The following is a 121,896-nucleotide window of genomic DNA, read 5'->3' on the forward strand; positions in this document are numbered from 1 at the left end:
CTTTAGAGAGGGCTCTGCATGCTTCTCTCCCATCAAAGCCCTCTTCATTGCTAAGCTTAACAGTGTTAGCCTAGACTTGCTTCCTCGGAAGTTAGTCCCACGGTAGCTTGTCCCCAGTTAAGCGTGCACAAAATTGCAGCCCTTCCATTAGAGCAGGGTTGGGGAACTTGGGGGCTGCCAGATGCTGTTGAAATACAATTCCCACCAGACCCAGCCAGCAAGGGCAATGGTCAGGGATTATGGGAATTGTAGTCCAAGAGCATCTCAAAGACCACTGTGAACTACAGTGAGTCTCTTTCTACAATAAATAGCTATATTTTTATTTTATTTTAAAAGACGTTTGGGGCATTGAAAGGGTGGCTTGTGTGTTGCAATAAGCTCTGTATCTACCATTTTCCTATATTCACTCATTAAAAACTACTGCAGGGTGGAGTAGGGCAGTTAAGGTAGATATTGGGCCATTTGCAATTCCAGAGTATTTGTATTTCCAGAGTTTTCCAGACTCGTTTTCAGAAAAAGTATGTGGATCTGTTTTATCAGTAAGCCACTTCCCTGGTCCCTATTATTTCTCCCTTGTTCTTTGTGAGTTTGTTAGTGAATTTTTGAAGTGAATAGTTTGGGCTCTTTGCCTTTCTGGATACGATTTCATGTCCATCCCCAAACCTGGAAAACATTCTCCCCAAACTCAGACATTATAGAGTTGACAACTACAATCACTCTGGTATGGTGAACTTTGCACATGAACAGAGATTGTTGCTTCACATTTTCAAGACTGAGTCATGCATGGCAAATATTTTCTGGTGTGTTTTGTTGTATCCTGACTCAAATGAAACAATCACATTTTCCCATATTTGTTGGAATACTCTTGTTCTTTAAATTTAGAGGAAAACAATGTTTTGGATAATGAATACTTAGATTTTGGGGAGGAGGAAAACTACATGCAACTGAAAGAAAGCCTTTGTTGTGTTTTAAAAGTTTGTTATGTTTAGGGGTTTTTTGAGGGCAATGGATGCATAGATGTAAATTTTGAAAACTTATGCTGTGCGTCATGGCTTAATTTCTAAATATGAGATATGGAGTCAATCTTGTCTGGAAATCATACTTGGGCCTCTTACATTGGAGCTGTTTCTCTTTCAATAGATGTGGAGAGAACAATTGGGGAGTGGGATTTAGAGTGGAGGAGACAATGACGCTCTGCACATGCGCAATGACTAAATAAGTGCTGTGCAATTTCTGTTGAGATGAAAACTGCAACCCTATGAAATCAAAATGTTACCAGCTGCCACTGCCCAGCCCTGAGCTAAGATGTCGGTGCTCTGGAGCAGTAGGGAACAGATATATGTATTCCATCCTTAGAAGAAAGGCTTGCAAGGTAACAAATCACATTCTTATTTCTAATGGATCTGTGCAGTCTATATAAATAGATATGGAAACAATTCCAGTTTATGAAACCAGTATGTGTAGATAACATACGTTTTATACACTCTGGGCTCCATAGAATCTGAGATGCCAAAAGAAATGATCACAAATCCAGAGTACAAAGGAGAAAAACATGGGTTAAGAAACTATATTTTATTGAACTAGAATCATCCTGAAACCCAAAGCAGATGTGCAGCATGATTAACGATCTGCCTGACATGATGGAGAGATTAGGAATAAGATAGATGTTGGAAAAGGAGACGATAATCAGAAGAGAAAACCCAGAGAGGTTTAAGAATTTTTGCGACTGAAGAATTCCAGAAGAGAGAGTTCTCTCTTTTTTGCATTGGTTAAGTGTTTTGCATATATCACAAAATAGAAAATTGTGTCAGTAAAATAACAGAAGTAGAGCATAAACTATCAGATATGTTCTGCAAACAGTGTATTCTGTAATTATGGGGAGGAAGCATTGCTGCTTTAAAAATGGGGGCACTGATGGTTAAAGGCAAGAAGAGCAGTGCTCAGATCTGATCCTAAAGATAATCTGTGCACAAAGAGAAAAGAAAATGCAATAGAATATTTTCTTATTTATGCATTTTGTTTGCTATCCTTTTTCCCAAGTATGACACAATTCAGATATGAAGGAATTATTATTATTATTATTATTATTATTATTATTATTATTATTACTATTAAATATATTTATGTCCCACCTCTTAATCATGCACATTCCCAAGGGTACTGCAGAATGTCAATATATGAAACCAAAACACATCAGCAAAGAAATAATCAATCAATCAAAATGCAGAGTGGCAGCAGAATCAGATCATGTTAAAAGCTGAACGGGGCGGGCAGGAAAGGGAAGCATCTTCAACTGCTCTTTCCCAAAGATCTGCAAAGAGTATACGTGCTTTCATTTAATTTTGAACTTTCAGTCTTTGGACTTTTTTTCACACCTTCCCCCCATGCAGTAAATACATAGGCTGGATCGAAGGCACTTCAAAGAAGCGCTTCAGTGAAACATGTTGTAAATTTAAACAGGGAAAACAGGTAGAGAAAAACACAGATCCACAGCGCCATCTGGTGGCAAAATGTTATATCGCATATAAAACGCATACAAATCGTTTTTTCTTTACCAATGTAGCTGAGTCCATCATTGCTCGCCACACCTTTATTGCAGGAGAAATCAAGGCATTATCTCCCAACGTAGCTCTTCTGCTGCATGTTCACATGCTTGTTTCAGCCAAGGGCACCTGCTATTGTTTGCAGGCGCGATTTGGGTTTTTGTCATCTGGGCCCAGGCATTGAACCAGTGAGCTCGTTTCAAAAAAAAGCAAAGCCACTCCTTTCCCCTTGAAATGCCCTGCTGCTTCAGGAAATGCTCCCTAAAGGTATGTTAATAGCACTGTTAGGAACCATATGCTGCCCTGCTTAATGGCTTGGCCGCTGCAACGAGTGCTGGTTAATGGGCAATAATTAACCAATCAAGGCTTGTGGCTTGCAGCAAGAGAACAGAAATGGCTGCCTGGCCTGTTTGCAGGCGCACTCAAGGATAGGCAGCTGAACAAATCAGCCACACCATATTGGATGTTACTCATCCCTGGTCATTGGCCAGGCTTGCAAGGGCTGATGGGAATTGCAGTTCAGCGACAGCAGGAGGCCCAAGGTTCCCCACGCCTCCCATGGCTCTTTCCCATGGAATCATCAACCAGAGGCAGATTAATGTGAGAAACACACCCACTACCGACGGCATGTCATTCACACACGTTCCCTGAAACACAGGACTGTTCCATGCCGAAGAGCGTCCTAGGCTGCAGGGTGTCTTGCATTCCACACTAAAAATATAAATCATTCAGGAAGTCACTGATGCTTGGATTTCAAAGGGAGGACACGGTCTAGGTATGGCGCCTAGCTATGGCGCATCAGTTTCAGGCAGGACAATGGGATTTGTAGTCCAGCAAAGGGCACCACATTGTCTATCCCAGTTCACTCAGTCAAATTAATATCCTGAGCTGAAAATAGTGGGAAGGAAACCTATCCGGGATATTTTCGCCCCTCGTGTTTAACTTCCATTTATTCTAAATTTACTCCTGAATCATTAGGTAGCGCCATTGATGAGGGTACACTAAGTACATAAAATTTAAACTGTGGGATCATTCTGGATTTAGAGATTGCCACAGCACTGGGATTTTGCTCCTTTGTCTCTTGTGGAAGAAATTCGTCCTGCATTTATCCAGCAAGTTCTGAGCTGTAGTAGTGGTGTCGTGGGCTTTGAAGACACTCGAACTCAGGATGAAAGGGAGAAACACGCTAAGAGGAAGGCACGCTTGGCAAACCCTCACCATGATCAACTCCCTCTCATAAACCGATGTCCCCACTGTGGAAGGATGTGTGGATCCAGAATTGGCCTCCACAGTCATTTATGGACTCACTGTTAAAACCGTGTTTAATGGAAGGCAATGATAATAATCTTTCTTTCTTTCTTTCTTTCTTTCTTTCTTTCTTTCTTTCTTTCTTTCTTTCTTTCTCCCCCCCCCCCCCATCTAGCTGGGTTTCCCAAGCCACTCTGGGCGACTCCCAACTGAATACTTGTAGCCAAATCTTACTCGGCTACAAATGATCACCAAAGAAGGAGAAGAAGTATTCAGAGGAGTTTTGTTGGACCATAGTAGTCCAAGCACATCTGAACGCACGACACTGGCTTGTGTGAATAGTGCCACAGAGTGTATAATTAATAGGCCAAGTTGAGCTGAGCTCACAGCATGCATTGTGGGTAATGTTGACTTATGAGAAGTCCCATTTTTATTGTCTTCACCCCAGACCAATTTTTGTGATGATGACAAGGCAACACCATCTAGGTTTTCTAACCCGGTGAAGTTGTACACCTCACTCCATCCTGGAAGATCCTTGTGATGTGGGGCAAACAAGCATGTGATATATACAGCTGAGGATTCCACCCTTCCATGTGTCACCCATACCAAAATGGTATTGGAAAAATAAACTCATCACCTGAAAAAACCATCATGCAAGCTATTCAAGGAGGAGAACTGGGCATAGCTGACACCCTGAGATTCTTCATCTTGCACATTCAATATGAAGATACGGCAATCCCGAGACTCTAACTTGAAAAATAGCTTTCATGTATCATTCTTTGAAAAGGTCAGGCTTTGGGGGACCAAGGTGTCCTAAAAGAGACAGAAAAGTAGAGCTGGAAGGAGGAGAGGCAATTAACCAGGCATAGGCAAACTCGGCCCTCCAGATGTTTTGGGACTACAACTCCCATCAACCCACCACTGGTCCTGTTAGCTAGGGATGATGGGAGTTGCAGTCCCAAAACATCTGGAGAGCCAAGTTTGCCTATGCCTGCAATTAACATTGTTGTAAAATGGGAGTCAAATATATCTGGCATGAGGCAGAAGTTTTAATGCACAGCAGTGCTGGAGGGATTTGCAAGGGGACAACGAGTCTCTTGTCTCTGCTGACTGAAACCAGACTTGTGGCTTACCATGGGCTGCTGCGCATGCTGTGGCTCCATTATTTGCGCTTGCGCTGCATGTGGCTTTGGGTCACCCTCTGTGGGCTGCTCCCTTTAAAAGAGCTAATAAGCTGCACATGAGCTAATAAGGTTTCTCTCTTCAATTAACACACGATCATCTTCATTTCCTACTGGCACGCAGGAGCAAAGCCTCCTAGCAAAAGTTGCCCGCATTAACACGTCTCTCAGCAGTAATTGCTTATATTTGCAGCAACTTAGGGCCAAACTAGGCTGGATGGGAAATGTGCGCATGCTAAACATGCGTGTGCGCTATTCACATGAGGCAGTGGAGTGTATTTTTACCTAAAATGGAGCGTGCCGGAGAGGGGAGTAAATCCAGCCTCTCCCTCGCCTTTTCCCATTGTACTTTGTAGATTTAGGCACTTTTCTCCTCTTCTGGTATTGGATACAGATAGGTAGCCGTGTTGGTCTGCCATAGTCAAAACAAAAAAAATTCCTTCCAGTAGCACCTTAAAGACCAACTAAGTCAGTTCTTGGTATGAGCTTTCGTGTGCATGCACACATCTTCAGATACACTGAAGAAGTGTGCATGCACACGAAAGCTCATACCAAGAACTGACTTAGTTGGTCTTTAAGGTGCTACTGGAAGGAATTTTTTTTGTTCTGGTATTGGAGTTAGGGCCAGACATAGGCAAACTCGGCCCTTCAGATGTTTTTGAGACTGCAATTCCCATCATCCCTGACCACTGGTCCTGTCAGCTAGGGATGATGGGAGTTGTAGTCCCAAAGCATCTGGAGGGCTGAGTTTGCCTATGCCTGAGTTGGTGAGTTGGGCTGTGGCCTGGGGGGGGGGGTGCAACTGCTTAACAGGTAGGAAGTGCAACAAGGTAAAGTGTGGGAGGGGGTGCTCCATTTGGTGTAAACAGCCAAAAGTTGTTTGAAAAAGGGAGCATGAGTTGCTGGGAGTACACTAGGGTAGGGAAGAGATTCCATCCAGTTTGTATTTAAAGGCAAGCCTACCCAATTGCATTTTCCGAAATGATGTAAGAATCGGAACTCAGACGTCCTTTGAAAATTGCACTTCTCTGATTATAGCAATATATGCAGCTCTCCAGACAAGTAATGCATACAAAAATGCATATAGCGAGGGGACGTCTGGGTAAAAATGTGTATATTAGTGAAAATAACATACAAAACTGCATTTCATTAGGGTACGTGGTTTTGCAAGAATGTGCCTATTAGGCAAAATTGCATCCTGACATGTATTAATTAGGATAAATTTTGCACGGGAATGCTTATGAAGTTTCATGACAACTTTTTTTTAAAAAAAAGAACATCAAGCTGGTGTGGCTATGTGGAGAACTGAACCTAAGATTGGAGGGGGGGGGGGGAGAAACAGAGAGAACCCGAAATGGGCAACTTCTCCTAATAATCATTTAAAAGATGCGATAGGTCTTAATCACCTTTACTTGCAAGAAACTCCCACAGAGCTCAAGAAGGAGAAGATGAAGAAGGAGAAGAAGAAGAAGAAGAAGAAGAGGGGGGGAGGAGGAGGAGGAAGAGGAGGAGTTTGGATTTTATATCCCGCTTTATCACTACCCAAAGGAGTCCCAAAGCGGCTAACATTCTCCTTTTTCCCTTCCTCTCCCACAACAAACACTCTGTGAGATGAGTGGGGCTGAGAGACTTCAGAGAAGTGTAACTAGCCCAAGGTCACCCAGCATCTGCATGTGGAGGAGCGGAGATGCGAACCCAGTTCACCAGATTACGAGTCCACCTCTCTTAACCACTACACCACACTTCCTGGCAAGTATTCTTAAGAGAGTACTTCACTCCCTCCTCCTCCTCCACCCCCAATTTGCAGTCCCCGGGCTGGTTTTGCAGCTTTTTCATTTGTTTGTTTTTGATGCCTTTGATGGGAAGGGTGCAAAGTAAAGGAAGAACACAAATATTCACATGCCACTTCAAACAACAATTGTGAGCATTTCCCCCTTCCCCTGGTGAATTCACAAGGGGAATGGCAAGAGTAATAGCTGTTCCAGCATTCATTCCCCTTGGTGGAATGCATATCTACAACACTAGCATACCTGGCCATCTGGTGGACCACTGTGTGAACAGGATGTTGGACTAGATGGACCATTGACCTGGATCCAGTAGGGCTCTCCTTATGTTCTTCAGCTGCCTCGTTCGGCCCCGCCTATAATTGAAGAACCTGCTGTGGATTGCAACCTCTATTCCAGAGCTCACTTTCCCTCTTTTTTCTGTCAAGGCCAATGCTTCTCCTCTCCCAGAGAGATGTTGATTAGGGCCAGATGTTGGGTGAAAGGTTATAGGATCAAATATCAAAGCACCCCGTTTCCCTAACCTGGCAGAGTGAAAACAGCAGGCGCACGTCAAATTTATGACTGGCCTCCTCCTTTTGCCCAAAGAGACAGACCCACTTGAATTCCAGCACTTGGGTGCGGACACATGCTGGCTTTTGTTTCAGTTGGCCGTGGCCTCATTGACCTCCGATTCTGAACAATGGCTGCCAAATGATTAATCACAGTTGCATTCCCAAAACATTTTGGAGGCCTGAGCTCTTCACTCAGGGATGGAGCTGTGCTCCATCTTTCCTTCTGCATTCCACAAATCAAAGCCAGATTTGCTTCTCTTCCCCCGCTCTCTCTTGGTATCATTTGTTGCCTACATAACATATTTTCCCTGCTACAGAATGTTGAGAAACACTGGTTTAAACAAAATCTGGAGATGAGGAATAGGTAGTTAAAGACAAAATGGTATTCTAGAACCATATGGGAAAAAGCTGTACCTCAGGCACATGGCTCACATGCAGAAGGGCCTGACGGTGGACGATGGTCCATTAGGATGAATGGGGTGCTGCCCCACCAATCTCAGTCTGCCCTCAACCAGTCCCCACCTGCCTGCCCTTCTGAGGTACATTCAGAGGTGGGGAATATTGCATTGCTTTTCCTGATTATAATGTTAGCACCTGCCTTCCCCTTCCCACTTTCTTAGCAGCTTGGAGCCACCATTTAAATTTCCCAGAATGCCTCCCATCTGAGCACAATTCCATGTTATTGTAGGGAATTCAAATGGCAGCTCTCCCCAAGCCACCTGGTGTTGATCAGAGCTCTGCTGCTCAGTGTGCCTAGCAGGGCCCATTGACATAAGGGAGTGTCATTTTCCTGGGTGTCTTTTCAGAGCTTGGGCTGGCCCTGATACGTATGTTTGCAAACACATTATCTGTCACATTCACACTTTAATTTCAAGGGTACCCTTAAAACAGTGCCATGTAAGAAACACGGTTGCTCCATCCCTTTTCTCTCTCTTTTTATACACAAGAGTTTCTAGCTTGTAGAACTCATTTTGTTACTTAAAAAAAGATATTTTCAGTAGGGCTGCCATACATATTGATTCTCCCGGACATTACTGGGATATCAAAGGAGGAATTGATGTCGGGGGGGGGGGGGATTTCTGAAAGATGACGCTTTGGGGGCATTTTTGTAAAAAAAAAAAAAAAACTCAACAACTTGGGGAGCATGTCTCCTGGTTTTTATTTTTCGAAATATGGCAACCCTATTTTCAACCCAGCTTTCCAGTATAAAAGCCCTCGAGGCAACCTACAAAATCAGTGAAAACCTGTTAAATAGCAAAAGCAGTTCTGCAATGCTGTCATGAGAGCCAAATTGCTGGACCAACATGGGAACAGTCTGTGGTGCCTTCCTAACTGAAAACGTCTTTCAGGTTTTTATAACCCGCAATTATGAACATAGTGATGTTTTAGGCATATCATCCTTAATGGTGAGGTCTTTCCCCCTGCTCAGATCTGCTTGTCAGATCTGTCCTTTGTGTTCTAATCATCAGTGAAACATGATTGATGTGCTACTTCTAGGCTTTCTTAAAGTGACCTTGTTACTTTCCTCTTCCAACTTATGTCTGAGGAAGCTTCCCCTTACCAGCTCTGCTCTTTTGCATCTTAATTGACAGACCCAGCAGGAGAAAGTTTGATCGTTTTAATCAGGACATTTGGGGGGCAGCAAGCCTCTGAGTTAAATCTGATTAGACTATGCAGATAATTTCTTGTTCACTGCAACATGTTGTTTTCTGTAGTGAAATATGCCCATTTACAGTAAACAGAAGAATGTCTGCAGTAAATTAGGTTGTGCAATTGGAAATACAGATGGAATTGTTTGTGTTTCCCTTTCCTAAAAGGGCTGGGTTTTCCGTAGGGAAAGTAGAGACTTTTAACTGCTGGGTTTTATTTTGAGAAATTCATTCATCACCCACCATTGCTAATTTGAAGAAAAGAAGTGATTGGTTTTTACAGTAGTTCATTTGCAATCAAGCCAGGAGAGTAAGCACTCCATTTAGCAATATGTTTTGACAGTCTCCTGCATTTAATTTTACAATTTTGGAATTTGCGATTGAATCTGTAGAAAATGTGTTAGTGGAAGAAGAAGAGAAGAGGAGCACTAAGACTCTTCTTTTCTGAAGTGTAAAGAATCCCCTTTTATCCAGTTGTCTTTGTTACAAAGAGTCTCTCATGCTGTCCCAAGCCTGTGTGGTGGTGTGTGGCACTTTGTTTATTTTAAATGGTACAGTCATGTTCAGAGAGAGTATACTTCAGAGTTCTACAGGCTCAGGGCAACAGCAGCAAAAGCAGTCCATCACCTTGATGCCTTGCTTGCATAAAGGTGCCATCAAGCAGGATTTTAGGGCAGATGTCTGGGCAACTGAAGTACATAGCTGTCAACTTTTTCCTTTTTTTTAAGGCAAATTCCCTTATTCTGCATAGGATTCCTCGCAAGAAAAGGAAAAAGTTGACAGCTATGCTGAAGTAATACACAGGACAATCTAAAGAAGGCAGCCCCTTTCCACCCCATAACACCCTTTTAGGGTCGCCATGTTTTGAAGAGCAAAAAAAGGACGATATGACGACTCATTTTAAATGCCCCTGTAGGCTATAGAAGCTGTGATATGTTGTTGAGGAGGGCAGGAGAAGAGAAGAGGAAAGCAAGTCTTCAGCCACTAGTTATTGCTATGTCTCATCCAAAAAGTATAGCCGGAGACATTTTCGAAAATTAAAAAAAATCTACCCGTACAGAGATTTTACCCCTGAAAAAGAGGACGTGTCCTGGAAAAAGAGGACACAGGTTAACCCTACAAGTGCACAGTCTCAGATTACCAGCTGCACCACTGCCTCCTTGGGAGCTGCTGAAGGCATTCTGCTGGCCACAGTTAGAGGGCTATAGCCAACTAAATTCTACTCAGAACAGACCCATTGATATGAATCAACCCAAGTTAGCCATGTCCATTAATTGCAGTGGGTCTACCCTGAGTAGAACTTAGCTGGATACAACCTCGAATAATAATGGACCCTTAGTCTGATCCTGAAAAGCTGTTCCTCTGAGCCTAAGCTCCACCTTATGCAATGCTCAGGACAGCATTGTTCATCGCCTGTGCCACAAACACTGTGAGTTCTGTGTTCAGAAAGCATAAATTCAGTAGCTCCAGGGGCTGCATTTTGCTCTGCTAGCAATGAATCCAGAGAAGGGATATTCCCCATCTGAGCAGTAAAAAATTCAAGGACTGCTTTTAATTTGTAGCAATATTGTGCAGTAAAACAGCAGGTGGCACTGTAATATCTAATATGTGCCTGAGTCGACAACTAAAGACAAATAGGTTGCAGGACACTTTTTTCTGTTTGCCTGCTTTGAAGGAACCTATTGCCACTTTCTGCCTTTGACTTATGCAGCTTATTATTTGAAAACAGCCCATAGGAACTCTTTCTTAGTATAGCCATGGTAACAGTTACCACTTCCGGAATTTCAGCAGGCAAAGTTCTAAAATGCTAAAATATTTTTGTAAGGATGTAGGCCTCTTTAAAATGTTTAACCACCAAGCTAATCCTCCGCCTGCCCTGGCTTGGGAATGTGTACCCAACACCAGCATGAACACCATGCAAGGATAGTCAACGTGGCGCCCTCCAGATGCTGTTGAACTACACCTACCATTACCCCTGACTATTGGCTATGATGCCTGGGGATGATGGGACTTGGAATCCAACTGCATCTGGAGGGCAGCTCAATGACTAGTCCTGGTATAATGAAACTTATGACATGGTCCCATATACAGTCATACCTCATGTTACGTCCGCTTCATGTTACATTCTTTCAGGTTACATCCCGCGGCGACCTGGAAGTACCAGAAAGGGTTACGTCCAGGTTTCGCCGCTCACGCATGTGCAGACATGGCAAATTACAACCCGCACATGCGCAGATGCGCTGCTGCGGGTTGCGCTCTTTTCATGTTGCGAACGGGCCTCCGGAACAGATCCCGTTCGCAACCAGAGGTACCACTGTACATGGATAACAACAACAATAATAATAATATCCCAACAGGATGTTAAAAACATGACAAAACATCAAACATTAAAAACTTCCCTAAACAGGGCTGCCTTCAGATGTCTTCTAAAAGTCAGATAATTGTTTATTTCTTTGACATCTGATGGGAGGGTGTGCCACAGGGCGGGCGCCACTACCAAGAAGGCCCTCTGCCTGGTTCCCTGTAACCTCACTTCTCGTAGTGAGGGAACCACCAGAAGACCCTCAGAGAACAAAGGTGGGGAACATTTTGCAGCCTGAGAACTGCATTGGATAACCTTTCTAGAGGACTGTGTGCCTGTGGTAGACAAGACCAGAGGCAAAAGGTGGGTGGGATAATGGATGTGACTCTTCCCTTTGTAGAGAAGTCAGAGAATGATGCAGGCAGGCAAGCAAGCAAGTGGCCTTGTCATAGTTCAGGGCATATGAGGATGACATGATCGTGATGAAGGACCAGTGAAAAGGAGAGTCTCAAGGGCTGGATAGAGAGTGTCCTGAGCCCTATATTGCTGTCAGGATCAGTCAGGCTCTGGTGCAAGAGAAGGAAGAAGAAGAAACAAAGGTGGGTACTTGAGCTGGAGGGGTTGGGGATCTCCCCTTTCCACCCCATCTTCTGTCAGCTGGGAAGAAGGAACAGAGATGTCAGTTCTCCCCTCTGACTTTCCTTCAGAGTGGAGAGTCTCAGCAGAGACTCAGAAGGGCTTGGAGAAGCCATGGGGACAGCTGAACCAGAGGCAGCAACAGGTGACCAGGAACTTGAAGAGGATGGAGCAGTCTTGTCACTTAGAACCAGGCACCGCCTCTGCAGGTGGGAGCAGGCCCACCTACCCTGCAGGAGTGCACATCTGCATTCTTGCAAAGCGAGCAAGCCTTGCAAGTGAGTATGCCAAACCTTGCCTTTAAAAGCTTGGCGGTGAAGGTGTGGAAACTCGTTGGGACAATTTTATTGCTTTCATCCAGTTCTCAGCTTCTTGCCCTGCTCTTGAATTCTTGAACCATGAACCTTGTGCCTGCCACAGAGCTTGGAGTGTTATTTGCCTGAATGAATACCTCATTCTTACTTACAAGTAAGAGCCGCTGCTTGAGGGGGTTTTCTGGGTTGGCATCGGGAAGAGAATGAGGCCTAGAACCCTAGGCCTGAGGGTCCTCACCAGAGTCACTTTTGGGGAAAGTGGAGGATCAGCGCAGGCTTAAGCCTGTATCAAATATGCCATGAATATCTCCCAATGCTTTTGGAGTTCAACTCCCATCACCCCTGACCATTGGCCATGCTAGCGGGGCCTTGTGGGAGTTGAAGTCCAACATCTGGAGGACAGCAGGCTGGTTCCCCCTGTACTCACACATTAACCCAACTGGTTGCCTTGGTATCCCTCCTGGGATGGGAGTAGATACTATTTTACTGTTAAAGAAAATGTATTTTAAAAGCAGGAAACATGCCTATACCATGGGATGGGAGTAGATACTATTTTACTGTTAAAGAAAATGTATTTTAAAAGCAGGAAACATGCCTATACCATGCATGTTTGATGTCTCCTGGTAGCACCCCACTCTCTGAAAACCAGCGGAGATGTATCTGGTGCTTCCCATTGCCTTGTATCAGTGTGTCATATAACAGTAGCAGTCTAGTACTGGATTCTTAATAATATAACAACATTAACCACAGTAATTAAGCCTCATCTGTGTGCAAATCCCCATAATTAAACACAATCCTGTCATTGTTCTATATAAGCCTTTAACATGTTTTTAGAAGCTAATAGAATTACTAGTTCCTTTATATTATCTTGGGACGTGGGTGGCGCTGTGGGTTAAACCACTGAGCCTCTTGAGCTTGCTGATCAGAAGGTCGGCGGTTCGAATCCCCGCGACGGGGTGAGCTCCTGTTGCTCGGTCCCTGCTCCTGCCAACCTAGCAGTTCAAAAGAACATCAAAGTGCAAGTAGATAAATAGGTACCGCTCCAGAAGGTAAACGGCGTTTCCGTGCACTGTTCTGGTTTGCCAGAAGTGGCTTAGTCATGCTGGTCTCATGACCTGGAAGCTGTACGCTGGCTCCCTCAGCTAGTAAAGCGAGATGAGTGTGCAACCCCAGAGTGGTCTGTGACTGGACCTAATGGTCAGGGGTCCCTTGACCCTTTACCTTATATTATCTGTTTTGGAGATACCCATATGGAAATTTATATTCCATTCGATATTGATCAAACCTTCAAGTGGTGTAGAAAAAACCCCAAAAACAAATTATCAGTTAAAAGCAATGATTTTAAACACGGAAAGAATGAAATCAATAATCAAATTAAAACATTGTTCAACAGTGGAATGGTCTCCCTTGGGAGGTTCTGGACTCCTTGGAGGTTTTTAAGCAGAGGGAGAAGCAGTAGAATATGGACAGGTAAGCAAAGAAACTTCACCACATAATGCACAGATAATCTGTAGAATTCAGTTCCACAGACTGGGGAGATGATGCCCACAGGTTCAGTGGGTAAAGGCAGCGCTGCAGATTGGTAAATCACCTAAGACTTTGATCTATTATGCTCACCACTGGTTTCTATTAGTCAAGCTTAGTGCTGTTTTGAGGAGGCAAGACACAGAGGAAACCAGGCCTGGGGATCATGTCCCCCAAACCGAAAAGCCAACAGAAAACATTTAATAATAAAAAAAATCATAAAGAGAGTTTTAAAGCATTCAAAAAACCATTAAAAAACATTCTCTCAGTCAATGAATTCAGGGTGGCAGGAAGAATATTTCAGACCTAGGTAAACAGGGATGCTTTTACATTCCTCCTGGAAGTTGGTAATGACAGACACAGATGCACCTCACCAGGGACAGCATTCCACAAACATGGAGCCACCACTCAAAAGGCCCTTTCATGGGTCAGGTAGCCCCCAGTAGTGGCACCAGCCCCAAGGTGTCGCCAACTGATTGTAGGCTCTGAGATGGTTGACAGGAGGTAATTGGCTCCCTGTCCCTTTCTCAAGAGCAACTACTGGCCCTCCATATTTTGTTTGACTACAACATCCACCATCCCTGATCATTGGCCGTGCTGGAGACCAGCAGTTCCAGAGGCTGCTTCGATTCCCCCCCCCCCCCACTAAATAATACTGCCTTTGAAGACGGCTGTGGCATTTATTAAAAGCTGTACATAGCTAAGGAAAATGAAATCAGAGCTAAGGTCCCATTGACTTCAATGAACTCTGTGTTAGCTACAGTCTAGCACGCACAGAGAGGCAATTGAAATGAAGACTAATTTCCCACTGAGCAGCAGATTCTCATGTGTTGGAAAAAGTAGTTACATAAGTTTGGGAATAATGAATTGCAAATGGGAAATGGCATATTGTGCGCTGGAAAGAGCAATTTGCATAGCATGAATAAGCGACTGCAAAATTACCATCTTAAATGTTGTGATATGTCCCTGCAGCAAATTCTTAAAATTGCCAGGAATTTGTTTGTTTGTTAGTTTGCTTTTAAAGATATTTTTATTAGACAATGTCAACAAAACAAATTAGTAATCCAAATAATCAATTATTTTCCCCCTTTTTATCCCCCCTCCCCCCCCCACCACCAAAGACTTCCCTCAACTCCCCTCTCTGATTTGTTTGCATGTATTATTCTCTGCATGTTAAAAGTTGTACATACCTGCCGGGAATGTATTTGTGAAACCTGACAAAGAAGCTTACAACTTGCTTCGGCTAAGAATGTCCTAAGTAAGCCAATTTGTATCATATCATGGCAGGTATAGGGAAATTCAGCCCTCCATATGTTTTTGGGACTACAACTCCCATCATCCCTAGCTAACAGGACCAGTGGTCAGGGATGATGGGAACTGTAGTCTCAAAACATCTGGAGGGCCGAGTTTGCCTATGCCTGTATCAGGGTGATTTGTATCAAGTCAGGGTGACCGGATGCAAATGAGTCTAGAGCATCTGTTTCTTTTAACAGTTGTGTTGTCTTCTGGACCTTGATGGTGGGATTCATGCTCCGCACAAGTGCCAGTAGCTTATCAAAGTGTTTCCTGGCTGCATGTGAGACTTGCAGCAGACTTTTCCCGGTTCCCCCTGGTTCGCGGATGACCAATGGTCTGTGAGCTTCATTCAGATGGCCTGTAGCATGTTTGTGAATAACATCCCTCACATTAAATACCCTCATGGATTTTTATTGTATTTTTCATATCTATATATGGACTTTTAATTGCATTTTTATTTCTCGTGAAAGTTCAATGCATTAAACTTCGAATTTCATATATAACTTGCAGCACAGTGTGTTACAATTGGTCTGGGGTGGAATGGGGAGCTTGGAAGCCACTGTTTTAGGCCAAGGAGCAGAAGGAACCTGAAGGATGGGACATTGCACAATATAGTCACAGAACCTGTATGCAACAGAACTGTGCAGGCAGCTTTTCAGACTTCTGCGTGACCTGCAGAGCTTCTGCCAGCGTGGTGTAGTGGTTAAGAGCAGTGGACTCATAATCTGGTGAACCGGGTTCGCTTCCCCGCTCCTCCACATGCAGCTGCTGGGTGACTTCTCTGAAGTCTCTCAGCCCCACTCACCTCACAGAGTGTTTGTTGTGGGGGAGGAAGGGAAAGGAGATTGTTAGCTGCTTTGAGACTCCTTAGGGTAGTAATAAAGCAGGATATCAAATCCAAACTCTTCTTCTTCTACCCTGTATATCAAAGGTTGGGAGCCCACTTCAACCTGAGGGCAACATTCCCTCATGGGCAGTGTCATGTTCTGATACCAGAACCCAAAGGGAAAGCATTAAGGACCACAAACAGCTCCGAGTGAGCAACTTGCTTCAACCAAGGTTGGGAGCAGGCCGAGCCATGTTATGCCTTTATACCCTCTCCTCCATTCCCCTAAGAGGGCTTCAGAGCCTTAAAGGTCCAACCCTCTGGCAGTCCTCCTTTGTTCCACGGGCTCCCTTTGAGGTGCGCTTCCCACACTGCCAGTGGGTGTTGGAGGCATCTGTTTTGCCAGGGGAAGGAAGGTGCCCATGAGACTCCAGCAGGCTGCCCTCTGTTAAGAAAGACACCTGGTTGTCACACTAACATACCTCTGAGCTTTGAGTTGGTGGAGCACCTAAGCAAAACACCTTAGAACAGGTGTGGGAGATCTTTGGCCTTCCAGATGTCCATTGGCCATGGTTGATGGGGCTGGTGGGAGAATTGCTTGCTGTCTCAGGACATTGGCCAGCATCCTGTTCTCACAAGGTGAGATGCCTGTGAGAAACCAGGGAGCAGAAGAGCACAATTTCCTCCCATACTTTTTCCAGCAAAAGGTCCCCCACACCTGCTCTAGAAGATGGGGGATCACTCCTAATGAAGGTCAATGGTATTCAGTTGCATGGTCATATGTGGAGTTCAGCCAGCCTCCTGCATTCCCCCGCTTTGTAAGCTTTGAGCTTTGTGCTCTGTGCGGTACGTGCTATTGTGGAAGGGAGCATACAAAGGACTTTTTCATCCCTTTGCTCACTACAACTTCATAAAGCTGCCAGCTCTTTTGAGTCATTATTTAAAGCTCTTGCCCCTCTGGGACATTTCTGCGCAGCACTGAAAGACTTCACAATCCTCTCTTTGAACTTGAGTTGCATCTCGGCTTTGTTTTGTTTTATTTTACCACAGTAGCAGACAATGGAGACAGAATCCAAGCTCAGTACATTTTCATACATGGCCACAAAAGGCATAATGATGATGATGATGATGATGATGATGATGATGATACTCATTTATGAATCGCTTCCCATGAGGCAATCCCCAAGAAATTCACAATATAGTAAAAGCATTTTATGGGAATAAATAAATAAATAAATCCCACCAGCCTTCATCCAAGTAGCTTGTTCAGTAATTGCACAAGACCCTACGGGAGTGAAAATCCTCCCATTTGGAATGCTCTGCATAAACAAGGCCAGAATGATATTTGCTCCGCTGAAAAATGGGAAATAAATATTAGCTTATCGGTATAACATACAAGAGGATCTGGCCTGCTGTCAGGAAGCTCATTAACCTCATGGAAAGCAAATAAATCCACAGAGAAAAGGATGGGTGGGTTTCCTCCTTTTTTTCCTGGCAATTCAAGTGGAGCCACGTCAGGTTTAAATACGAAAACAGGTTTCACGAGTTAGGCGGGCTTGCTCCTGTTCAGGAAACTCCATTCCATCCTCCCTCCCAGCTGGTCTTCTGCATTTATCCCAACAGTCAGAATTCTGTGGCAATATCTAGGTCTCATTCACACTATACATTTCAAGCAGTACCCCACCAAGGATCCTGGGAAACGTAGTTTGTTCACAGTGCTGGAATTCTGACTCTCTGAGGGGTCTCCTAACAACTTCCTTAACAAAGGACAGCCCCTAGAATTGTTTGAGGCCAGATGACTCATTTGCAAATTGTTGGTTCCTGGTCTGGGGTGGCCCTCGAACATGAGAGACCCTCTCCAGAACATGGAAGTCTGGGAGAATTGAGTAGAAGTGTAGATTTTTGTCCCCAATAGCAAGATTTGGAGATCCAGCACTGAACAGGTTGGAGCGGGGGAGAGAGAGACAGAGAGATTGGAATCAGGACTGCAGTGATGGGATAGGAGCGGTTTAACCTTTCCCCTCTGACATCATTTTCCTGATGTCAATTGCTGTTCGCTGCTGTGATTTGCTCCAGGTTGCAACATTTGAGGCTTTTTGCAAACACACTTTCTCTCACATAATCCTATAACTTGGGGCATCCAGGGAAGCAGAATGCAGGAGGATTCCGGAGAAAAATGCACACAAAGTACTTGTACACACAACTACAGAATTTACTCCCAAAGGAGGCAGCTGTGGCAACAACCAACTTGAATGGCTTTAAAAGAGGATTGGACAAATTCACGAAGGAGAAGGCTGCTAGTGGCTGCTAGCAAGGGTGGCCAAGCTCTGGCTCCCTGGTTGAATAGGAGTTCCTGGGAATTACAGGAGTGAGACCTGTTGCATTCAGGTCCTTCTTGGTAGGTTTCCCAAAAGTATCTTCTTAGCCATGTGAGAACCAGATGCTGGACTACGTGGGCAACTGGCCTGATCTAGCAAGCTCTTATTCTGTTCTTAGGAGAAAGCAAACCACAGTCCTGATTCAGTATGGGTTCCTTTCTCCATGACAGCTTTTTAATAGATGTGAGATACAATCACCTATCTTCCACATTAAGTCTATTTAACTTTATTCCCGTGCTGCTATGTGTTTTAGCAGCCTGTTTTATTTTTAACAACAACAACAACAACAACATAATGTGGGACCATGAGCTGGCATGCAACCCCCATGTAGTACTGAAAGGTGGAATAAGCATTATTTTATAAATACATAAATAAAAAAGTGGGTGTATCCAATGCCTTAGCAAGCTTGGCCAAAAAGATGTTCAGTGGTACCTCGGGTTACAGACGCTTCAGGTTACAGACTCCGCTAACCCAGAAGTAGTACCTCGGGTTAAGAACTTTGCTTCAGGATGAGAACAGAAATTGCACAGCAGCGGCACGGCAGCAGCAGGAGGCCCCATTAGCTAAAGTGGTGCTTCAGGTTAACAACAGTTTCAGGTTAAGAATGGACCTCCAGAACGAATTAAGTTCTTAACCCGAGGTACCACTGTACACCAAGTGAAGATGGGAATGCGGACAGAAGTCTGCAGCTGAGTGATTCCTTGCATCATCACACGATGACTTTTGCAGCTGCTGCTAAGGTTGCAAAACAATGAAGCACAGGACAGAGCAATGGAGAACTTCTGAAACAACAATGGGATATTAGCTCTGCCCAAGGCATGATGGAGAGCAGCAACAACTGGGAAAAGATAGACATAATGTTTTACAAAGAAACACCACGGACAGAATACGGTAATTGCCAAACACAGGGGAAAACAAGGATATAGTTTGAATGCTTCACCTGTAGTTTTATAAATCATTTAATGTGTCAGTACAAATGGAAGTTGTTAAAACTGCAGTTGTTGTACAAGGGATTGTTATTTTGACTGGAGTTTACTGAAATTAATAAGATTTTGGAACGCAGAAATAAAGCAGATCATCAAACCATCAATTCTAGCACACGGGGGGCCACCTAAATTATATAATTTGGCATGATTGGTATTAGTAATTGTACTACAATTTGGTATTGTTATAATGGATTATTGTAATTGAAAACTAATAAAAAATATTGTTTAAAAAAACCTTTGGAAAGCCTATTCCTCCCTCCCCGAGTCCTGCACTGTTGTGTTTCCCAGCTTGTTAAAGAATGCCAGACTTTGCACCTTTCCTTAGAAGTAGGTGTGCTGGTTGCTGGTCCTGCAGATAGGACTTGGGTGAGAGTTCAGTTGTTGATGGTGCAGAGACACTGATGTCTCCATCATATAGAAAAAATAGGTTTGCTTGCCCTCTGTGTCACTCCTAAGGAAAGGGTGCTTGTGACAGATCCTGGTCCTGTTTACCGAGCTTTCATCCTGATTTCTTTGCAATGAGATTAGACAACATAGTGATTTGTTTGTGGGGAGGTCAGGATTGAGCAAGAATTGTCCCACACTTTCCAGTGCATTTCCTCATCATTCTTCTTACCACAAAAACAACCCCCCAAAGTAGGGGCTTTAATTTTTCAGCCTGAATTTGATGGCCTGTGATTGAATCCCAGCAGAAAATAGTCTGCAAGCCACCTCTCTCTGAAGTAGAGATGTAAGAAGGAAGGGGTTCCCATTCTGTATTTGTTCACTCGTCGTGGTTTCCATTCTGCTGCAATCCGTCTTCTGCCAAGAACTGTTATTCATCTCACTGTCTACTAGGGTTGAATTTAATGTAATTAATGACACAATTCACTATGTAATCACACACCATTCATTTCAACACAAAGGAAGTATCAGAAAAATGGGGTTGTGGAAAAACAAACTTAATTGTGTATCATTTGTGGACTAAACATGTGCCTGAGACATACTTGCCTGATTTCCATTCCTGACCACAAACGATCATGCAAACTGCAGAAAATTGTGCTCTCTGAGAGCCAGTGTGGTGTAGTGGTTAAGAGCGGTAGTCTCGTAATTTGGGGAACTGGGTTCACGTCCCCGCTCCTCCACATGCAGCTGCTGGGTGACCTTGGGCCAGTCACACTTCTTTGAAGTCTCTCAGCCCCACTCACCTCACAGAGTGTTTGTTGTGGGGGAGGAAGGGAAAGGAGAATGTTAGCCGCTTTAAGACTCCTGAAGGGGAGTGAAAGGCGGGATATCAAATCCAAACTCTTCTTCTTCTTCTTCTCTTGTCCACTTCAAGTAAAATTATCCACCATCCCTTCTCCTAAGTGCCATATTTTTCGCTCCATAAGACGCACAGACCATAAGACGCACCTAGTTTTTGGAGGAGGAAAACAATAAAAAATATATTCTGAATTTCAGAAGCCAGAACAACAAGAGGGATCACTGCGCAGTGAAAGCAGCGATCCCTCTTGCTGTTCTGGCTTCTGGGATTCACTCCATAAGACGCACACACATTTCTCCTTACTTTTTAGGAGGGAAAAAGTGAGTCTTATAGAGCAAAAAATGGTGGCAGACCTTGTTTGCCCTTTCAGACATTACTTCTGTCTCCCAACAAAATCATTCAGAAGAAAGAGATGGACAGACAGATTTGCAGTGGAACATTACTCCATGAGATTATAAAGACACAAAAGAATATTTACTGAGCACATATGATGCAAATCTAATGCTTCAGGCTCAGAGTTAGAATGTCAACACTTGTTCATGTCCAGCGGACACAGATTTATGCCAGTTTATGCTCAGCAGGGTCTATGTAATAGGAAGGAAGATGAAGGTGGGGCAGGACAGAGATGCTGACAGCCCGAGGAAGTGGAAGAACATCTGTGGCCATGTTAAAATAGCAGCAGTTATGGCATTGCACAGGATATTCTCACAGAGGCTACAGCAGGTGCTTGCCTCAAAACATAGCCATAAAGCAAGTTTTGGAACATTTTGGGAGGCTGTGAGAATCAAACTTCGGAGGCTGCTAGATCAAGGATTTCATTGTGGCTGCGGATTATATTTCCATGTTTTAACTGGTGTCATGTTGAAATGTGTCCTCCAATTTCTCAAAAGTTTACTTCCCCTGCTAAATAAGCTTTCATTTTTCTCCATCTTTCTCAAGGTGACCAGGGCTGACTGGGCATTTGAACTCTGGCCTCCCAAGTCCTAGTCCAACACGCTAACTGCCGTACCACACTGTCTTGGTGTTAGATAAGCAAGGGGAAACTCCCCAATTCTTCCTTGGATGGACACTTTATCTTAGGTTCCCAGGGACAGTCCCTGGATTTGCATATCTGTCCCCGGACAAATTCCGTGCCTGGAATGTCCCCTGATTTGCAAATCTGTCCCTGGGAAATATGGCAGTGGCAGCCTCAGCAGCTTTGCACCTTTATACAATATGCATGTGTGCTTGGGCCCAGGGTCTTTTGCCTCACCATCCCCACTACTGACTCCCTGTTGCTACTCAGCTTAAAAAAAAAAGTGTCTCCAGATTCATTGAAAAAAATCTGGTAACCATTACTTTATCTCCCAGAAAGAGAGGCTGGACAACATGGCAATAATGGGGCCACATTAACTCCTTTTGAAATGTTTTTTGTTTATTTAAAGGTACATATCCCATTGGATAAACCTAGGCCTTTGGGTATTCAAAGTAGGTCTTTTGATCTCTGCCAAAATGTGCAGATAGAATTTGAGTATACTGGCTTGCATTCAGAACAACATGGGATTCTACATTGCCATCTGTCTAGGAATAGCAGTATTTACTTAATTTATTTAAAATATTTATGTCCTGCCTTCCTGACTTGAAGGGAACATACAGATAGCAACACATAAAATACAAGAACAAATCTTAAAATGCAACAAAAAAACTAACTCAAGAAATCCCCCAGATTAACTAAAAGAACATAAATAGCAAGAAAGATAAAATCACCCACACAGCTGTTTATATCCAGTGCTGAACATAGGATAAATTTAGTGTAGCTGGAGTTGAAGTTCAATAAACCAGTATTGATGAATGAAACCAATTTGGTGTCAATCCTAAATACATTTGCTAAGGAACAAACACCATTTAATTCAGTGGGACCTATTTCTATGGGGATATATGAGAAAGTTGCTTTATGGTGAGCCAGACCATGGGTCCATTTAGATAAGTATTGTCTCCACTGAGTGGCAGCGACTTTCCAATGTTTCAAGCAGGAATCCCTACTTGGAAATGCTGGGAATGGAACCTGGGACGTAGATGCCCAACTATTGAGCTTCAGCCCTTCTGGGAAAATATGCTCAGGATCAGATCACTGGAGGAGACAGCAATTTAAACCAAGCCAGAGATTATCGTTTTACAGCAGTTAGAGAGTCACAAAGCTGTGTTTAAAGAGAAGTATTCCTATGTGCCTACATTCTATGTTTGCATGTTCCCAGTTGCCACCAGTTTCTCCAGTTTATATCTCAGTCAACAGATGTGGGGAAAGATGCTGCCTGAGACTTTAAGAAGCTGCTTCCCGTCTGAGAAGAGAAGCCAATCCTGACCTTAGGAAGGTCAAGGCACAACAGATTTTCGACTCCAGTGCCAACAACGGCACTTTCTGTAAAATAATATTTCATATTCTCAGATGCTCCTTCAGGAATATCCTTCAGGGTTGTTAATGAGATCACAGGCAAGGTTTCCAGTTGGCCGGCAGGCAGGCCTAACCCTTCCTGTTGCCAGCAAGTCAAGAGTGACTTTGTAAGCTTGCCAGACCCTGCATTGATCAGCTCGCTCTCATTTTCCTTTGCCTGCCCTTGGCTTCTAGCAGTTGAATCCTTCCTTACCAGTACAGTGGTACCTTGGGTTACAGATGCTTCAGGTTACAGATGCTTCAGGTTACAAACCCCACTAACCCAGAAATAGTACCTTGGGTCAAGAACTTTGCTTCAGGATGAGAACAGAAATTGCGCGGCAGCGCAGCAGCAGCAGCAGCAGGAGGAGGCCCCATTAGCTAAAGTGGTGCTTCAGGTTAAGAACAGTTTCAGGTTAAGAACAGACCTCCAGAACGAATTAAGTTCTTAACCCAAGGTACCACTGTACCAATTTATGCCTACATAACATTGGTCCTGTTGACCTCATCCCAGAAACTGACACCAGGTCTTCATCACCCCTGATCCAGTTCAGGTGTCAGCGTCAGTTCCCACGGGGGGATGGTGTAGGAACAGGCAATAAAGAGTGTCAAATGCTCTCACCAATCCTATCATTTACCTGATTGAAATCCCCCCTTGTTTGCCTTATGTAAAAGGTACAGTATCCATCTCCCAATTTTGTCTGTGTGTCAGCACTGCCTTCTTTGTTTGGGTTATGCTGCACCGCCTGATAGCTTTGTCTGGCCCTGAATGGAATCACAGAATAATAGCATCAGAACAAATAACCTGCAGGGCCCATCTAGCCTAGCTAGCCTAATATCTCACACAAAGACAAGGCCAGCAGCCCCCTCTTTCCCCCAGCATATCAGAGCTGAAGACAGCAGCATTAGCACATTGTGGCACAAGGCTGCTTCGCTAGATGAATGAAGCCATCAGAATCAGTGGCGGGAATGAGCCCGCCTAGATAAAGAAGTGCAGTGAAGTTTAAAATAAGTTAATGTGGAAGCTGAAGGTGATGTGTGAGAGAGTGAGAAGGGGGGGGGGATGGGGGACAGGAGGCAAAGCCCACATGGCTGCAGTCACTGTTGAACGTGAATGCATTATATAATGGAAACACAGCCTGCGTTTTCTGGAGCATCATGAATGTGAAGCTCAGAAAGCCAGTGCAGGAAAGCCAGGTGTACTTTGCAAAGGCCCCAAGGGGTAGATAAAGGCAGAGGCAGGTGCAGATAAAAGGTATTGCTGTGATCTGTGAAAACTGAGCAGGCAAGTTGGTGATATATGGGGAAATGCTCCAAACTGTATTGCGGAAACCTTACTCCTACAAGATCTATCATTTGCAAGGGTTACTGCACTTGCAGTAAATCAATGTTGTTGTTGTTTGTCTAGCACCCCCACCCATTTACTCTCTTTGCTTTATCATGCTTTCTGAAAGACCTCCGTCCCCACTTTTCTTTGGTCAAATTACAAGTCTGCAGGAAATATCTTGCGAATTTTTCAAGACTGGTACAGCACCTAATACATTTCAGGTGCTTTTCGGAATACTCAATGATGATCACATGAACCTTTCTTGCTTTACAGAGCCTCGAAGAATCAACTTTACTGCTTGTTTCTGAGACTCTGTCCTGACCTGCAGCAGAACCAGCCCTGACAGCATGCTAATCACAGCCGGAAACAGGATACCATTCTAAATGAATCCACGAGAGCCCTTTTGGGGCTATCAGTCCGCTTAATTTCCACAGAACTTACTTTTAAGCAATTATGTTTAGAACCTGTTCTCTAGCATTACGTATCACGAAGATAGCCTACCGTAAGAACATAAGGAGAGCTCCCTGGATCAAGTCAATGGTCCATCTAGACCACTGGATTGATCTAGACCAGCATCCTGTTCTCCCAGTGGCCAACCACTATGGGAAGACAAAAGGCAGGACTTGAGGGCAACTTGTCATTCTTAGCAGCTGGTATTCAGAGAAGCTTAAAGGTAAAGGTAAAGGGCATCTCGCTTTACTGGCCGAGGGAGCCGATGTACAGCTTCCGGGTCATGTGGCCAGCATGACTAAGCCAATTCTGACAAACCAGAGCAGCGCACAGAAATGCCAGAGCGGTACCTATTTATCTACTTACACTTTGATGTGCTTTCGAACTGCTAGGTTGGCAGGAGCAGGGACCAAGCAACGGGAGCTCACCCCGTTGCGGGGATTCGAACCGCCGACCTTCTGATCGGCAAGTCCTAGGCTCAGTGCTTTAACCCACAGCGCCACCCACGTCCCTCAGAGAAGCTTACTGCCTCTGATAGTGCAGGTAGAACACAAAGCTTAATGAAAACAGAAATATCTTTGGAGATGCAGATGGTATAGAAACATCATGAGATAATTTTATTGATTTATTATCCAACAAGGCAGGATAAAGGGGGGGGGGGAGAGAATCTAGATTTTTCTCTCATTTCAGCACTTTTGTGGCAGCTACTGAGGTGTTTTCCTTGTTTACCAGACACTGCCAAGGGGAAATCACAAGAACACAAGATAAAAGCCACCTGGCTTCAGGCTTATCTTGCTATGCTTGTTTGAAGAACCAACTACTAAGCACGATTCCCAAAACCAAAAACTGATGATGAAATACTTTTGCTCTCTGTATTTCAATTTTAATTCACGCAGGATCCAATTAATTCCCATCTGCTTACTTCCAAGGTTCTTCTAAGAGGAAACTTTTCTATATTTATAAGCCAGAAATACTATAGAGGAATAATTGTAATTCGTTAAGTTCAATGCGTTTTCAAAAAATTGTGGGGTTTTTTTTTGGCAAGCTGAATATCCTTGAATATTTAAAGAAGGGTTTATATCTAGGGAAGCTGATAATGAGCAAGACTGCTCATAGTGTTGCTGTGTTAAAAATGGCTCTGCTCACTGGATACTAATTAGGGAAGTTCCAATAGAATGCATAGATTTCTAGCACTTTCATTCCAAACATATATAAAGTTGTAGGGTTTCTTTCCTCTTCTGATGAGTAGAATTCCTTTCCTTCCAAGCGCTAATGAGCAGACCCAAGAGAAATTCCATGATGTTGGCTCCTCTCTTTTAAGCAGGCTACAAACACCAGTTTCTAGGGACAGTAGTGAATATTTGCAGGGAAGGAGAACCTGTGGCCTTACAGTCCAAATGTTTTTAGACTACAGCTCCCATCGTCCCTGACAATTGGCCATGCTGGCTGGGCCTGATGGGAGTTGGAGTCCAGCAACATCTGGTGGGCGCCATTTTTGTTACTCCAGTTACTTGTCCATTAGCCCATCTGGTTGCCTTAGTATCCCTCCTGAGGTGGGAATAGATATTATTTACTCTTAAAGTAAACGTGTTTTGAAAGCGTAGAATATGCTTTGATTGCACAAGCATCCCAGTAGCACCAGATCAGAGGTGGAAAACCTGTCTCCTCCAGATATTTATTGTACCACAACTCCCATCATCCCTGCCCATCGGCAGTGCTGGTTGGGGCTGATGGAAGTTGTAATCCAACATCTGGAGGGCCACATACTGTCCATCCTTGGAATATTGCCAATGCAATACAGCGCTTGCAGAAAGAAAGGCAATTTTCAGCTTCTCGAGCATGAAATTTCAGCTTACTTCTACTTCCTTAATGTGTTCTGCTAATCAAATCATGCAGCTAATTTGACAGCAGTACCATTGGTTATAGACCTTGGTATGGGGGCTGACTGGCCATTTAATCAAATGGCACAATTTTGCTGACTAGATGATGAGAGGACCCGAAACTTTGCTACACTGAAATTGCATTCATGCCTCTGAGATGGAATTATAGGAGAGGTCTTCACATTTTGATGTCGTTAAATGTCTGGGGCCTGGTTTCTTAAAGGGCTCCTTCACTCACACAAACCTGCCTGAGCTCTTCCACCAACTTCAGAGGCGCTGCTCTTGGGCCTGTTTCCAGTGGCAAGGTACCAGAGGGAGGACCTTTCTTGTGGTGGCACCACAATTCTGAACCCCTGTTCTTGAGGATGTCCGGCAGGTCTTTTTTGAACCTCCCTCCAGGGCAATTTTATTTAACTAAATATTTGCAGTTTGGATGCTGTCTTGCCTTATTTGTTGTTTATAATAATTAGTTTTATTAACTGATGTTGTTTTACATTGACAATTTAATGACAATGAGACCCCCAATTCTGTTTTCCACAGATTAGCCTTGGCTTCTCAAACACTAAATCCTGGGGTGGGAAGCATTTTAATCAGAAGCAAAATGTTCTCACATGAAGAAAGATTTCATTCAGCCACATCAATAGGAGGTATTATTCTTTATAACGAAAGGAGACATAACATTTGCATGAAGTTCAGACATCATAATGTAAGTTGGCTGTTTCTAGGATTTTTCTTCTCCTTTTGTTTGAACTTCCTAAACTAATGTCTACTCCATCAGTCGAGGTAACACACTCAAAAAAAAAAAAAACAATTGTTAATGAACCATATGCCATGAAAAGATATTTATCCTATAATGTGTCATTTCCTTTGAAGATATACAGGAGGGAAGTTAATCTCTGGACCATTTCCTTTGCAAATACTTTACCTTTCTTTCATTCTCATACGAAGTTCACTGCCACCCCCACTTGCAACAAATCACGTGACTGATCCTCATTTCGTTCACTAAACATATAGCTTTTGAACTGCTGAAAAAGCAGTTTGGAGCAACTGGCAGTAGCAGAGAGTGTCTCCATGCCACCCAGGGTGGTGTGTGTGTGTGCGTGTGTATGCCCACGCCAGGGGGCAGGAAAGGAATGGAGGACAAACGGAGCCCACCATGTCTGCCCAAGCCCATGCCACCTCTGGAGCAACAGCAGCTCCCAGAGGCATGGCTATTGTACCCTTCTCTCTCTCTCTCTCTCTCTCTCTCTCTGTGTGTGTGTGTGTGTGTGTGTGTGTGTCTCACACACACACCCCAGGATCCATGCCTTGCAAGGCTGCTCAGGGAAGGCAGTGTGGGGACGTGGCCAGTGGCGTAGCGTGGGTTGTCAGCACCCGGGGCAAGGCAAGTAATTTGCGCCCCCTAACCCGTGGATTTGCGCCCCCTAACCCTAACCCCCCAGATGTTGCGCCCGGTGCGGCCGGGCCCCCCTACACCCCCCACGCTACGCCACTGGACGTGGCAGCAATGCACCATTCGATCCCAGGCTCTCTGTTCTCAATGGACTGGGTAGGCCTAAAGGTGTTATGTCTCTGCCTGAATCTACAACACATGCCTTTGCCACTGTCCATCAAAGTGACTAAAATGTGTGAGGCATTTGAAACAAATGAACAAGGACTGTCAAGTTATTCTGCGGGTGTTTGCAACACAAGCACGAGGGGCAGTGTTTGGGGCTGGCTGGATGGCGAGGAGTGGCATGAGGCACCAGTTGGGGAACCCCCAGGGTGAAGCTCCGAGCCCGGGGTTTGGCGGTGGGACACCGAGGAGAGGTCAGAGGGAGAAGAGTGGTTGGAGGCTGAAGGGGCACATGGCTTTAGTGAGCAAGGAGAGCCTGTGACAGGGAGCAGTCCAGACTCAGCGGCTGAAGCAGAGGAGGGTGGGCCAGAGGCTGCAGTAAAATCTGAGGAGCCTGCCTCTCCTACTGCAACAAGTTTCCCTTCCCACTTGTCTCCAAAGATGCACAGAGTGATGTGTAGGGCAGAACAGAGATTACAGGTGCGCCGGTGCAGTTGGAGACTGCTTGGGAAACATCTGGCAGAGGAGGAGCTGTAAAGGTGGGGACCATCAGTCCTGGCAACTGCTCCATAGGGCAAGGTCTATAGGGAAGTGTTACGTACAGTGGTACCTTGGTTCTCATATGCCTTGGTACTCAAACAACTTGGAATCCAAACACTGCAAACCTGGAAGTAAGTGTTCCAGTTTGCGAACTGTTTTTTGGAAGCTGAACATGCTCCGTTTTGAGTGCCACACTTCCGTTTTGAGTGTTACGCTGAGGTCTGTCTGCTTTTGTTATTTATTTTGTGTTTTTGTTTTTGCAGCTTTTTTGTTTTGGTTTTGTGACTCTGTAGAACTCAGTTCAGCTACTGATTGATTGATTGATTGATTGTGTGACTGCAGTACATTGTTTATTGCTTTCATTTTATGGATCAATGGTCTCGTTAAACCATGTTAAATTGCTGTTTTTGGGGTTGTTCTTCAAAGTCTGAAACAGATTAATCCATTTTGCATTACTTTCTATGGGAAAGCACGCCTTGGTTTTGGAACGCTTTGGTTTTGGAACGGACTTCCAGAATGGATTAAGTTCAAGAACCAAGGTACCACTGTATGGTGTTGCATGTATAAAAGTTAACTTCACTGACAACTGTCTCTGCTTTTTTGTGCTGAACAGCATCTGAACCCAGCCCTGACACCTTGCCTCATGGTCTTGTTCCCCTGTACTCAAGCCCCACCTGCTGAGAGGGGAAAGCAAGGGCGCTGCTTTCAGTAGGCAGGCAGAGAAGGTGGGTGACAGGACAGGGGAAAAGAGCAAAGCAGTAAAGCATCTTCTTTCCCAGCTGTGGTCACATCTGCATCATGCATTTGAAGCACATGACTTCCCTCAGAGAATCCTGGGAATGTAGCTTGTTATGAGTGCTGGGAATTATAGCTATGTGAAAGGTAAACTACATTTCCCATAATTCTTTGGGGGGGAACCATGTGCTTTCAGCATCTGTTAAATGCATGGTGACCTGCACGGGTTGTTAAAGGAACAGAAGGGCACGCCAGGTGGAGGCCTGGGACCCCTATACCTATCGCCTTTAAAAAATGCAAAATTAGAACGTCTGTGAAAGTTGTCAGGATAACCAGTGACAGGGCAGGATCTAAACAGAAGCGAACAACAGGAGATCCAAATCATCACCTGTCCCCAAGTTCTATAATGAGCAGACTGTTTGTCTGGGGCAATTAACGTTGTCTGAATTATGCCTCTTCCCCATAGAGTGGCTGTCAGCAGCTTTGCTGGGTAGTTTTTCAAGCTCATAAGGTGGCCTCATTATTGCACACCTTGTGAACCTTTCACCCCCTGAACCAGCACGGCATTCTCTTTATTTCCCTTCATTAATTACCGATCCTTACATAAGCGTGCCTTGACATGAAAAATTGTTCTCTTGCATTTATTGCGCAACCAAAAATCTTTTGTGTGAGAATGACTGTTGCATGTGAGAAGAAACTTTGGCGTCTCTTGAGAGAACAAACCAACATGGATATCTACGAATTGACCCATAAATCAAAGTACTGTATACTTGAGGGAAACAATAAGTTTATTCATTTACATATATGCTACATAGTTCTGTAACCTTTTAAAAAATATTTTATTGTCATATTGCTATTGTTGTTTTCCTCTGCCTTTTAAAATGATTTTTATGTATTCTTTTTCTCCCCCCCCCTTTTTTTCTTATTTACTTTAACTCACAATAATAATAAAAATTAACACAGCCTGAGTCCATCTGCAGCAGCTCTCCAGGGTTTTGGAAGTGGAACCTTTCCCAAAGACCCACCCAGGGATTGAAACAGGGCCTTCTGAATGCAAAACATGTTCCCTTTCATGGCATTAGAGCCGTTTACTGTGACATGGACAGATTGACTCCGCAGCATCTCAGGTGGCAATCTGAAGACGCTGTTTTTTGACCTGCTGCTGAAGACTTTAACGAACCAAGTAGAAGGAAGCAAAGGCCAGGGTGAATGGTACCAGCATCCGAAGCTGGCCAGCTCGCTGTTTCACAAAATGATGGTTTCCCATTCAAATTCCAGTTCTTATCTGCACGTTTCCCTCCTCCAGCCATGTGCTTCAAATGCAAAACAAAATTCCTGTCCAGTAGACACACTGCTAGTTTCAGATCCCTCAATGGGGATTCTTTGTTTCCATCAATGCTCCTTTTGTGTCCTTGGAGTAGAGGAATGAGATAAGTCTGCTGGATCATGCCTAATTAATTGATAATGATACTGTGCAGTATTTTACCAGGAAACAACATAATGAGGGAGCAGTGACATTTTAACTGCTTTGCAAAGCAAAATAGCTCTCGCTGTTTATGATTGCAGTGCCGCAGTCCCAGAATGCTGACTTACGAATGGCTGCACACTCCAAATGTCAAGTATTCAAATGCATCTCTCTTCCTCACAGATTACCTCTCCTGCACTGACATTATTTCATTTAAAGTGAAAGGGTTGCAGATCACCATCGGCAAGCAAACCCACTTTTCCTTTCTGGAGACCAAAACGACTGGGATGTGGTATGGAGAGAGTGAGGAGTATTTTTCCCCCTCCCTCCCGGGAACTCAAGGTCAAGCCATTAAACTGATTGGCCATACAAACATGCAGGACAGACAAAACACATTATTTATTTGCAGAGCGATGACTAGAGGATGGAATTCACCAGCCAGATTGTGGTAATGGCTGCGAGGTTAGATAGTTTTAAAAGGGGGATTGGAAAACCAGTTTGTGGAGAGTAAGTCTATCAAAGGCTGGAAGTCAATATGTCTATATGCAGCCTCCAGCTTCAGAGACAGCTTGACAATGGATACCAGTTGGTTGGGAGCAAAGGACAAGGGAAGGCTCTTGCCTTTGAGTCCTGCTGGTTGGCTTTCTGGAGGCATCTGGTTGGCCACTGAGGAAAGGCTAGATGGACCTTTGATATGATCAAGGAGGAGGTTGTGTTTGTGTTCTTTATCCAAGTCAGGCAAATTTCCACTCTGCTCAGTCTTTGCTGCAGGGTCAGTGAATATTTCCTTGATTCATGGAGGCCACTGAGGGTTGAAGGCCATTGTCTGGTCCATTGGTTGGCCTTAGAACAAGAGCAGCCAACGCTGTAGCTTCAAAATCCTGTTGGACTTCAACTCCTATCAGCCCTAGCCAGCATGGCCAGTGGCCAGGGATTGTGGGGGTTGTAGTATTATGAAAAATACAGAGGGCACCATGCTGGATGCATTTGCCTTGGAGACTTAAATTCAGAACTTGTTCAGTCATGAACCTACAACCCAAGGCAAAAACAAAATAAAACCCCAAATTGCACCCCTCCCCACCCCACACTAATTAAGATGTGAAATTTTATGCAAGCTTCATCGAAACAAGCTGCACAACCTTCTCTTGCAGTTTATTCATTAATTTTGGTGGAGCCTCTATGGGGGATTAGGCTGCTTGAGTCAAATCTTGGGATCAGGATATTCATGCCAGTAAAGTATTAAAGTCTGCTCCTTTACAGATGACCGTTTTAAAAGATGGTTCTTCACACTTATTTTTAAAAAATAAATTGCTCGGATGGGTTGCTGTTAAAGAATCTTATAAAATCTTCCAGTTAATATTCATGGAAATGCATAACCCTCTGCGATAAGGTAGGCTCTACAGAGAGCTCAGGAGCTCTATTGCTAAGCTTAGTAAATCCATACGTGACACAAAACATTCTGAAAAGATGTGGTAGCATGATTACTTACATTTTCAGGATAAAGTCTTGTCCATAATCTGTTAACTATTGGCAAACATCTGCTTGGATTATGAGACTTAGCAATGGCCAACCACTCAACACCTAGAGAAAGTGGTCTGGGTGGGGTCCCAGGCATGCCGACACTCTAGAAATACATCTATTGCTGCAGTTGTATGGCAAATAATTTGAAAACCAAGTGTCCATTTACATCTCTCCACAAAATCCACGTTTCCTGTGATGCCCTTTGCTAAACCTTTAGTATTTATCCACAACAGAATACCCACGTATTCATCACATTCACTCCCCATGGTCAAACTCTATAGTGTAAGTCCTCTCTTTTCTTATTTTGCAAGGTACCGTATTTTTCGCCCCATAAGACGCACTTTTTCCCCTCCAAAAATGAAGGGGAAATCTGGGTGCGTCCTATGGGGCGAATGCAGGCTTTCGCTGAAGCTTGGAGAGCGAGAGGGGTGGGTGCGCACCGACCCCTCTCGCTCTCCAGGCTTCAGGAAGACATCCGCAGCCCGGGCAGCCCTGCAGGAGGTCCGGCAGGGATGTCTAGGCTGCGGATAGCAGCCTGCCGCCCGGCGGGCGGAGCACCCTGAAGCAGAGCGCCCCGCGCGCCGGACAGACATCCGCAGCGTGGGGAGCCCTGCAGGGGTTCCCCGCAGGGCTCCCCACGCTGCGGATAGCAGCCTGCCGCCCGGAGGGTGGTGCGCCCTGAAGCAGAGCGCCCTGCGCGCCGGGCAGACATCCGCAGGTGGGGAGCCCTGCAGGAGTTCCCCGCAGGGCTCCCCATGCTGCGGATAGCAGCCTGCCACCCGGAAGCAGAGCGCCCCGCTCACTGGGCAGACATCCGCAGCGTGGGGAGCCCTGCAGGGGTTCCCCGTAGGGCTCCCCACGCTGCGGATAGCAGCCTGCCGCCTGAGGCAGACATCGGCCAGCCCCACAAGCTCAGGGAGGTGCAGCGCCCTTCCTCGACCTGGTTTGGTTTCCCCGACCTGCTTTTGGGGGGGAAATAAAGGAAAACAATTTTTCCTTTATTTCCCCCCCAAAAAACTAGGTGCGTCCTATGGGACGGAGCGTCCTATGGGACGAAAAATACGGTAAACGTTATACACATAACCAACAGTGCTGCATAAAATACATAATGTTGAATATATCTTTATGCATGCATGAAAACAGTAACATCTATGCAATCCTATGCATATTTATCCAGAGGTCCTACTGAGTTCGGTATCGTAAAGTAAGTGCGCATAAGGCTGAAACCATAGAAGCAAGCTATACAGGGCATGAAATGTGTCTGTTTTGAAACTGTTAATAGGTACCGCCCCATGGGAAGAAACTCAGATTTACAGTGGTACCTCAAGTTACATACACTTCAGGTTACATACGCTTCAGGTTACAGACTCCGCTAACCCAGAAATAGTGCTTCAGGTTAAGAACTTTGCTTCCAGATGAGAACAGAAATCGTGCTCTGGTGGCGCAGCAACAGCATTAGGCCCCATTAGCTAAAGTGGTGCTTCAGGTTAAGAACAGTTTCAGGTTAAGTACGGACCTCCGGAACGAATTAAGTACTTAACCTGAGGTACCACTGTATAATGATTTTGATTGATTTAGGGGGGTAACTACTCCCCTGCTCCCGCTTGGCTACTCCCATGTACCACCCCCTCCAATTTACAATGGGACCATGGTGCATGGCCATGGGTAGGAGGTTAAGAAGAGAAGAAGAAGAGTTTGGATTTGATATCGCGCTTTATCACTACCCAAAGGAGTCTCAAAGCGGCTAACACTCTCCTTTCCCTTCCTCCCCCACAACAAACACTCTGTGAGGTGAGTGGGGCTGAGAGACTTCAGAGAAGTGTGACTGGCCCAAGGTCACCCAGCAGCTGCATGTGGAGGAGCAGAGACGCGAACCCGGTTCCCCAGATTACAAGACTACCGCTCTTAACCACTACACCACACCGGCTCTCCTGCCCTGCTAATGCAATCCTGAAGAAAATTCATCCGCCTCCAAAGGAGCTTGCTAGGACCAAACAGCCACCATTGAGAAGAGGGATTCTCATAGAGACCATGGGGAGAGGAAATAGTTAACCCCAATGCTTTCTTTTGGGGGGGGCGCAGGGGTATGTGTACCCCTAAACATTTTGTGAATCTTTGTACTTTTGTCCATTTACTGTATTTATTTTTCCCGATTTGAACTATAAAATGGTGGTTTTCTTGTGTTAAAATGAGAGTACTCCTAAAGATTATTTTATGCAACAGTCCTTATGAAAACTGCCCTCTCCTGCAACACCTTTTATTTATTTATTTTGTTAAAGAGCATAGCCCTTTAAGTTATGCATTTTACTATCAGATCTTTTGAAACAAAGCTTCTGCTTATTGCCTCTCTCACTCCTCTCACAGGCCCTTATTCCTCTGGTATATGCATAGCTGTTTTCTAAGCATCCCTCCCCCCCCCCCCGCTCAACCACTGACTTCACATCTGGAGTCTGAACTGCAACAGTAAGGAGTCTTTGGTTAAGCACTTTCTTTTCCAAGAGGTTGTCCCCCCCCCCCCCTTGTGACCTCGGAAAACCCTCTTCTCAGCAGCCATGCAGATGTAAACCGATCCAGGCTGCAAGTCGAAAGCCTGAAGAATACACTTGAACAGTGTGAGTGTCACCTGAGAGCCCACTGTTTAATTATGCAAGAATCTCAGTTATGCTCTGCCAGAGCATCAGAGTCAGGAGGTTAAGAGGACTAGAACTTTATCTCTGCAGAAAAATAATAAAACATTTCAGAGCTCAGCAGAACCTTACAACAGATTAGAAACAGGCCGCATTCTGGAAACAGGAAATTCTTCATATGACAGAATCCCCCCCCCCCACCTTATTTACAGCGCTTGCTGCAATACTATCCAGAGCTATGCATGCTTAAGTCCCACTGACTTCAGAATTTAAGCATGCTGAGACCGTAAAATAATCCTTGTGATACCAGGGTAAACATTTGCCTGCTGACAGCTTGATCTCCCTCTGTGAGAGTCACAGAAAGATCTTTGGGGATTTGCATGAGGGTCCATTAAGTTCCCTGCAATGAGCCTCGCCTGTGATGGCAGTGTGGTGGCAGAACCAGGTGAGGTGAGCATAGCTGTATCTCTTGCTAAAGCAGCAAACTTCTTTATAATCTATCCCCAGATAGAGTTGTTCCAACTGCTGGGCAATGCATTATAAAGGCAACTCTTCTTTCTTAACAATTCTTCAGCGGCTACATTCATAACTTGAGGAAAATAAACCTGTTTCATGGCTCATGTTTGCCACAGCTATTTACTTAAGCAGGGCCTCCGAAACTAATTGACATTAAAGCTTCTAGACCGAGGGGGGAACGGGAAGAGAAATCTAAGCATACTTCTTCTCTTCACTCCCTGATAGTCCTGGCGGACCTGGGAGTCATCTTGTTCAGGAAGTGACTGGAACCAGCTGTTGATGACGACTACCGTCTAGTCAGAGAGCTACAAAACCAGCAACGCTGAGAATAGTGATGGGGGTGACCTCCATTTTCATTTTTATTAAGAGTGCCTCTTCTGTGGGTTGACCTGACTGAGGGCACTTCTTGGTGAGCGGACGAAGGACCAGGGAGGGGTGTGTGCAGTTCCAACCTGGGCGAGAAGCAGAGTGCTCTCTGGAGCAGTACATCTGTGTGACTGATGGCTTTATTTATACTACGCTGGCAGTGAACGGCTTCGTTTTCTCCTTGGTGTTCCTGCAATACAATTTGTGGCATGGAAGTGGACTGAATGGTCATCGTGGTGGCTGGTGACTGGGTGGGAGATATTGAAGTAAATGATGCGCTTGGTGTGCGACTTCAGTGGGATGGCTGATATTGAATGAGTAGGCATTATATAATTTGTATAGATGTAATGGCAGAATTTGGGTGTGGGGTGCTTGTGCTAGAGGGGTGTGTGCATTTTGTGAGTCAGGATATGCCTTGGCAAGAAGGAAGGAATCCCTGGCTCTAAATACATTTCAAAATGAACTGCTATGGTTTTTGGGGGGCATTGTATTGCTTTACTGCTTTTCATTGTAGTTCTGTTTAATATTGCATGGCATTGTTTGCAGTTTTTTGGTTCCATTGTTGGTTATCTATTTATTTTGTACTGTACTGCATTTATTGTTCTGCAAACTACTTAAATACTGTCTGAAGTCTGTTAAACATAGGTTGAGGTCTGTTGTCTGTTAAATATAGGTTGGGTCCCAAACACTGAATCTTTATAATGCCTTAGCATCTGAGCTTTCAAGTCAAGGATTAGAGGCAGAGGTTCCAGGTTGTAAGGTGTGGTAGGGATGGGGATCTCATGCTGTTGAGCTCCAACTCTCATAAGCCCTAGGCAGCATGGTCATCTTAGGGATACAGTGGTACCTTGGGTAAAGAACTTAATTCGTTCTGGAGGTCCGTTCTTAACCTGAAACTGTTCTTAACCTGAGGTACCACTTTAGCTACAGGGGTCTCTCGCTGCCGCCGCGCCACCGGAGCATGATTTCTGTTCTCATCCTGAAGCAAAGCTCTTAACCCGAGGTACTATTTCTGGGTTAGCGGAGTCTGTAACCTGAAGCATCTGTAACTTGAAGCGTCTGTAACCCGAGATATCACTGTAATAGGAACTGTAGTTCATCATCCTCTGGGGAAGTCATAGGTTTCCCATTGCTAAATGGCTTTCAGGGACACCCAGGGCTTTTTTTTTCAACTGGAACACGCTGGAACTCAGTTCCGGCACCTCTCATCAGGTGGGCACCTTTGCTATTATATGAGAACAAGGGAGGTGTTCATGTTGAGGTCCGACACCTCTTTTTCAAGAAAAAATATCACTGGCATGCTTCAGCCATCCATCACCGACCATATTACAAAATAAGCAATCCGTTACATTACAGATCTATGCCCATGCCCGCTGTCAAAACAGAGCTTTTTCAGCTGGTCTGCCTAGGCATCAGCTGCAAGTGAAAGAACAGTGGGACAGTCAACGTTGCAAAGAAATGCAAGGTTTTAAGGTACGTCTCTCAGGATGTGAAAAAGAGACTCCCAAGGCTAAAAGAGACTCCCAAGGCTTAGGTCTGAATGCAGGTGGCATTTGTGGTTTAAACTACAGAGCCTAGGACTTGCCGATCAGAAGGTGGGCAGTTTGAATCCCCGCGACGGGGTGAGCTCCCATTGCTTTGTCCCTGCTCCTGCCAACCTAGCAGTTTGAAAGCACATCAAAGTGCAAGTGGATAAATAGGTACCGCTCCGGCGGGAAGGTAAACGGCATTTCCGTGCGCTGCTCTGGTTCGCCAGAAGCGGTTTAGTCATGCTGGCCACATGACCCGGAAGCTGTACGCCGGCTCCCTCGGCCAATAAAGCGAGATGAGTGCCGCAACCCCAGAGTCGTCCACGACTGGACCTAATGGTCAGAGGTCCCTTTACCTTTACCTATATTAAGATATGAATTCAGGGCTGCACATGTCACATATTTGGTCTTCCTACAACCTAGGTAAGTAACTAAGTAATTAATTAATTAATTAGAGAACACACATTTTAAAGCACATTTCCACCCCAAATGAATCCTGGGAACTGTAGTTTACCACTCACAGAGATACAATTACTAGCACTCTTAACAAACGAGTTCTTTGGAGGGGGCTCAGAATGTTCTTTAAATGCATGTCGTGTACCCAGTCTACGGACTATGGACAAGACAAATCTTTCTGCCAGAGCTGCAATTCTATGCCTAGCAAGGCACGCTTCAGGCCATGCACTGGGTATCAAGAGTCCTATTTAAAATGTGTATCAGCCTTTTGATCGCAATCCTCCATTTCCATGCTTAGAAATATAGCACTCTTTTAGTGCAGTCCAGCATGCTAGCTTTTGAAAAGAAACTCAAATTGGTGGAATTTTATTGCCTCTAGTGAATGAAAGAATTTCAGCCTGCAGTAAATCAGCTAATTGTTCTGACAGCTACTTGATCGTCTTAAATTAATAATGAATAAAACATATGAATATTTTAAAAGCATGGTGCTGAAAATGTGCAACACATAAACATATATTCATAATAAGGGTATGTACAAAACTCTTGGTTCTAAAAAATAATGGTGCTGCTATTGAAGAAAAACTGATTATTAGATATTTCACATACACTGAAGAGGCTCAGGTCTTTTCCGCACCTTTCTTCTGCTCCTTCCAGGTCTGTGCCCAAGCACCCCCAATTCTTATTTTTATTTTTTGCTCTGGAGTTTTCCCTGCAAAAACCCGCTCTTGAAAGCTCAGTCAGAGCAAACGTCAAGTTGTGGAAAACCCGGATTGACGTTTGCTCTGATTCAGCTTTGAATAACAGATTTCAGTAGGGAAAGGGGAGGGGGGGAGGAAAGGGTTCCAACAAGGAGCATTAAAGCACAAACCTCTGCATGGAGAGGGTGGGGGGAAAGTTAAATGTGGATAAGGCCTCCTTCTCAAATCACCTGTTGGGTAGATTTGTTCCCTGCTAGTGACCTACATTGAACAATTGTTTTGCAGTGGAACTTAGTAGTATAAAGCTCAGTATTCAAGATACAAGGAAGACTTATGAAATAAAATAATACCTACAGTCCTATCACATTTCAGGCGACACTGCCCTTCTCAAGGGGAACTGTTACTTAACCTATGTAGTTCCAAGAGAAATACAAAGCTTGTCACCACTTCTTAACAACAACCCCCTTTGAATTACTCCCTCAAATAAGGGGTATATAGCCCCAAATATGTTGGGAATACCTTTTTTTTTGTTTTTTTACATTTATATACACATTGAGTAACCTACTATGCTTCGCTGAGATCTACCCTTCTGGGATAGCTCCATCAGCAGATCATAAGACTCTTCATCTCAGGTTTGTGGGTTTGAGCCCCACGTTGAGCAAAAGATTCTTGCACAGCAGACTAGGTGACTCCTGAGGCCCCTTTCAGCCCTACAATTCTGTGATTCCACAATGCTACTACTTTCTTAAAAAATGAATGAATGAATGAATGAAACTGCACAACTAGTGGGCTTAAGGAAAAAGTCAGAAAAATTCCCCTCCCCAAACATTGTGAGGTTGACACTAAAATGGCATGCCTCTGGCCCTATGTGTTCAACTGCAGCTTAATCTGCATTATTAGCCTCTGGGCAATACTCAGTGTTGTGCTATGGAAGTTTGATCTGGTGGCTTTTGAAAGTTAAGTTGCCGTTAACACAAAAGAAGTCCTGCTAGTCTTCTTCCCAGAGGGGTGTTCAACGAAGGTATAGTCACTGAAATTACTGGGCTAAAGTTGGTCACATTCATTAATTCCAGTGGGTCTACTCTGAGTAAAACTTAGTTGACTACCGCTCTTGATCAGTTGGGAATGTACTTCTAAAAATATTATAATAAAAGAGTTTGCTCCCACCTCATATGAGACACATTTTCATCTCTGTTTTAAGAAAAAAAACCTTTTCAATGGGTTTGACACATTATTATATTTTAAGCTGTCTTATCCCTAAAGGACCAGGGCCGATTTAAAGCATCAAACATATTTCCCTTGGTGTATTGCAATTAGACTGCCGGAAGACAGCACACAGAATCTTTGGAATATTTTAGAATGTTCATAGTTGGACAGGAAAAGGAAACAGGGAACAGTTCTCCGTGGTACATCTGTTTCATTCCACAGGCATGGGAACAAACCCAGGCTGCAGACTGTGGTTAAGGAGAGAGCTGAAATAAGATGCTAGGTTCAAATGACACTTGGCTTAGGTGTCGCACCATGCTGAGCTAAAAGGACCAGCAAGAAGCAAAGCAGCTACAATTTTCTCTTTGGAAGTCTGTGCATTTGCCATGGTATGTCTTAGTGTTATATGCAAATGTGGTCATTGTGACAAGGACCCAGGTTGTGTGTAGGGTGGGGAGCATGGTTTATTTAATAAGCATTAATTTAATAAGGATTTCACCCTGAATTGGGAACTGGCATGTTTGTTCTAGAGCCCACAAATCCCCTCATTAGCACTGGGCTTCCTCTACACACAGGAATGTTGCAGAAACTCTTGCCCAACATTTTTTTTTTAGCTATCCTATTTTTGGCAACCAGCAGAGCAGGCAGATTTCAGGCTTGTAGGATCTACTGTGGTTTTTACTAAACCCTGGAAGTCCACCAACTGCAACCAGGTGCAAAATAGTGGGTGGGGTGGGATGACACACACTTAAAGGTACAGGATGCTTCTGACTGCAGGCTTAACCCATGAATTTGTTTTCAGAACCTGAACTCCACACAAAAGTCCATGCCTGGTTTTGTCTCCAAAGCTTGCTTTATTTCAGCAGTCAAGGGAATTGGTTTTTGCTGCATTGTTAAACAACTGAGAGTAAGAAACTCTTGCCACAAATTGTCCCCTGATCTGCTTGTAGACCTTGATCCATTTATTGCTCACCAACATTAAATAGCATGATAGCAAATCAAGTTGATTTTACATTTAGAAAAAAGTAGGAAACAGAACAGGATATCCAGGGCCCAAGACCTGAGGTGCCAAAGACCTGAGGCTCAGTCTCCTGGGCCATCTCATAACAATGCCTATGAAGGCGAGCACGGCTAGAATGCTGAAAGCACCTATTTTTTAATTAGACCAGGAGGAGCAGGGCAGTCATACCTACAGGCATGGGCATAGCCAGGGGGGCAGCTGCTGCCCCTAAATCAAGTAAATCAATAAAAATGCAGTGGAAACTCAGGTTGTGAACGTGATCTGTGCAGGAGGCATGTTCACAACCTGCAGCGTTCACAACCTGCAACGCCGTGTCTGCGCACACGCAGGTTCTGATTCGGCGCTTCTGCGCATGCGCGATTTAGTGCATCTGCTCATGGGTGACCGCTGAAACCCAGAACCCATTCTGGTACTTCTGGGTTTTGGCACGTCTGTAACCTGAAAAACGCAACCTGAAGCACCTGTAAGCTGAGGTATGACTGTACTCAGCTGAGGTTCTGTCCGCCCCAACATAAAACCTGCCCCCCCAACATAAATCCTGACTACAGTCATGCTTACAGGGTCTATTTTATCATTAAAACCTCTTTTTTATTTATTGATTGACTGATCCACCAACCAGAGGCAGGTGCAAAGGTGGCCAGGGGTGGAGGCACAAGTTGTGATTTAGGGCTATGTACATATGCATGGCTGAAAATGCAGCCAAGCTATTTCCTCCCTGCTGTGTTTGATGTTGCATTCATAAGTTGCTGCACACACCAAAGAGGGGGCAGAGATGTCCTCACCAGATGTGCATTACTCCATTTGCCACCTTTCACCTACAACACTCCTCTGCCCCAAACTCCAATGAAGCAGCCATCTGTGCATGTGCAACAGTCGTCTCAGATGCACGTGGCTTAGCTTTTCAAATCAGAGGCAAGACGGCTTGAGAAAAAGCTCGTCCAAAAAAGGAGGCTTTTGCAATATTATAGATTTAATCCAGGCCGGCCCAAAACATTTGGGTGCCTGAGGTGAACCACAAAATGGCACCCCACGCCTTGCTGCCATAGGAGGGATAAGTGAAGATGTACACCAGGAAGCGCGTGGGGGGCGGGTCTGCTTCCCCTGTGGATCCTGCCACCTGAAGCGGTTGCCTCAACTTCCTTCCTGGAAGGGACTGGAGCTGGGTATGATACAAACGGAATTGGGACCGGGAGAGAAGCAAGCATAGGAACAGATGCTCCACTGGCTGATGGGCGGGGCCAGGTTCCTAGTCTTGTGTTTTTCCTGGGAGGTGGTATGTGCAGCCTCCCAGCCGCAGCTGCATCAGGGCATCCAAGCGTGCGCCTCCTTCCAGATTCAACAGGGTTCTTGACTGATGCGCTCATCTCAAGAGGCGGCTCAGGGAGAAGCAAGTAAGGAAAGATGCGTCAAGAAACATAATTCGCAGCTGCCCCGTCCCCCACCTCCCGCTTAGAGACCACCTGGGAACAAGAGGCCAAACACGCCCGCGGATCTGCCTAGCGGAACCTTGCTAACAGCGACTCCCCACCTAGCCTCACGTGACAGCCTCCAGGCGTCGCGCAGCAGTCAATCAGGGGCCAGCTTTGCGCTTCTTTCCCCAGCCAATGAGGCGGCCGCGCTACGCAAGGCGGGGAGAACACCTACCACGTCCAATCAGAGCGGCGCTGGCCTGAACCGCGGGGCGGGGCAGGGAAGGCGCCACGCCCCTCCTCTCTCTCTCTCTCGTCCCGGAGCTCCTCCTCTTTTCTCAGGGGGAGGGGTTGCTTTTGGCGGTTTGGCTCCGCCTGGGCAGCCCAACCCGACGGGCACCGAGCGGCGCGGCGCGGCGAATGAATAAGGGGCTGCGGAGCTGTCGCGGCGGCCCCCGGAGCGGAAGGGCGCCGTTGAGCGCTGAGGTAACGAGGAGGTCTGTAGCCGGAGATTCGGGTGGGATTCTTCTCCCTCCCTCCGCGCTTTCGCTTTTGCCCTGAGGGGAGAGAGGCTGGTGCTGGGCGCGCGGCGGGCAGATGGGGTTGCGCTGCTCGGCGGACGGACTTGGCGGCGGGGCGGGGCTCGGGTGAGAGAGAGAGAGAGAGAGAGAGAGAAGCAAGCTGCTCCCTTGACTGACGGACGGAGCGTCCCCCTGGCGCGTGAGCGGGCGGCGGTTGGGACGGTTGGGAGCAGGTGAACAGAGCTCAACCGCCGCCTCCCTCCCCCCTCCCTCCCACAGGCGTGTTTGTACTCGGAAGTCGGAAAGCAACAACAACAGCGCGCCGTGTTCCGCGGGTGCTTACCAACCCCTAGTAAAAGTCCGCGCGCGGTTGTCGCTTTCCCCCGAAGGTGAGGGACCTGCTGGTCGTGGGAATGCCGTGCAGGGAGAGAGAGACGCGTGTTGTTTCCTGTCTCACGCCTCTGCTTCCTCGTGGCAGAAGAAGCTGTCTCTCGAGTCCGCGGGGGGGGGGGGCGTTAAGGGCTCTGGGTGTGGAAGCGCCACCCCCTCCGCCCCACTTCTTGCAGCCTCCTGGCGAAGGTGTGCGGAGCTGCCAGGTGGGGAGGCGGTTATGTAAAGGGAGCCTCTGAGTCTGCCTCAGAAACAGGGATCTTTTGCGGGAGCAGTAGGAGAGCGAGCGCCTGCTTTGCATGCATAAGGTCCCTGCTTCAGTCCTTGGCATCTCCAGGTCTGGTCCCCTGTTTGGAAGGCCAATGCTGGGACTTGGTTCCTGGGTTGCAATGCCCTGTTCATCATTGCTTTGGGACAGTTTTATGGGAAGTGATTCACAAGTGAAATAAGTACCCTCAGCGTCCCCCCCTCTTGCTTGCTCCAGCTTGGGGTTTTGTGAAGAGTTGGAGTAAGATTTATGGATTTAACTGGAGTGGAGTTACATTCCTGTTTGTACTATGGACCCAACAGATACTCTTTATGAAATGAAAGGTATTGGCAGGTCAAATTTGCTTTACAATCCTTGTTATCTAATTCTAGGGGTGTAGGGTGAGGCAGTGACTGCTCACTGGAAAAGCGGGTGTTGCTTTCCACATGTGAGGGGAAAGCATGCTTTACATTCCTTGTTACACTTGCCAAGCAAGATAGGCCAGTATTACAAATAATTTTATTTGCATGCTGCCTTTCCACAGTTCAAACCATGTTCAAGACGGCTTACAACATGAAAAAAAGTAACATAAAGAAAGTAGTCACAAACAATAAATAAAGCATTTTAAAAATACCATTATCTTCATATCACAGATGGGAAGGGGATTTTGGCAGCTGAAAGATATAATTTGAACTGAACGGTCTACTAGCTGGGGCGCTTTCTGGAGTTTCATTTCTGCTCCTAACCACTGCAGTATACACTGAACCTGGGTCATGGCTCAGTGGTAGAGGACATGCCTTGCACCCAGAAGCTCGCAGGTATGATCCCTGGCCTCTCCAGGCTGGATTGGGAGAGGCCCTATCTGAAACCCTGGATAGCTGCTGCCAGTCTGTAGACTGAACTCAGGTTCATATCATGGTGTGTTGGGCAGCCCTTGAAAGTTAGCAATGGAATATTAGCAGATTGAGATGTACAACATGGTCATCTTCAAAAGGAGTTCAGTATATGGTTAAGAAGTGATTGATTCTGACAGATCAGAGTGAGCCATGATTTCTAAGAGCATGGGACTTCTTCCACTGTTAAGTTGAGATTGCATCTTTGAATTCCCGAATAACTTATTGAGTTGCAGTATTTAGTTGATCAAACAGCTTTTTAAATTGTTTGAAAGACTTTGATCAACAAGGAGCAGGTTTAAAAATAATAATTCATGTCTTACTCACATAAGTACAACTCCATGTGTATTAGAGACTTCTATCACCCTGAGGGATAGCTTTTTTATATTTGGTGCCTGGTTTGATAGTTACCTGCATGGTGTAAAAAATGATAGTATGCCTTTTTTTCAGAACTAGTGTCGTTGTCTAATCTACATAAATTTGTATGAATCAATTAATAAACAAGTATGATTTTTAAGGTTTCTTTAATTGAATTTTTCAAGCATCATCAGGAATATTATTTAAAAAAACAAACAAAAAATTTCCACAGCGAAGGTTTTAATTTAATTTTAAACTGCCCTGCCCCATTTTGTTCACAACTGAAGAATTTTTACATGTTAAAATCAATTGAAAATAGCATGTGGTGTGGTAGTGCAAAAACATAACTAAATAGTAGTACAGTAGCTATATATTTCTTTGTTAAACCTAGGCCAAAATTTCTGGAAAGTCTGACAACTTAATAAGTCTTAAGACTTGTGAGAGGCATACTTTTGTGACTAAATTACTGTGTGGTGTTATGCTATGTATCTAATCCCATGAGTCTAATATAGGCCATCACATCTGAGAGGTGTACTCAGAAGTTTATTTAAAGAACTTTCCAGTGAATTAACCTATGAAGAATATTCAGGTTTTAGTAAGATCTGCTGAATGGGTTGTGGCAAAATTATAATTTACTATTTATAAATGACTAGGTTTCTCTTGAATAAAATACATTAACTTGATTCAGGTTGCAGGTGACAGAATCAAACTTTTTGATATATTGTAATATAGCAGTTTCAATCTAGAGTCTCAGTTTGACCTTAAAATGAGCATTCTTGAACCAAGGAACTTCAGAGCAAGACTCCAGTGTGAAATGGTTGAATCACAATTTACTGAGAAATTTAATTCCAGCACATGTGGGCACTTTGGTGCTGCTAACTGAGCGATTTGACGTTACCCCCCGGAAGCACACTCCATTGTCTTTCAAGACAGAAAGATGCAAACAACATCAACTGTTCCTTGTAAATGGTCTCTAATTAATTAGGTTTAAGATTCTAAATGATCACAGTTTGCATCTTCTATATTTCAGTCCTTTGTTTTCACTACTTACTTACTTACTTACACACACACACACCACACCTAACTGAGAATAAAACTTCATGCATATGATAAAGTGAACTCTTGTCCATGAATGCAATTTGTGGCTTGGTATCATGTTCAAATGTGCTTAATGTAATGCCATCTTCAATGTCTGATAATTTAGACTGGATTCAATCAAGGAAGAAAGATAGTTACATTACTTTTGAATGTAATACATTGTATTTTTCTTTAAGCGTGCAAGTTTTATTTCCATAGCAATACATTATATGCATTGTGTTATTGTACCCACTTAATTACTCAATATTAGGGTGCATTAGTGAAACAATGGTTTAAAAAACGAAGGGAGAGAAGACCAATTGAGAATACTTCATATTTTTAGTATTTTTGAAAAGAACAAGATTGCTAATGTTAGATAACTGGATGCTCAAAATTATTTCAAGTAGTGTTAGGATTATAGTGCAATAATTGCTTTTTTATGGTTACCCAGATGGCTCAGTGGATGACATCTGTGTTGATTTGCCAGCCCCTTGTCCACAATATCAAGATGTAATATATAAGTACAGTATTTAGACTGTTGTGTTGATGTTTCTTACACAGATACTTATAAAAAAAAGGCAGCCTTTCTTAAAGAGGGCTGTAGGTTTAATTCTAAGGTACTATCCTTGCATTAAGAGCAGATGTCATTTACAGCTGGTTATTTATTTTAAAGAAGAAATATTCTATTAAGCCTTGAAATATCAGGTTTTTTAAATTGCTTTTTTATTCACTCTGTTCCATATTAATTAAAGGATTTGGTTGCTTATGATTAAGTTACAAAGCAGGATAACTGGCCTCTGCTTGAGCTAATATGGTAGTTAATATATCAGGCGTCAGGTTGTAGACTCTTGCTCTTCTTACAAAGTGTGTGTACTTCATGTACAGATGTTGCCTTTATTAAATTTGACTAGGTACTTTATATTGATTGTGTAATAGCTATTAATCAGCTCTTTGTCATATTCATTTTTATCTCTTCAAGTGATTTTCTGTTAGCCTGTTAACACCACCACCTCATATTGCATTTTGGCATTCACCCATGAGCACTTCTTAACCTCATGCCCCAGCATTTTTTTTTCTGGCCAAGTGTGAGAAAGGGCCCTGTTAGCATAGCATACTGTTGGTAAGTATTATCACTCACCCTTCTTGCTCCATCCAAACTAAATAGTACACTTGTACTAAGCAACCCCAATATAGTCAATGTAACATTGACTATGGATCTTGCCAGTTATCTGCAGGCTGCAATATATTTGATTCCCTTTTCTGTTTATACAGTGGTACCTCGGGTTACATACGCTTCAGGTTACAGACTCCGCTAACCCAGAAATAGTACCTCGGGTTATGCTTCAGGGTGAGAACAGAAATCATGCTCCGGCTGCATGGCAGCAGTAGAAGGCCCCATTAGCTAAAGTGGTGCTTCAGGTTAAGAACGGACCTCCGGAATGAATTAAGTTCTTAACCCGAGGTACCACTGTATATGACTTGCACTATGGGGTAGGATTTTTATAGTTCTAATCTTTGTGTTGAGGATCTTTTGATTACAGTTACTAGCTCAACATCTCCATTTGATTCAGAACATTTTATATTAAGATGGGCATGCATAGCTAAAACTTTATCGATTTGGCATGAATGGGGATGTTCAAGACACATCATCCACACAGCTATTCAATTTTGAATTGTATGTATCTATGCAGCATTGAAGAGCTAGATTCTGATAATTCAGGAAGAGTATTTCAGATGGAGAGAGAAAGTTAATGGGAAATTGCATTTGCTGGTTGGTATTCCCTTGAGTGCGGGACGCAGGTGGCGCTGTGGGTTAAAGCCTCAGCGCCTAGGACCTGCCGATCGAAAGGTCGGCGGTTCGAATCCCTGCGGCGGGGTGCGCTCCCGCTGCTCGGTCCCAGCGCCTGCCAACCTAGCAGTTCGAAAACACCTCCGGGTGCAAGTAGATAAATAGGGACCGCTTACCAGCGGGAAGGTAAACGGCGTTTCCGTGTGCGGCTCTGGCTCGCCAGAGCAGCGATGTCACGCTGGCCACGTGACCCGGAAGTGTCTCCGGACAGTGCTGGCCCCTGGCCTCTTAAGTGAGATGGGCGCACAACCCCAGAGTCTGTCAAGACTGGCCCATACGGGCAGGGGTACCTTTACCTTTACCTTTACTATTCCCTTGAGTAAAGTAAGTGGTCTGTGCTGTGAAATAATACCTGGGTCCTTTAAAGAAACAAGCTGCCCAACATCACCATCTGCACTGCTGCTTTCCTATGCATGAACTGTGACCTCCTTCATATAATCTGCTTCCCAGCTGTCTTTCTGTTGAAAGTGGACTTTTACAGGTTGGTGGCGGGGTCTGAACACAAAGAGAGGATTTGAGGTCACCTGTCTCCATTGCAATCCAGGGTGGGGGAGTAACAGACATGGTAAGGGGGACAGAAACCATGTAGTTCTGGTAAAACGTCTCCTCTAGTGGCTTGTATAAGCATTGGGCGATGGCTGCATTCTGCTCCAGCAATGTGCATTTCTCATGACATAGTTATTTTCTATCTACTTAATATCACATATATGCTAATAATGCATTTATTCTCCAAGTGTAGGTTTCTGGAAACTCATGTAGCTTTGTAGAAGTCCAAAAACCATTGCCACTTCTTAAGGTCCAGGAAATTTTGCTGAATGAAACACTCTAACTTACTTTCCATTTATTTCTAAGCTACTGAACATTTACAGCAATTTACAGCATTCCAGCAAGCATTTATATCCAGTTATTTCATCCAGCAATATAGAAATGCTGAAACACTGCAACATTCATTGAAACACTGAAGATTAGAACAAAATTTCTTTCAGTCCTTTTAACTGGTCTGATGTACAAATTCCATTATCAACCCACTTCTACAAAAAGAGTTGCATCTATTTTCAAATCTGGATTACCCACTGTTTAGTAGCCCTGACTACTTTAATTATTCCTAGGAATCTCTTCACCTATTTACTACTACTTCCCCATTCTGCCTATCCTGAAGCAGCCCTACTGTTAGCCCAAGGTACAGAATTTGCTTTGTATCCACTTTTGGCTATGCCTCCTTTCCAGGATGCCTTATCAGGAGATGTGAGCCACAAAAATTGTTGCATTCGCCTCAGTCAACATCACTTAAAATTAAGGGGTACGACTGATGGTAATAGGGACAACAATGACAGGACACCTTACGTAGCTTTACAATTAGCTTCATGCCAGATGGGCTGAAAGTATTTAGTTTTGAATGGGAGGGACAACTGAAATAAGAGACAAACACATATTTTTTCACTTAAAGTGATGGAATGGTGAGAGCACTTTGTTGCTGGCCAGTTGGCAGCTTTCCAGAAGCTGTATTCCGATCCCTGCCTTCCAGTTGTTGGTCTCTGTTCTAAGTACTTGGTTCTTCTGGCTTCTGGGAAACTCACACTTTTCCACACCTCTGCTCTTCTTTGCAGATACTAGTAGATTGCAGTTACAAAGTACAGCTATAATGAACAGATTAATACAGGACATGTAAATTTATGTTACATATGTATTTTCACCTGCTAATAGATGTTACATGGGTTAAGGAACTTTTACCACTAAAATTCACAAGTGAGGTTAAACATATTCGAGATACTTTTCTCTTATGTGGTAACAGGAATTTGCTGTGTCTATTTGCTACTTGGAACATTTTTTGATGGAGGGTTAAAGTTTAGTAGTGTGCATACTGGGTGGGTGACCAGTATAAAAGTACAGCAGTCCTATTTCTTTATATACATAGTTTGTTTCCTTGATCATAGTGTTTTTACATACAAACTCCCTTGACACTATCATTCATTTCATTGAAGGAAGCAGATTCTTTTGCACATCTAGAACTGCTTCATTTGTTAGCCTGGTTAGGGCAACAGGTGGGTTCTTCATGTGCCCATGATAACATCTATTGCTAAGGGGGCAGGGGGAGACTTCTCAACATTTGAAGGAACTTTGCCAGTATCCTAATTTATTCCTAGAGTGAAGTGGGAGTTTTCTGTCTATCATAAATATGCATATAGTGTGTACTTAGACACAAACTTTTTAATGTGAGTTTATACAAGTTTTCTTGTTAGCAGATTTCAGTGATGTATTTATACAATGCACAGTTTTCTGTTGCAATGTCCTTCAAAAGTAATGTTTCAGGGCAATTTCATCAACAGGCATATATGTTTTCTTCTCCTCTCTCATCCACACTAGTCCTCCACTCACCCCTACTGCTCATCCTGCACATGTGCACATACTTCTGCAGTTGAATTAAGAGCACTTGTAGTGCAATCCTAACTATGTTTACTCAGAAGTGAGCTCTGATGAATTCAGTGATAGTTACTCCCAGGCAAATGAGGTTAAGATTGCAACCTTCAGCTATAGCCTTTCCCATCTGCTTGGAAACATCTCTCCATACCACCCAAACCACAAGTTTTTTTAGAAATGTGGGGATGACAACACAATGCTAGTTCTTTCCCTCACTGCAGGATAAGTTGCTTGCATGCCCTATGATGCAGACATGGTCACAACTGTCCTGCCAGTCATGGAGTAACCCTCCTCTTTCTTTCCAGCCATGAAATGAAAGTTGAAGGGAGGCAGGGATGCTTGCCATTTAGAACTCACCCAGTCACCTCCTTCCCACTTCTGGATGACAATTTATATGAATAGAGGGTGTGGTGTGGTGGGGAAGATAATCTAAGAATCAGAATGGAGACTGAGAAATCTGGATAATCTAGAAGTCCAGAATACTGACAGACTACACCCACCACAACATTACAGGACTGGTGGTAAACAAGTGATGGAACTAAGCACCGAGTTTTATGAAAAATAAAAATGGATTTCCCCCAAAATGAAAATATAATAATAATATAGGAAGCATTGCAACATTGTCTGAAAGCACTGTGAAAAAACAAGGAAAGGGGAAGAAAGATGGATCAAACTAGACAGTATGGATGCAATCAGATGGTGATGGGTTTTTTTTTTGTAAATGACCATCACATATACCTTCCTTATGCATATTAGAATAATGATTTGCTGGTTCTGTTGGTGCATTAGTTGTTTTTGCATAAAGAACTACAGTTATTCTTTTTAAAAAGATAACAATAATCATGTGACTTACTCTATTCCAGCAAGAGGGAATGCGCAACATTTCAAAGTCCTGGTTCTCAATACTGGCAAAGTATTTAGAAGCTGGTTTTTCCAGTTGTCTTGAATGGGAGTGCCCCTCATGTTACAAGGAAAAGTAATGACTTGCCATTATAATGTGTTGCAATAACAAAAGATAGAGTCCATATTTATGTAACTGTGTTCCAAACATTGTCCTAAAATATCAACAAGGATTCAATATATACGGTAATCTTGAAAGTACAGCTTAAGGTCATGCCAGAGTAATAAGATGTTTGAATTCAAGCAGTCTGCATGGTGTTGACTACTTAATAATAACTAAAATAATTAGTATTTACATAGTACTGCTGAGTGTTCAGAGTGATTCACATGCATTGCCTTGTAACTCTTACAACTGTATAATTATGCCTGTGGCATAATTCTGATGTCATGTCAATTCTTAATTCTTTTTTTCTTTGCAAAGCTTAACAATGGCTTGGTGTGGCATCGGAACTGGCAAACCATGATTTTTGTCACCCTTGACAGAGTTGAGAATGCCAAGTAAGATAGAAAACAAACACATCTAAGTATCTTTTGCTAGTTTTCCTCAAAGTATGCTTTTCAACTTGCTCTCGCTGTTGGTTCCTTGAATCTGACTGCTTCCAATGCAAGATCAAGAGACCAACAATCCACCCTGTTGAAAGGCATATATTAGGACACAAAAGTAACCATGACAACAACTGAAATACAAATCTCTACCTGTAGACCTTTCATCTGCTGTGTTTATCCTGTAGCCCAACTTACCTAGTTTCCAAATACATAATGTTTCATATTGAGGACAGCACATATTATGTCTCATGTATTTTGTGTGATCTAGGTATTTTCCTTGGTGGTCTTGATGCTTATTTGATAAATGCCCATCCCATTTTGGATTGCAATGCAGTGGCGTAGCGTGGGGGGTGCAGGGGGGCTGGCCACACCGGGCGCAACATCTGGGGGTTAGGGTTAGGGGGCGCAAATCCACGGGTTAGGGGGTGCAAATTACTTGCCTTGCCCCGGGTGCTGACAGCCCACACTACGCCACTGTTGCAATGTAAAATGAGTTCAGCAACTTCACATAGTTATCCTTGGGTGTGCAGCAGATTTGGGATAGCCAAGGTATCCTGGATGTCTTGGAACTTTTGCTGCTTCCCTCCAGAATTCTTGGGCCTTGAAGGACAAGAATGCTGAACCATGGGCAGATAATAGAAACACATGTCTTTTGCCTGAGGAAAACTATACTTAGGATATTCCAGAATTTTCTGAAGGGAGCAGTTTTTAACCAGTTGCACTGCTAGGTTGCCTTTTACCAACTGTGACTGGTTCTACAGCTGCGACCACCCCTGGACTGGGAAAGTCTTGCCACAGTAGTTCATGTGTTGGTTACCTACTTCAAGTGGATTTCTGAAAGGTGCTCCATGTGGAGCTTCCCTCACACTTGATCCGGAAGCTGCAGTTAGTGCAGAATGCTAGCTAGGATAAGATGTGTGAATTGGGGATTGCCCCGGTACTTGATATGGTTAATGCAAACTATGATTACGTTTACAGATAGGTAGCCGTGTTGGTCTGCCATAGTCAAAACAAAAAAAATTCCTTCCAGTAGCACCTTAAAGACCAACTAAGTCAGTTCTTGGTATGAGCTTTCGTGTGCATGCACACTTCTTCAGATATCTGAAGAAGTGTGCATGCACACGAAAGCTCATACCAAGAACTGACTTAGTTGGTCTTTAAGGTGCTACTGGAAGGAATTTTTTTTGTTTTGACTATGATTACGTTTGACATCTGAATTGAGTTTCTGATCTAGCTCCATTCAATTTATTGACTTCTGAAACAGCATGGCTACCTTCTATTTTGGAAATTTAATTCTGTTACTGTTATATATGGGTGCTAGATAAACATACATTGACATTCACAGTATGCATAATAAAATACAATAATTATGAAAATGTAACATGCTAATGAAAAACAGGTAGAGCTAATAGGTAGAGCTAACAAAAAATCAAGTGATTTTTGTCTTTGCATCGGTATTGTTTTAGCAGTCAAGGCCACATTGCTTGAAACATTTTAATTTGTGGGAGATTTCTTCTGTTATATAGGCTGCAGAGTGAATTAACAGTACCACCTGTATTTGACATGTGAAACCTTGTACTATGGAGTGTTGGATTGGCCCAGTCAAATGTGATGTGTGTCTTCTGTGTTGTAGCATAGTTCAACTTATGCTAATTTTCTCTTGAATTTGATAGTAGTTATGATCATGTTCTGTCCTCTCAGTTGCTGTAGTCAAAGAAGTGTAAGTTGAACTGGTGCACAATGAAATAACAGGCAGCTCTGGTTATTCTTAGATGTAAAATGCCCCTTACTAGAGAGAAAAGGGTTTATGCAAGAAACAGCTACATAGTATTCTTTTGCCTTGAATTGTAAAGTTTTGATACTTTGTAAACTCTAGAAGGCTAATCATGAAGTGGAAAATTAATGAAAGCTTCAAGCTTTCTTTCTGCTCAACAGAATTTGGGCAATAAATATGTAGAGCCCTCATCTTACCAATGCTTGTCATACTAAAATTCCTAAAATGTGAATGAATGTTTAGCTACCAATTTAAAAGTCAATATGATAGTATTGCAGAAGCAGAATTAAACTTTAGCTTGCTACTGGGAGATGTATGTTTTACTAAATGCTTGTTGTTCCTTGTCTGATTGATATTTAGAACAGCATGTAGAGAATATTGTATCTCACTGATATTCTGCTTCACGTTGGGAGCTGTAGGATGGCAATGAGCATAACCATGATTGGTCTGCTTTATACAGTATGGATATGGGTTAAATGTCTTTTGCAACTTGTATAAGATTTATTTTAATCCTCTCTTAAGTCTCGAACTATTTCTTCCAATTTTTGTTGGAATGAAAATCTATGTTCTGATGCTCTCATTTTAAATAGGTTATTTGTGTTCTTTCATTTGTGTGGATTTTAACAGGCTGGATAACCTGCATGGTGCCTGCATGGATAATTTGTGGGCTACCTGCATGATATTAAGCAGTCGGGAAGATACAACAATTGTTGCTTCAGTTGCTTCTTCAAGCTACTGAAGAAATCTCTAATCTAAAATGAATATTTGGAGTTACAATAGTACTGTAGCCCTGTTGTAAGGAGAATGTGTAATTTGCTTGATACTGGTTGTTACTGAGCTTCTGCTAATGACTGTATGAATCTTGAGATGGGGAAGTTATAGGAACCATTGGTTTGGCTATTAGGGACCGTAATTGAAAGGACCTTGTCAGTATGCTGCACTTGGTAGTCTCTCTCCTCCCCGCTTCCCTGGTAAGGACTTCATACTGTTTCTCTAGTCAGAATACTTAGTTTTAGCTTGCTCTATGAAATGTTTTCACTTTCTGCTTGGACTCTTAAAGATAAATTATTTTACTTACTTGAAATCAGGATGCAAAGTTTCCTTTTCTGACGTTATTTCTGATTGCACTGGGAGCAGTGCAATGATAGTAGAAGTAGTCTATTTAAATTGATTAAGAGCTGTATGGGATTATAATAGTTCCATCCCAATCTGACCTCCATCCTACTCAAGTTGTTTAGTAATTCAACTGTTGACTGAAAAATGCTGGAATGGCTTTTTCCCCCTCCAGAGAATGGAGTGGGTGGTTTGTTTTCTCCACTGTTTTTTCAGCAAGTGTCAACTGATGATAGATCCTTGGCAGCATAGTTTGTCTCTACTCTCAAATAGCTATCTGCACATACAGCAAAGGTTTCTGTTGTATGCAAAGAAAAATGGTTGTTCTTCCTGTATTAGTATGAGATCCTGCCTATAAAATCTTTCATCTTTCCCACTACTGCATTTGTTGCCCACCCAATCCTGATCATGGCTAGATGCACCCTGCCAGGTTACTAGGCTGCCTCCATAGTTGCCACCTCTTGTCTCCTATCCCTTGAAGCAAATTTTCCCCTTCCCAAAATCAATAGTTTACAGGAGAGGGGGGAAGAGAGTTGGCAACTGACTACTAGATAATTGAAATGCGTTGACAAGGACATGAAAGTTTTGAGAACATGGACATATACTCCTTTTACCCAGCTTTCAACATAAGGTATTTGTTTCTTGCCTCTGTCATTCTAACAAAAGGTCAAAATGGTTGCAGTGGAACAACAAACTGAATTCTTACAGCATGATTGTAGATGGCATGTTGTACAATGAAATTTTACAACTTGTTCAGTTGACATTGCAATATATTTATAAGGCATACAAAATTATTTGAGGTTTGTTGGTAGGATTTTAAGATTATCAGCTTTGGTGTTAATGACATTTGAAGGCAAGACCTCCAGATAGCAAAAAGGAATTTAATAATGAAGATCAGCCAAGTTGTGGTAAACTCTCAGTAATTGGACTCCTGCCAAATAAAAAGCAGAGATTAGAAAGTGAATATGTTAACAGTGCATAGCCTCTTCACTATAACCTTTAAGATGGTACACCCACAGAGACTTACGGAATCCAAGGGACTTTGGAATGCTCTGCATGATTTCTCAAGAGCCAGAGCTGGCAATCCTCTTAAGGCCTTGCTTTCACTATTGAATGGCAATATGTGTCAGGGAGCTCCAAACTGTGAAACAGGTCTGCTGCCCCTTCTTGTGGTAGGATGTTTATGAGGGTAGTGGCTATCCAGACACTCTGGGGGGAAATAGATTGTCTTGTCGTATTCTGGTCTGGGCTCAGACCTGGTTTTGAAACAGAATCAGCCTTTATTGCTCTGATGAATGAACACTTTCAGTAGAGGGACAGGGGAGTGTAACCCTCTGCTCTTGATCTCTCTGTAACTTTCATTGCTGTTGATCATAGTCTCCTCCTGGAGAGTATTTGTGAGTTGGTTGCACTGTGTGTTTTTTGAGGGGGGGCAGGTTGTGTAGCAGGATGCCACAATGCTATTTAATACCTATATAGAGCTGCTTGGAGCAGTCATTAGAAGACTGGGGCATGGTGTCATCAGTATGCTAATGGCACCCATTTCTATTCTCTGTTACAGCAGAATCAGGAAGCCTTACTGAATATGTCCTGCTCTCCTTGTGTCCTTAGTGCTATTTCCTTGCTCTCCTATCTTTTAAAACTCATTTTTAATCAGATCTGTGAGTGCTTTGTGATACTGACACATTGCATATAAACAGTCCAAGTTTTATGTGAAGCAAAGCTGAATCCTGTGACCTGGATAAATTATGCAAACGGAAAAAAATGCATAATTTACTTTGTAAAAATTACATAATGATGCAATATTGCTCAATTTTGGGTTTGTTTATCAAGGTTAGAGGAAAAGTAGGATTGTGGGTACTAAAGCCCCATGCCTAGTCCCTAGAAATCATGTTCAGCTGCCCTTTCTGACTTCAGGGAACTCATTATGTATTACACACTCTTAAGCTCTAGAGTTGTATGTGTATGCAGAACAGATTCTCAAGAACTGAATTATGTGCCCCAAACCATATTCTGTGTTCCCACATGCAGAAGCTCTTGTCTTGAGTAATTGGGTCAGTTCCCATTGAAATTTATTTCTAGTAGCAATTATTTACATTTCTGGGAAATTCTGAGCATTGACTCTAAGCCTGCTAACAATAAGTCTGCTATAATGCTTCATGTTCCCTCTATATTACCCTGTCCTGAAATAGTTCTGTCGCTAATACTGCAAAACACTCACTGAACACTAGTAAATGCCTGCATATACTTGTATAATACCTTGTACTCCCTGATGCTCTTTGTTCCTCAGCAATCATGGCTGAAAGGTAACCATAAAAATATTATTTGTGTTAGTCTGCACACTTAAAAAATACTATTTGGCATAAGGGTGACTCAGTAAATATTTTGACACTGTTTCATGTTTTGATTTCAAATATAGGAAGTGCATTACTGTTATGATGGGAGGACTGCATAATTGCTTTACTTCTGGTGTACCACAGTGATTAAGAAGTGAGAGACAGGTAGTTCTTGATTGAGAGAGCATTTTCTCCACAAACTCTGGCCTTTGACAAGCTGCTATGATCTTAGACTCAGTTCCCCATCTGTAATTTGAAGATAATACGGGGCTTTTAAAAGGTTTACTGATGGTGTAATAGTAGCTCCTCCACCATGTTTAAGTGTTTGGGGAATAGACTACTGGATTATGCATCCCAGTTCTATTTTAATCCTTATTCGTGATTCATTGTCATGTGTCCTGATATATTATTACCCAGTGTATCTGAAGCAGTGTGGATGCTAAAAGTCTAGCTGTTTTACACCATATTGAAGAGAATGTTGCTCTGGTTGCTCTTGTCTTCACTTGTTTCCAAGTGAGAAAAGGGTTATGGTGTAGTGCTATCTAATGTTGTTCATTGAGGCTAGTTTATACCTGATTCATGCTCTGAGAATTTAAATAGGCCCTGTTCTATTGGCTGCCTGTGTGTTTCAGAACCCACCCTATTTCTGTGACTAATGTGTTTCCAATACTGATTTTAAATTGACAAAGCCCATCCTGGGAGCTGCTAGTGAAGGACAGGTAATAAATTTATTATCATTATTACCATCAACAGCATGAACACCACCATTAGCAGCAGCATATGGCACAAAGGTTCAATTGTTTTTTGTGAATTGCACAATTAATTTTATTCCCCTCTATAGAGGACCAGTAGTTCATGATTTGCCCCCTCACTCAAGTCATTTGGTATGCAGAGAGAACATGCAGTCAGCCTGACTTTCACCAGACTGAGAAGTGAGGGAGGCGTCAGTCTAATGAAGTGGCTGTCTGAAGAGGCTCATCTAGTGCACACATTAATGCCCTTTTGATGTCAGGAAAAACCTCCTTAAAAACTCTTTCTGGCCTTTAATCTTCTAATTTTTTAAGAGTCTTTTAATATCTTTTATTATTGTAGTATTGTCTCTGCTGCTGCCAGTAGTTGGTTGGTTCATTCATTCATCTAGGTGATTTAAGCATATTATAAAATTTGAGTTGTGATTACCATTGTTTGGCTTTTGGTGTCAGTCTGTCAGATTTATGTATTAGACAGTTTTTTGTGTGAATTTATGTTAATTGCAATAATATTATTGTATGTTGAAGTTATTGCTTAACTTGCATTGCTAGAGAACTTAGAAGCTAATAAACGGGCAAATCCTTATCTTGTGCTAGACATCCTGTTTTTAAGTGTCTGACAGTCTTGTGCAGGGTGGGAAAGTATGCCATTGCTGGAATTTGATTCCTTCATATTTTTCCTATACAACAACCTTTTAAATCGACCTCCCTGGGTGCTCTTTATTGGGGTCCTTGTCTCCACAAAGGTATTATCCTTCTTACATATGGACTGGGCACCATGCTGTGGCTTGGACACCAAATTTCTTTGTCCATAAACCATTTAGAAAGTTAGTGGCTCTGAGATTGCCACCTTGGAATCTGGAGATTTGTCTGTATAAGAGTTTTAGATGATCATGCCATTATTGAACAGTTTTCCCCAGTATGGGTTTCATCATTCCCCCACAAATTTGCTTAGTACCTTACCTTGAAATCTTGGACACTTCTTTGATACTGGCTTTCATTTGTGTAATCTTCATGACAAGCTGCCTTAAAGTCTATTGCACTATTTGGGGACCAGCTGTTCCGATGTTTTTCATCTTCCCACTTAAATATTTGGCTGAGGTAACTAGTCAACTTGCTACAGGCACAGTGGATCATGGTGCCAGTCAGATGTCACCTGTAATTGTGAGGACTTGCTATCCGAGACAGGCTTTAGAGAAATACAGCTTTATGTGCGAATGTGTTTAGGGAATTATGCTTCTCACAGAGTGTGGGCCCCCTCTTCTGGCCAAAAGAAACTACTGCTAAAATAGACCACTAGGGCATGACATTTACATTTCTCTCTACAGTACTTCAGTTCTTTGATATTTTTAACAGTATGTATTATCCTATTTTCCATATTCAGTCTAGAGCATCGGGGTGAGCTGATGGCCTAATGAAAACAATTCAAATAAATGTTCCTCTAAATTCAATTAGCCTTTGCAGTGTTGTTATCAAGTATCCAGGCTCTGGAGTTTAGGAACACTACTGAGCTCATTTTAATGCAGGTTGTCAACATGTGTGTAGGGGTATGTGTGTTGTGAGATCCTAGTGACTAAACCCTATAAAGTGGTATATCTACACAGATTATATATTGAATCTCCATTGAGAAACAAGGAATTACACTGCTTATAGCTTATAGTGGATAAAAAATTTTCTGTGTATAATTATTTGTTTTCTTTATTCAAAAGCAAGATATAATGTATATATAGGGCTGGGAATGTCTGTTGCCAGAAATCCCAGAGATCTGATCCCAATCAATGTAAGCAATACCAAGATAGAGGGACCCTTGAACTCTTTCAGTAAAAGGTGTTTAGTGCTTTTGTGGTTCAGGAATTTGGAGCTCTCCCCCATTCCTATTGTCTTCTTAGAATATCATGGTGGCAAGAGAAATAGTCCCATTCATACAAATCAGTCTAGAAGAAAATGTAAAACTACTGGAATTTCTGCTTCAAGTGACCCGAGTCAAATTTTAAATATTTATTAATAACAGTAGGAGTTACAAGTGTAAGCCAAATTTAAGCAACATTTTTTTAAAAAGAGAGCTTATATGCTTTATTTTAAGAAAGTCTACTAAATGGGGAGCGGGAGGTTGCATACTTGGATTGCTCCCCTCACCCTCATAGTACTATTTTCTCTTATGAAATGTATACTGTGACTATACAGGATATGCAGGAGCTCCAAGTTAATGTTTGCATTTCCTGGCTTTTTGTTATTTCAGCAAAATGAACAATGCTGCATTGAAACCATTATGGACTTAGAAAAATTATTGTGCTGAATTAGATTTTGCTATTTTAGTAGGAAACTATATTATAAAAAATTTATGCTCTCAAATAGAAAAGGAGCAGAACTAAACACAAATGGAGTTCTTTGCCTTTCCATGAGTGTTTAAGCTCCCAGAACGGAATTGGGTCAGTAGCTCTGTGACCATGCTTAATACTTTTGGCTCTGAACCTGTAGACGTAAGGAAATATTCTGTTTCTGCATGAACAGGATGCTATTCACCACTTCTCTTGTTGAATTAATTCATGAAAAAGGCTTCGGCTTCAAATGAGCACTCTTGCTAAATTGTTAGACCTAATATAATTTTGCTTTCATATCAATTTAAAAGCATTCAAAGCACTCTCTGTGAAATATATAGATAAAACATTTGAAATGACTAAATTTAAATCAATTTTCTGTTTCATTCTCTCAAAATAAAACCCCCCTCAGAAAATGTATAAATTTAACAACATAATTTAACAACGTAGATTTTAAATGTCCTGTGGTGGAATTTAAATACTTAGGTCTCTGGGATTGTGTTAACAGACTCTGTTAATCTCTCTGGTAGTACATAGAGTAAATTGTAAAATATGCATTGTGCCAAACTGTCCTCGCTTAAAACATATTGGAATTTGGAGGGTTCAAGTGAAATAGGGGGCAGTGTGAGTTTTCCAGAGGTTTTTCCTATCGAGGGTGATCTTATTTAGCATGTTTAGCTTACTTGTTTTTAGTAAAACAAAACTAAATACCTTGGTAAGCCTGCCTAATATTTATTTGTAATTGGCACATATTCATTCTTAATGAACTTACATAACAGAAAAATTTCCACCCCATGTCATTTACTGAAGGGGAAGAAATGTGTGAAAACAAACATTTTAGAACTTGATTTCTGTTTTCACCACTTAGTAAAACATTGTGTTGCAGTTTTAAGTAGATGTTTGCTTTTATCTTGGGATTTTATCTTGGGATTTTAGACTTTCTCAAATACAAGTAAGAATCATGTTTTGTAGCCTTGTTAAGGTGAGGTAAATATTGTGTGTCTGTCTTGGAAGTTGGATCTGCAAAGGTCAAACTTTATCAATTTTCTGATATGGAAATATAAAAGAATAAATTCCATCCTAATAAATAATTGTGACAATGGGAAATTCTAATAAATGGCTTTTCAAGCTTTGTTTCCCAGGTGCAGTTCAAGTACAGATTTATACATTTTAGAAGTGTGGAATAGTTTGAATACCGTAAGCGGGACTTGTTGATTTTTGCTGCATCAAAATCTAGGCGCCCCAGATGACACATATAATAAGAATCTTTTGGCTCAGTTGAAAGACCCATCTAGTTCAGCATACTATTCTCATAGTAGCCAACCAGATGCCTGTTGGAAGCCCTTAAGCAGGACGTGAGTGCACTAGCATTCTCCTGTTTGTGATCCAAAGCAATTGGTGTTTCAGGGGCATAGTGTCTGTGGTACTGGAGGTAGTTCACAACAGTTGACAGGAAGAACTGAGAACAATGTATCTTTTTCCTGCTTGTTTGTAACATATAAATCAGCTGTTGTCTTCAAGCATAGATGTGTTCTGGAGCAGATTTTATATTTAATACCAATTTAAAGTTAGAGGAAAAGCTGACAAAAACTGTTCATATTTACTGATGTGTGTAAAATGTCCACATTTCCCAAAGTTGTTCTGTACTTAGAGCAAACTACCGTACTTTTCTGTGGTTAAGACTATTTTTTTTACTCCAAAATCATGTTCAAAATTAGGGGTCGTCTTATTAGGGGTGTAGCTCATTGTGGGGACATGGGATTGGTTGCTGCTGTGAGTTGGAGATTGTTATTGGTGGCTACGGCAAGGGGTGGTGTTGATTGGCTGTTGCTGCAGCAATTGGACGGGCGATGTGCACTTTTTTTCAGCGATGGGACAGAGGATAGGTTGATTTAGCGATGAATGCGAGCAGCATTGTCAGTCTGACAGGTGAGCGATTTATTGCATTCCCCCCTAAGAAAAGCTCAACAACTCTGCCCCCCCAATAGCTCAACAATTCTGGGCAGTCCTCCCCCCAAAAAAAACCTCAACAACTTTGGGGAATCTCCCCCCTTTCTTAATTTTGAGTCCCCCAAAATAGGGGGCACATTATACACAGAAAAGTGTGGTAATTCTGAAATGTCCTATAACGTAATAGAGTTACAAAATACAGCAGGGGAAAACAAGACAAGTCGCTTTCAAACATGCCCTAAAAAGTCTTTTGTGATTGACAAGAAAAGACTTGCTGTTGTGTAGGAAAGCAGTATAAACTTCTCAAAGAGATGTAATTTTGCCCCAGTAATTCAGTGCTGTGATTACTTTTGTGGTCTTGTATGTGTGTTATATGCTGTGTGAAACTGCTTGCATGACTGAAGTAAATAAATATCCTGTTCATATTCTAAAATTTCACTAATGTTCCCAAAACGATAGTAGCATAGTTGATAGAAGGCCTGAGCATTAGGTTCTGAAGTCAAATTTCAGCTTAGCTGTGATTAGTCTCTCATTGGTGATATGGGGATAATGTTGACATATGTATTGCTAGAGCTGTTGCAAGGATTTCTGAGAAGACATATGAAATACCTGTGTGAAAAATATGTAGGAAGTGTGCTATATACATTGTAATATAGAAGCTCATGTGTTGTAGCAAGAGCAGCTGTTGTTTATTGTAGAGGAATAATTGTACTTGGCATATTATAGATTGGCTTCTTTAAGGTACATTGTCACTTTCAGATGTTGCCTTTTCTTAAGCTACCAAACGTGTTTTATTTTTTGAAGAAGGGAATGAAGGGTCCTTATTGTGTCATTAGATATTGTGAATCAAAGCCACTGCACCATTCCACATAACCACTAGATGTCACAAGTATTACAGGAGCCTGAGAGGTTACTAAGGGCCTGGTGGAAATTCAACATGTCACTGAACTTCACATATTTCACTGTTTCCACATGGTAGTTGCCAGAAGAATCTGATACAGTGTGATATAGAAGCAAGGTACAACTGGAATAATGAAATTTCAAAAAATGAGCCTTTTTAAAGGGCTGGTTCTAACAGTCCTATTGGGCATTGTAAATGCCTCAGGTGCACTTGATACTCCTTTTACGTTCCTGGCTTTTGCTTGTGTTTTTATGGAAAGATGGATTGAACTTCAATTTAAGAATATTCGGTAATCCCTCTCAGGACATACTATAACAGCTGGTATTTCTGTGTTGCAGCAAATCGATTCCATGCAGCAGACAGCAGTACTTATAGCTGGATTCTGACACAAAATTACAAAGCATTTTGAAACAAATTTAGCCAAAGCAAACATCACTGAAAAAATGTAACTTAATTTACAAGTTTTGGAGAAAAGAATCTTGTTTCATTCCAACAAAATATTAAGCTTTTAACTGGTAAAGATTTCACCAGGTCATTTATTTTCACTAATATATACATAGAGATTCTGAGGGGAATAACTTCATACCACACAACCCTTTAGAATAAGGGTTTTTGAAAGTTAATATCAAGGAATTTAACCACAATAAAGAAAAAATGAGGAATGGCATCCTCACTGGTTAATATTAAGTGTTTTCTATATTTATTAAGGCTTTGGTCTTTAAACTTAAGTATCTGCAATCACAATTAGTATTTTACAACCTAGGTGTTTATTAATATAGATAATGCACTTTTGCTGTGGAATAAAAGGTTCAAGGAATATACCTAAAAAAACTAGTGGATGAACAAATAAAGAATATTTTTTAAAGACCTGGTTGGCTTCAATAACTAGTTTGATTCTGCGATAGCTTTGTGACTCTCTAGGTTCAGATCTTAAAATTTTATTTTCCAGCTTTGACTTGTGCATGTTACACTTGCACCAAGACAAACTGAATTGATGCTTTGCAAAACTTGTACAGTGTGTCCTTGGCCTGGCATCAAGTGCCTTAAAAAAAATAAAAATCTGTGTGTAGATATTCTGCCTTCTTCTGTTTTAAGACTGAGTAAATAGAGTTGTGCCAGAACACAATAACTGCAATGCAGTGCAGAGTTATATAGGCCCATAGATTTATCCCCAAACAGCCCATTTATCTATTGAATATTAATAATCAAACTCTCTACAAAAATATCCTATGAAACATTTGAACTTCTATCTTGGATATAACCCAGTTTTCTGTCAAACAATTTTGTAGGCTGTCAAACAAGCCTGTTAAAAAGCTGAAGTTAATTATGTGAAAACAAACAAATAAATGGTGCTCTAGAATCAGCTTCAAATGAAGTTATTTCTTGCCAGCAGTAAATGATGGGTTTTAATTATAGTTCTTTGATTACTTTTCAGTAATCTTTTAGCATGTGATCATTTGTATATTGAAACATGTTTGCCTCTAGTTCCATTAATAGGAATGACAAAAATGACCTGATTAAAAACTTAAAATAAATGTTGTAGTTATCGTAAGCTATTATAGTGGACACAAAAATACATTTGAATATATCCATGGAAAAAGCTAAAGTCACTCTATGTTTATTACATTTTTTACAAGTTAAAATTAACTCTCTTTCCTTCATCCTCTCCACTTGAGGACACTACTTGTTATGCCAGTCTTAATGCAGGGTGTGTTAATAATTGTGGCTTAATATTCAACATGATAATCCTACAGAGAAGTGGTCATTCAGCATGTGGTAGAAGCACACAATAATCCTAATAACAAAAATTTCATTAAGTTAAAATTTCTGGAGTGAGTATTGTCACCAAATACATTGGAATGGTTGAGAGATCCATACCATAGGGATGACTGTTAGGATGGTTATAGATATTTGTATTAGTGGAAAGTACTCAAACTGTAAAAGAAACAAAACAAAAACAACCCCACCAAAACATTTCTAATTGGCAAATGCTCAGTCTCCAGGTTTCTTTCGGAAATGGGTTTTTAGACATATTTTTCTTTAATAGACTATATTGGAAGTTGTTTTTGAAATGATGTGGAATTCGAAAAGCAGTTTTGTATGCAGGGGGTGAGGATGTCAGTTGTTCATAGTAAAATAAATAAATAAATAAATAATCTGCCAGGTTAGCACAAGTCCCTTACATCAACCCAAGCAACTGTTTGGTTTGTGGCTGTAACTTACACATAGATTAGATTAAAGGAAACCCCATCTGGATAGTACATATTATTTTTAAGATCCTAAAATAACATAGTATGAAGAAATAGTTTTCAAGTTGCTAAACTAGGTTAGATCTACGTTGGCAAATTACAGCAACTTATAATTCTAATGATTATTTGTTATGTTTCTGTTCTTTCCAGGATTGCTTTGAAATTGCCTCAGTCTCGTAGAAAACTCAGCTGCATGTAATTGAACTGAAACTTTCTACCTCCTTCTGGCTCCAGCGCTGTTCTAGTGTGTGTCCTTGTTGCAGCTCACAGACTAAACCATGCCAGCTTTATCAACTGGATCTGGAGGTGACACAGGTAGATAAGCTCTGGGGTTGCTAATTTTCTGCAGTTTGTTAGATTTTACATTATGTGTAGATAGGGATATATTGTCCTGCTCCATCTACAGCGGCACATAAAAAATCGTGTGTGACTTGTACAGGCATCCCACCACTTGCATGTTTGTGCATGACTGCACATGCACAGTGCTTTCCCACACGTCCTGCTTCCTGCTGGCCCCAGAGATTCAGTTCTACTTGTGGATATTTTTGGATACAGTATTTTTGGTATGGATTAAAGAGAGAGCAGCAGAGAGGGTGTTTAAGGGATGTTTAGAGGGTGCTCCCCACTTTATGCAATTTTTCTTATGCATGCAGGGGCCCGTAATGTAACTCCCACATAAGTGGGGAGTTGCCTCTACTATAATATAGTAGGAATGTACATTCAAATAAACATGTTGAAGACAAATGCATGCTAGTGGACAACATCCATACTTGGATGCTATTTTAGATGCATATCCAAGCCACACCTGTAATTCCCAATCCAAGAAGTGATATGCACAGGCAGAAGCAAACTCCAACCTGTGGATCTCTTTTTCGGGGTTTGTATATGCTTTTAGGGGACTAACATAAGCTTTGTTGCAAATTAAAGAACTATGAATTGTATAACTATAGTAAAGGGAAATTGATGTGTAATAGTTTCAGATATCAATAATTGCAGCAGGTTTTATAATCGGGTTTTATTGTAGTTTCTTTAACAACTGCATTCTACCTCCTTCACAAGGATATCAAGAATGTGTTTCAGTTATGACATATGCTGAAATTTCTCTATAAGGTAGCTAACAAATGTACATATCCTTAGTTTTGATTCTGCCAGCACAGAATTTCTCTGTTGTTTAATTTTAGAAAAGCAAACTTTTAGACAAAACCTGAAGAATTTGCTTGATTCCTTGCTGTATTACCACTCTGTGGCAATTGAAACTGGAATCTTTGTTTTACCTTCCTGCAAATGCTGTTAGTAATTCAAAGTGTAGAGACTCCTAAAATGATAAGGACCTTCCTAAGGTCTTCTGAAATGAGTGTTATAAATTGGATTTGTGCCTAACATTCTTAGACTGATTCTTGAGAGCAGCTCATGGCCAAAAAGAAAGAAAATAAAAAAGAAAGAAATACTTCTCTTGCACAGCTGACCAATAGAACAGAACTCCAGTTGCTATTCTTTTGAGGTAACATGATACTAGGCAAGAAGAGCCTTGTTAATTTGAATGAAGAAGGGTTGGCTATTCTTGAACTCCCTCACAATGTTACTGTAATACTGCCAAGCTGCTGTTGGCATACAAATCTTGACCGTATGCAAAAAAACCATGATTTAAAAAACAATGAACAGTAATGTACTCATTTTTTAAATATCATTATTGTTCATTTCTAAAGTAATGACAGTTTTCATGTTTGTATTGTTGTAATAACTTCTGTGGGTAGTATTGTTAAAACTTGATTATACAATCTTTACCATTGCACATAGTAACCAGCTTTCTTAATTTACTTGGTGAGTGAACCTTTTTCAGGTACTTGATTCTGATCTTTAATTGCATTGTACAGTAGCAAATGTACAGTGTGGAGCCAGTGTGGTGTAGTGGTTAAGAACGGTAGTCTTGTAATCTGGTGAACTGGGTTTGCGTCTCCGCTCCTCCACATGCAGCTGCTGGGTGACCTTGGGCCAGTCACACTTCTCTGAAGTCTCTCAGCCCCGCTCACCTCACAGAGTGTTTGTTGTGGGGGAAGAGAAAGGAGAATGTTAGCAGCTTTGAGACCTTAGGGTAGTGATAAAGCGGGATATCAAATCCAAACTCTTGGTGAGTGAACCTTTTTCAGGTACTTGATTCTGATCTTTAATTGCATTGTACAGTAGCAAATGTACAGTGTGGAGCCAGTGTGGTGTAGTGGTTAAGAACGGTAGTCTTGTAATCTGGTGAACTGGGTTTGCGTCTCCGCTCCTCCACATGCAGCTGCTGGGTGACTTCTCTGAAGTCTCTCAGCCCCACTCACCTCACAGAGTGTTTGTTGTGGGGGAAGAGAAAGGAGAATGTTAGCAGCTTTGAGACCTTAGGGTAGTGATAAAGCGGGATATCAAATCCAAACTCTTCTTCTTCTTCAAATCTCAGGATGCAGGTATCTTTCTTACTGAATATTTAGTTCCGTATAACAAAATGTTATCCGATCCTTTTACAGAACTGTGAAATAATTTTTTGCTGTGAAAAATGTAAGCCTGTTAGAAATATCAATGAACAGTAATGATTATTCTACTTTTGTCAAAGTGGAAAAATTAAAGACTGGTGTGTTCTATTTTATTAATACAGTAAAATTTTACAGTGTTGTTCTGGGCTTAGGTGTATGTTCTTTAGTGTTTATTACCCCTTAGTTACAATAAAATATTGAAGTTGTAGCTTAGCATTATGGTTCAGAATTCTGATGTAGTAAATTACTTAACAAATGAAGGTAAATGGACATCCATTTGTCCTAATATTGATTTTAAAAATATCTCTGACAAGATTAGTTCTTTCTTGTAATATGTAAGAGTGATGGAACGCAGTGACCATATTTTTTTATCATTTAGTCCTACTTTATAGCTTCCACAGACTTGTTCTAATAATGAAGCTATGAAGGATATGACAAGAATGGTGATATTAAATTTCTCTAGACTAACAGTAAATTTTTCCACTCTGATGTCAAGAATGTTGAGCATCTGGACTCTAAGAGTGAGTAGTTTACCACGTGAGCACTTTCCCCAATTTCTTAGCCATTTATTCTTCTCCTAGGAACTAGCTGTCTTATGTAGAAAATAATAGTAACGGAAACTGCTCTCTAGAATTGGAAAAAGTTGTGTGCTGTTCATTTTCCATTATTTGTAAGAATTATTTTATTACATTTTTCAGGTCTTTTAAAAATAAAATCACTGCTATGACAATGTATCCATGTATTCAATAAAATTAATAAAGTTTAGGAAAGCAGTACCACGGATGTACTGTAGACACTGTTTACAAGTCCATGCTACAATAATTGTTACTAGATTTTTATCCTCAGGGGCCTCCTTTAAGGCAGTTTACCTTGTGAAACTACTTCCATGAACAACCTATAGTTTTGGAATCGTTCATTCCATCCACTTCTCAGAAGTCTTCCAAAGACTTTTGGATCAGGCATTGTTAGGAATGTTGGATTGATCTAAATATCAGTCCCAGATAAAGTAGGCTTTCATTCATGGAAAAACTATGTAATAGGTTTTGAACTTGTAATTCTGTTAAGTGAGCTTCATGAACAAAGTGCTGTATAAATCGAAACCTGGATTAAAAATGCATACCACTACCCTGCTCTTCAATCAGATGGCCAGGTGTTTCAAATAAGCAGTCACTATATATAAACATATATACATAATAAACTTTGAACAAGTAAGATGAAACTTCGCCTGTGTATAATTCAACTACAAGTGTAATAGCTGGGAAATGCTCTTCCATACCCCATTTCCATCTAGCGTTTCCAAAGATTTTCATCAGGCCTGGAGACAAGGGAGATGCAGCTCAACTTAAGTGGAAGTGAAGTTGGGTGTAATATTATTATTATTATTATTTCTTAATCTTCACTATTTTTAAAGCTCAGGTGTTAAAGACCAGGGTAAATAGCTGCATCTTCAGCATGTGATGGAAATTACATAATGAAGGTGCTAGATGCACCTCTGTGGGAGGGAATTCCACAATTTATAGGCTGCCACAGAGATTGCCCTCTCCTGGACAACCCCCTTGAACTTTGGAGGGCAGTCAAACCACCAAGAAGGCCTCCTCTACTTCTCTTAACACTTGGTGATCGCCTTTCCAATATTTGGTGCCGGAACAAAGCACTTAGTTTTCCTCATGTATTAGAAATTGGAAGTTCAGTTTGAAGACCAAGATGATGTTAATATATGTGAAAGTTTATCATTTTGAATCTAAAATAGTACTAGTCTAGTATGAACCGATATTTCAGAATGATGGCCAGTTATATAGGTTGTAAAATGTTCAAGGGCTTCATTTTTACACGTGAGTGTTCGCGCACATGCACACACACACACAAAATAAGTTCCTTAGTAGCAATGAATGGATGCCAAATGAAAATGCAATATTAAGCAGAATTGGCAGTTTCAAAGTTTTTAGCTTTGTTTACTAAATACAGTGGTACCTCGGGTTACATACGCTTCAGGTTACAGACTTCGCTAACCCAGAAATAGTACCTCGGGTTAATAACTTTGCTTCAGGATGAGAACAGAAATCAGGCTCCAGCGGCGCAGCAGCAGCAGGAAGCCCCATTAGCTAAAGTGGTGCTTCAGGTTAATAACAGTTTCAGGTTAAGAACAGACCTCCAGAACGAATTAAATACTTAACCTGAGGTACCACTGTACATGTAAAATGGGGGTGGGGGGGAAGTAAAATCAGTGAAAATCACATTCCTTTCCTCACATTAACAAAGGCATTCAATAGATCATCATTTCTTCAGAGAACTGTGTAATCCCTTTTTGAGAACATCTCTAATAACAAAAACAAGCTTCCCTAATCATTTTGTGCAATGTTCAGTTGCAGCATGGTGTTTGGGTGTCTTCTAGAATGCATTTTTCAGTCATGTAGGGCAGCAATGATGTCCAACAGGCCTAGCATATGCACTTTCTGAGTTAAATATGTACATAAGAACATGCCCCAATATTTTCAAAACACAGTAGTTCCAGAGGAGATAAGGCAATAGGTAAAACATGCCTGAAAGTTCAAAAACAGCTCATGTAGCTATTTCAGTCTGCTTTTGAGCTGTAACAGTCCACGTAGTGGGGCGATGCCAGTATTGCTGTAGCTTATTTGAATGGAGCAGCAGAGATTATGCAGACACACTAGCAGGAGTGCTATGTGAACTCCTCTGGTGTATTTGTGGAGCCCGTACTTTCTATAGTTCTACCCTGTTAAGTTAAGCTGCAGCAACATTGGTTTGGGGAAAACCACTCTAGGCTTCACCACACCAGCTGCTGCTTTTTGAGCAAGGACAGTGCATGTGCAAAGCTGTTGAAAACTTGCCACCATCTTGCCTTAAGTGACCACCAAATATCTCTTCACTTTTTCTCTTAACTCTACTAATCTTTTGTGATGAAGGCTCTGGGTCATATTAAGTATAAAAACAAATCAGTGAGAAATGGAAATGGGACTATTTAAAAATTTTGTTTTATATAAATGGTTATAATTTTCTACTTACTGTGGAATCCCAAATTATTGGTTTTTAGAAGTGTTGGGCTAATTTTTCATTCACTTTCTATTCCTGTTTCAGCAGCATAATTTCTCTCTTACAGTCCTGTTTTGATAAAGTGTTTAATATTTACATTAAATCTCTTCTTTAAAAATGGGATGGAAAGAGATCTGGACAATACTCCTTAAAACTATGTACCATATTCATTTTGATAAATGTTCAGACAGCCTCTGCTGTATATAAATCTTATCAACTAGGTGCTTTGCTTCTGTTAATCCAACTACTGAACCAAGCCTTTAACTTGTGATCTCTCTGTGTGAGTACAGCCCCTGATACAAGGTGTTGTTTCGTATAAGTTCAGTGCTTTTTATACTAGGAAAAATTGTAGTGATTTTAGTGTTACCCTGTTTTTATGTTTAAGAAATACTATAAATGAGAGTAGGTATAAAATAAAGCAAGATTTGAAATATGAACATTGCCTCCCAAAAGCCCATAGAAAATGATGTCTGGAAAGAATGTTTTTTTCCAGCATACTTTAAGTAATGCCAGGAAAGAGGGGAAAACATTAAATCAGTCCCCCAAGGTGCTGTATTTAATTTTAGAAGAGGCATACGATGCCTCCAAAGATCATGCAGTAGCAGTGACTTAAAATATGAGAACGAAGGATATAATCATCACATTGATAGATTACTAAGTAGCTTTACAGAATATGCTTGAATGGAAATTGTTTTGGAAAGCTGTTCTTGTGATGCAACAGCCCTTGGTCTGATTATAAACATTTTTACTCAGAAAAGTTCAGTGAAGCTTACTTCCTAGGAAGTCTAGTCAGGATTGCAGCAATAGAATAAAAATCATAGTAGTGTCATACTATGGTGGGTTAGCCAGGAGGTTATCAGTGTTTTCAAAGACTATGGCAGGGAGAGACTTGTGTCGTCTTAACCCCCCCAAAAAAAATCCCACTGGAAAAACTAAACATATGCTATGGATTGATACCTGATCATGCTAGGTTACCTCCTCTGGGAAGGCTGCTGCAAGTCATGTTGCTATGTTTCTTGGACAGCAGCATGATGGATGGTTTTATGCTGTATGCTACTGTGAAAACACTGTGCTACTGTCTGCCCCTGGGAAATTGCTCTGAGATGTGCCACAAATAACTGGGAGCAGCCATTGCTTTAATCCCTGTGGAGAAGCCTGGATAAATCCTATGCATGCACTCTCTCTTTAACAAAATATAACTTAATCGTACAAGGATTTTGCTCAAAGAATTGACTCCTGAATAGCTAGCAATGAAGTATTCATTTTTGTGCATCTATTACACCCAAGATTTTTTTTTTAAAAAAGCAATGTATTGGTGAGAAGTATTTAGAGAAACCACAAACTCTTTTTAATGGACCACCCTATCCATTTTCTGTTCTTATAAGGATGTTTTTCCTATTCATGACTCATTTCACTCTAACATCAAGGGAAATGGAATAACGATTAAGCAAAGGAATGCATGTGTTTCTGGGTTTTGTCCCTTTCCAAAAAGCTTTATGAATTCTTGGTACAGTGTTAAGTAAATATATTGCTATAGAAGCTTTAGCAACTGTTAATAAAGTAAAAAGTACCCTGTTAGTAACTACTTTTTAAACCAAACTTCTGTTTCTGGTTCGTTAATGTTTTGCTGGCTACTTCCAGTCCCACTACTTGCTTAATATAAAATGGTGTAGGCTGCAAGGTACACAGGAGGGTTAAGTGAAATTAATGAGATCACCCTTAGCTTTCACTTTGTGTTTTATTTTCACTTTATAGGTTTGTATGAGCTGCTGGCTTCATTGCCAGCCCAGCTGCAGCCACATGTGGACAGCCAGGAAGACCTGACCTTCCTCTGGGATATGTTTGGTGAAAAAAGCCTTCATTCACTGGTAAAGGTAAACCACACTTAAATGTTCATTCTTTTGTAGAAGCGCTTATGGAAAAACATTTTGAGCAGCCTCTAGTAAACCAGGAATCAAACTGTTTCTTTGTGAAAACAAAACAGCCTTGTTTCAACTCAGTGCTTCTGTGAGGGGTGGAAGTTGTTAAAAGGATTCTACCCAAAATACAGAGATGATTTCATTTAATAGTGATGTTTTGGCAGTATACACTAATGTAACAAACATATGATGTTTGCCCTTGTTTAGAATGAGGTAGCACGAAATAGTAGCAGGAAATCTGAGACTCCTTCATGGTCAACATTCAAGGCCTGGAGTTTAGCTTAAACAAACAAATGTTCACAGCAAAAATTAGACGGGATATATTTTTGAGGTAAAAGATGGCAACAGTTCAGTAGCCACATTAATTTAAAATAATTTCCTTTAACAAAGTCAACTGAAATTCTAGTAAGACTCTTTAATTGGCTTGCATCCATTGAAAATTGTGTTCAGCATATAAATATATTCAAGTAGATCATGATAAAATAAACTTGGTAGAGTAATTCATGGATGTGTCCAGAGAAAAATGGTAAATATTCATGTATATAGTACTTTCTAATTTACAAAATACTTTACAGTTTTAATGTCCATCATTGCAATCATGCCACTAGTATTACGATTTCACAGAGAGCTAACATTAAAAGCCACTTGCAAAAGGCAAGTCCTATAATTTGAACTTGTAATACATTGTTGGCTGGGCCTCTGGGTAGGAGAGGAGGGACTGTATGGGAAAGTGGGAAGTACACTGGCTTCCCATTCCAGGAATAAAAGGTTCCTTTCCCAGAGGAAAGGAAAAGGCTTTTATTTAACTCTGTTGCAGTCCCTTAACACATTTGTGGCTGCATTCCCGCCAAAAGAAATGTGCCCATAATCATTTGCAACATCACAAAAATAGGGTGTACTTGGCTTCTGAATCACTACTCGGGTTTTTAGCCTTTGGGTTATTTTACATATGTAGCTGCTTCTCCAAGTTATGGAGATGTCTAGGAGCATTTCCCTACAACTTCTCCTGGTTGGATGACTCAACCCTATTTTCATCACTTAGAGTGGGGGTAGCCAACATGGAGCTTTCCAGGTATTGTTGGACTCCAGCTTCTATCTCCCCAATAGTCAAGGGTAATGAGAGCTGTAGTCTATCAATGTTAAAGGGAGCACCAGGCTGGCTATCCCAGACCTAAGGCTAGACTGGGAATGGGGAACTTGTGGCCCTCAGTATGTTAGAATCTAATTACATTTGGAGGGCCACAGAATCTCCCAACTAGACAGATATAATACAATATATAATATGTAGATAGCATATGAGGCTTACCTGGAAGATAATTGAAAACCTTAGTTTATACAAACTTCAGTGGTTGCTTGCTTTGATTGGAGCATCATGCTGAGAGTCCATGGATTTGTCTAATCCTTTTAAAAATCCTCCTTTGCACCAAACTAGATGACATAAAATGACTAGTTGCAAATGTAAGATTTGGGGGAATGATTTCTTTAAGGACCACAGGAAGGGAGGAGAGATTAAACTCCCTGCTCACTGCCTCCCGTGATCCCAATAATATTAGACATCTTCCCATGGCTGCTATTTACATTTAAAACAGGTGCATTAAATGCAAAGGTGTAGTTAGCATATTTGTATTTGCCTGTCTAGGTTGATATATAATCCCAGGATATAACCCAATGCCAGTTGAGAAAATAGATGGAATTGAAAATCCTGAACAGCCAAAATGGTGTGTTTTCTTTCAACCAGTGTTATATCTTCTGAATATTTTTTTGATAGATGTTGTTTAGTTGGTCTTTTACCTTTATTTATGCAAGTTATGTTACATACACTGAACACAATGTAGTAGCTTTTTATTTTAGATTGTGCCACAGTTCCTGCTTTAATTTGACTCTAAGCCAGGGGCCATTTTAGGGCAGCTAATTCCTTTAATTATGCATTGTTTGAAGTACTTGGTTTTGTCTGTTCTGAATCTATTGCTATTAACTTCATTGGGGGATATATAGTTTTCTAAACTAAAAAGCCTTAAACTTTGGCCTTTCCTCGTGGGAAAGTTATTCCAATCTCTTGATAATTTTGGCTGCCCTTTTCCAGCTCTTTCATTGTTCTTTTTGAGATGAAGCAACCAGAATTATAGATAGCATTCCAGATAGAGCCATTATGGTTTCAGTTGCTTTCCTAGTTACTTCTGGCATAAAACTAGATTATTATTTTTTTATATATAAAAATCCTACAGTTAAAGTTCTCTACTGTGATGACAGGGCCTCTGTCCTGGTTAGTCACTGCTAGTTCTTCCATCATTTTATATGTGAAGTTGGGATTTATTTATTTATTGCTCCAATATGCAACTTAGACATTGGGTAACAAATTAGTAAGTAAGGTTGAGTCACCTAATTTTTAGGCATCTGGTTGGGGATCTTCACAGTCTGTTTGGGATTTCACCACCTTACATAATTGGGTGTTATCCTCAAATTTGGTCACCTTGCTGCTCTGTTTTGAAGTCCATATAACAAATAACTGAATAACTTACAACATTTTATTAATAAACATCTGACAAGACCACCAGCATTTTCTCTTTTATCTGCTATTTATCAATTTTCTATCCTAACATAACATAAAATAAAATGTAACAACAGCTAAAGCTGGCCATTTTGAGTGATAAAGAAAAGTAGGAGAGAATATTTGTATTAATTAGCAAGAAAATATCAATCTAAAGTGATTTTATAACATATGTTTGGCCAGCAGGACTATGCAAATCAGAGGGACGTGTGACATACTTTCTGGTGATTCCCCGGAATCCATCAGTGGCAGAAATGTTAAAAATCTAGAAAAATATTTTTGGATCAGCTGTAGCTTTAGCCAACTCCCAAGTTGCTGCTGGGAGAGTTCCAAAGAGAAGCAGCAATGCAGCCAAAAAGAAATAGGAATGGAGAATGCTTCATCCTTTAAGGAGAAATGATTTTTCAAAAGGGTAATATGCACATTTTTCAATAGACAGCTACTGATAATATAGAAATCCCAGTTCTTTGATCATGGCTCACTTTTCTTCTCTTAGATATTGTAAACATGGGTTCATCTGAAGGCTAAGCAAAGTCCAACCTTTATATCATTAATACTCGACAGTGAATATGGGCATTGAAAAACTTACTTCTGTGATTCCTCTGAGAACAAAAAGATAAAAGATGACTTTAAAAAAAAAGTTTTTTTGTTCTTGGATGGGGCTGCCAGTGGTTTCCCATTCAAGGGATGGATCAGATTAATTAATACTTGCTTAGCTTCTTCAGTGCTGCAGCATCAAGCATTTCTGTGACCTCCAATTTGAATAGAACACTTCCTACTTCCAAAGATGTACATTCATTTGCTCTCTGGTTGTTGCCTTCAAAGAATTAGATTGTAACCCTGGAAAGATACTTATACAGTCGTACCTTGGTGGACGACCGCCTTGTGAGTCAAACGTTTAGGCTCCCGAATGCCGCAAACCTGGAAGTGAGTGTTCCGGTTTGCGAACGTTCTTTGGAACCCGAATGTCCGGCATGGCTTCTGATTGGCTGCAGGAGCTTCCTGCAGCCAATCAGAAGCCACACCTTGGTTTCCGAACATTTTGGAAGTCAAACTGACTTCCGGAACAGATTCCATTCAAGCTTCTAAGGTACAACTGTATCAGGGAGTGAAACTGCAGCTGACTTTATGCGTGGGCGCATAACAAGATACAGGGAAGTACAAGGACAATTTATTTATTCATTTACGACATGTATAACTTTAGCCAAAAAAGGCTGTCAGTGTAGCTTATGTATCTTTACATATCTATACCTAGTGCACCACACCATCTTTAAGATACAGACCTCTTCATTTGGTCTATTTTTTGAGTTATAAATATGTGGTTCTCATGTTTATGTTCTCTTAATTTATAGTTGACATTCTTGTTAACAAAATTTTCTTAACCACAATATTTTAAAATAGCTACTACTTTGTGGAACATGTTTGCTGTGCAGATGGCACAATGTCGTTAGAAGTTATCTTCAAACAGAAATCTCAATTCAGCTGCCAATTGTGGCATGAGGCTGCTATCCTGTACCTAGTTTTCTGGGAATAATTCATATCCATGGAACTTACATTTGAGTCAACTTTTGATATGTTTGCACTGTACGTGTGGTGTCTGTTCTCTGTTTTAACATCTAACAAGGGGCTGAAGAACGGGAAATTGTAAAATCTGTGTGGTGGAATTCTGTATTTTACATGCACATGTTTTTTAATTGTTGCGTTTTACACACACATCCCTTTCTGAATGTGATGCAAGAGGCACACCACCTTTAATATGGCTTTATATTCTTTGAGGAGTTGGCTATGTCTGCCATTGGTGTGTGCCGAATTGCCATTTAAGGGGGAAAAATCATCCTGTTTCAAATAGGAATGTTTAAGGACAAAGTTGCTGGATTGAAATTTGTACAAAAATTGTGCATTGTTTTTGAAAGTGAGATACTAGTTAAAATAATTGTAACTATTTTTAAGCTGTAGTAAACGTCTACACCCACACACACAGAGAGAATTTTCAACACATTTTTAGCATTTGGATTGTTTAATTAATTTGGATTAATGTTTATAGCATTGCACCCTTGTTCTCCAGTTATGGCAACTTTACAAAACCAGTAGCTCTTGTTTTCACAGATAAAGGACGTTGCAGACAAGTATATATTACCTCCTTCTCTCGCACACACATAATGCATTGCAGCCATGGGTTCACATTTGCTCCTCATTTTCTAATGATTGCTGCTAATGACCAAACATAAATAGCATTGCGATATGAAGCCAATTGTAGATTTCATTGAAATGGAGATTGTAGAAGTAATCTGCTGTAGCCTAGAATAAAGGATAACATAATGGGTGTGCTTCAGGCTGCTGTTGAAAGCACCTTTGTGTGCAAGTTTCAAGGTTAAAAATTCAAATAGAATTCATTTCTAGCTTTGATGCTATGTCAATAATAGTGTGTATGGAAGGAATCAGTGTACTCCAAGAGGGAAGAAGTCTTCAAGCAAATTCATTTTTAAAAAACTAAAAACAACAAAAATTTGTTTTTACTAAAGATCTCTTGAGGGACCTCGGGCTTTAAAGGAGACAAGGTTTAGTAGTGTTCTGTGTACAGTGCATGTATAAAAATAGGTTTATTGCTAAAGCGTCATGTTCTCATCTCAAATGGAAGAGATTAATTCAGCTTTCGAAATGTCCTGAAGAGTGTACAAGTTCTAAGAAACTTGAGCTTGAAGTGCGCAACAAAACCTCATCCAATTTTGGACATTCTTTCTGCAGTAGCTGAGCAGGGAGTTTGGCTCAAAAAGGGGCAGTGAAATTTATCTTGGAGGAAGGGTGACTTGTTTGGCTTTAAAGTGAATTTCCTCTACCCACTAAGGGGACCCCTTCCTATAAGCAAAGTCATCAAAACCTTTCCTTACTTACTGAACAAAAAAGTACACTTGAATGAAGTCTCTGAAATTTCAAATAATAGTTGCTTTATTGTGTTGTGTGAGGAACAAAGAAGTCAAAGTATAAAGTTGCTTTCAGAAATATCAAAAAAGGAAAGGAAAAGAAACTGTGCGAGGAGTAAGGGGGGTTTTATAGCCCATATTTAAACTATTCTGTTCAAATGGGCAAAAGTAGAATGCCTTTCTGCATTATAGTACTTTCCTATTAATTTGGATCTTGAAATATATTCTTTGTCTGGATCTACTGTCGGTAAGTAAAGCAAATATATTGAAGCAGAAGGCAGAAACAAATAGTAATAAAACTAAATATGCATTTTGCATATTGAAACATGGTACTAAAGGTAATAATTCTTAGTTAATGTTGAAAGTGAAAGGTTAGTACAATTATTTTTAATGACCTTTTAATGACAATTATTTTAATGACCGCGGCTAACTAGAATTTCAAAGTTGTTTCATACCCTAGCTTCAAATCAAGATTAATAGTAAACCTTGGTTAGAATTAACTGTGGTTAAGTTTTGTGCTACCATAAGTTTTAATTATGGTACAGTTTGGTGAAGATTTGGAGGGAGTATTGGGGAAGGAAGTCAGTGATGCTACACCTCCTCACAGATCCTTAACCCAGAGTCTGCAAACTTTGACTTGCTAAATTACCAGGGATTATTTATGACTCATCCTTTTCTCCATGTCCTGTGGCTTGATGTCTGCTGCAAGTGGAGAGTTATTTTTTTCTGTCTTAATGATGGGTTTTTGTAGATTGCAACACAGTGCAAGGAGTTCCATCACCTGGAGCTGAGAGCATTCAGATTTCAAGAATAGAACAAGAACAAGGATATACTGATCCATATCAGCAATGTATCTACAAAAGTATATACGAACAGGCAGGAAGGCACGAGACCTGTGACTTCACTAAAAGGCATACAAGGTTTTGAACTGAGCAGGGGAAAAATCTGTTGTCAGAATATGTCAGTGGAGAGAGACAAGGTAGCTCACTAGTTGAGCAGACAAATTTTGAAAGATGCCAGTAGATGCTTCACTTGAGGTTGTTGCTTTGGGGATCCTGACTTATATTTGCTTCAGGAAAATGACCCATACTTTTCTTCTCAATGTCTAGAGGTCTTTAGGCTGAGGATGAAAATGCTTAGCTAGCAACAAAAAGGATTGAAAGTGCTGGTATATGCCTCCCCTCCTTCCAGATGTTATCTAGGGTTGACTTGAAGATATTGGAGCAGCAAGTGGAAGCAGTCCTCAAGGTACCTGGTTAATCCAGAAAGTTCAGAATACCAGTTCAACAACCTTGAAAGCTACCATTCCCTCCAGAGATTTTGATTCAAGCTTCAGTTGTGTTGTTTCCCTCTTTACATTACTGCAGAAATACAGCCCTTCCTTTGTTTCCTTGATAAAAGTCTACTCCATACTAGTTCAGGGGTTGCCAACCTGATGCTCACAGGTGTCCTGGCGTTTAAAACCAAATAAAACATAGGCACACATGTTCCAAGAGTGATAAAATCAATGCTACAAACTAAAATAATTAAACCATCCATACGGACTTTAAAGACAATGAAAGAGTTTCATCAGATATAAAATTGATCTTCCATAGAAGACTTGAGTAAACCTCAAGAAAAAAATTCCTTTAAAAAATGTTTTCAGTAAGCACCGAAACATCATCACTCTAGGCACCTGTCTGATTTCAGCTGGTTATTGATTCCAGAGAACTGGACCTGTAACACTAAGACCTTGTTTCTAGTACAGTGGAACCTTGGTTTTCGAGCGTTCCGGAAGCCGAACAATTCGGAACCTGAACGCCAAAAACACAGAAGTAATTGCTTTCATTTTTGAATGTGCCTTGGAAGTCAAATGGCTTCTGCTGCATGTTTTTCAGTGGATTTTGCCAACTGCCCACTGATCCATGGTTTTTGAATGTTTCAGAAGTCAAACGGTCTTCCAGAACAGATTACGTTCGAAACCCGAGGTTCCACTGTACAGATTAAGTGCACTGTGTTTTTTATAGAACAACTTGCCCCGTCTCAGCAGCCAGAAACATCATAACCAGACACTGGAGAGACCTGTCAAGAGTAAGCATGGACCAATGGTACCAAATAGTATGGGAAACAGCCCTACTAGAAAAATTAACTAATAAACTGAAACTGACACGGGGACAAACAGAAGAAGACGCCTTCACCCCGGTATGGCTCCCCTTTATCACATACACAGCCCAACAGGACAATGACAATAATCCACCAACAGCATACAAATCAATATGGCTAACCTGATCCAAAACACCCACCCACCTCACTCATACACGAAAACAAAGATCACCACAGCCAATCACAAGCAAACAATCACACCCTAAGCCAACCCCAACCTCTCTCACCACCAAAGGAACACAAGTGAACAACACAAGCAACGCTGACACCAAACTCTACATACATTAAACATAATAGAAACACCGCCACCCGACCCCACCCCCATCCATCCTCCCTCTCCCCACCCCCCTTTCTTTTTTCTTTCTGTTTTCTTCTCCCCCTAATGCCTCAACAAATGAAACGGATTTGTAAAAACGTTACATGGAAGAAGAAGAAGGGGAAAAAAATACGAGGCACTACACTTCTGTAAAACAAGAAAATCCTTAATAAAAAATATTTTTAAAAAAATGGGTGGGATATAAATAATAACATTGTTGTTGATGATGTTGTTGTTACTGCTTTTATTGTTATTATTGAATAAAGGTAAAGGGACCCCCTGACAAAAAAAAAAAAGAACAACTTGCCCCGTGTAGCTTTGATGGTATGGTTAATGAAGACATTTTTATGTTTGCTTATTTTGTATAGCCAGGTAGTTGACAGTTTTAAAATATTGTGTTTTATATGTACCTGTCTGTTGTGTTTTGTTTTATTATACTACTGTAAACAAAAATGAAAACAGAACAAAGTGCTAATTCCACCACTTCAGTCAAGGGATGGCAATAAACAATTACACAAGATGCTAAGATCTGAAGTGTTGATACATCACAAGTACTTTTTATTCTCATTTGTTTATCAGAATGTAATATTTATTAATTATCTTTAGAATTTTCTACAGAGATATTTCATGCATATAGTTTTGACTCTATGTTTATTGAAAATGATTAAATGTGAATTATTATTTTTTCTTTTATATCGCAAGTCCTTAAGTATAAAGCGCTGGTGTAAAATATATAGAAGGCAACAATGGGAAGATGGAAGTGCTGAGTGCTACTATAACTATAATCCAGCAATGACCTATCTGTTGTCCTCACTGGTGGCAGCCAGCTGAATATATTAAGGATGAAATCTTATGCATATATACCTGAGATTAGGCTCCATTGAAAACAGTAGGACTTACTTATGAGTAAACATGCATAGGATTGCACTCTTAAGATTGTCTTTGTGATAAGGAAAAAATTGGGGTTATACAATGAAATTTTGCTTCAGACAGGTAAAGGGAGTACTGTTTCATACAATTGATAATGAATTAATAGATATTGTTGCCTTAAGGTGTGGTGATGGCTACATTTTTGAGTTGGCTTAAAAATGGTTTGGGGCATATGGATTGAAAGAAAAGGCGTAAATGATAAGGAAGGAAATATGTGAGAAATATAAATCCAGAAAACCTAAAAGAGGGAAAGAAATAGCAAATGTTTAACTTTTCTGTGGGTTTGTCTACATACTCAACATTTTTTCCATCTGACTTCATACTCTCAGTGCTTCACTAGAAGCTGATGATGAATTATATCTACATGTTCACTGCTAAATGCTTCTGTAAGTTTGTTTCTTTGCAAATGTTTAACTTGCCAACTTATGTTGTCAGACTCTACTTCTACTGCTAAGTAAACTGCTTTCTTCCATTATCTCCTAGATCCATGAAAAGCTGCATTACTATGAAAAACAGAGCCCTGTGCCCATGTTGCATGGCGCATCAGCCTTGGCAGATGATGTAAGTGTCCCTGATGGGACCATTGGCACCATATTTCCCCAAACTGTCTGAAAGCAGAGTATAGAATCAGTATATGAATGGGGCCGTGTGAGCTGGGTGTGCAAAGGTTTCCAGTGATTTGTCATCACAGGATTGCTAATGTTGTTTTGATTTTTATTAGACATGTTTCTTTTATAATAACACAGCATCTAGATAGACTCTTGTTCAGCCTTGGTACCACAAAAGAAAAATGGCAGGTTAGAAGTCTACATTGAAGGTGAAGCTGTTAGCTTCTGGTGTGTTATGAGAGTCATAGTCAAGAGGAATGTTTTCTAAAAATAAAGATAAATGATATAGCTGAAGTGCTGACAGAATAAGAAAAATGACTGATAATACTAAAAGAAATGAGGCTTATGAAAGATATAGGAAGGGGTTGTCAGAAAATAGCTGTTTAAAAAAGAAGCAGAGATTTATATATATTAAAGCTTTCCAAATTACTTTCATAACTAAAAACTAAAATCTAGACGGGTTGGCATTGATAGAGTATTTAATTTCCTGCTACTATAATTTTTATTAATAAAAATCAAGCCTGCCTTTTCTGCATTATATGGTGAATTCTACAGCCCTGATGAATTGTGTGCACACCTGTATAAACTATGACAGAGCTTGAGGTAGGCAGAATAAAAAGCAAGTTAAACTGATTTAAGTGAAACTCATGCATGCTTGACACAGTGGGAGCACACTCAAGGGCAATATTTGGTACAGTACAGGTTTTTTGTAAACAATCTATAGAGAATACATTGATGGTCTGTGTGGTTGCCCATTGTAATTTCTTGTAGGTAACGGCACTCTAAAAATTTATTTGACAATAATCATACACAGAATTGCTTCAGGCCAGTAGAGATATAGACACAATTTTGCAGATTCACTTTCATTGTTGCTAGAAGTTCCATCATTGTGAGGTGTTGCAAAATTCAGAACAAGAATGTTTCAAACTGAGAGACTCCCTCCTGAGAACTTAAAATATACCCTGTCCTTGTTTCCTTTATTCAAAAGCACGGATGGAGAACCTGTAGACCTCCAGATGATTTTAGAACCCAACTCCCATCACCCCCAGCCAGCATGATTAGTGGTCAGGAATGAAGGGAATCATAGCCCAGCAACATCTGGAGGGTTAGATTCCCCATCTCTGTTCTAATCCTGTAGCAGGCATAACATGTTAAGCCTAAAACTAATTTTCAGATGACTTGAGTAATCCTGGCATTTGATTAACCTGTTGTATTTTCAGGGTAGTGTTTTGTGATATAGCCCATATATGATTGGGTTTCTTATTGAAGGTGATCTTTCAGCCTTTAGAATGCATTTATATCTGGTAACCTAATATAAGCCATGTTCCTGTGATTAACTTGTCTGACATTTAACAAGCTACTTGTCCTGTGTATGTAAACATGATAAAGTTGAGAATACTAGCACTATATGGGCACTCTGCTTCCTTATCCCAGCCCTAAACAGAATAGCTACAGTGGCAATTTGGAAGCTTCATTCAGAAGCTGTTTTTTATAGACAGTGTCAATGGTTGATCCAGTCATTTTTACAAGCAGTCCTTTGTCTGCACGCAAAGGACCATTCACTCAGATGAAGTGCAGGGATTTGCCCTCATTGCTATAAATCAGAATGTGATCTGGGTGTGCTGGTGCCAGATATGATTACTTTAGTCAAACTCAGTTGAAAGACCTGGCCAGAATTTAGCATAAAGGCCAGAAAATGAAGAGTAATGATTGATAGTCTGTTTTTCTTCATGCTGAACACACTGGAAAGTAATAACCTTGAACAGGATTGATTCCTGGTTGTCACTGACACGCTGAGTAAAACAATGCTCTTGCTAATGTTCTTTGTGTCACTTCAATCCCCTTTGCAGCTGGCTGAAGAGCTGCAGAGCAAACCACTAAACAGTGAGATCAGAGAATTGTTGAAACTACTGTCAAAACCCAATCTCAAGGTGAGGATGTGTTGCTTGCACCTGTTGAAATGAACACATGGTTGCTTCGCTCAGCTTTCAAAGCCTGCTAAGGATTTTCCTGTATATTTATTGAGTCCATGTGGATATGCAAAACGGCAGGATTTCCTTAAGTAGTTTAAAAAGGGCTCTATCACAATTATGGTTAGTTATTGATATTTGCAAAACAATTGAAGTGCATGAGTGCAGTTGGATATTCTGGTGGAAAAAAATGAAGTCTGTGTTGCTTCGTCAGCAGATAATATTACCTTGCATCTAAGCAGGCCTTTGGGGGAGAGCTAAGTCAAAGCAACTTCACAATTTTGTTGCATGACAAATATGCCAATAAGAAATAAGCTGACAAAGAAAACTTTTATTATGAATATTTTGCTTGTTACCATTGTCTGCAAGACACAGGTAGCAGCAGACTATGTAATTACAGATAGCCCCCACTTGCTTGCATCTGTAGCTAATTCCATTAAGACACATTTTGTGCTTCTTCCTGTCACTTGTTACTCTCTGTTCTGCTTTTTTTCTGTAGGAGTGCAGAAACAAGGAGTGCTGGCAAACCACTGTGGCACTCTTGGGAGAGAAAGTAAAATGGCATAAACAGTTGTACAGATCTAACATTGCCTCAGTATGAAGGCAAGACATATGCTGCGTATAATACCTTAAGGCAGTCTCTCTTCCATACAGTTTTCTATCGTAATGTACACACACACACACACTAACAACTGGGGAAACAGCCAAGTTCTTCCATTCAATAAATTTATACTGATTAAAGATATACCTCTGTTAAATTTCAGTGTAAATTGTGCCAAGTTTAATTTTGTTTTAAAGCAAATTCCTTCTCAGTTACCACTCTGCATAGATTTAATGAACATTTTAATAAAGCACCAAAGCTACTTTGCATATCAAATTCCATATATTCCTCAAAGGACTGTGTGCTGATATTACTTGCACCTGCCATTTCTAAGAATGGGGCAGCTCTTACAACCACTGCAGTCACAGAGATAGCTGCTGCAGGCTGTATCCCAGTAGAAGCTGGTTTACACAGAATCCATTCCATACAATCCTGTGCATGCTTCCATGGAAAGAAAATGCAGTTGTTTTGCATATATGAGGCATCCAGAAGCTAAACTGAGTCTCCTTCTTTAAGAATTGTCACAATAGGGTCAGCAGAGACACACAGAGGTGTATTTGGCAGCTACTGCACAGTGTAGAACTCTTTGTTGCCTGGAGCCATATAGTAACACTTTTGGCTTTTGATAAGTAGAAATAGAGAGGGTGCAGTTCTATTGCCTCTGTAAATTGCAATTATTTATCCTGAAATCACTTGCTAGGAGTTGCAGATAAACATATTTCCAAAGGCCCTTTATCCTCTTGCAACTCACCACCCTGGGAAATTTATCTAAATTAATTGCCTGAATATCTTAAACAGTGTTTGGGGTGGAAGCAAGTTAATTGGGCAAATTGTTGGGAAATGTATTGGGGGGGGGGCGGTATTTTTGTGTGCCCTAAGTGAATCCTGGGTAATCAATATGAACTGGGATTAAAATTCCAAATAAACCATACCTTCACAGAATGACATCTAAGCCAAAGAATCTAGTGGATTTCAAAATGCATGCCATCCTTTGCTGGATGAGCTTCATGGTTAATTACAAGTTTTTGCTCCAAGCCAGGAAAATACTATTACACTATTGGCTTGTCTCCCCCTCAGTGGTTTCTTTTTGGCTTCAGTGGATTCATAAGAAACTTTGGGTAGATTATTATAAGCATTAATTACAGGCCAAAGCAGAATGTTCCATGACATATTTGTTAATCATATCCTTATTTGAAACAAAGATATTACACTTTCATAGGAAGCAACTAAAATAGAAACATTATTCGTGTAAAATACACTTTGGCTGTACTGCTTAATACCAAAGAAGCCTATGGCCCTGATGCAGTAGTTGGCAAGGATAGAAGTGATCACAGTCTAACCTGCTGCAAAACCAATTATTTGTGGTTGCTGAGCTCATACGCAAAGTCTATTGAAATGCTTGTGGATTTCTGGATCTGGTTGTTAATGAGGCTGGTGCATACCTGCCTGGAGGTTGTCACGAGTGTCGATAAAGTGGAAGTTGCATTGGTCTTCCCAGGATCAGTGGTCTGCTAGTGGGAGAACTGCTCCTGCCTTTGATTAGCTTTGCACTTCAGCTCCTTAAGTGTTCTACCATTATATATAAAAAGATGTTGTATGAAATGACGTACACTGTTTTGACCTGTCTCAGTTTGGTATATGAATTGCCATTTGTGGAGTAAAACATAAGCTTCTTATGTCATATTTATTTATACATAAATAACTGGGTACTCATGGTGTGTCGGGTTGCTATGAGTGAATTTGAAAATCTGCGCACATAAATCGAGCAACAGATCTGTCTCTTTGAAAACTGTAAAGCCAGAAAACAAATCAAATATCTATCTCAGATCACTCAGGAAGGAAAAAGAAAATGACATAATTTTCCTCTTGGATGTTTTATTTTAAGAAATTAACCCTGAACTATGTACAGATCATTTAGATGGAGCAGCAAAAATGATGTTCCCTTTATTGCAACATTTATATCTGTTACAGATTCAGGTGTCCTTTTTATTTTATATAATATCATAATTGCAGATACAATTTGCATACAACCAGAGCAAAACAACTACAAGTAACCAAAATGCTTGTTTTCTCCTTGAAGCAATTTACAAGCCTGCAGAAATTTTCTGACTAGAGATCATGGCAGCATATATGTCTGCTTCCGCTGTGAATGGCTCTACAATGTCATTGTTTAGGGTTTGGTTTTGTTTTATAAAATGGAACCTGATAATTAAAGGACAAAGGATTCTATCAGATGCAGTTGTCCCATTAGCACAATGGCCTCTACCTGTGCAACAGGGCTGCTCCCCCTCCCCCTTCAAATCTGAGAACCCTCAGAGCAGCTTGGGGTTGGGGAGAAGAGAGAAAGAGGGGAAGTCTTCCTGCACAGACAGAGATCCTTGTGCTTCGGGGATAATTTCATTGGACACTACCCAAAGCTCCTGATGATTGAAAAACTCATTTTTATCCTTCTGAAAGAATGGAAAACTGAATTAGTAAAATGGTGGCAAGAGGTGCAGTCGGGAAGAATTTTAAACAGATGGCATGAAGTGTGAACTTTAAGAATAGCTAGACAATCCAAAGTATATCCTTAGGTTACTAGCCCTGAGCAAGAGGAAGCAGGAGTGTAAAAAGGCAAAAAGTCACTACTTTTGTGTTGACCATCTCTGTATGACTAACAGTTCTGACTGGTGGATGTAAAACGTTCAAAATATTTTCAGGATGGGAAATTGCCTTTTTTTTTGTTACAGGAAGTTACATGCAACAATAAAACTGAAATAGTTAAAGGAGAAAATAGCCTAATATGATTTCAAATAATATATATACAAATATAAATATGCAGCTGAGTTACACTAGTGGCATTTTAATACCCCTAATCAGTATTCTTTTGACAGTATCAGGAGCAAGTAATAGCATTGGAGTGGAGTTATTGTGATCATCCCCACTTTGTAAACTTCTGAATTAGAATTAGGAACAGGCATTTTAAATGTTTCAGAGAATTGTAGAGTTTGGAAGGGACAATAAGGGTCTTCTAGTCCAACCCCCTGCAGTGCTGGAATCCTTTGCCCAAAAGTGGGGCTTGAACCTATTACCATGAGATTAAGAGTCTCATGCTCTACCAACTGCATTATTCTTCTTTACAGAGCTATGCATTGTGAAATGATAAATGATCAATGCTTTAATCTGAAAAATATTGTACCACATCTAGACATGGCAAGGTTTCTCAGTACTCATCTCCAGCTAGATCATGTCTAAGAATTTAGTTGAACATCAATATTTATATTTAGGTAGTATAGGAATTTGAATCATACCTCCTTTAAAGTTCTAAATATGGAACATGTTTATATTAATGAATCATACACATAGAATTGTAGCTAAAACAAAATAACTTTTCCAGAGCTGCCTGTGTGAATATGATCTTACTTTTAGATTGTGAAACTGGAAATGTAGAAGATTTTCCAATAGCATCCTCTGATGTAAAGACAAGTTGTAAGGTACACACAGTCTTTGTTCATGGAAAGAAAATGAAAAGATTAAAGACTTCAGCTTGCATGGGATAACTTCCTCTTTATTCATGCCTAAGGAATTTACAATTGTATTATAGTTTTGCCAACTTTAATAAAAGGTGTCCTCCAAACCAAATGAAGGAAAAGATGTAACAAATATTCTTTTGCTCTCTCCCTGCTATGTTCAAACAGTTTCAGAGTGTGTTTCCACTTTCTTTTCAAATAGGTGTAGCTTACTCCAGTAGTAACTTAAGCAGACAAGTACTTCACTACTGTACTATTCACACTTCCAGTTAAGAAAGAAAGTACTGTCCATAGGCTGAGACAAGAACGTAGCACCAGACAAATGGTCAGATGTGAGCCCTGCAATAGTAATAGCAAAACTGCATAAGTGTTAAACTTCCATTTTATCAAGGTCCAATTGTGAATTGGGGTTTTTTATATGATTTTTTTCAGGCTTTGCTTTCTGTGCATGATACTGTTGCTCAAAAGAACTACGACCCAGTGCTCCCTCCCATGCCTGATGATATTGATGATGATGAAGACTCTGTGAAAATAATCAGGCTAGTGAAAAATAGAGAACCGCTGGTAAGTTGTTGTTGTTTTTTAAAAAAACCCAGTAACAATAAAATCATACCTGACACTCAAAAATATGAGCCGGTGTCATTGCACAGTTGTGCACAAATTATACACTAATAAGGGGGACTTTGAAATAACATTTCTGCATGTTGGAGGAAAGGCTATGAGTGTCTCTCGGAATGGGGTAGGAAATGTAGGAAATTGATGAGGTGCTAATAAATATGAGTGGTGTACAAAATTTGTGCTCCATTATGACCAGCAACCTTTTCATTGACACTGAGCTGAACAGACGTATTGGTAAGGCAGCTATGGCATTGGCTTGCCTCTCCAGAAGGGTATGGGAAAATGTAATGCAATGGCTAATACCAAGATTAAGATTGACCATGCTTACATATTAAGCATGCTGCTTTATCGAAGTGAGTTGTAGTCAACTTATACCCTTCCAGGAGCGATGCCTCAACACTTTCCAAATAAGCTGCATCAGGATGATTTTGGACATCACATGGCAGGACAGAATCTCAAACAAAGATGTACTCTTCCAGGCCCCAATTCCCATTATGTTCACACTTCTGTCTCAGTGATATCAACCCTGGCTTGGTCATGACCACAGAATGGAAGATGCCATATAAAGATGTCTGCAAATGTGACATGAAGGCTGGCAATTTTGTGTGGGAATCCCTTGCAGAGAACTGCAGTGCCTGGAGACAGGCAGTCAGGTTGTGTATGCACAGGAGTGACCAGAGGAACAATGACCACCAGGCAGTAGAAATTATTGCGGTTCAGAGATATATTTCAGCAGCTAGGGGAAAGCAGTTCAGCAAGGCTCTCTCTGGGGAGAGAGGTGTGACCTGGTAAGAGTTCAGAAGGATATATAGGGAGGCCTGGAGGGCTGCATTTGGTTTCTGAGTCTGATATTCCCCACCCCTGGCTTACTGGCTCTCTGGGCTGATAGGAGATCTGATCAGATTTAGATTTCAAAGTTCAGTTTCCATTTCAACCCATCTCTGTTGCCACAAATCATTGCAGAGAAAGCTTGGTGGTGGTAATTTGTAGTGTGAATGAAAGTAGTAACTCATTCCTGCAGGCTTCCACACCAGCCATCTCCTACATATGTCTTTGTTCATGCTGCTGCACTTGTCTTGTACCTGTTTTATAATTGTAAAAACAGTTACCGTAATGTAAGAAATATTCCACTTTTTAAAAACACTGAATCCTTCACCATGTGTTTTCCAAAGCAGTACTGAAATGTAGAATGGTTTTCAGGTCACTTAATTTTGCTTGGTGAAACTATCCAAGATTCCCCCAAGATGCCTTAGTCCAAATAGCAATTACTGTGTTCTAAAAAGGGATGTTCTTTTAAGCACAGATAATGTGGGAGATGTGGAAAACTCCTCTGAATGTAGTCTTTTAAAACAAAAACAAAATCTGGCCTCTTGCAGTCTTCTATATGTAGTGTTAATGTTTTCATAGTTCAGTACTTGAACACCTCACAAATACTTTAACACCCAGGGAATAGAGGGGTCCTGATAACTTCATTTGTAAAGACAGGAATCTCAAATATAGTTGCCTTCCTCAAGTTACTGAAAGGTTGCTGGTAGAAAACTGTTCAGTGTAGCCCAGCATTAAATCATAATAATGTTTCAATTTATTTTTAAAGGGAGCTACTATTAAAAGGGATGAACAGACTGGAGCTGTTGTTGTGGCTCGAATAATGCGTGGAGGTGCTGCAGATAGAAGTGGTAAGAATGTTTAAAAGTGTGATTGCTGGGATGTGATGGCCAGCCTAGTGCTTCAAATGAATTCTAAATTGCTTGGTAAAAGTAGGTAATTGCATCCAGAAACCTTTTTGTGGTTTCTGCCATGTATATTATTTTAGATTATTGTGATAGGATCTCTGATAGGATTTTGGTATTATGGATGCAATTTAGCAGTTTGAAAATTATCTCATTAGTGAAATACATTTAGAAACTCAGCAAGAAGGAAGGTATCAAATCAGCCTCTCTGTATCGCAGTTTCACAGTTGAGCACTTCTGTGCACTAAGCATTTATATGCTCTCCTGTAACAAAGATTCTCTGGGCAGAAAGATTAAAAACAATCACATTACAATAAAACTATAGTAATATTAAAATAAACAACTACAAACACAATTCTCTTTTGCCTTACCAAAGATAGAGAGACAGAAAGAAAGACCTTGCTATAAAATTGCATTTGGGTAGAAGAGAAGTAGAAATCTGTTGTGCTTTGCGGAGTAGGAATGACCATGACTTGAAACAGTGTTAGATATGCACAATTGTATTGAACTTTAAAATGGTTATTAAACAAATATGCTCCACAGGTCTCATTCATGTTGGCGATGAACTTAAGGAAGTTAATGGAATTCCTGTAGCTGATAAAAAACCAGAAGAAATTATACAAATTCTGGTAGGTTACAAATGGAATAATTTAAGGTAGTTGATGATGAGCTTATGGGTTGTGTTACAACCCCTGGTACATGATGGAGGCAGGAGCAAAGAACTCTGGGAGGCAGGCACAGTCCTCAGTTTTTCCTCCTGCCTGACTTGGCCTTTCTTCTTGCATTGGTTATTTTTATATCCTTTATTTCTTGGTTCATTAACTCTTTGATAGATCAAGAGAGGCTATTCACTTCTTTATTTTATGGTTTTGTTTTTTAAAATCCATAACAATTTATACACCACTTGATTGTAAACACTCTTAACAAACTTTTGCATAAATTATCAGAACATGTCTGTTTTTTAGGACAGAAGAGAATATCGTAGCACAGCCTATTATAAAGAGGTACTAAGATGTTAATCACATCAAGTTAACTAGCACTACAAGTTACATTAGCTCTACCTTCCTTATTGTTTTTCTTTAACTTGTACTGAATGCTTTAATAATTTGTTTTTCACATCTTTTTAGTCCCAGTCGCAAGGAGCCATTACATTTAAAATTATACCCAGTATCAAAGAAGAAACTGCATCTAAAGAAGGAAAGGTAAGAGGTCCTTTACTCAGAAAAAGGGACTTACTCAGATTGCTGGCCGAAATATATTTTGTACCCATATGTAAATGTGTTTTACAATTGTATTTTTACACATGTTGTTTGTATGCCAATAAGCAATAAAAACGGAGACTGGGGGTTGTAATAAGACATTTAATTACAAATAAGGCCGCCTTCTTCCAGATCTTCATGAAAGCTCTGTTTGACTATGATCCCAGTGAGGATAAAGCAATTCCCTGTAAAGAAGCTGGACTTCCTTTCAGAAAAGGTGATATTCTTCAGATCATGAGCCAGGATGATGCAACTTGGTGGCAAGCCAAGCTTGAAGGTAATGCCAATCCCAGGGCAGGCTTAATTCCTTCAAAGCATTTCCAAGAAAGGTGAGCAGTTTCTGATTTCTCTGATACTTAAAATGTGATCAGTATATCTTTGATATAATTGTTATGCCTGCACTTATGGATTATAAGGTCAATAAACTTTCAAGTTTTGTCCTATGGTAAAATGTCTGAACTTTGTAAGTTGTTGCCCAAGTAGTTTGGTTTTCTTTAGTTGTCTATTCACATTAATAATGACAAAACCGTATAGAATATTTGTGATCCACCTTGGAAAGGAAAAACATATGGAAAATAGTACTTTGGTATCTGTATCTTTATTGATGTACTATGCATTAATAACAACTGCAGCTGTGTTTGGAGAACATAAAAAACCCTTCTAGGATTTAATTTCATAGACTTGTGAGTAGACTGTATTGTTTAGGAATATGTCTTCTAAAAATCAGGATACTTTGGAAAAGACTGATATGGAGTGTTAATCTCAAAATAGCTATGAAAATTATAAAGAGTTTTGCTTCTCTTCCCTTCCCCCTTCCCCCAAATCATTTTATAGGAGGCTTGCACTAAGAAGATCAGATGTACAGGTTCAGCCCTTGAAAGTTTCCAATAGAAAATCATGTAAGTCTGTTTTAAAATCATACTCCTTTGTTCACACAAATATGGCTTGTATCAGCTCTTTTTAAGATATGGCGCTGGTATCTTCAGATATATCAGCAGGCCAAAACCTGTGATGCTGTAGGAAAGGGATTTTCGTTAAAGAAAATGGCTTACCCCCGCTTCCAACATCAATACTTATGCAAAACCTATTCCCTACAGTGAATAAAATAATAAATATGCCAATCTCTAATTATTGGAAGGGCATTCTTAATGACTCACTGAGTATTTAAATACTACACAAAGGGGACACATGTGAAGTCAGTGCTTTTTTTCAGGCTCAACCATCTACTTTTGAAGCATAGTCCAACAATATCTGAAGGTTGTGTGAAGCTGCTTTGGAGTATGTTTTTAGAACATATCAATAAATATCAGGCTGATATATGATCTATTACCACTCATATGCTTATCAAATTTTCTGTCAGCTTTTCTTATTAGAACAGAATTGGACTTATAAGAAGTGGCATATATAAGGCATATGTTTTAAAATGTAGCAAGAATATTCTAGCAAGTACTTTTTCTGTGTGCCTAATTAGAATTATATCAAAAGCAAATGATGTGAAAGCACAGTATCTCTCATCATGGACTAAAAATAGCATGTTTGAAGGTTTCAGAGTTCTAGTTTTTTAAAAAACACAGTAGTTCATTCTTCTATAGAACAAAGACAGTAACATTGCTCTAAACCAAATCATTTTATTGGTGTACTTGAAGTTGGACAGCAAGATGATGAGCCACTTTCTGTGAGGTTTTGGAAAATTAATATAAAATGGTTGCATGGAATTATGTGTGTGTGTTGCAGGTCAGGAGCATGGAGAAGCAGTCATTTATATTTGTGAACTAGCTCTATTTCTGACATAGGATAGCACTGGACTACATTTGCATGAAATTGGTGACATTTGTTATATGGTGTAACTTATGCACGTGTCCTTAAACTTGTCATTCATTTGATGTAATATGTCTTCAAAAGAGAGCATGAACCATCAGTAATTAAAATCAGTTAGACTAATACTGGCCAAAACAACTTCTGTCCAACAGAACCATGATTTTTACCATGGTAGTTTGCTTTTATATTTAAGCTGTATCACATGTGTTCTCATTCATATGAGTAATAATAACTTAATATTGTTAATCCATAATTAGCATTGTGTAATGGATAGGGTGGTTAATCTCTGAAAGACCTAGTTACGTGTATAATCAAAATAGTAATTTTGATATTAAATATAAACTGAATGATATACTTTTTAAAATTTTCACTAAGTGTGAGAGAAGAAATATTTAATAACTGTCAAATATATTTATATAGTTCAATATCAATATCATGTGACTTAGTATGGTGTGCATTCAAGCAAGATGCAACCTATTTTATAATTTTGAGAATTAATTGTGCACAATTCAAATTTTTATGTGGCGCCCAAACACTGAAAGTAAAACTCATTTTGTCGAATTCTACACTGTGTTCACTCTGTGTAATAAAAGCAACTCCTTATACCACTATCTGTTTTGTCAGCAAGCCAAACACATCTTCATTCTTCTTTCAAACCTAGTATTCTTCTGACATTTAGTGAGGAGTCTTCCTCTAATAATCCCTACTATTGCAAGGATAGCAAACTTTGACCTCGCTTTTTATGCCTATTTGCAGTCCTAAATTATATAAAGTCAGTGTCATCTTGTCTTGGGTCACTTGCTGCTATGGTGACGGCATTAACACAGGCTTCATATTTGCAGTTTGCTGTCTCATCAAACAGAAGAGTGCATTTGATGAATTTCAGTATTTTTGCCTAAAAGTTATCCGCTTAAAAAAATACATTAGCATTTTTTTGTTTTTATGCATTCTCACGCAAATCTTTTTACGTACAAATTTTGTTAAATGTTTTCGATATAGCTTGGAAATTCAATTTTATACCTTAAGATTTTTATATATCCACAAAAATCTTAGTGATCCTGCTTATGATAGTTTGTCAGTTGATGCTCATTTATAAAAGGAGCTGCTGTGCGTTGTGATGCAGGCAAGTGACTAAACTGAATGACTCCTAAAGGTAAAGGTAAAGGTACCCCTGCCCGTGCGGGCCAGTCTTGACAGACTCTGGGGTTGTGCGCCCATCTCACTTAAGAGGCCAGGGGCCAGCGCTGTCCGGAGACACTTCCGGGTCACGTGGCCAGCGTGACAAAGCTGCATCTGGCGAGCCAGAGCCACACACGGAAACGCCGTTTACCTTCCCGCTGGTAAGCGGTCCCTATTTATCTACTTGCACCCGGAGGTGCTTTCGAACTGCTAGGTTGGCAGGCGCTGGGACCGAGCAGCGGGAGCGCACCCCGCCGCAGGGATTCGAACCGCCGACCTTTCGATCGGCAAGTCCTAGGCGCTGAGGCTTTAACCCACAGCGCCACCTGACTCCTACTTTCCCCCAAATATACTGGATAGAGTCATGCATCTGTTGTGCATACCAAATGGCAAACATTTAGAACCTTGTCGCAAAGCAGTTGCATGTTCAACTAATAATGAAACAGATCCTTGATATAAATAATCAGTTGTGTTCCAATTTACTTTCAAGTAATTTGTGTTGGCGCTGTGGGTTAAACCACACAGCCTAGGACTTGCCGATCAGAAGGTCGGCGGTTTGAATCCCCGCGACGGGGATGAGCTCCCGTTGTTCAGTCCCGGCTCCTGCCCACCTAGCAGTTCGAAAGCACATCATGTGCAAGCAGATAAATAGGTACAGCTCCGGCGGGAAGGTAAACAGCGTTTCCGTGCGCTGCTCTGTTTCGCCAGAAGCGGCTTAGTCATGCTGGCCACATGACCCGGAAGCTGTACGCCAGCTCCCTCGGCCAATACAGCAAGATGAGCGCCGCAACCCCAGAGTCGGCCACGACTGGACCTAATGGTCAGGGGTCCCTTTACCTTTACTAATTTGTGTTACTTCATCAGCTCAGTTCTTTTGTCAGTTTCCTTTCTGTGCATCCTACAACTAGATTTCTTTTGCATGCTTAATTTTTTCTTTATCCATTCTAACCAAACTTGCCTTTCCATCTTAGAAAAATATATAAGAAAGTGGAACCATAATTATTATTATTTGTAGTGTGGCATGCTCCTGTTCAGTACACACATGTACACAGCCTTTTTTCCTCCACCCCCAGTCAGCCAAGATTTTGTTTCAGTCACATTTTAGTAATTTTGTATTGTACATTGTTTTAAAATCTACATTTTATTTTATTTTATTTTATTTTTATTTTAATCTTGTCAAGTTGCTTTGAGATTTTCAATAGAAAGTGACTGAATAATCATTAACATAATATTGCTCATTGAGCATGCTCAGTCTTCAGTGTGCTGTTTTGGAGTTTCTTGGCTATTTCCTCCCATAATGCCCCCCCCTGAAATCTCCATTTTGTGCTGTTTTAGCTGTATAAGGGCTTGATAGCTAAGAACTGAGATGGCTAACAGTATTTATAATTCATGCCAAATATAAGTAGGCAACGTTATGGAACTGAAATGTTGAATACTTTGGTTCACATCAAAGTAGCAGGTACCCGCATCGGTGACTAATAATAATGCAACTTCATGCATTGCGCTCCATGCAGGAAGCTTTCCTGTTGATGTAGCCTCCAAAGGGGTCCAAGAATGCCAGTGGAAATCTGGTCTCTCCTTGTGAATGCAAGGGGCTTTCATGGTAATGATCTGGCCAAGGTTTGGGTTAACAGATCTCACACACTGCTCAGTTCATAAATGCAACACCCTTAATAGTTCAGGTGGGAAAATTTATCCTCATTGAAAAAATAAATGCTGAAGAAGGCTTTTCTTCCCCAGTAAGCATTTGTCCTCTTCTTCATTTCTTTCTCAGCTAAGCAACTAAGCTCTTCCTGGGTTCAAAGAAGGTGGGCTATGACAAATTTAGCAGTTGCCTATAATTTAATTCTTTCTTAACAGCGCAATCCAAAGTGTTTGGATTTGGCAGATCTTGGGCTTTCTCGGCTGAGAGGATAATGGTATTGCTCTGTAAGAGCAACTCTCTCATAATACATTGTATCATTTGTATAGAGCACATAAATGAACTAATCCTTTGCCTCTTAAGAACGCATTCAAGTAGGTGTCTTGTCCCTTGTGATTGTGACTTCCTTGTATTGTAAAGGGACAAGAATCTGAATAACTACATGCATGTGCCCTTTAAAACTGATATGCATGTGTGTTGTGCCCTGATATCTGTACCATAGTATGACATTTCATCAGAAGCTACCTGTGTAAAGTAATGATGCTTGATCAAGGAGCAATAAAAGTGGTACTAGCAGAAGTTGTGTCTTTGGTGGGAGGGGAGACTTTGATGGGCAAGCAGGCAGAGAAATAAGCCCAAAGAAAGTTTGTTCTAGTGACTTGTAAGTTGTCTTTGGGATGTGTCTAATAAACTAGGGCAGGGGTGGGGAGCCTGTCGCCCCCATATGTCACTGAACTACAGCTCCCATCCTTCATGACCACTAGCCATACTGGCTAGGGCTGATGGGAATCAGAGTCCAGCAACATCTGGAGAACCTAAGGTTCCCTACTTCCGGGCTCAGGCAGAGCTTTCCAAACTGTGTGCCACGACGCATTAGTGTGTCAGCTGCAATGTGTAGGTGTGTCACACAAACGCTCCCTGTTCTCTTATAAGGGGTTAGTTTAAACTCTGGTTTGCTAGTAAAGCTGAATTACTGTGTCACAAAATGATGCATGTCTAAAAAGTGTGTCACCAATATGAAAATTTTCGAAAGCTCTGGGCTAGAGGAAGTCTCTGGATGAAAGCAACAACCTGTAGACAACTTAACTTCAACTTAAGAGTGTAACCATTTCAAAATTACAATTGAAAACCCAGTGACTCTTATTTATGATGCTAAGCAGAACATGACTAGTTAATGTGTTGTTTTTTCACCCCAGGACTGGTACAAACCTTTCTGTCTCTTAAACAGTGTTAGGGGAGCATAGCCTTTGCATACACACCAAAAAACCTTATACATTTTGAAAGTGAGGTTCTGTCATTTCCTACTCCCATAAAAGAAATTGGGGTACAGGCTTTTGCAGCAAAATGTTGAACGTGCCGTGCATCATACTTCTGCAAAATATGCTCTTAACCTGTTCTTTATATTACTCAGCTCTGTTTTTCCCATTTTATTATGTGCTGAATATAATGTAAATCATGTCTGCTTGTCTTTTGGCTGTTCTAAGCTGAGGAAACAGTTGAGTGTGGTAGGTGTTTTACCCCCCCCCTTTTATTCTTCCATTATGTCTTCAGTCCATGTAATCACTTTGCATCCTATTTTTCCCCCTTTTGCGCTTCTCAGAGGAAATTGAAGGTACATGTACAAGTTTCCCTACTGGGCTGCAAGTGATGGCTTAAAAACTAAGCATTCTAGGTCATCACTGACTTCGAGGCAATTAGAAAATAATCCCTATAGATAGCAGTATATGTAGTCATAACAGCCAGTTGCTTTGTTGTTGCTGGAATTGTTGTTCCAGTCTTGAGAATCGTGGTAGCAGAAGACTGTGAACCTGTTGCTTTCTGCACGTAGTTCCTACAGCACAGTACTGGCATGTGTGCATGAAGATTCCTGTGGGGTAAGGCACAGGGATCCACATGTGTTATCCCATTGTCAGATGTGGTTTCTTCCTTTGTATTTTTCCTTCTCCTCACATAGCAGGAATTTTGGGGGCCCAACAAACAGATCTGCCTGTTTCTGCACATGGGCCAAGTATGCAGAACAGGAGTGAATGTGTGCTAAAACCTCTGAATGTTAGCAAAGTAACATAACATAAGCAGATATGTTAACACAAGACATTTCCATGGAGCTAAAGATGATGTCAGTCCTATTGTATGGCTCTAATAGATTATCTTTCTTAAATTCAAACTTTGACACTGAATAAAGTGGATCTTTTCCAGTCATTAGGGGTGCAATTTTGGAACACAGCTTGACAGATGCTTTACTGCTGTGGTGTCAATCTTTGGGGGACTTTTCACTTGCAGCATACATTTAAACAGTTGCAGCTCTATCTATATCTATCTATCTGTATATACCCCAAAGCTGTAAAGTATTTTGTTAGACATTTGGTATATTAAAATAGGCACCAATACTATTTTATACCTAAGAAGTTATATTCATTAAAAATACCCTTTCTGTCTGATCCATTGAGCCAAATACAAAAACTCCTGATATTCTTTGTAGATTTCTTTACCTTTGTGTTTCAGCTGTTGTATTTTTTATCCTACATTAAAATATAAAGTAGAACACCTTTTAAAATCACTTCTTTATTTTCTGTCATGAATAAGGCAATAAAACAGTGAAAAGTTAAATATGCATGTTGCTGTACTCCAAAATCTCTTGCTCAACTTCAGAACAACACAGTGATTTATTTTTAAGCAGTAGCATATTGAAGGCTTTTTATGCTGTGCTTTCTGCAGTTGTCATTTTTAAGTAACTCTTCTTTTGCATTCATGGCTGGGCATCTAACTATTCTGCTTTATTTCTTGGCTTTTGTTCTGTACGCTTTTACACTTCATCCAGAGGAAGCTGAATGTGCTGGTCACAACAGTGGAGCCCACATAGGTGAGCAGTTGCTTACAAAAGACTCTCTTTCTTTCTCAGCTTTTTCCTGGATGGCTACAGAGTTTGCAGGTAATGGGCATCACTGCATGCAATGAATCTGCTAGATTAAAAAATGGCTCACTGGATTTGACACAAAGGATCTGCATCCTAACCGCAACATATGTTACTAACATTGAAATATAGCATGCATTGAAATGCTACCTTGAATATGAGGAAATAATTTACTTGGGTAGAATTTGCAAAGAAATTTAAATACTTGTCCTAGACAAAATGCTAGGCTGGCTATATTCCATCTGACTACATTATTTTTCTATCACAGTGTTCTTCAATCTTGGGTCCCAGATGTTATTGAACTACAACTCCCATCAACCCTTATCATTGAATAAGCTGGTAGGAATGGTGAAAGTTGTAATCTCGTGACTTAGCGTAGGGATAGCCATTGTGCTACCTGACACATGTTGTGGGCTACAATTTTCATCATCCCTGACCATTGGCCACTCTGACTTGAGTTGGTGGCTCCATAACATCTAGAGGGTACCATGTTGGCTACTGCTGACTTACTGGGAATTAAGTTAGTACTGTTGGATGGCTGGGATTACTTTCTTGTCAATGAGCCAAGTAATGATATCATGGACTGGCTCATCTTTGCTCACCTATTCTTGAAGTGGTTTACTGGTAATTCCTTAGAAGATGCTACACAAGAACCATTGTAAGTTGAACATACCATATTAGGTTTTCTTTATTCTTCAAGGAAGGGATGTGGGAAGAGGACACAAATTATTGGTAAGAATTGGCCTATATTGGGGTATAAAATGTGGTAGAATAGGGAAGGAGGTTGAGATCCTGGTGATGCAGGAACTACTCAGGGTAAATCAGCAGCACAAGAGTAGGTGGAAACTAATTGAGGGCATGCTACATAATTTATTAATATATCCATGTCACATGTTTTATTAAAGGGGAAGGTGACACTGCAGATAGGTAGACTGGTAGAGAAGTTTGTGTTTAACCATGCTTCCAGATAGATTTTAGAAGCTGTGCTCTAAATCTGTATGCCTGACATTTGCATGCCACAGGAGGCCTACCAATCCAAACAGAATAGCTTTCACTGTTAAAGTCCTTCATGATTTGGGACCTCAGTAGCTGAATAATATTTTCTTCCCACTTACATTTATCTGTGCCTTGAAATACAGTGGTACCTCTGGTTACATACTTAATTCATTCCGGAGGTCCGTTCTTAACCTGAAACTGTTCATAACCTGAAGCACCACTTTAGCTAATGGGGCCTCCTGCTGCTTCGCCGCCGCCGTTGTGCAATTTCTGTTCTCATCCTGAAGCAAAGTTCTTAATCCGAGGTACTACTTCTGGGTTAGCGGAGTCTGTAACCTGAAGCATATGTAACCCAAGGTACCACTGTGATCACCTGAAATTCTTCTCCTAGTACCCTTTGCATACTGAGGTGCAGAGAGAATAGTCACAAGGGAAAAGGCCTTCTAGTTGTGGAATGCCAGAGAGGCCCACCTGACATGCATTTTAATGCCTTTCTGGTGCCAGGCAAAGAACTTTTTTTATTTTCCCAGACATTTTAAAATTGATTCTATTTATTAAATGAAATAATTAATTCTTTAATCTTTGCATGCTGCTGTGATTTTAGCATGGTCATTTTAGTTCTGTGAAATTCATTTTGGGACCTCTGTCTTACTGATTATTGCTGTGATTTCTAATCTTGAGGTCTCTGTTTTATGGTTGTTTTATTTACTTTAATGATTTCTTGTTTTGTTTAAATAGTTTGTGATCACTGACATCACTCAGGGAACTGCTGTTGGGAGACTAATGAATAATAGCAGTTCCACTGATGACATTCAAATTAGCAACTTTAGTTGATCTCTTCTGTTGAAATATATATTTTCTTTAACTTAGTAGAATTGAGTAGGATGGATTATCAACCTTAACTCACACTTTTTGTCATACAGAATAAAAATGCATAACTAGGCAATTATCATAAGATTATTCTGAGTAGTTCATGGGATGTGTGGAGATACACCATAATTCATAGATAATGAGAGGGGGAGAAAACTCCATCACTACCTTTCCCTTCCTCCTACATACCTCTACCAGCAGGGCTCTATGAGCCTCCATGTAGGTGATACTTACATACCCTGAGGTATCTGCAGTCAGCCTGTTCAGTTTGGTATCAGTCTTGGCCCAGTATGTTCACTGATCTCCACTGTTCCAACCAGGATCTGAAGCAGGTTAGCAAGCGTTAGTTTAGAAGGGAACCTTGAGAGTGCCAATGCAGATGCACTCTAAGCTAAGGCTTGGAAGGAAACTTTTGCTGGAAAGTTGGAGGAAGAAGGGGAGACCATTGGGTCACTCCCAGTTTCTTAACTGGATACAGGGTGGAAGTGTTACCGCTTCATTCGGTTTTCATGAAATGTTATTTCTGGGATTCATAATGTGAAACCACAGTGGTATCAGACATACAGAATAAAAACTTTTTAAAAGCCCTAGTCATATGTCAGGAATTGGGTGTACTGTTATAAGGTGGCCTCAGAAATGAACTTCCTACAGCCTGGAGTTGTCCAGAAATAATTAACTATGTTTTTACTGTGCTAGTCAATGATATGGTGCTGGTTTAACAGAGAACTTGCTATTTGTCTATAATGTATGTCAAACTGTATTAAATTTGACACACAAAGCATGTATATCATTGTAGATTGTGAGCAGGGCTTTACCATTTATGTCTAAATGATACCTACTTTTTGTGAGATGTTTGCTGTTGATACTTATTGGAAACAATGGCTTGTCTTTTTCTCTATATACATTGAAGACAAAGGGTTGTCTTCAATGTATATAGAGAAAAAAGTGCATACAATTTTGAAAAAACAGTGATTGATATTAAAAGGGCAGCAGTGAAGGACAGAAGTTGAACTAATTTTCATGTGGTTTAATGGTTCAAACCATGTAGTTAAACTATTTTGTTGGTAGTGAACTGTTTGCATACTATTAAAAACAATAATTGGTTTCACCCTTTTGGAGAAAACTATTTAAATAGCTATTTATCAACATACTTAAAAACTCTATAAACTCAATATAAATACTGGTTTTAGTCTCCGAGAAGAATGGTGTGAGCCATTACCAGAAGAGGGGGTGTTGCTCCCTTTTGTTTCTACAGCTAGTTGCTAGGAACATGTTCAGTGTGTAGCATTTCTAAAGTGGTTGATTGCACTTGGAATAGTCTAACACTTTAACCTGACCAGGAAGAGGGGATTAGCATTTGGGGGTGGGAAGTCCTGTTCAGTGTTTGCTAATTTGTTACAATCTAGTTTGATCATGAAATGGGATCAATGCAAAGGGTTCTGCACCCAGGAGCTGGCTTAATTTTCAGTGCCTTTCACTGATGATCTGTGGAACAAAACAGAGGACAAACAAAAAAGTTTTTGCTTTCCCTCAGGTATGTACTTCTAGAGGGGAGCTTAAGCCTTTTGAGCAGCAACTATTCTTTTGTAGAGTAAGGAGGGGCATTCAGATACCCTCCAGGAGTGCCTCTCCGACCAGCAGGAAACAGGGTTAGCTTGCAAAGTTGACTCCACTATTGGAAGGAGCTACCAGGCTGCCATAAGCACCATGGAACCAGTGAAGGCCTTATTTGGTGCCCCCAGCTTTCATTTTTCAAAAGTACATGTCTCTACCCCTCCTAGGAAAAAATTATAATCAAAGTGTGCAGGTACCCTTCTAAGCACCAGGAATTTCTGTGAAATGATTAGCCAGTGAGTGAAGTGAGAGCTGTGATTGATAAGTGAGCTGTTTAGACACCAGGCAGTGGGAAAACTTGGGGCTCCAAATAGCTGCTGTCCCCCTTTAGTGCCCTTTTCCTGCTTCTGTCTTTTATCCTAGTCCTTGGATCCACCCAGCTGCTGCTCTATTTGTTTCACTTTGCTTCCTGCCATCCATATAGAGCAGCTGCTTCAGAAACTCTTTGAAAATGTGGGAGAGGAAATCTGGGGATCCTTCCCATTGCTGCTTTGTTTGTTTTGCTGCCTATTGGAATGCAGAGTGGGTGGCTGCTTGATAGATGCCTCAGTAGAATACTGGGGGGGTGGGGGAAGGTTATGACAACCATTTGTTGTTCCTGCTACGTACCCTACAATGGGGATTGTTCCAAAGTTGTTTGGGTGAGGGCAGTGCAGAGGCTTCATATTGATGGTGATAATAATTATCACATTTTCCCTGGTTCTTTTTTATGAGTGAGCAAGTGCATAAGTATTACTACTACTACCACCAACATCACCTTTTCCCTGCTTGTTCTCAAGTGTTGTTGTTTTGCCAGGGGTGGGACATTTCCAAAGAATCATTCTCATCATCACCTTTTCCTCTTGCCTGGCACACATCAAGGATTGTTCCCAAGTTGTTTGGGAAAGGGAGTGCTCAGTGCAAAGGCAGAAACACTATTACTGACATCTCTTCATACACCCCTTATTTCAACATCTACTCTGATGAGTTTTTTAAATAACTTTCCTTTGCATTTTCCTTCCATTTCTATTTGTTGTTGTTGATGTTGTTGTTTATTAAATTTGTATACCACCCTCCATCTGACAATCACAGCTTTAAATTTTTGCCTATTCAGGTGTAGTGATTCAGAATTATTCCTGCAGCATGTCAGAAGTATTGTATTCTCTGGCACATCAGCATGCTGGGATGCAGTTGTGATGGAGTTCAGGGTGGGAGTGATAGAATTCTTTGATGTTTATCTGTGTAACTCATTCATTTAAGGGACAAGACATTCCTGTGGCTCTATTAAAAGCAGTCACTATTGACTCTGAGCACTACCATTTTGTCTCACTGCTGCTCCCATGGTGTTTATGAAGGTTCTGGCCATACCAATAGTGCACCAGAGGATGCAAAGTATTGAAACGTAAAGAAGTATCAAGTGGCTTGAATTAAAGGTGATCATACTGATACGTTGGGCTTTTCTAGGCAACATAAAAGGCAAGCAGATCTTGGTAAGGACAAGCAACAACTCAGTGAAGATCTGTCTCAGCAGTCAAGGAGGCATGAGATCTATTTCCCATCATAAGAAGCCTGTCCTGGATTGCTCAGAGTAGAACATCTGACTCAAGTGACAAACACGACTGTAGACTGGATAAGCTATGTCGTCTAATATATTGACTGTTTCTCCCCTTAATTATATTTTATCTTGTGCCCCATTTAATGATGTATGTGTTATCAGAACAAAGCATATTGGTGTTGCAATGATTAAAATGGATTTTTAATGTAATCCAAGACTGTAAAGCTACTAATAGGCATAGCTGTCAACGTTTCCCTTTTTTAAAAGGGAAATTCCCTTGTTCTGAATAGGATTCCTTGCAAGAAAAGGGAAAAGTTGACAGCTATGACTAATAGGTTTTTAGAAACATTCATCGCTGTTGTTGACTTTCTTTGAACCAGTGTGGATGTCAAATATATGATCTCAGCTGGGAACGTATTTAGATAAAGAATGAGTGTCTTCTGTTGATTCTGCAAGCACTTATTAAAATATCAGTATCTGGGAGTTGGGGTAATTATCAGTATTTTGGGGGTAGGGATATCAGCAAATTTTGCAAGTCTGTATTACAAATGTGACATTTCCCCATATTTCTGTTCTCAGTGCTTAACAGAGATCTAGCCTGCTATACCAATATGATGTTTTTGTTTTTTAAAAAAATACATCATTCCTAATTTTCACCAGCAACCCATACACCTTGAAATTGGCACCTTTTGAATAAAAATAATTTGGTAATGTGATTAGGCCACAATCCTATCTAAAAACATAGGGGGACTTCAAAAGTAAACACAAAACAATGGAGATTAAAAAGACGTCAAATTTCACCCCATGTGGCTCCCACATGCCCTTGCATGAGCCTAATCAAATATATATGGAAAACAATTTGGACTTTGAATTTGGTCCTTTAAGATATAAGGAAGAAAAACTACTAAGTAACAAAAGTAACAAATGCCCATATGAAGGAGTGTTTGTTACAGATGGGCTACTGGCTAGGCTGATGACAGTAACCCTTGCTTCTGCTTCTTTTTTTAAATCTCGTAACTACAGCTGGTTTCAGGAGGAGTTTCCGTCTCAGCAGAAAAGATAGAAAAACAAACAAGACTATGTATGAATGCAAGAAGAGTGATCAGTACGATACAGCAGATGTCCCAACTTACGAAGAAGTAGCAAAGTATAGACGACAGCCCAATGAGAAATACAGACTTGTTGTCTTGGTTGGTAAGTTTTAATTATTTGAATTAGGAACCTAGGTTGTTTAAATAAAGACTAAACTGTTTTGTTTCATGTTATCTTTTTGAACTTTAAAAATCATATGCCAAAGCAACCTGAAATGCTCAAAAGTCTCAAGAGGCTCATGTGGAAGCAGATGTTTCCTGAGGTCCATATATTCAAGTATATTTATAAGGAACCACAAGGGCAGGCAGGTACTGTACAAAGATAAAAATGTACATTAGTTGCTCTTTTGCCTCTGGCCTCATCCACCACTGGCATGTAACCCTCAGAAAGCTGATAGCTGCAAGATTCAGAGGTGCCCCAGCATGTGCCTATATGCATATCTGAGATCAGTAAGCATCCAGCATAAAAGTCTCATGGACTTGTTTCATGTCCACCTAGCCATATTGGCCAGATTGCATGAATATTCATCATATTTATTCTGGGCCTGAAAGCAAGAAGGATATGAGAAGGCTCTCCTCAGTATGTGAGGCCCAGAAGCAGAGAGAGTGAACTTCTGTCTTTACAGCTTCCATCATTCTTTTTCCTGGCCTGACAGCCTGTGCATTCACCTGCTGAAAAGATGATTTTCATCCCTTTTCAGTCACATACATTGTTTTCCCACATGGAAAAGGAGTAGCTGGATGTTTTGCTTATAGCCTTTCTGTAAAGTTTCTCTCCCTATCATGCAGATGTAATGTGTTTCAGCTCTTAGTTAAGGACTGTGAGCTCCTCTTTGCCGAGCACTTAAAACTTGATTCAGAATCTTGCCCGGTTGGGTGAATTACACTGCAGAGGGGGAGGCGTTATAAGCTTTATTTGGCTTTATTTTACCTGTCTCAAAAAGACAACATAAGACGAAGCCTCCTGATTCAGGCCAAGGCTCACCTAGTCTAGCATCTTGTTCTCACAGTGGCCAACCACATACCTATGGGAAGCCCACAAGCAGGACATGAGTGCAATAGCACTCTCCCAAGTTGTAATTCCTGCCAACTGGTATTCCGGTCATAGTCAACAAATAGTCAACTTGTATTCATAGTCAACAGATGCCTTGAGATGGTTCACAAGACATTTATTTAGCTAGCTAGCTAGCTAGCTCGCTCGCTCCCCTTTTCCTGTGCTCTTAAATCTCATCACACTGTAGGGATAGCTAATCACAAGCAGATCTGCAGTCATGGTGCAAGACTCTTTATTATTATTATTATTATTATTATTATTATTATTATTATTAAAGTGTTTGACACATAGCCACAGCAGATTTCATCAGTTTTGCTTCCGTTTGCTTTAGAGTGCCATTCTATTTGACTCCAGGGTAAACTAGTCAGAGTTTTATTATTTGCCAGTAGCCAATAAAAAATACCCACTATTGCATCAATTATGAAGCTAAGGAACATAACTATGAAGCAATCAATATACCAAACACTATTTGCTAATGTGTTACATAAACAAGCTACCCTTTTCTTCCAAACAGATTCTTAGTCTTCCTTAACTGTGTTTTATCAAAAATAAGTAGGGCCAATGTGGATTAGTAGCTGACTATAGTTGCAGGATAGCCCAATCAGTGTTCTGTTCTGTTCTGTTCTGTTCTGTTCTGTTCTTGTGTTGGGTGATTCCTATATTACCTCAGCAGTTAATTCCATCGTATGCTCAGGACTGGTCACTTGCAGAAGCTTAAGATATGGTCCAGAACATAAAATAGGATGGGGTTATGGTCTGTGAATCTAGTCAGCAATCTCAACACTTGATAACCAATTTAGAGATCTTACAAAAGCCTTTTAGAAATATTTTCCAATATACTCCATTTACAATCCAACAATTGTAGAATGTTCTTGTACTTGTTGCACTACATTTTAGTTTCATTTGCAGTAGTGTATAGGCCAATGTTTCATTAGCAGAATTTCTTCCATTATAAAAAGTTGCAGACCAGAAGAAATATGACCCTCTATCAGGGACTGTTATGAACTGTAGAACTGCTGTTTTTATATAGCTCATATCCAAGGGAACACTTAAAATCAGTTTTTAATAAACAGCTTTGTCATTCTCTAACGCACAAGTTCAGGCACCTACTACTGTGAGCGAGAGATTGTGGGTTCTACACAGCAAGTAATAACATGCTTGAGTTGATTTTACACCTATATCAACAGAGTTCTGTGAAATGTGTGATAAGTAGACTTTTTATAACAAATCACATATGCTGGCTCTGAGGGATATCTAGAAATTTCGTTTTATTTTGGTGGTACTAAATCAAGTGAAGAAAGTGTGCTTTTACAGTAACAAAAGCAGCTCACAAATTTATTGCAGACTTCAGTAATTTTGATGTTTTTCTCTTGGTATTAGAAGCAGCATAAGTCTGGCCAATATCATAAAAATGTCTTGGGTAAAATGTGGAAAAACTGGCACTGTTAATATAGGTACAGTAGAAATGATCAGATTTAAAAGCGTTGGACATGCTAGTAGCTGCATCCAATACGATGTGTGAAATACAATTTTGATGTTAGTGCCAGGAAATACAAGGACAAATAATTAAATTTTCACATAATTGGTTGTGGCAAAAATGTTCAGCTATAGTAACTGAAAACACAATTTATTATTGGAGTCTATTTAAAAAATAATTGGCTGCCAAGTAGATGTTTCACTTAAACTTACTTAAAATAAATGAATTCTGATTCACAGAATATAAACTTGATGTAGAGTTTAGACTATCACTGTTTTGGGATGCGATTCTCCTTTCTATCTACCGTATTTTTCGCTCTATAACACGCACCTGACCATAACACGCACATTGTTTTTAGAGGAGGAAAACAAGGGAAAAAATATTCTGAATGAAACAGTGGATGTATCATTTTTGTGCTTCATGCTGTGGCCACAGACATGTGATCTGATGGTGAATTTGGGGTGACCCAATGCAAAAATCCTGAGAATCCCTGTGGATCCATGCTTTGTAACCACGTTTTTGCACCATTGCAGCCCCAGGCAACAGTGGGTGCGTGATTTTTGGGGGGCAGGCTGTAGCCATGGACATGCTATGTGCTCTGATGGTGAATTTGGGCTGACCCAATGCAAAAATCCTGAGAATCCCTGTGGATCCATGCTTTGTAACCACGTTTTTGCACCATTGCAGCCCCAGGCAACAGTGGGTGCATGATTTTTGGGGGGCAGGCTGTAGCCATGGACATGCTATGTGCTCTGATGGTGAATTTGGGCTGACCTAATGCAAAGATCCTGAGGATCCATGTAGATCCATGCTTTTTAACCACGTCTTTGCACCATTGCTGCCCCAGGCAACAGTGGGTGCGTGATTTTTGGGGGGCAGGCTGTAGCCATGGACATGCTATGTGATCTGATAGTGAATTTGGGGTGACCTAATGCAAAGATCCTGAGGATCCATGTGGATCCATGCTTTTTAACCACGTTTTTGCACCATTGCAGCCTCAGGCAACAGTGGGTGCGTGATTTTTGGGGGGCAGGCTGCAGCCATGGACATGCTATGTGATCTGATGGTGAATTTGGGGTGACCTAATGCAAAGATCCTGAGGATCCATGTAGATCCATGCTTTTTAACCACGTTTTTGCACCATTGCAGCCCCAGGCAACAGTGGATGCATGATTTTGGGGGGGCAGGCTGTAGCCATGGGCATGCTATGTGATCTGATGGTGAATTTGGGCTGGCCCAATGCAAAGATCCTGAGGATCCATGTGGATCCATGCTTTTTAACCACATTTTAAGTGGGGAGGGAAGGAAAAACACAGAACGGACAAGGAGCACGAGAGGGGTGTGCAGAGAAGCAGCTGGCTAAGAATGCAGGACAGGGGTATAACGGGAGGGAGGAAAGGAAGGCAAAAGTTTTCCCTCACCTACCCACCCAAGCCAGCCAGCTCGCACGCGCGCGCTCTCTCTCTCTCCCTCCTGCACGGAGCTTTCCCTTCTGCTTGCCTGGAGGGGAGGGGCTTTCCCTGCTCTTTGTTCCGTTTGAGCAAACACAGCAAGGAAACAGGTGGGTGGGCAGTAAGACCCTGAGGCAGAATGCAGGAAAGCAGCCACTTCCTCTTTTCAGCTTTGCCTTCTAGGAGAAGCGCGATTTTTGCCTGCTTTTTTTTGCCTCCCCTTGCACCATTTGGCTCCAGGGACCACACATTCGCTCCATAACACGCACAGACATTTCCCCTTCCTTTTTAGGAGAAAAAATCTGCGTGTTATAGAAGGAAAAATACGGTAATCCCAGCTCCCACACTTTTGCTGCCATCTGCCTTTTTTCTCTCTCTTCTACCTAACAGGCCGAGATGGAGGCTCTAACCAGGTTTGGTTCACCCCAGTAGATAATTTGGATAGTGAATGCTTATTTAGCTGCATTCTAGTCCCTAAAATAAAAGTAGCCATTGTTTTTAGGTAAGTGGGCCCTGAGCTATGGGGTGGTATGTTAACCCACTGGAGAAAGCACAAGTCTTGAGCTTGAGACTCTTAATTTCAAGGTTGTGGGTTTGAGCCCCATGTTGGAAAAGATTCCTGCATTGCTGGGGGTTGGGCTAGGTGACCCTTGTGGTCCCTTCCAACTCTAGAAGTCTGTGATTCTATGATTGATTAACTGTTAAGAGTATTGATATTCAGAAGGGCATTGGAACTGATCAGCTGACAAAATAAGGCGAATGCTAGCTGGAATGGTGCTTTGTCTAAGAGACAATCAGAACTCCAAATGCTGCAGGTCTGAATTTAACATTACTGTACATATCCTGACTGACTTTCAGGGAATCAGAAGGAGTATGGTGGCAGATTAGGCAGAATATGGATCACCAGCATTGGATTTACATCTTGCTCTAGTTGTACCTTGGATATAAACCATAAAATAATATCTCCTCAACAAGTATGGAACAAAAGGGGCAAAAGTAATTATTTAAACCTATGGTGTTTGTGGTAGGCAGCTGGAGATTTTTAATACACAAGGGGGGTACACAGGGAAGGCTGAAATTAACCCCTCAACACTCATTTCCTTTCTGGGAAATGTGTCGATTGATACTTCAGTGCAAAGGTTTAATCTTGGCATGTTAGGAAAGATGAGCAGTTTGTACAAGAAAAGCATCCATTTGGGTAAGACTTTCTACAGAATGTCAGGGGGAAAAGCAGATGAATTTATTTGGGTTATTTTAAATTCTAATATCATAGTCCTGTGGTCCCCGTATGTCACTTTATCCTTAGGTAAGGGAGAGGTTGGAGCAGGAACCAGCAAGCCACTCCAGTATCCCTGCCAAGAAAACTCCATGGACAAAGACAACAGGCATATGTGCCTGGCGTGCTCTGGTCCATGGGGTCACGAAGAGTCAGACACGACCAAACGACTAAACAACAACAAAAAGGGAGAAGTAGGAAATTGTGTAGTATACCTTAATAGAGGATCTTGATTCAGAGTAGTGGGGGGAGGAGTCTGAAGTAGACCTTTACATGAAAAGTTAAAATGATTGAACCGACTAGTTGTTTAAATATTATGGCTTGGATCCTAATTTTGGGGTCTGTGAATGGAAGGAAAGTTGGAATCATGGGAGCAGTTCTTCTGTATGCTCAACTCTTTCTGTGAAGCAAAAAAAAGTTTGTATCCAAGCCAATAAATTTTACTGAGTTTTATTTCAGATACAGCTGTTCAAACCAAAAATAAAATTAGATGAAGTAAGCTGTTACAGATGCCTTGCCATGGTTGCTGATCATCTAGATACTCAAAGCACTGAAGACTGTTCATATAGCATTGATTTCAGTTAAAATTTCTGAAATGGTTGGATTTCAAGGCAAAACAATACAGCAGAGCAACAAAACAAGACAACAGTCATTTTCAAACACCTTGAATGTTTCACAAACCTTGTGAGGAAGACCATGAATAAGTGGAAATCAAATATGTTTTCATAACTGTGCAGAGCTTTGATACTACCTTTATAGAAGGCTTTATTCCTAGTGCTCATGAAAAATCAGTTTTCAACCTACCAGTAACCATTCCATTTCCATAGAGATAAGATTGTAATTTACTTTCATATAAGTCACTGTTGTCTGGAGATGCATAATTGTAAGAATGGTAATACAAGAACAAAAATCTAATGCTGATAGTTTCACAGTCATTTTTAATTTTCAGACTGCGCCAACAAATTTTGTTTATATTTTAGACATTCATCTACAGCAATAAATTATAGTTCATGCAAAGCAAAAATGAAACTTGCCATGCCATTTCTTGCTTAAGTGCACATGGTGTAAATTCAGCAACAGCTTGGCTTTTCTGGAGAATCTATAGTTTGGAAATAATGAAAAGCATTTGGCCTTCAGTAGTACTTCTTTACTGCACAAATAGGTTGGGGTGCAACTGGTCAAATCTGAATATTTAATAACTGTGATGGGTCTGAATATATTAAACTGTTCAGAAAATTTATAAATGGCTCACACCCTGCCCTGGCCCCTTCTATATCAAATTATATAATCTGGAGCTGAGAAGAGAAACGCTTATCACATAAGTGTCTCTTTCAGCTTTTTCATCTAAGCAGAAGACGGGCTGAACATAATATACCAGGCTTCCTCAACCTCGGCCCTCCAGATGTTTTTGGCCTACAACTCCCATGATCCCTAGCTAGCAGGACCAGTGGTCAGGGATGATGGGAATTGTAGTCTCAAAACATCTGGAGGGTCGAGTTTGAGGAAGCCTGAAATACACCTTTCAATTTTGTGTCTTGTCTTGAGAAACCTAAGAAGATGAAACAAAGTCACATGAAATTGCTGCCTGTATTCAAAGTACAGTGGATCCTAAATATGTTGGTGGCAAGATGGATATCCAGTCATGATTCTTGGGTATCTCCAATAATCTCTGCTCTGTCAAATTTGTATTTTTGTATATTTAGTAACTCTGTGTGTATATCATTCTTTGACAAAACTGGCAGCGGGTTGTTCATTTTCCAGGTAATGTAGAACTGCAGTTCCTGAAGCCCACAGGTCTCAAGAATGAACAACCTGCTGCCTATTTTGCCAGATAATGATATACACAGAGAGTTACTTGATGTAAGGACAATCTCTTTATCTCTGCCTAGAGAATGCGGATGGTGCTGAAGTTACACATCTTGTTCTGGCCTTGTGTCTTTTAAATTTCACATCATAATGTGTTGCATGATTGAAATAGTAATCAAAGGATAATTGATTACAATGCATTTTAACTTTCAGGGCCTGTGGGTGTAGGATTGAATGAACTTAAACGGAAATTGTTGATCAGTGATACTCAGCATTATGGTGTAACCGTGCCACGTAAGTGACAATCAGTTCTGTATAAAGTTCAGTTTTACTTAATCTGAACATGTGAACATGTTTGAACATATAGGGTATGCCTTTTAGGAGTGCTCAGCTTGAATAAGAATGTAAAGGCTGTGCTTTTTTCTTGCTGTCGCTAAACACTTTAGAAAATAAGAGCTCTCAGTTAAAATCTCTGTGAGAGATGGGGTGGGTACTCTTCCAGCATTGTGGAGCTTTGTCCAACCTGTAGAAGTTGTGCCACAAATGGCACAGAGAGTAGGGATTTGTGGCCCTACAGGACAGAATTGGAGTGGCCCAGGGGCCTGTTACACCATAGTCAGGTTTGCACTCCCATCTGCACCTTTAATGCTGACTTGGTGCTTCCACATCACTTCCCAACTTGCTAGAGTAGAGAAAAAACCATTCCAAGGGATGGCTAGAACTGATCCATATTTGATATCCTTGCTGTGTTAACAAATTTGAGCAAGCCACCCATTTTCTGAGTGTTTGTGCAGCTGACTGACAGGAATGAGTACTTTAATTATTTTAGGGGTAGGGAGGGAGCATGTAGGCTTAAGGCTCAAAACAAGCCTTGTTGCATCTGAGCAAGTCCTGAATCTGCTCTAACTGTTGAGAAAATCTAAAATAAAGTTATCTGTAGTGACAAATGAAACACTGAATTCAGTAGCGCAGGAAGTAAATAAAGAAATATTAAAGCAGGGAAAAGCACTTGTTTTCATTATAACTTGAAAGCTTATTGAAACACTCACAAAATTTTATGAATGAAATGTGTGTGGTACAGCACATGTGTAATACCAATGCTTTAATGTGACTGTTTTTATTGGATATATTGCTCAGATGTTACAAAAAGAATAAGCAGTATTGGCACAAAGTCTTGCAAGCATCCTGATTTTTAGGATAATTTATTTTCAGGAATTGCAACAAAGATAATATCATATCAACTTGAAGGATGTCCAAAAACTGAATTGATTCTGTGCCATGAGATCAATAATGGTTCTTGGACACGCATGCTTTCTCATATGTCCTTTTGAATATTGAAACTTTGGGAACACTTCTGTATGTTATGAAGGAAACATGAATGAGGAGAGAATACATGGAACCTAAGCCAATTCCTGATCTTGGTTAGAGGAGGAAGGAGCTTTTGTGTTTAATCCACCACCACCACTCACATTGCAACAATGTCTTGGTAATTAACATCAAGCTGATAGCATGAGACTCTTAATCTCAGGATCAGGGGTTTGAGTTCCACATTGTGCAAAAGATTCTTGCATTGCTGGGGGTTGGACTAGATGACCCTCGTGGTCCCTTCCAGCTCTACAATTCGATGATTCTGTGATCAAACAGAAAAGACTTCTGTTGGTTTTCTGGTTTTGTTTGTTCATTTGTAAACTGTTTCTTATTTCTTTCCCAATAAAACCAGACACAACAAGACCAAGAAGAAGCCAAGAAAGTGATGGCGTTGAGTACATCTTTATTTCCAAGCACTTGTTTGAGACAGATGTACAGAACAACAAGTATGTGGGAAAGCAAGAACTTTTGTCATAACAATGGTTTTTTGTCATTTTGTGGCTAGACATCAATTTATAAATTGAAGGTGCTTCCTCTTCTAAATATTCAGATTAGAACAAACTTGATTTGAATTGGGGGGGGGGGGCAGCAATGTGTATTCAGTTTCTCTTAAATATCTGCTTACTTCCCTACCTGTGATCTGTTGGCTTGCCTGAACCACTTATTTGCACATTAACTGACAACTGCTGACCACTAATGGAAAAAATTAATTACCACTAATGGGAACAATACAATTACATATACTGTTGCCCTCAACTGTGATTACAATCCATATGAACATAGTAGCAGTTCTAGACAGCAGATCTCCTGTTCTGGGTTTGAGACCTCTTCTGAAATGTCCAGGACAGATGTCAGAAGTTTTAACTCTTTTTATTAACTTCAAAAGTGACTTCTGTATACAGCACCAGCAAAGTCCTGCTCCTGTGCTGAGGGTATGGGTGGGAGGAAGAGGGAAGGGCCTCACTGACTCTCAAGTTTGCAAACTTGTTCACTATTAAGCTGATGCAGTGTTACATAATATAATGTTACACTCCTCCCCAAAAAACATTTTGTAGTCTTTTTATATAAGAAGTTACATTGAACAATTGGACTAGATGACACTCATGGTCCCTTCCAACTCTATAATTCTGTAATTCTATGATTCTGTTTATTCGTGTGATAAAACAGGTCAGATGTGGAAACAGCGTTCAATAATCTATTGTTTAGATTATGCATGTTTTTACTTCATTAGCTTCAAATGAGGATGATAAAAAAAACTTTAGCGGGCTATTTGTTCTCTAGGTCTTTTGCTCTGTTTCAGAAATAAAAGCAGGTTTACTGTGTGTGTGTGTGTGTGTGTGTGTGTGTGTATGTTCAGTGGTACCTTGGTTTACAAACTTAATCTGTTCTGGAAGTCTGTTCTTAAACCAAAACGTTCTTATACCAAGGTGTGCTTTCCCATAGCAGCAGGGACTCAATTTACAAATGAAACGCTCAACCGGAAGCAGAACATGTTGTGCTTCCAAGGCAAAGTTCACAAACCAAAACACCTCCTTCTGGATTTGCAGCATTCTTAATGCAAGTTGTTCATAAACTAAGCTGTTCTTAAACCAAGGTACCACTGTATATATATATAATCTCAAAGCAAAAAAAAAAATGTAATAGACTCTCACATAGAAGTAAAAAGAACTGGATTGTGTGAATCATCTCTGTATAATGCTACGTTTGGGGAGTCTTTAAAGGAAACATTCAATAATGTTTTTCAATTACAGGTTTATTGAATATGGGGAATATAAAAACAATTACTATGGAACCAGCATAGATTCAGTTAGATCTGTTCTGGCTAAAAATAAAGTTTGTTTGTTGGATGTACAACCTCATGTAAGTAAACTCCAACATTTTGTTTTCTGTTGGTAACTGCATGCTGATTTGCATTGCTTTGTAGAAACAAATAAGATACTTTAGGAGGGTTAAGAGCTGAAATGTGAAATCTATGTTATACCGGCCACCTTGGGACTGAACTGCTAGTAGAAGGGAAAGTATGGACCTGGGTGCTAAAAGACTAGCTGCTTACCACTTTAACTATGAAAACAGATTTATTTTTGCTAAATTATTCTAACTTGAGAACTTTTACCTGCTTGTTCAGAACTGGATTCTCATTCACATACATTCCTATATAATGGAACTAGAATACATGACCAACATGACTGATACTTAAGGAAATACTATGGAGGATCTTTCTGAATGAACGATTGTAAATTACTCTGCACAATTAAAATGCTATATAAATTATGCTTAATAGCAGTAGCTCTGGGGGATGAGGGAGAAAAATATAGAGAAGTGCCAGATGGAAACTGGAGAGTGCCAGGTGACTTGCTTTACTCAAAGTAAATAAATTTTGAAACAAGTTGCTCATAACTTAGCATTTTCTTCTCTCCAGACAGTAAAGCATTTAAGGACATTAGAATTTAAACCGTTTGTCATCTTTATAAAACCTCCTTCAATTGAGCGTTTGCGAGAAACGAGAAAAAATGCCAAGATAATTTCAAGCAAGGATGAAAAAGGTGCTGCCAAGCCTTTTCAAGTAAGTAACTTCTGCGTTCCTGCAAATATGACAAGGTGCCAGGGGGGCTGTGTCTGTCAGTGAAGGTGACTACACACCCTTGTTCACCGTGCACATAATATTTTTTCAGCATAACTTTTTTTTTAAAGTATTGGAAACAGAATCAGAGAGGCCGATCACTTCCAGAACCAACACCACCGCCTCCCTCTCTCTTCTCCCTTCATTTCATGTTCTTATTGCCTGTCCTTTAGGCAGTGACAGAAACAGTGTCACACCTAACATGTTAGGGATGGAGGTAGTTACCGTATTTTTCCGTGTATAAGACTAGATTTCTTTTAACAACAACAAAAAAGGTTTAAAATTGGAGCTCATCTTATAAACGGGTAGTGCTAAGGGGTGTTTTCTTAATTTGGAGTCCCCCCTAAATAGGGGTGTCTTATACATGGGGGCGTCTTATACACAGGAAAATACGATATGTCCCCTCCCAGCATTCTTTTCAGCTGCCACTGCAAGATGAGTGAGTCACAAGTCTGGCCAATTATAATTGTATCAGGTTTCTGTAGATTCAGCTCTAGTTTCACTCCAGATATGCACCTAAACTATAGGAATAAGTATGGGTGACAAGGAAAGGCAAAGGTGGTTTAATAAACGTATTGATGCTCAGGCTCCGTGTCCGGCAATATCATGTGAACGCAAGCAAGAATGTCTCTCAGGATTGAATCCTGTGGAGGTTGTTGGAAAGGAGTTTGTGTAACAGTGTGAATGCCTAGCAAGGATGTAAACTGTGGATATTGTCAGTTTGTTTCTGACAAAATTGTTGTAATTTTTTTTTTAAAAAATACATGAATTTGGAATAAGGCTAGTGAGACTTCACAAGACTATTAAATACATAAACAGTTTCTTAATTTGTAAAAGTATAACACAGTCCTGGGGACATGCTCTTCTTAGGATTTTCTGTCTTAATTTTATGTAGTTACATTCTATGTTTCCAAAAACATGAGCAAAAACCTACTGAATGAGCCCTAGTAAGACCCAGGAATCTGAAAGGAACGATTCTTTTGGATTTTTACCAAACTTTCAAAAATACAGACTGTGTTCTAGTAAATCCCTTGCTAATAGCAGGCAGAGTCTTAGGTAATGTAGTTGGTCAGTACATCATTAATGTAAATAGTTTAAAATCATTTTTCCAATGCTTTTTCTAGCACAGAGACATTTCTTTAATTATCAGTTAGTGACTAATAATGGTGATATGTGGATAAAGAGGAAGGATTTGTAAATTACTGGGCAAAATAGAGTTTTTAAAACAATAACAAAATAGTTTGAAACGAAGACTTGTGTGAATTTTGTAATAAAGAACATACAATTTTTATTCACTGTTTTATGAACTATTAGCTAAGCATAGGCTTTGATCCAAAATCCTGGTATGCTAGCATGTCTACTTATGCAGGAGGGGCACAGATCCACACACACACACACACACACACACACCCTGGTGGCTGCTGAGGGTCAGGGGACTCTTCAGAATAGTTTTGCGGGGGGATTCAGGAAATTGGCAGCTTCCCCCAGCACAAATGGAAATGCCTTCTACTCACACAGCAAGATCATTGGAACCAAGCCATAAAACCTGATTCCTTATTAACTCCGAGTTCGGCAGATTTGTAACTTGTTTTGCTTTTCCTTTTGAATGACTACTTCTCTTTCTTTTAGGAGGAAGACTTTCAAGAAATGCTTAAATCAGCACAAATTATGGAAAGCCAATACAGCCACCTTTTTGACAAAGTTATAGTAAATGATGATCTTACTACAGCTTACAATGAGCTGAAAACAACCTTTGACAGACTGGAGCGAGACACCTTTTGGGTTCCAGTCAGTTGGGTGCATTCATAACACTAAACAAATAAAATGTTTCATAATATTTTAATAAGGTACTCAGTTGGATCTAAATGGACATTTTGTTGGTGGGAAGCTTTTCGAGCTTTGGCAAACTGGTGCATTTACAAACTTGGTGCAGTGGAATGTTGATCTTATTTTTCTGTGTGTAAACCTTCCTGTTTGGAATAGGGGTTCGGAGGCAGAATATCACAGTGAAGCCTTATTTTTTACCAGATTCAATTTCACTGGTTTTTGAAGTGAATCTTCAGCTATTATGATACCACATTTCATCAATCCAGTATGAGATATCCTTTAAGCTGAGCATTGATATTAAAAAGTCTTAAGGTCTGATATCAGTGTTTAAGTGGCTTCCAATTTTGCTACTTCCAGACCTGGATAATAGTTAGCACTTGAAATTTTTAAAACTGGGGATGCAAAAGTGGCTACTACTTCTTTAACTAAAATACAAATATTTGAACTTGCTTACGCTCAATCCGAATTTTGTGTGTGTGCTGAGTATTGTCTTCCACATCCAGACTGACTTTTACCACAACAGCAAATTTTATTTATGTTGGTGGAAAAAACATTCTTGGATCTTTTCAATAAGCAATAATATTGCTCTGCATCTTGAGTATTTGTAGATTACCCTTGGGGAATATTCAAAGCAGTGCATCAAAGCTTAGATTGGGGTAATTCTAACAAAGATAACAGGGTGGAGGGTTAGTCTTTGGGAAAGAGACAGTTGGGTAAATGGATTTTATTTATATAAGTGCTTCATTGTTTTAATTATAAACCTTTCTAAAACAGCCTTTGAGAAAACCCAGAACCTATTTTTTTATTTGAAAATTTGTAATTAAAACTAGTGGATCATTCTCATTTTACACTGACCCAGAGCTGTGTTTTCTGGAATGGAGAAAGTATTTTTTTGCTTCTTCTTGATTTCCTCTTGACACAAAGTTTATTAGTAGATGAAAAGAGAAATACTTGTTGTGTTCAAGCGAATTTGCCTTTCCAATTTATACGTGACAGTGATGTATCAGAGACTTAGTATGCAAACAGGAAGTCCAGTTATTTTATGTTAATGTATAAATGGGTTAGCTGTCTTATTTAAAGGCAAAAGAATTTAGTGAGACTATATATATTTATGAAAAGGGGTGAGAAGGGATATATTAATTTTTTGCATTTCTTGTCAATGTGATCATTTATTAAACAGATCCCTAGGTGTCTGTGATTTGAAACACTGGCTTTATAAACTTAACATTCCATGTAAATGTTTTAGTTTCGATACAGATAAACCACCAGGTCTTTGCAAATGTAGTCTAAATAGATGGTTGGTTTTTTGGTTCATTGCATTCATGTTTTAAAATTGTGTAATACAAGGGAAGTGCCAACAACCAAAATATCATCTTTTGGAAACATTTGTGCTAGAGTGACGCATGTAGCCTGGCCCTGAACATCCATCATGTAATGTTGAGTGTCTCAGGTTTTACTGTTTTTGGTGATCTATGGTTGTACTTCAGCACCAATTAATTGCATGAAAAATACTGAACTGGATCCCCTCCCTCCCGGCTGTGTTTCAGTACTGCTTTAAATAAATCACCGTGGTTGTTTGTTTGGCAGGCATTATGTGTCTTTGACATTCAGTGCGTACTGCAAGAGCCAGTGCCAAGAATGCTGGGTATCAATATCTACATTTTGTATATGAGAGGATCAAAACACTTGTTTAGAAATACATTTGTCCTGTTTGTCAGTTACAGTTTGTGAGACTATTCTTACCATAGATTTTTCTTGAAAACAAGGGGAAATTGGGCATATAGGTTTCCAATGTTGTGACATCCCAGAATGCTATTTGGGAGGAAACTCTCCTTTTCATCCTGATTGTCGCTCCAAAGACAGCATTTCGGCACTGTGCTCTTACTGGCAATAATTGAGACTATTAATCTTTGTAAGCTTCCCATGTTCTTTTTGTCAAGAGAGAATTTACTATCCTTTGAGTTTACTAGCTTTGAAGCAGCAACTGAGTCTGCAGTGACCTTGGACACCTTTGTTTTAATAAGAACATGATCCAAAAAGCTCTGGAGTTTTGCATAAGTAGGAGCTGCCTGTCCTCTCTAATGCTGCGGCATGTTCTATGTGTGCACACTGAAACTGTGTGGAGCCTTGGATCATACACATAGCATGGGTATAGTTCAGAAAAACTTAAGTCAATTTTTGGCTCAAAGTGAAACTGACTTATTTCAGCCTTTTAAAATTGTACTGCATGGGTTTGAGTACAATGGTTTCATGGTTTTAAATATAAATATCCTTATTGTATTTTTGCTGTTTTGTCATTGTAAAGCAAATGTTAAAAGTTTTTATACTATTGGATTCAGAGCAATACTTGAAGTTGTCATCAGTTCACTTACAGATGATGTGCCTGAATTGCAACTTTATCAATCTTAAATCAATAAATTATTGACAAAATGTACTGTGGGAAAGCTTCTTTTTTAAAAAATAAGGAACCCAAATCTACCAATTGAATTGTGCTTGCAATATCTGTTACCATTATCACATTCAAACAAGTAGCATAACTGAACGAACTAACTTAACAAGCTAACTTAAGCCATGATTTTGCTGTAGAAAACAATTATTTTGTTGAAGCATACTGGTCAATGCAGCAGAGCCATTTCTGAAATGCCTGGGGCCTGTACCCCAGCATATGTTTTTATGTTTAGGACCCAAATATTTAACTTGTCCAGAGATTTAAGATTTTCTTCTTTGTCCTGTAATTGCCTGCATCTGCACACAGAGCAAATATTAAGAATACAAATGACCCCTAATTCAGATGTGACTGTGTAAACAAATTGCACAAGGTTCTGCCCTCATTTTACAAGTGATGACAAAAATAATGACAAAATAAAAGCAACATATTACAACATGTGAGTTTAACAGCAAACCAGCAAGTTTCTCCTTGCATAGTGCATATTCTGGGGAGCTTTTCATAATAATGGTGTCACCACACACCCTATGATGGTATATTCACAATCAGCTCTAAACATCTGCACCTTAGAAGCCTTCACTTGATTTAGAGTAGACTTTCCTTCTGGAAAACCTCCAGGAGTTTAAAGATGAACCTTAAAGTCCATTTTTTCTCTACCACTTCCTGAAAGCCCATAGCTTGTCTTGCATGCATTGGATTCATGCGCCATTGGTGCAAAGTATTTCTCCTTGTTGCATGCTACTGTGCTTTGAATAATTTGAATTGCATACTTGAATAAGTTGATTAATCGGCTAAAGATAGAAAAATTAAAAGCAGATTTTCATAATTAAGGCAGCAATGTCTATGTTCTAATGTGGAGAGAGCCTTGAAATTAATTGACAATCTTTGAATATATTTTCCTTTACAATAAGGTGTCTAGAGATTCTAAAATAGGTGACAGTTTTGTGATTTCTTTTTTAAAAACAAGAACAACAATTTTTATTGGTTTTTAAACAAATACAATAATTATTTCTGTCATCCTAGAAGGGGACATAAAATGTATTTGGATAACTGACTAAAACTGGGTACATGTTGATAATGATCACATTTTTTTGTGAAGGTGTTTAGTTAAGTCAGCATGTTGACTTCTTAGGATAGATTTACTGAGCTAATCCACATACGTTTTTAAAAAAAATTGCGACATAGAAACAAAACTTTTACTATGTCACAATGACTCTGACTTAACAAGTGTGTTACTTCAAGTAAATACTTTACTGCTTAGTCAATTGCATGCATGTGGGCACCCACAAAACTTTTTTCCAACTGCAGTTAGGACTGTAGATATTTTTGTTTCCTTGGAAAAGCATGCCTACAAGAGTTCCTTTCTTGCCTAATTGAATGAGTGTAGCATTTTCCTGTGCAGTGTAGCAGTGAAGTTATAGGTGGAGAAAGATATATGTTCTACACAAGTGGAACATTCACACATCTCGGGAAACTTAGAACTCTGTATTTCCAAACATTGCCTTTCCTTATGTTGCTGGA

The 121,896-nt window shown here is 40.6% G+C and overlaps 1 protein-coding gene and 1 long non-coding RNA gene across 21 annotated transcripts; one reads left to right on the forward strand and one right to left on the reverse strand.

Moving 5' to 3' along the window:
- The first annotated feature begins 35,276 nt into the window (after positions 1–35,276).
- On the forward strand, positions 35,277–120,359 carry MPP7 (MAGUK p55 scaffold protein 7). 20 transcript variants are annotated; one of them, XM_083704931.1, is made up of 18 exons: positions 35,277–35,419; positions 64,914–65,078; positions 72,080–72,198; positions 81,584–81,661; positions 83,559–83,639; positions 88,221–88,352; positions 90,001–90,082; positions 90,680–90,765; positions 91,264–91,338; positions 91,528–91,724; positions 92,230–92,294; positions 98,934–98,963; positions 104,983–105,153; positions 112,328–112,408; positions 113,835–113,928; positions 115,234–115,342; positions 115,902–116,045; positions 117,732–120,359. In XM_083704931.1, the coding sequence occupies exons 2-18, from the start codon at positions 65,042–65,044 to the stop codon at positions 117,909–117,911; spliced, it is 1,761 nt and encodes a 586-aa protein (XP_083561057.1). In that variant the 5' UTR covers positions 35,277–35,419; positions 64,914–65,041; the 3' UTR covers positions 117,912–120,359. The 20 variants fall into 20 exon arrangements, with proteins under 20 accessions (XP_083561057.1, XP_083561045.1, XP_083561051.1 ...); XM_083704919.1 differs by having other exon boundaries at positions 35,316–35,424; positions 72,080–72,192; XM_083704932.1 differs by having other exon boundaries at positions 35,336–35,424.
- Positions 48,866–51,417, reverse strand: LOC310828113. The gene is made up of 2 exons (XR_014556684.1): positions 50,781–51,417; positions 48,866–49,146 (listed from the first exon to the last, which is right to left on the reverse strand). It is a non-coding gene; the product is annotated as an uncharacterized lncRNA (long non-coding RNA).
- Positions 120,360–121,896: the final 1,537 nt, after the last annotated feature.

The sequence above is a fragment of the Podarcis gaigeae genome, assembly GCF_964106915.1.
Source record: "Podarcis gaigeae genome assembly, chromosome: 12".
Taxonomy (NCBI): domain Eukaryota; kingdom Metazoa; phylum Chordata; class Lepidosauria; order Squamata; family Lacertidae; genus Podarcis; species Podarcis gaigeae.

Coding starts and splice junctions, on each gene's coding strand:
- MPP7 (XM_083704931.1), top strand. CDS start 65,042: ATGCCAGCTTTATCAACTGGATCTGGAGGTGACACAG. Junction 90,766..91,263: donor AAGAAATTATACAAATTCTG/GTAGGTTACAAA, acceptor ACATCTTTTTAG/TCCCAGTCGCAAGGAGCCAT. Junction 105,154..112,327: donor CAGACTTGTTGTCTTGGTTG/GTAAGTTTTAAT, acceptor TTTAACTTTCAG/GGCCTGTGGGTGTAGGATTG.